Raw genomic sequence first — 144,179 nt, 5'->3', positions numbered from 1 at the left:
GTCGTAGGACCTCACATTTGGAGAGCCAGAGGTGGCGGGTCATGAGACTACACATTTGGAGAGCCAGAGGTGGCAGGTCATGAGACTTCACATTTGGAGAGCCAGATGTGGGTGGCAGATTCTGAGACCTCACATTTGGAGAGCCAGAGGTGGTGGGTCATAAGACCTCACATTTGGAGAGGCAGAAGTGGCGATTTGTGACACCTCACATTTTCGGAACCAGAAGTGGCGGGTCATGAGACCTCACATTTAGAGAGCCAGAGTTGGTGGGTCATCTCTGGCAGGTCATTAGACCTCACATTTGGAGAGCCAAGGGTGACGGGTCATGAGACCTCACATTTGGAGAGCCAGAGGTGGCAGATCCTGAGACTTCACATTTAGAGAGCCAGAGGTGGTGGATCCTGAGACCTCATATTTGGAGAGCCAGAGGTGGCGGGTCATGAGACATCACATTTGGAGAGCCAGAGGTGGTGGGTTATGAGACCTCACATTTGGAGAGCCAGAGGTGTGGGCTCATGAGACCTCACATTTGGAGAGCCAGAGGTGGTGGGTTATGAGACCTCACATTTGGAAAGCCAGAGGTGGCGGGTCATGAGGCCTCACATTTGGGGAACCAAAGGTGGCGGGTCATAAGAACTCAAATTTGGAGAGCCAGAGGTAGGGGGTCATGAGATTTCACATTTGGAGAGGCAGAGGTGGCGAGTAATGAGACCTCACATTTGGGGAACCAGAGTTGGCGGGTCATGAGACTATACATTTGGAGAGCCAGAGGTGGTGGGTTATGAGACCTCACATTTGGAGAGCCAGAGGTGGTGGGTCGTAGGACCTCACATTTGGAGAGCCAGAGGTGGCGGGTCATGAGACTACACATTTGGAGAGCCACAGGTGGCAGGTCATGAGACTTCACATTTGGAGAGCCAGATGTGGGTGGCAGATTCTGAGACCTCACATTTGGAGAGCCAGAGGTGGTGGGTCATAAGACCTCACATTTGGAGAGGCAGAAGTGGCGATTCATGACACCTCACATTTTCGGAACCAGAAGTGGCGGGTCATGAGACCTCACATTTAGAGAGCCAGAGTTGGCGGGTCATCTCTGGCAGGTCATTAGACCTCACATTTGGAGAGCCAAGGGTGACGGGTCATGAGACCTCACATTTGGAGAGCCAGAGGTGGTGGGTTATGAGACCTCACATTTGGAAAGCCAGAGGTGGCGGGTCATGAGGCCTCACATTTGGGGAACCAAAGGTGGCGGGTCATAAGAACTCAAATTTGGAGAGCCAGAGGTAGGGGGTCATGAGATTTCACATTTGGAGAGGCAGAGGTGGCGAGTCATGAGACCTCACTTTTGCGGAACCAGAGTTGACGGGTCATGAGACCTCAAATTTGGAGAGGCAGAGGTGGCAGGTCATGAGGCCTCACATTTGGAGAGGCAGAGGTGGCGTGTCATGAGACCTCACATTTGGGGAACCAAAGGTGGTGGGTTATGAGACCTTACATTTGGAGAGCCAGAGGTGGTGGGTCATAAGACCTCACATTTGGAGGGCCAGAGGTGGCGGGTCATGAGACTACACATTTGGAGAGCCAGAGGTGGCAGGTCATGAGACCTCACATTTGGAGAGCCTGAGGTGGGGGATCATGACACCTCACATTTGGAGAGCCAGTGGTGACAGATCCTGAGACCTCACATTTGGAGAGCCAGAGGTTGCGGGTCATGAGACCTCACATTTGGAGAACCAGTGGGGGTGGGTTATGAGACCTCAAATTGTGAGAGCCAGAGGTGGTGGGTCATGAGGCCTCACATTTGGGGAACCAAAGGTGGCGGGTCATAAGAACTCAAATTTGGAGAGCCAGAGGTAGGGGGTCATGAGATTTCACATTTGGAGAGGCAGAGGTGGCGAGTAATGAGACCTCACATTTGGGGAACCAGAGTTGGCGGGTCATGAGACTATACATTTGGAGAGCCAGAGGTGGTGGGTTATGAGACCTCACATTTGGAGAGCCAGAGGTGGTGGGTCGTAGGACCTCACATTTGGAGAGCCAGAGGTGGCGGGTCATGAGACTACACATTTGGAGAGCCAGAGGTGGCAGGTCATGAGACTTCACATTTGGAGAGCCAGATGTGGGTGGCAGATTCTGAGACCTCACATTTGGAGAGCTAGAGGTGGTGGGTCATAAGACCTCACATTTGGAGAGGCAGAAGTGGCGATTCGTGACACCTCACATTTTCGGAACCAGAAGTGGCGGGTCATGAGACCTCACATTTAGAGAGCCAGAGTTGGCGGGTCATCTCTGGCAGGTCATTAGACCTCACATTTGGAGATCCAAGGGTGACGGGTCATGAGACTCACATTTGGAGAGCCAGAGGTGGCGGATCCTGAGACTTCACATTTAGAGAGCCAGAGGTGGTGGATCCTGAGACCTCACATTTGGAGAGCCAGAGGTGGCGGGTCATGAGACATCACATTTGGAGAGCCAGAGGTGGTGGGTTATGAGACCTCACATTTGGAGAGCCAGAGGTGGGGGCTCATGAGACCTCACATTTGGAGAGCCAGAGGTGGTGGGTTATGAGACCTCACATTTGGAAAGCCAGAGGTGGCGGGTCATGAGGCCTCACATTTGGAGAACCAAAGGTGGCGGGTCATACAAACTCAAATTTGGAGAGCCAGAGGTGGGGGCTCATGAGACTTCACATTTGGAGAGCCAGAGGTGGCAGATCCTGAGACCTCACATTTGGAGAGCCAGAGGTTGCGGGTCATGAGACCTCACATTTGGAGAGCCAAAGGTGGTGGGTAATGAGACCTCACATTTGGAGAGCCAGAGGTGGCGGGTCATGAGGCCTCACATTTGGGGAACCAAAGGTGGCGGGTCATAAGAACTCAAATTTGGAGAGCCAGAGGTAGGGGGTCATGAGATTTCACATTTGGAGAGGCAGAGGTGGCGAGTCATGAGACCTCACATTTGCGGAACCAGAGTTGGCGGGTCATGAGACCTCAAATTTGGAGAGGCAGAGGTGGCAGGTCATGAGGCCTCACATTTGGAGAGGCAGAGGTGGCGTGTCATGAGACCTCACGTTTGGGGAACCAAAGGTGGTGGGTTATGAGACCTTACATTTGGAGAGCCAGAGGTGGTGGGTCATAAGACCTCACATTTGGAGAGCCAGAGGTGGCGGGTCATGAGACTACACATTTGGAGAGCCAGAGGTGGCAGGTCATGAGACCTCACATTTGGAGAGCCAGAGGTTGCGGGTCATGAGACCTCACATTTGGAGAACCAGAGGTGGTGGGTTATGAGACCTCACATTGTGAGAGCCAGAGGTGGTGGGTCATGAGGCCTCACATTTGGGGAACCAAAGGTGGCGGGTCATAAGAACTCAAATTTGGAGAGCCAGAGGAAGGGGGTCATGAGATTTCACATTTGGAGAGGCAGAGGTGGCGAGTCATGAGACCTCACATTTGTGGAACCAGAGTTGGCGGGTAATGAGACCTCAAATTTGGAGACGCAGAGGTGGCGGGTCATGAGGCCTCATATTTGGAGAGCCAGAGGTGGCGGGTCATGAGACTATACATTTGGAGAGCCAGAGGTGGTGGGTTATGAGACCTCACATTTGGAGAGCCAGAGGTGGTGGGTCGTAGGACCTGACATTTGGAGAGACAGAGATGGTGTGTCATGAGACTTCACGTTTGGGAAACCAAAGGTGGTGGGTTATGTGACCTCACATTTGGAGAGCCAGAGGTGGCAGGTCATGAGACCTCACATTTGGAGAGCCCGAGGTGGGGGATCATGAGACCTCACATTTGGAGAGCCAGAGGTGGCAGATCCTAAGACCTCACATTTGGAGAGCCAGAGGTTGCGGATCATGAGACCTCACATTTGGAGAGCCAGAGGTGGTGGGTTATGAGACCTCACATTGTGAGAGCCAGAGGTGGTGGGTCATGAGGCCTCACTTTTGCGGAACCAGAGTTGACGGGTCATGAGACCTCAAATTTGGAGAGGCAGAGGTGGCGGGTCATGAGGCCTCACATTTGGAGAGCCAGAGGTGGCGGGTCATGAGACCGCACGTTTGGGGAACCAAAGGTGGTGGGTTATGAGACCTCACATTTGGAGAGCCAAAGGTGGGGGGTCATGAGATTTCACATTTGGAGAGGCTGAGGTGGCGGGTCATGATACCTCACATTTGGAGAGGCAGAGGTGGCGAGTCATGAGACCTCACATTTGGAGAGCCAGAGGTGGCGGATGCAGAGACCTCACATTTGGAGAGCCAGAGGTGGCGGGTCATGACACCTCACATTTGGAGAGCCAGAGGTGCTAGGTTATGAGACCCCACATTTGGAGTGCCAGAGGTGGGGGGTCATGAGATTTAACATTTGGAGAGCCTGAGGTGGTGGGTCATGTGAGCTCACATTTGGAGAAGCAGAGGTGGCGGGTCATGAGTCCTCAAATTTGCAGAGCCAGAGGTGGCGGGTCATGAGACCTCACATTTTGAGAGCCAGAGGTGGTGGGTCATGCGATCTCACATTTGGAGAGCCAGAGGTGGTGAGTCATGAGACTATACATTTGGAGAGCCAGAGGTGGTGGGTTATGAGACCTCACATTTGGAGAGCCAGAGGTGGTGGGTCGTAGGACCTGACATTGGGAGAGACAGAGATGGTGTGTCATGAGACTTCACGTTTCTGGAACCAAAGGTGGTGGGTTATGTGACCTCACATTTGGAGAGCCAGAGGTGGCGGGTCATGAGACTACACATTTGGAGAGCCAGAGGTGGCAGGTCATGAGACCTCACATTTTGAGAGACAGAGGTGGTGGGTCATGCGATCTCACATTTCGAGAGCCAGAGGTGGCGAGTCATGAGACCTCACATTTGGAGAGCCAGAGGTGGCAAGTCATGAGACCTTACATTTGGAGAGCCAGAAGTGGCGTATCATGAGACCTCACATTTGGACAGGCAGAGGTGGAGGGTCATGTGATCTCACATTTGGACAGGCAGAGGTGGCGGGTCATGAGGCTTCACATTTTGAGAGCCAGAGGTGGCGGGTCATAAGACATCACATTTGGAGAGACAGAAGTGACGATTCATGACATCTCACATTTTCGGATCCAGAAGTGGCGGGTCATGAAACCTCACATTTGGAGAGTCAGAGGTGGCAGGCCATGAGACTGCAAATTTGGAGAGCCCGAGGTGGCGTATCATAAGACCTCACATTTGGAGAGCCAGAGGTGGCGGGTCATGAGACTACACATTTGGAGAGCCAGAGGTGGCAGGTCATGAGACTTCACATTTGGAGAGCCAGATGTGGGTGGCAGATTCTGAGACCTCACATTTGGAGAGCCAGAGGTGGTGGGTCATAAGACCTCACATTTGGAGAGGCAGAAGTGGCGATTCGTGACACCTCACATTTTCGGAACCAGAAGTGGCGGGTCATGAGACCTCACATTTAGAGAGCCAGAGTTGGCGGGTCATCTCTGGCAGGTGATTAGACCTCACATTTGGAGAGCCAAGGGTGACGGGTCATGAGACCTCACATTTGGAGAGCCAGAGGTGGCAGATCCTGAGACTTCACATTTAGAGAGCCAGAGGTGGTGGATCCTGAGACCTCACATTTGGAGAGCCAGAGGTGGCGGGTCATGAGACATCACATTTGGAGAGCCAGAGGTGGTGGGTTATGAGACCTCACATTTGGAGAGCCAGAGGTGGGGGCTCATGAGACCTCACATTTGGAGAGCCAGAGGTGGTGGGTTATGAGACCTCACATTTGGAAAGCCAGAGGTGGCGGGTCATGAGGCCTCACATTTGGGGAACCAAAGGTGGCGGGTCATAAGAACTCAAATTTGGAGAGCCAGAGGTAGGGGGTCATGAGATTTCACATTTGGAGAGGCAGAGGTGGCGAGTCATGAGACCTCATTTTTGCGGAACCAGAGTTGACGGGTCATGAGACCTCAAATTTGGAGAGGCAGAGGTGGCAGGTCATGAGGCCTCACATTTGGAGAGGCAGAGGTGGCGTGTCATGAGACCTCACATTTGGGGAACCAAAGGTGGTGGGTTATGAGACCTTACATTTGGAGAGCCAGAGGTGGTGGGTCATAAGACCTCACATTTGGAGAGCCAGAGGTGGCGGGTCATGAGACTACACATTTGGAGAGCCAGAGGTGGCAGGTCATGAGACCTCACATTTGGAGAGCCTGAGGTGGGGGATCATGACACCTCACATTTGGAGAGCCAGTGGTGACAGATCCTGAGACCTCACATTTGAAGAGCCAGAGGTTGCGGGTCATGAGACCTCACATTTGGAGAACCAGAGGGGGTGGGTTATGAGACCTCACATTGTGAGAGCCAGAGGTGGTGGGTCATGAGGCCTCACATTTGGGGAACCAAAGGTGGCGGGTCATAAGAACTCAAATTTGGAGAGCCAGAGGTAGGGGGTCATGAGATTTCACATTTGGAGAGGCAGAGGTGGCGAGTAATGAGACCTCACATTTGGGGAACCAGAGTTGGGGGGTCATGAGACTATACATTTGGAGAGCCAGAGGTGGTGGGTTATGAGACCTCACATTTGGAGAGCCAGAGGTGGTGGGTCGTAGGACCTCACATTTGGAGAGCCAGAGGTGGCGGGTCATGAGACTACACATTTGGAGAGCCAGAGGTGGCAGGTCATGAGACTTCACATTTGGAGAGCCAGATGTGGGTGGCAGATTCTGAGACCTCACATTTGGAGAGCCAGAGGTGGTGGGTCATAAGACCTCACATTTGGAGAGGCAGAAGTGGCGATTCGTGACACCTCACATTTTCGGAACCAGAAGTGGCGGGTCATGAGACCTCACATTTAGAGAGCCAGAGTTGGCGGGTCATCTCTGGCAGGTCATTAGACCTCACATTTGGAGAGCCAAGGGTGACGGGTCATGAGACCTCACATTTGGAGAGCCAGAGGTGGCGGATCCTGAGACTTCACATTTAGAGAGCCAGAGGTGGTGGATCCTGAGACCTCACATTTGGAGAGCCAGAGGTGGCGGGTCATGAGACATCACATTTGGAGAGCCAGAGGCGGTGGGTTATGAGACCTCACATTTGGAAAGCCAGAGGTGGCGGGTTATGAGGCCTCACATTTGGGGAACCAAAGGTGGCGGGTCATAAGAACTCAAATTTGGAGAGCCAGAGGTAGGGGGTCATGAGATTTCACATTTGGAGAGGCAGAGGTGGCGAGTCATGAGACCTCACATTTGCGGAACCAGAGTTGGCGGGTCATGAGACCTCAAATTTGGAGAGGCAGAGGTGGCAGGTCATGAGGCCTCACATTTGGAGAGGCAGAGGTGGCGTGTCATGAGACCTCACGTTTGGGGAACCAAAGGTGGTGGGTTATGAGACCTTACATTTGGAGAGCCAGAGGTGGTGGGTCATAAGACCTCACATTTGGAGAGCCAGAGGTGGCGAGTCATGAGACTACACATTTGGAGAGCCAGAGGTGGCAGGTCATGAGACCTCACATTTGGAGAGCCAGAGGTTGCGGGTCATGAGACCTCACATTTGGAGAACCAGAGGTGGTGGGTTATGAGACCTCACATTGTGAGAGCCAGAGGTGGTGGGTCATGAGGCCTCACATTTGGGGAACCAAAGGTGGCGGGTCATAAGAACTCAAATTTGGAGAGCCAGAGGAAGGGGGTCATGAGATTTCACATTTGGAGAGGCAGAGGTGGCGAGTCATGAGACCTCACATTTGTGGAACCAGAGTTGGCGGGTAATGAGACCTCAAATTTGGAGACGCAGAGGTGGCGGGTCATGAGGCCTCATATTTGGAGAGCCAGAGGTGGCGGGTCATGAGACTATACATTTGGAGAGCCAGAGGTGGTGGGTTATGAGACCTCACATTTGGAGAGCCAGAGGTGGTGGGTCGTAGGACATGACATTTGGAGAGACAGAGATGGTGTGTCATGAGACTTCACGTTTGGGAAACCAAAGGTGGTGGGTTATGTGACCTCACATTTGGAGAGCCAGAGGTGGCAGGTCATGAGACCTCACATTTGGAGAGCCCGAGGTGGGGGATCATGAGACCTCACATTTGGAGAGCCAGAGGTGGCAGATCCTAAGACCTCACATTTGGAGAGCCAGAGGTTGCGGATCATGAGACCTCACATTTGGAGAGCCAGAGGTGGTGGGTTATGAGACCTCACATTGTGAGAGCCAGAGGTGGTGGGTCATGAGGCCTCACTTTTGCGGAACCAGAGTTGACGGGTCATGAGACCTCAAATTTGGAGAGGCAGAGGTGGCGGGTCATGAGGCCTCACATTTGGAGAGCCAGAGGTGGCGGGTCATGAGACCGCACGTTTGGGGAACCAAAGGTGGTGGGTTATGAGACCTCACATTTGGAGAGCCAAAGGTGGGGGGTCATGAGATTTCACATTTGGAGAGGCTGAGGTGGCGGGTCATGATACCTCACATTTGGAGAGGCAGAGGTGGCGAGTCATGAGACCTCACATTTGGAGAGCCAGAGGTGGCGGATGCAGAGACCTCACATTTGGAGAGCCAGAGGTGGCGGGTCATGACACCTCACATTTGGAGAGCCAGAGGTGCTAGGTTATGAGACCCCACATTTGGAGTGCCAGAGGTGGGGGGTCATGAGATTTAACATTTGGAGAGCCTGAGGTGGTGGGTCATGTGAGCTCACATTTGGAGAAGCAGAGGTGGCGGGTCATGAGTCCTCAAATTTGCAGAGCCAGAGGTGGCGGGTCATGAGACCTCACATTTTGAGAGCCAGAGGTGGTGGGTCATGCGATCTCACATTTGGAGAGCCAGAGGTGGTGAGTCATGAGACTATACATTTGGAGAGCCAGAGGTGGTGGGTTATGAGACCTCACATTTGGAGAGCCAGAGGTGGTGGGTCGTAGGACCTGACATTGGGAGAGACAGAGATGGTGTGTCATGAGACTTCACGTTTCTGGAACCAAAGGTGGTGGGTTATGTGACCTCACATTTGGAGAGCCAGAGGTGGCGGGTCATGAGACTACACATTTGGAGAGCCAGAGGTGGCAGGTCATGAGACCTCACATTTTGAGAGACAGAGGTGGTGGGTCATGCGATCTCACATTTGGAGAGCCAGAGGTGGCGAGTCATGAGACCTCACATTTGGAGAGCCAGAGGTGGCAAGTCATGAGACCTTACATTTGGAGAGCCAGAAGTGGCGTATCATGAGACCTCACATTTGGACAGGCAGAGGTGGAGGGTCATGTGATCTCACATTTGGACAGGCAGAGGTGGCGGGTCATGAGGCTTCACATTTTGAGAGCCAGAGGTGGCGGGTCATAAGACATCACATTTGGAGAGACAGAAGTGGCGATTCATGACATCTCACATTTTCGGATCCAGAAGTGGCGGGTCATGAAACCTCACATTTGGAGAGTCAGAGGTGGCAGGCCATGAGACTGCAAATTTGGAGAGCCCGAGGTGGCGTATCATAAGACCTCACATTTGGAGAGCCAGAGGTGGCGGGTCATGAGACTACACATTTGGAGAGCCAGAGATGGCAGGTCATGAGACTTCACATTTGGAGAGCCAGATGTGGGTGGCAGATTCTGAGACCTCACATTTGGAGAGCCAGAGGTGGTGGGTCATAAGACCTCACATTTGGAGAGGCAGAAGTGGCGATTCGTGACACCTCACATTTTCGGAACCAGAAGTGGCGGGTCATGAGACCTCACATTTAGAGAGCCAGAGTTGGCGGGTCATCTCTGGCAGGTCATGAGACCTCACATTTGGAGAGCCAGAGGTGGCAGATCCTGAGACTTCACATTTAGAGAGCCAGAGGTGGTGGATCCTGAGACCTCACATTTGGAGAGCCAGAGGTGGCGGGTCATGAGACATCACATTTGGAGAGCCAGAGGTGGTGGGTTATGAGACCTCACATTTGGAGAGCCAGAGGTGGGGGCTCATGAGACCTCACATTTGGAGAGCCAGAGGTGGTGGGTTATGAGACCTCACATTTGGAAAGCCAGAGGTGGCGGGTCATGAGGCCTCACATTTGGGGAACCAAAGGTGGCGGGTCATAAGAACTCAAATTTGGAGAGCCAGAGGTAGGGGGTCATGAGATTTCACATTTGGAGAGGCAGAGGTGGCGAGTCATGAGACCTCATTTTTGCGGAACCAGAGTTGACGGGTCATGAGACCTCAAATTTGGAGAGGCAGAGGTGGCAGGTCATGAGGCCTCACATTTGGAGAGGCAGAGGTGGCGTGTCATGAGACCTCACATTTGGGGAACCAAAGGTGGTGGGTTATGAGACCTTACATTTGGAGAGCCAGAGGTGGTGGGTCATAAGACCTCACATTTGGAGAGCCAGAGGTGGCGGGTCATGAGACTACACATTTGGAGAGCCAGAGGTGGCAGGTCATGAGACCTCACATTTGGAGAGCCTGAGGTGGGGGATCATGACACCTCACATTTGGAGAGCCAGTGGTGACAGATCCTGAGACCTCACATTTGAAGAGCCAGAGGTTGCGGGTCATGAGACCTCACATTTGGAGAACCAGAGGGGGTGGGTTATGAGACCTCACATTGTGAGAGCCAGAGGTGGTGGGTCATGAGGCCTCACATTTGGGGAACCAAAGGTGGCGGGTCATAAGAACTCAAATTTGGAGAGCCAGAGGTAGGGGGTCATGAGATTTCACATTTGGAGAGGCAGAGGTGGCGAGTAATGAGACCTCACATTTGGGGAACCAGAGTTGGGGGGTCATGAGACTATACATTTGGAGAGCCAGAGGTGGTGGGTTATGAGACCTCACATTTGGAGAGCCAGAGGTGGTGGGTCGTAGGACCTCACATTTGGAGAGCCAGAGGTGGCGGGTCATGAGACTACACATTTGGAGAGCCAGAGGTGGCAGGTCATGAGACTTCACATTTGGAGAGCCAGATGTGGGTGGCAGATTCTGAGACCTCACATTTGGAGAGCCAGAGGTGGTGGGTCATAAGACCTCACATTTGGAGAGGCAGAAGTGGCGATTCGTGACACCTCACATTTTCGGAACCAGAAGTGGCGGGTCATGAGACCTCACATTTAGAGAGCCAGAGTTGGCATGTCATCTCTGGCAGGTCATTAGACCTCACATTTGGAGAGCCAAGGGTGACGGGTCATGAGACCTCACATTTGGAGAGCCAGAGGTGGCGGATCCTGAGACTTCACATTTAGAGAGCCAGAGGTGGTGGATCCTGAGACCTCACATTTGGAGAGCCAGAGGTGGCGGGTCATGAGACATCACATTTGGAGAGCCAGAGGCGGTGGGTTATGAGACCTCACATTTGGAAAGCCAGAGGTGGCGGGTTATGAGGCCTCACATTTGGGGAACCAAAGGTGGCGGGTCATAAGAACTCAAATTTGGAGAGCCAGAGGTAGGGGGTCATGAGATTTCACATTTGGAGAGGCAGAGGTGGCGAGTCATGAGACCTCACTTTTGCGGAACCAGAGTTGACGGGTCATGAGACCTCAAATTTGGAGAGGCAGAGGTGGCAGGTCATGAGGCCTCACATTTGGAGAGGCAGAGGTGGCGTGTCATGAGACCTCACATTTGGGGAACCAAAGGTGGTGGGTTATGAGACCTTACATTTGGAGAGCCAGAGGTGGTGGGTCATAAGACCTCACATTTGGAGAGCCAGAGGTGGCGGGTCATGAGACTACACATTTGGAGAGCCAGAGGTGGCAGGTCATGAGACCTCACATTTGGAGAGCCTGAGGTGGGGGATCATGAGACCTCACATTTGGAGAGCCAGTGGTGACAGATCCTGAGACCTCACATTTGGAGAGCCAGAGGTTGCGTGTCATGAGACCTCACATTTGGAGAACCAGAGGGGGTGGGTTATGAGACCTCACATTTGGAGAGCCAGAGGTGGCGGATCCTGAGACTTCACATTTAGAGAGCCAGAGGTGGTGGGTTATGAGACCTCACATTTGGAGAGCCAGAGGTGGGGGCTCATGAGACCTCACATTTGGAGAGCCAGAGGCGGTGGGTTATGAGACCTCACATTTGGAAAGCCAGAGGTGGCGGGTTATGAGGCCTCACATTTGGGGAACCAAAGGTGGCGGGTCATAAGAACTCAAATTTGGAGAGCCAGAGGTAGGGGGTCATGAGATTTCACATTTGGAGAGGCAGAGGTGGCGAGTCATGAGACCTCACTTTTGCGGAACCAGAGTTGACGGGTCATGAGACCTCAAATTTGGAGAGGCAGAGGTGGCAGGTCATGAGGCCTCACATTTGGAGAGGCAGAGGTGGCGTGTCATGAGACCTCACATTTGGGGAACCAAAGGTGGTGGGTTATGAGACCTTACATTTGGAGAGCCAGAGGTGGTGGGTCATAAGACCTCACATTAGGAGAGCCAGAGGTGGCGGGTCATGAGACTACACATTTGGAGAGCCAGAGGTGGCAGGTCATGAGACCTCACATTTGGAGAGCCTGAGGTGGGGGATCATGAGACCTCACATTTGGAGAGCCAGTGGTGACAGATCCTGAGACCTCACATTTGGAGAGCCAGAGGTTGCGTGTCATGAGACCTCACATTTGGAGAACCAGAGGGGGTGGGTTATGAGACCTCACATTGTGAGAGCCAGAGGTGGTGGGTCATGAGGCCTCACATTTGGGGAACCAAAGGTGGCGGGTCATAAGAACTCAAATTTGGAGAGCCAGAGGTATGGGGTCATGAGATTTCCCATTTGGAGAGGCAGAGGTGGCGAGTAATAAGACCTCATATTTGGGGAACCAGAGTTGGCGGGTCATGAGACTATACATTTGGAGAGCCAGAGGTGGTGGGTTATGAGACCTCACATTTGGAGAGCCAGAGGTGGTGGGTCGTAGGACCTCACATTTGGAGAGACAGACGTGGCGTGTCATGAGACTTCACGTTTGGGGAACCAAAGGTGGTGGGTTATGAGACCTCACATTTGGAGAGCCAGAGGTGGCGGGTCATGAGACTACACATTTGGAGAGCCAGAAGTGGCAGGTCATGAGACCTCACATTTGGAGATCCCGAGGTGGGGGATCATGAGACCTCACATTTGGAGAGCCAGAGGTGGCAGATCCTGAGACCTCACATTTGGAGAGCCAGAGGTTGCGGGTCATGAGACCTCACATTTGGAGAGCCAGAGGTGGTGGGTTATGAGACCTCACATTGTGAGAGCCAGAGGTGGTGGGTCATGAGGCCTCACATTTGGGGAACCAAAGGTGGCGGGTCATAAGAACTAAAATTTGGAGAGCCAGAGATAGGGGGTCATGAGATTTCACATTTGGAGAGGCAGAGGTGGCGAGTCATGAGACCTTACATTTGGAGAGCCAGAGGTGGCGGGTCAGGAGACCTCACATTTGGAGAGCCAGAGGTGGTGGGTCATAGGACCTCACATTTGGAGAGCCAGAGGTGGTGGGTCATAGGACCTCACATTTGGAGAGACAGAGGTGGGGGGTCATGAGATTTCACATTTGGAGAGGCAATGGCGGCGGGTCATGAGACCTCACATTTTCGGATCCAGAAGTGGCGGGTCATGAAACCTCACATTTGGAGAGTCCGAGGTCGCAGGCCATGAGACTGCAAATTTGGAGAGCCCGAGGTGGCGTATCATGAGACTACACATTTGGAGAGCCAGAGGTGGCAGGTCATGAGACTTCACATTTGGAGAGCCAGATGTGGGTGGCAGATTCTGAGACCTCACATTTGGAGAGCCAGAGGTGGCAGATCCTGAGACCTCACATTTGGAGAGCCAGAGGTTGCGGGTCATGAGACCTCACATTTGGAGAGCCAAAGGTGGTGGGTTATGAGACCTCACATTTGGAGAGCCAGAGGTGGCGGGTCATGAGGCCTCACATTTGGGGAAACAAAGGTGGCGGGTCATAAGAACTCAAATTTGGAGAGCCAGAGGTAGGGGGTCATGAGATTTCACATTTGGAGAGGCAGAGGTGGCGAGTCATGAGACCTCACATTTGCGGAACCAGAGTTGGCGGGTCATGAGACCTCAAATTTGGAGAGGCAGAGGTGGCAGGTCATGAGGCCTCACATTTGGAGAGGCAGAGGTGGCGTGTCATGAGACCTCACGTTTGGGGAACCAAAGGTGGTGGGTTATGAGACCTTACATTTGGAGAGCCAGAGGTGGTGGGTCATAAGACCTCACATTTGGAGAGCCATAGGTGGCGGGTCATGAGACTACACATTTGGAGAGCCAGAGGTGGCAGGTCATGAGACCTCACATTTGGAGAGCCAGAGGTTTCGGGTCATGAGACCTCACATTTGGAGAACCAGAGGTGGTGGGTTATGAGACCTCACATTGTGAGAGCCAGAGGTGGTGGGTCATGAGGCCTCACATTTGGGGAACCAAAGGTGGCGGGTCATAAGAACTCAAATTTGGAGAGCCAGAGGTAGGGGGTCATGAGATTTCACATTTGGAGAGACAGAGGTGGCGAGTCACGAGACCTCACATTTGGGGAACCAGAGTTGGCGGGTAATGAGACCTCAAATTTGGAGACGCAGAGGTGGTGGGTCATGAGGCCTCATATTTGGAGAGCCAGAGGTGGCGGGTCATGAGACTATACATTTGGAGAGCCAGAGGTGGTGGGTTATGAGACCTCACATTTGGAGAGCCAGAGGTGGTGGGTCGTAGGACCTGACATTTGGAGAGACAGAGATGGTGTGTCATGAGACTTCACGTTTGGGGAACCAAAGGTGGTGGGTTATGTGACCTCACATTTGGAGAGCCAGAGGTGGCAGGTCATGAGACCTCACATTTGGAGAGCCCGAGGTGGGGGATCATGAGACCTCACATTTGGAGAGCCAGAGGTTGGCAGATCCTGAGACCTCACATTTGGAGAGCCAGAGGTTGCGGATCATGAGGCCTCACATTTGGAGAGCCAGAGGTGGTGGGTTATGAGACCTCACATTGTGAGAGCCAGAGGTGGTGGGTCATGAGGCCTCACTTTTGCGGAACCAGAGTTGACGGGTCATGAGACCTCAAATTTGGAGAGGCAGAGGTGGCGGGTCATGAGGCCTCACATTTGGAGAGCCAGAGGTGGCGGGTCATGAGACCGCACGTTTGGAGAGCCAAAGGTGGGGGGTCATGAGATTTCACATTTGGAGAGCCAGAGGTGGCGGGTCATGATACCTCACATTTGGAGAGGCAGAGGTGGCGAGTCATGAGACCTCACATTTGGAGAGCCAGAGGTGGCGGATACGGAGACCTCACATTTGGAGAGCCAGAGGTGGCGGGTCATGACACCTCACATTTGGAGAGCCAGAGGTGCTAGGTTATGAGACCCCACATTTGGAGTGCCAGAGGTGGGGGGTCATGAGATTTCACATTTGGAGAGCCTGAGGTGGTGGGTCATGTGAGCTCACATTTGGAGAAGCAGAGGTGGCGGGTCATGAGTCCTCAAATTTGCAGAGCCAGAGGTGGCGGGTCATGAGACCTCACATTTTGAGAGCCAGAGGTGGTGGGTCATGCAATCTCACATTTGGAGAGACAGAGGTGGCGAGTCATGAGACCTCACATTTGGAGAGCCAGAGGTGGCAAGTCATGAGACTACACATTTGGAGAGCCAGAGGTGGCAGGTCATGAGACTTCACATTTGGAGAGCCAGATGTGGGTGGCAGATTCTGAGACCTCACATTTGGAGAGCCAGAGGTGGTGGGTCATAAGACCTCACATTTGGAGAGGCAGAAGTGGCGATTCGTGACACCTCACATTTTCGGAACCAGAAGTGGCGGGTCATGAGACCTCACATTTAGAGAGCCAGAGTTGGCGGGTCATCTCTGGCAGGTCATTAGACCTCACATTTGGAGAGCCAAGGGTGACGGGTCATGAGACCTCACATTTGGAGAGCCAGAGGTGGCGGATCCTGAGACTTCACATTTAGAGAGCCAGAGGTGGTGGATCCTGAGACCTCACATTTGGAGAGCCAGAGGTGGCGGGTCATGAGACATCACATTTGGAGAGCCAGAGGTGGTGGGTTATGAGACCTCACATTTGGAGAGCCAGAGGTGGGGGCTCATGAGACCTCACATTTGGAGAGCCAGAGGTGGTGGGTTATGAGACCTCACATTTGGAAAGCCAGAGGTGGCGGGTCATGAGGCCTCACATTTGGGGAACCAAAGGTGGCGGGTCATAAGAACTCAAATTTGGAGAGCCAGAGGTAGGGGGTCATGAGATTTCACATTTGGAGAGGCAGAGGTGGCGAGTCATGAGACCTCACTTTTGCGGAACCAGAGTTGACGGGTCATGAGACCTCAAATTTGGAGAGGCAGAGGTGGCAGGTCATGAGGCCTCACATTTGGAGAGGCAGAGGTGGCGTGTCATGAGACCTCACATTTGGGGAACCAAAGGTGGTGGGTTATGAGACCTTACATTTGGAGAGCCAGAGGTGGTGGGTCATAAGACGTCACATTTGGAGAGCCAGAGGTGGCGGGTCATGAGACTACACATTTGGAGAGCCAGAGGCGGCAGGTCATGAGACCTCACATTTGGAGAGCCTGAGGTGGGGGATCATGAGACCTCACATTTGGAGAGCCAGTGGTGACAGATCCTGAGACCTCACATTTGGAGAGCCAGAGGTTGCGGGTCATGAGACCTCACATTTGGAGAACCAGAGGGGGTGGGTTATGAGACCTCACATTGTGAGAGCCAGAGTTGGTGGGTCATGAGGCCTCACATTTGGGGAACCAAAGGTGGCGGGTCATAAGAACTCAAATTTGGAGAGCCAGAGGTAGGGGGTCATGAGATTTCACATTTGGAGAGGCAGAGGTGGCGAGTAATGAGACCTCACATTTGGGGAACCAGAGTTGGCGGGTCATGAGACTATACATTTGGAGAGCCAGAGGTGGTGGGTTATGAGACCTCACATTTGGAGAGCCAGAGGTGTTGGGTCGTAGGACCTCACATTTGGAGAGACAGAGGTGGCGTGTCATGAGACTTCACGTTTGGGGAACCAAAGGTGGTGGGTTATGAGACCTCACATTTGGAGAGCCAGAGGTGGCGGGTCATGAGACTACACATTTGGAGAGCCAGAAGTGGCAGGTCATGAGACCTCACATTTGGAGAGCCCGAGGTGGGGGATCATGAGACCTCACATTTGGAGAGCCAGAGGTGGCAGATCCTGAGACCTCACATTTGGAGAGCCAGAGGTTGCGGGTCATGAGACCTCACATTTGGAGAGCCAGAGGTGGTGGGTTATGAGACCTCACATTGTGAGAGCCAGAAGTGGTGGGTCATGAGGCCTCACATTTGGGGAACTAAAGGTGGCGGGTCATAAGAACTCAAATTTGGAGAGCCAGAGATAGGGGGTCATGAGACCTCACATTGTGAGAGCCAGAAGTGGTGGGTCATGAGGCCTCACATTTGGGGAACTAAAGGTGGCGGGTCATAAGAACTCAAATTTGGAGAGCCAGAGATAGGGGGTCATGAGATTTCACATTTGGAGAGGCAGAGGTGGCGAGTCATGAGAGCTCACATTTGGAGAGCCAGAGGTGGCGGGTCATGAGACCTCACATTTGGAGAGCCAGAGGTGGTGGGTCATAGGACCTCACATTTGGAGAGACAGAGGTGGGGGGTCATGAGATTTCACATTTGGAGAGGCAGAGGCGGCGGGTCATGAGACCTCACATTTTCGGATCCAGAATTGGCGGGTCATGAAACCTCACATTTGGAGAGTCAGAGGTCGCAGGCCATGAGACTGCAAATTTGGAGAGCCCGAGGTGGCGTATCATGAGACTACACATTTGGAGAGCCAGAGGTGGCAGGTCATGAGACCTCACATTTGGAGAGCCAGAGGTGGTGGGTCATAGGACCTCACATTTGGAGAGACAGAGGTGGGGGGTCATGAGATTCACATTTGGAGAGGCAGAGGCGGCGGGTCATGAGACCTCACATTTTCGGATCCAGAATTGGCGGGTCATGAAACCTCACATTTGGAGAGTCAGAGGTCGCAGGCCATGAGACTGCAAATTTGGAGAGCCCGAGGTGGCGTATCATGAGACTACACATTTGGAGAGCCAGAGGTGGCAGGTCATGAGACTTCACATTTGGAGAGCCAGATGTGGGTGGCAGATTCTGAGACCTCACATTTGGAGAGCCAGAGGTGGGGGCTCATGAGACCTCACATTTGGAGAGCCAGAGGTGGCAGATCCTGAGACCTCACATTTGGAGAGCCAGAGGTTGCGGGTCATGAGACCTCACATTTGGAGAGCCAGAGGTGGCGGGTCATGAGGCCTCACATTTGGGGAACCAAAGGTGGCGGGTCATAAGAACGCAAATTTGGAGAGCCAGAGGTAGGGGGTCATGAGATTTCACATTTGGAGAGGCAGAGGTGGCGAGTCATGAGACCTCACATTTGCGGAACCAGAGTTGTCAGGCCTCATGACCTGCCACCTCAAATTTGGAGAGGCAGAGGTGGCAGGTCATGAGGCCTGACATTTGGAGAGGCAGAGGTGGCGTGTCATGAGACCTCACGTTTGGGGAACCAAAGGTGGTGGGTTATGAGACCTTACATTTGGAGAGCCAGAGGTGGTGGGTCATAAGACCTCACATTTGGAGAGGTCCAGAGGTGGCGGGTCATGAGACTACACATTTGGAGAGCCAGAGGTGGCAGGTCATGAGACCTCACATTTGGAGAGCCAGAGGTTGCGGGTCATGAGACCTCACATTTGGAGAACCAGAGGTGGTGGGTTATGAGACCTCACATTGTGAGAGCCAGAGGTGGTGGGTCATGAGGCCTCACATTTGGGGAACCAAAGGTGGCGGGTCATAAGAACTCAAATTTGGAAAGCCAGAGGTAGGGGGTCATGAGATTTCACATTTGGAGAGGCAGAGGTGGCGAGTCATGAGACCTCACATTTGGGGAACCAGAGTTGGCGGGTAATGAGACCTCAAATTTGGAGACGCAGAGGTGGCGGGTCATGAGGCCTCATATTTGGAGAGCCAGAGGTGGCGGTTCATGAGACTATACATTTGGAGAGCCAGAGGTGGGGGGTTATGAGACCTCACATTTGGAGAGCCAGAGGTGGTGGGTCGTAGGACCTGACATTTGGAGAGACAGAGATGGTGTGTCATGAGACTTCACGTTTGGGGAACCAAAGGTTTTGGGTTATGTGACCTCACATTTGAAGAGCCAGAGGTGGCGGGTCATGAGACTCCACATTTGGAGAGCCAGAGGTGGCAGGTCATGAGACCTCACATTTGGAGAGCCCGAGGTGGGGGATCATGAGACCTCACATTTGGAGAGCCAGAGGTGGCAGATCCTGAGACCTCACATTTGGAGAGCCAGAGGTTGCGGATCATGAGACCTCACATTTGGAGAGCCAGAGGTGGTGGGTTATGAGACCTCACATTGTGAGAGCCAGAGGTGGTGGGTCATGAGGCCTCAAATTTGGAGAGGCAGAGGTGGCGGGTCATGAGGCCTCACATTTGGAGAGCCAGAGATGGCGGGTCATGAGACCGCACGTTTGGGGAACTAAAGGTGGTGGGTTATGAGACCTCACATTTGGAGAGCCAAAGGTGGGGGGTCATGAGATTTCACATTTGGAGAGCCAGAGGTGGCGGGTCATGATACCTCACATTTGGAGAGGCAGAGGTGGCGAGTCATGAGACCTCACATTTGGAGAGCCAGAGGTGGCGGATGCGGAGACCTCACATTTGGAGAGCCAGAGGTGGCGGGTCATGACACCTCACATTTGGAGAGCCAGAGGTGCTAGGTTATGAGACCCCACATTTGGAGTGCCAGAGGTGGGGGGTCATGAGATTTCAAATTTGGAGAGCCAGAGGTGGTGGGTCATGCGATCTCACATTTGGAGAAGCAGAGGTGGCGGGTCATGAGTCCTCAAATTTGCAGAGCCAGAGGTGGCGGGTCATGAGACCTCACATTTTGAGAGCCAGAGGTGGTGGGTCATGCGATCTCACATTTGGAGAGCCTGAGGTGGGGGATCATGAGACCTCACATTTGGAGAGCCAGTGGTGACAGATCCTGAGACCTCACATTTGGAGAGACAGAGGTTGCGGGTCATGAGACCTCACATTTGGAGAACCAGAGGGGGTGGGTTATGAGACCTCACATTGTGAGAGCCAGACTTGGTGGGTCATGAGGCCTCACATTTGGGGAACCAAAGGTGGCGGGTCATAAGAACTCAAATCTGGAGAGCCAGAGGTAGGGGGTCATGAGATTTCACATTTGGAGAGGCAGAGGTGGCGAGTAATGAGACCTCACATTTGGGGAACCAGAGTTGGCGGGTCATGAGACTATACATTTGGAGAGCCAGAGGTGGTGGGTTATGAGACCTCACATTTGGAGAGCCAGAGGTGGTGGGTCGTAGGACCTCACATTTGGAGAGACAGAGGTGGCGTGTCATGAGACTTCACGTTTGGGGAACCAAAGGTGGTGGGTTATGAGACCTCACATTTGGAGAGCCAGAGGTGGCGGGTCATGAGACTACACATTTGGAGAGCCAGAAGTGGCAGGTCATGAGACCTCACATTTGGAGAGCCCGAGGTGGGGGATCATGAGACCTCACATTTGGAGAGCCAGAGGTGGCAGATCCTGATACCTCACATTTGGAGAGCCAGAGGTTGCGGGTCATGAGACCTCACATTTGGAGAGCCAGAGGTGGTGGGTTATGAGACCTCACATTGTGAGAGCCAGAGGTGGTGGGTCATGAGGCCTCACATTTGGGGAACCAAAGGTGGCGAGTCATAAGAACTCAAATTTGGAGAGCCAGAGGTAGGGGGTCATGAGATTTCAAATTTGGAGAGGCAGAGGTGGCGAGTCATGAGATCTCACATTTGGGGAACCAGAGTTGGCGGGTAATGAGACCTCAAATTTGGAGACGCAGAGGTGGCGGGTCATGAGGCCTCATATTTGGAGAGCCAGAGGTGGCGGGTCATGAGACTATACATTTGGAGAGCCAGAGGTGGTGGGTTATGAGACCTCACATTTGGAGAGCCAGAGGTGGTGGGTCGTAGGACCTCACATTTGGAGAGACAGAGATGGTGTGTCATGAGACTTCACGTTTGGGGAACCAAAGTTGGTGGGTTATGAGACCTCACATTTGGAGAGCCAGATGTGGCGGGTCATGAGACTACACATTTGGAGAGCCAGAGGTGGCAGGTCATGAGACCTCACATTTGGAGAGCCCGAGGTGGGGGATCATGAAACCTCACATTTGGAGAGCCAGAGGTGGCATATCCTGAGACCTCACATTTGGAGAGCCAGAGGTTGCGGATCATGAGACCTCACATTTGGAGAGCCAGAGGTGGTGGGTTATGAGACCTCACATTGTGAGAGCCAGAGGTGGTGGGTCATGAGGCCTCACATTTGGGGAACCAAAGGTGGCGAGTCATAAGAACTCAAATTTGGAGAGCCAGAGGTAGGGGGTCATGAGATTTCAAATTTGGAGAGGCAGAGGTGGCGAGTCATGAGATCTCACATTTGGGGAACCAGAGTTGGCGGGTAATGAGACCTCAAATTTGGAGACGCAGAGGTGGCGGGTCATGAGGCCTCATATTTGGAGAGCCAGAGGTGGCGGGTCATGAGACTATACATTTGGAGAGCCAGAGGTGGTGGGTTATGAGACCTCACATTTGGAGAGCCAGAGGTGGTGGGTCGTAGGACATGACATTTGGAGAGACAGAGATGGTGTGTCATGAGACTTCACGTTTGGGAAACCAAAGGTGGTGGGTTATGTGACCTCACATTTGGAGAGCCAGAGGTGGCAGGTCATGAGACCTCACATTTGGAGAGCCCGAGGTGGGGGATCATGAGACCTCACATTTGGAGAGCCAGAGGTGGCAGATCCTAAGACCTCACATTTGGAGAGCCAGAGGTTGCGGATCATGAGACCTCACATTTGGAGAGCCAGAGGTGGTGGGTTATGAGACCTCACATTGTGAGAGCCAGAGGTGGTGGGTCATGAGGCCTCACTTTTGCGGAACCAGAGTTGACGGGTCATGAGACCTCAAATTTGGAGAGGCAGAGGTGGCGGGTCATGAGGCCTCACATTTGGAGAGCCAGAGGTGGCGGGTCATGAGACCGCACGTTTGGGGAACCAAAGGTGGTGGGTTATGAGACCTCACATTTGGAGAGCCAAAGGTGGGGGGTCATGAGATTTCACATTTGGAGAGGCTGAGGTGGCGGGTCATGATACCTCACATTTGGAGAGGCAGAGGTGGCGAGTCATGAGACCTCACATTTGGAGAGCCAGAGGTGGCGGATGCAGAGACCTCACATTTGGAGAGCCAGAGGTGGCGGGTCATGACACCTCACATTTGGAGAGCCAGAGGTGCTAGGTTATGAGACCCCACATTTGGAGTGCCAGAGGTGGGGGGTCATGAGATTTAACATTTGGAGAGCCTGAGGTGGTGGGTCATGTGAGCTCACATTTGGAGAAGCAGAGGTGGCGGGTCATGAGTCCTCAAATTTGCAGAGCCAGAGGTGGCGGGTCATGAGACCTCACATTTTGAGAGCCAGAGGTGGTGGGTCATGCGATCTCACATTTGGAGAGCCAGAGGTGGTGAGTCATGAGACTATACATTTGGAGAGCCAGAGGTGGTGGGTTATGAGACCTCACATTTGGAGAGCCAGAGGTGGTGGGTCGTAGGACCTGACATTGGGAGAGACAGAGATGGTGTGTCATGAGACTTCACGTTTCTGGAACCAAAGGTGGTGGGTTATGTGACCTCACATTTGGAGAGCCAGAGGTGGCGGGTCATGAGACTACACATTTGGAGAGCCAGAGGTGGCAGGTCATGAGACCTCACATTTTGAGAGACAGAGGTGGTGGGTCATGCGATCTCACATTTGGAGAGCCAGAGGTGGCGAGTCATGAGACCTCACATTTGGAGAGCCAGAGGTGGCAAGTCATGAGACCTTACATTTGGAGAGCCAGAAGTGGCGTATCATGAGACCTCACATTTGGACAGGCAGAGGTGGAGGGTCATGTGATCTCACATTTGGACAGGCAGAGGTGGCGGGTCATGAGGCTTCACATTTTGAGAGCCAGAGGTGGCGGGTCATAAGACATCACATTTGGAGAGACAGAAGTGGCGATTCATGACATCTCACATTTTCGGATCCAGAAGTGGCGGGTCATGAAACCTCACATTTGGAGAGTCAGAGGTGGCAGGCCATGAGACTGCAAATTTGGAGAGCCCGAGGTGGCGTATCATAAGACCTCACATTTGGAGAGCCAGAGGTGGCGGGTCATGAGACTACACATTTGGAGAGCCAGAGATGGCAGGTCATGAGACTTCACATTTGGAGAGCCAGATGTGGGTGGCAGATTCTGAGACCTCACATTTGGAGAGCCAGAGGTGGTGGGTCATAAGACCTCACATTTGGAGAGGCAGAAGTGGCGATTCGTGACACCTCACATTTTCGGAACCAGAAGTGGCGGGTCATGAGACCTCACATTTAGAGAGCCAGAGTTGGCGGGTCATCTCTGGCAGGTCATGAGACCTCACATTTGGAGAGCCAGAGGTGGCAGATCCTGAGACTTCACATTTAGAGAGCCAGAGGTGGTGGATCCTGAGACCTCACATTTGGAGAGCCAGAGGTGGCGGGTCATGAGACATCACATTTGGAGAGCCAGAGGTGGTGGGTTATGAGACCTCACATTTGGAGAGCCAGAGGTGGGGGCTCATGAGACCTCACATTTGGAGAGCCAGAGGTGGTGGGTTATGAGACCTCACATTTGGAAAGCCAGAGGTGGCGGGTCATGAGGCCTCACATTTGGGGAACCAAAGGTGGCGGGTCATAAGAACTCAAATTTGGAGAGCCAGAGGTAGGGGGTCATGAGATTTCACATTTGGAGAGGCAGAGGTGGCGAGTCATGAGACCTCATTTTTGCGGAACCAGAGTTGACGGGTCATGAGACCTCAAATTTGGAGAGGCAGAGGTGGCAGGTCATGAGGCCTCACATTTGGAGAGGCAGAGGTGGCGTGTCATGAGACCTCACATTTGGGGAACCAAAGGTGGTGGGTTATGAGACCTTACATTTGGAGAGCCAGAGGTGGTGGGTCATAAGACCTCACATTTGGAGAGCCAGAGGTGGCGGGTCATGAGACTACACATTTGGAGAGCCAGAGGTGGCAGGTCATGAGACCTCACATTTGGAGAGCCTGAGGTGGGGGATCATGACACCTCACATTTGGAGAGCCAGTGGTGACAGATCCTGAGACCTCACATTTGAAGAGCCAGAGGTTGCGGGTCATGAGACCTCACATTTGGAGAACCAGAGGGGGTGGGTTATGAGACCTCACATTGTGAGAGCCAGAGGTGGTGGGTCATGAGGCCTCACATTTGGGGAACCAAAGGTGGCGGGTCATAAGAACTCAAATTTGGAGAGCCAGAGGTAGGGGGTCATGAGATTTCACATTTGGAGAGGCAGAGGTGGCGAGTAATGAGACCTCACATTTGGGGAACCAGAGTTGGGGGGTCATGAGACTATACATTTGGAGAGCCAGAGGTGGTGGGTTATGAGACCTCACATTTGGAGAGCCAGAGGTGGTGGGTCGTAGGACCTCACATTTGGAGAGCCAGAGGTGGCGGGTCATGAGACTACACATTTGGAGAGCCAGAGGTGGCAGGTCATGAGACTTCACATTTGGAGAGCCAGATGTGGGTGGCAGATTCTGAGACCTCACATTTGGAGAGCCAGAGGTGGTGGGTCATAAGACCTCACATTTGGAGAGGCAGAAGTGGCGATTCGTGACACCTCACATTTTCGGAACCAGAAGTGGCGGGTCATGAGACCTCACATTTAGAGAGCCAGAGTTGGCGGGTCATCTCTGGCAGGTCATTAGACCTCACATTTGGAGAGCCAAGGGTGACGGGTCATGAGACCTCACATTTGGAGAGCCAGAGGTGGCCTATCCTGAGACTTCACATTTAGAGAGCCAGAGGTGGTGGATCCTGAGACCTCACATTTGGAGAGCCAGAGGTGGCGGGTCATGAGACATCACATTTGGAGAGCCAGAGGCGGTGGGTTATGAGACCTCACATTTGGAAAGCCAGAGGTGGCGGGTTATGAGGCCTCACATTTGGGGAACCAAAGGTGGCGGGTCATAAGAACTCAAATTTGGAGAGCCAGAGGTAGGGGGTCATGAGATTTCACATTTGGAGAGGCAGAGGTGGCGAGTCATGAGACCTCACTTTTGCGGAACCAGAGTTGACGGGTCATGAGACCTCAAATTTGGAGAGGCAGAGGTGGCAGGTCATGAGGCCTCACATTTGGAGAGGCAGAGGTGGCGTGTCATGAGACCTCACATTTGGGGAACCAAAGGTGGTGGGTTATGAGACCTTACATTTGGAGAGCCAGAGGTGGTGGGTCATAAGACCTCACATTTGGAGAGCCAGAGGTGGCGGGTCATGAGACTACACATTTGGAGAGCCAGAGGTGGCAGGTCATGAGACCTCACATTTGGAGAGCCTGAGGTGGGGGATCATGAGACCTCACATTTGGAGAGCCAGTGGTGACAGATCCTGAGACCTCACATTTGGAGAGCCAGAGGTTGCGTGTCATGAGACCTCACATTTGGAGAACCAGAGGGGGTGGGTTATGAGACCTCACATTTGGAGAGCCAGAGGTGGCGGATCCTGAGACTTCACATTTAGAGAGCCAGAGGTGGTGGGTTATGAGACCTCACATTTGGAGAGCCAGAGGTGGGGGCTCATGAGACCTCACATTTGGAGAGCCAGAGGCGGTGGGTTATGAGACCTCACATTTGGAAAGCCAGAGGTGGCGGGTTATGAGGCCTCACATTTGGGGAACCAAAGGTGGCGGGTCATAAGAACTCAAATTTGGAGAGCCAGAGGTAGGGGGTCATGAGATTTCACATTTGGAGAGGCAGAGGTGGCGAGTCATGAGACCTCACTTTTGCGGAACCAGAGTTGACGGGTCATGAGACCTCAAATTTGGAGAGGCAGAGGTGGCAGGTCATGAGGCCTCACATTTGGAGAGGCAGAGGTGGCGTGTCATGAGACCTCACATTTGGGGAACCAAAGGTGGTGGGTTATGAGACCTTACATTTGGAGAGCCAGAGGTGGTGGGTCATAAGACCTCACATTAGGAGAGCCAGAGGTGGCGGGTCATGAGACTACACATTTGGAGAGCCAGAGGTGGCAGGTCATGAGACCTCACATTTGGAGAGCCTGAGGTGGGGGATCATGAGACCTCACATTTGGAGAGCCAGTGGTGACAGATCCTGAGACCTCACATTTGGAGAGCCAGAGGTTGCGTGTCATGAGACCTCACATTTGGAGAACCAGAGGGGGTGGGTTATGAGACCTCACATTGTGAGAGCCAGAGGTGGTGGGTCATGAGGCCTCACATTTGGGGAACCAAAGGTGGCGGGTCATAAGAACTCAAATTTGGAGAGCCAGAGGTATGGGGTCATGAGATTTCCCATTTGGAGAGGCAGAGGTGGCGAGTAATAAGACCTCATATTTGGGGAACCAGAGTTGGCGGGTCATGAGACTATACATTTGGAGAGCCAGAGGTGGTGGGTTATGAGACCTCACATTTGGAGAGCCAGAGGTGGTGGGTCGTAGGACCTCACATTTGGAGAGACAGACGTGGCGTGTCATGAGACTTCACGTTTGGGGAACCAAAGGTGGTGGGTTATGAGACCTCACATTTGGAGAGCCAGAGGTGGCGGGTCATGAGACTACACATTTGGAGAGCCAGAAGTGGCAGGTCATGAGACCTCACATTTGGAGATCCCGAGGTGGGGGATCATGAGACCTCACATTTGGAGAGCCAGAGGTGGCAGATCCTGAGACCTCACATTTGGAGAGCCAGAGGTTGCGGGTCATGAGACCTCACATTTGGAGAGCCAGAGGTGGTGGGTTATGAGACCTCACATTGTGAGAGCCAGAGGTGGTGGGTCATGAGGCCTCACATTTGGGGAACCAAAGGTGGCGGGTCATAAGAACTAAAATTTGGAGAGCCAGAGATAGGGGGTCATGAGATTTCACATTTGGAGAGGCAGAGGTGGCGAGTCATGAGACCTTACATTTGGAGAGCCAGAGGTGGCGGGTCAGGAGACCTCACATTTGGAGAGCCAGAGGTGGTGGGTCATAGGACCTCACATTTGGAGAGCCAGAGGTGGTGGGTCATAGGACCTCACATTTGGAGAGACAGAGGTGGGGGGTCATGAGATTTCACATTTGGAGAGGCAATGGCGGCGGGTCATGAGACCTCACATTTTCGGATCCAGAAGTGGCGGGTCATGAAACCTCACATTTGGAGAGTCCGAGGTCGCAGGCCATGAGACTGCAAATTTGGAGAGCCCGAGGTGGCGTATCATGAGACTACACATTTGGAGAGCCAGAGGTGGCAGGTCATGAGACTTCACATTTGGAGAGCCAGATGTGGGTGGCAGATTCTGAGACCTCACATTTGGAGAGCCAGAGGTGGCAGATCCTGAGACCTCACATTTGGAGAGCCAGAGGTTGCGGGTCATGAGACCTCACATTTGGAGAGCCAAAGGTGGTGGGTTATGAGACCTCACATTTGGAGAGCCAGAGGTGGCGGGTCATGAGGCCTCACATTTGGGGAAACAAAGGTGGCGGGTCATAAGAACTCAAATTTGGAGAGCCAGAGGTAGGGGGTCATGAGATTTCACATTTGGAGAGGCAGAGGTGGCGAGTCATGAGACCTCACATTTGCGGAACCAGAGTTGGCGGGTCATGAGACCTCAAATTTGGAGAGGCAGAGGTGGCAGGTCATGAGGCCTCACATTTGGAGAGGCAGAGGTGGCGTGTCATGAGACCTCACGTTTGGGGAACCAAAGGTGGTGGGTTATGAGACCTTACATTTGGAGAGCCAGAGGTGGTGGGTCATAAGACCTCACATTTGGAGAGCCATAGGTGGCGGGTCATGAGACTACACATTTGGAGAGCCAGAGGTGGCAGGTCATGAGACCTCACATTTGGAGAGCCAGAGGTTTCGGGTCATGAGACCTCACATTTGGAGAACCAGAGGTGGTGGGTTATGAGACCTCACATTGTGAGAGCCAGAGGTGGTGGGTCATGAGGCCTCACATTTGGGGAACCAAAGGTGGCGGGTCATAAGAACTCAAATTTGGAGAGCCAGAGGTAGGGGGTCATGAGATTTCACATTTGGAGAGACAGAGGTGGCGAGTCACGAGACCTCACATTTGGGGAACCAGAGTTGGCGGGTAATGAGACCTCAAATTTGGAGACGCAGAGGTGGTGGGTCATGAGGCCTCATATTTGGAGAGCCAGAGGTGGCGGGTCATGAGACTATACATTTGGAGAGCCAGAGGTGGTGGGTTATGAGACCTCACATTTGGAGAGCCAGAGGTGGTGGGTCGTAGGACCTGACATTTGGAGAGACAGAGATGGTGTGTCATGAGACTTCACGTTTGGGGAACCAAAGGTGGTGGGTTATGTGACCTCACATTTGGAGAGCCAGAGGTGGCAGGTCATGAGACCTCACATTTGGAGAGCCCGAGGTGGGGGATCATGAGACCTCACATTTGGAGAGCCAGAGGTTGGCAGATCCTGAGACCTCACATTTGGAGAGCCAGAGGTTGCGGATCATGAGGCCTCACATTTGGAGAGCCAGAGGTGGTGGGTTATGAGACCTCACATTGTGAGAGCCAGAGGTGGTGGGTCATGAGGCCTCACTTTTGCGGAACCAGAGTTGACGGGTCATGAGACCTCAAATTTGGAGAGGCAGAGGTGGCGGGTCATGAGGCCTCACATTTGGAGAGCCAGAGGTGGCGGGTCATGAGACCGCACGTTTGGGGAACCAAAGGTGGTGGGTTATGAGTCCTCACATTTGGAGAGCCAAAGGTGGGGGGTCATGAGATTTCACATTTGGAGAGCCAGAGGTGGCGGGTCATGATACCTCACATTTGGAGAGGCAGAGGTGGCGAGTCATGAGACCTCACATTTGGAGAGCCAGAGGTGGCGGATACGGAGACCTCACATTTGGAGAGCCAGAGGTGGCGGGTCATGACACCTCACATTTGGAGAGCCAGAGGTGCTAGGTTATGAGACCCCACATTTGGAGTGCCAGAGGTGGGGGGTCATGAGATTTCACATTTGGAGAGCCTGAGGTGGTGGGTCATGTGAGCTCACATTTGGAGAAGCAGAGGTGGCGGGTCATGAGTCCTCAAATTTGCAGAGCCAGAGGTGGCGGGTCATGAGACCTCACATTTTGAGAGCCAGAGGTGGTGGGTCATGCAATCTCACATTTGGAGAGCCAGAGGTGGCGAGTCATGAGACCTCACATTTGGAGAGCCAGAGGTGGCAAGTCATGAGACTACACATTTGGAGAGCCAGAGGTGGCAGGTCATGAGACTTCACATTTGGAGAGCCAGATGTGGGTGGCAGATTCTGAGACCTCACATTTGGAGAGCCAGAGGTGGTGGGTCATAAGACCTCACATTTGGAGAGGCAGAAGTGGCGATTCGTGACACCTCACATTTTCGGAACCAGAAGTGGCGGGTCATGAGACCTCACATTTAGAGAGCCAGAGTTGGCGGGTCATCTCTGGCAGGTCATTAGACCTCACATTTGGAGAGCCAAGGGTGACGGGTCATGAGACCTCACATTTGGAGAGCCAGAGGTGGCGGATCCTGAGACTTCACATTTAGAGAGCCAGAGGTGGTGGATCCTGAGACCTCACATTTGGAGAGCCAGAGGTGGCGGGTCATGAGACATCACATTTGGAGAGCCAGAGGTGGTGGGTTATGAGACCTCACATTTGGAGAGCCAGAGGTGGGGGCTCATGAGACCTCACATTTGGAGAGCCAGAGGTGGTGGGCTATGAGACCTCACATTTGGAAAGCCAGAGGTGGCGGGTCATGAGGCCTCACATTTGGGGAACCAAAGGTGGCGGGTCATAAGAACTCAAATTTGGAGAGCCAGAGGTAGGGGGTCATGAGATTTCACATTTGGAGAGGCAGAGGTGGCGAGTCATGAGACCTCACTTTTGCGGAACCAGAGTTGACGGGTCATGAGACCTCAAATTTGGAGAGGCAGAGGTGGCAGGTCATGAGGCCTCACATTTGGAGAGGCAGAGGTGGCGTGTCATGAGACCTCACATTTGGGGAACCAAAGGTGGTGGGTTATGAGACCTTACATTTGGAGAGCCAGAGGTGGTGGGTCATAAGACGTCACATTTGGAGAGCCAGAGGTGGCGGGTCATGAGACTACACATTTGGAGAGCCAGAGGCGGCAGGTCATGAGACCTCACATTTGGAGAGCCTGAGGTGGGGGATCATGAGACCTCACATTTGGAGAGCCAGTGGTGACAGATCCTGAGACCTCACATTTGGAGAGCCAGAGGTTGCGGGTCATGAGACCTCACATTTGGAGAACCAGAGGGGGTGGGTTATGAGACCTCACATTGTGAGAGCCAGAGTTGGTGGGTCATGAGGCCTCACATTTGGGGAACCAAAGGTGGCGGGTCATAAGAACTCAAATTTGGAGAGCCAGAGGTAGGGGGTCATGAGATTTCACATTTGGAGAGGCAGAGGTGGCGAGTAATGAGACCTCACATTTGGGGAACCAGAGTTGGCGGGTCATGAGACTATACATTTGGAGAGCCAGAGGTGGTGGGTTATGAGACCTCACATTTGGAGAGCCAGAGGTGTTGGGTCGTAGGACCTCACATTTGGAGAGACAGAGGTGGCGTGTCATGAGACTTCACGTTTGGGGAACCAAAGGTGGTGGGTTATGAGACCTCACATTTGGAGAGCCAGAGGTGGCGGGTCATGAGACTACACATTTGGAGAGCCAGAAGTGGCAGGTCATGAGACCTCACATTTGGAGAGCCCGAGGTGGGGGATCATGAGACCTCACATTTGGAGAGCCAGAGGTGGCAGATCCTGAGACCTCACATTTGGAGAGCCAGAGGTTGCGGGTCATGAGACCTCACATTTGGAGAGCCAGAGGTGGTGGGTTATGAGACCTCACATTGTGAGAGCCAGAAGTGGTGGGTCATGAGGCCTCACATTTGGGGAACTAAAGGTGGCGGGTCATAAGAACTCAAATTTGGAGAGCCAGAGATAGGGGGTCATGAGACCTCACATTGTGAGAGCCAGAAGTGGTGGGTCATGAGGCCTCACATTTGGGGAACTAAAGGTGGCGGGTCATAAGAACTCAAATTTGGAGAGCCAGAGATAGGGGGTCATGAGATTTCACATTTGGAGAGGCAGAGGTGGCGAGTCATGAGAGCTCACATTTGGAGAGCCAGAGGTGGCGGGTCATGAGACCTCACATTTGGAGAGCCAGAGGTGGTGGGTCATAGGACCTCACATTTGGAGAGACAGAGGTGGGGGGTCATGAGATTTCACATTTGGAGAGGCAGAGGCGGCGGGTCATGAGACCTCACATTTTCGGATCCAGAATTGGCGGGTCATGAAACCTCACATTTGGAGAGTCAGAGGTCGCAGGCCATGAGACTGCAAATTTGGAGAGCCCGAGGTGGCGTATCATGAGACTACACATTTGGAGAGCCAGAGGTGGCAGGTCATGAGACCTCACATTTGGAGAGCCAGAGGTGGTGGGTCATAGGACCTCACATTTGGAGAGACAGAGGTGGGGGGTCATGAGATTTCACATTTGGAGAGGCAGAGGCGGCGGGTCATGAGACCTCACATTTTCGGATCCAGAATTGGCGGGTCATGAAACCTCACATTTGGAGAGTCAGAGGTCGCAGGCCATGAGACTGCAAATTTGGAGAGCCCGAGGTGGCGTATCATGAGACTACACATTTGGAGAGCCAGAGGTGGCAGGTCATGAGACTTCACATTTGGAGAGCCAGATGTGGGTGGCAGATTCTGAGACCTCACATTTGGAGAGCCAGAGGTGGCAGATCCTGAGACCTCACATTTGGAGAGCCAGAGGTTGCGGGTCATGAGACCTCACATTTGGAGAGCCAGAGGTGGCGGGTCATGAGGCCTCACATTTGGGGAACCAAAGGTGGCGGGTCATAAGAACGCAAATTTGGAGAGCCAGAGGTAGGGGGTCATGAGATTTCACATTTGGAGAGGCAGAGGTGGCGAGTCATGAGACCTCACATTTGCGGAACCAGAGTTGTCAGGCCTCATGACCTGCCACCTCAAATTTGGAGAGGCAGAGGTGGCAGGTCATGAGGCCTGACATTTGGAGAGGCAGAGGTGGCGTGTCATGAGACCTCACGTTTGGGGAACCAAAGGTGGTGGGTTATGAGACCTTACATTTGGAGAGCCAGAGGTGGTGGGTCATAAGACCTCACATTTGGAGAGGTCCAGAGGTGGCGGGTCATGAGACTACACATTTGGAGAGCCAGAGGTGGCAGGTCATGAGACCTCACATTTGGAGAGCCAGAGGTTGCGGGTCATGAGACCTCACATTTGGAGAACCAGAGGTGGTGGGTTATGAGACCTCACATTGGAAAGCCAGAGGTGGTGGGTCATGAGGCCTCACATTTGGGGAACCAAAGGTGGCGGGTCATAAGAACTCAAATTTGGAAAGCCAGAGGTAGGGGGTCATGAGATTTCACATTTGGAGAGGCAGAGGTGGCGAGTCATGAGACCTCACATTTGGGGAACCAGAGTTGGCGGGTAATGAGACCTCAAATTTGGAGACGCAGAGGTGGCGGGTCATGAGGCCTCATATTTGGAGAGCCAGAGGTGGCGGTTCATGAGACTATACATTTGGAGAGCCAGAGGTGGTGGGTTATGAGACCTCACATTTGGAGAGCCAGAGGTGGTGGGTCGTAGGACCTGACATTTGGAGAGACAGAGATGGTGTGTCATGAGACTTCACGTTTGGGGAACCAAAGGTTTTGGGTTATGTGACCTCACATTTGAAGAGCCAGAGGTGGCGGGTCATGAGACTCCACATTTGGAGAGCCAGAGGTGGCAGGTCATGAGACCTCACATTTGGAGAGCCCGAGGTGGGGGATCATGAGACCTCACATTTGGAGAGCCAGAGGTGGCAGATCCTGAGACCTCACATTTGGAGAGCCAGAGGTTGCGGATCATGAGACCTCACATTTGGAGAGCCAGAGGTGGTGGGTTATGAGACCTCACATTGTGAGAGCCAGAGGTGGTGGGTCATGAGGCCTCAAATTTGGAGAGGCAGAGGTGGCGGGTCATGAGGCCTCACATTTGGAGAGCCAGAGATGGCGGGTCATGAGACCGCACGTTTGGGGAACTAAAGGTGGTGGGTTATGAGACCTCACATTTGGAGAGCCAAAGGTGGGGGGTCATGAGATTTCACATTTGGAGAGCCAGAGGTGGCGGGTCATGATACCTCACATTTGGAGAGGCAGAGGTGGCGAGTCATGAGACCTCACATTTGGAGAGCCAGAGGTGGCGGATCCTGAGACCTCACATTTGTAGAGCCAGATGTTGCGGATCATGAGACCTCACATTTGGAGAGCCAGAGGTGGTGGGTTATGAGACCTCACATTGTGAGAGCCAGAGGTGGTGGGTCATGAGGCCTCACATTTGGGGAACCAAAGGTGGCGGGTCATAAGAACTCAAATTTGGAGAGCCAGAGGTAGGGGGTCATGAGATTTCACATTTGGAGAGGCAGAGGTGGCGAGTCATGAGACCTCACATTTGGGGAACCAGAGTTGGCACGTAATGAGACCTCAAATTTGGAGTCGCAGAAGTGGCGGGTCATGAGGCCTCACATTTGGAGAGCCAGGGTGGCGGGTCATGAGACTATACATTTGGAGAGCCAGAGGTGGTGGGTTATGAGACCTCACATTTGGAGAGCCAGAGGTGGTGGGTCATAGGACCTCACATTTGGAGAGACAGAGCTGGGGGGTCATGAGATTTCACATTTGGAGAGGCAGAGGCGGCGAGTCATGAGACCTCACATTTGGGGAACCAGAGTTGGCGGGTCATGAGACCTCACATTTTCAGATCCAGAAGTGGCGGGTCATGAAACCTCACATTTGGAGAGTCAGAGGTGGCAGGCCACGAGACCGCAAATTTGGAGATCCCGAGGTGGCGTATCATGAGACCTCACATTTGGAGAGCCAGAGGTGGCGGGTCATGAGACTACACATTTGGAGAGCCAGAGTTGGCAGGCCATGAGACTTCACATTTGGAGAGCCAGATGTGGGTGGCAGATTCTGAGACCTCACATTTGGAGAGCCAGAGGTGGTGGGTCATAAGACCTCACATTTGGAGAGGCAGAAGTGGCGATTCATGACACCTCACATTTTCGGAACCAGAAGTGGCGGGTCATGAGACCTCACATTTAGAGCCAGAGTTGGCGGGTTATCTCTGGCAGGTCACTAGACCTCACAATTGGAGAGCCAAGGGTGACGGGTCATGAGACCTCACATTTGGAGAGCCAGAGGTGGCGGATCCTGAGACTTCACATTTAGAGAGCCAGAGGTGGTGGATCCTGAGACCTCACATTTGGAGAGCCAGAGGTGGTGGGTTATGAGACCTCACATTTGGAGAGCCAGAGGTGGCGGGTCATGACACCTCACATTTGGAGAGCCAGAGGTGCTAGGTTATGAGACCCCACATTTGGAGTGCCAGAGGTGGGGGGTCATGAGATTTCAAATTTGGAGAGCCTGAGGTGGGGGATCATGAGACCTCACATTTTGAGAGCCAGAGGTGGTGGGTCATGCGATCTCACATTTGGAGAAGCAGAGGTGGCGGGTCATGAGTCCTCAAATTTGCAGAGCCAGAGGTGGCGGGTCATGAGACCTCACATTTTGAGAGCCAGAGGTGGTGGGTCATGCGATCTCACATTTGGAGAGCCTGAGGTGGGGGATCATGAGACCTCACATTTGGAGAGCCAGTGGTGACAGATCCTGAGACCTCACATTTGGAGAGACAGAGGTTGCGGGTCATGAGACCTCACATTTGGAGAACCAGAGGGGGTGGGTTATGAGACCTCACATTGTGAGAGCCAGACTTGGTGGGTCATGAGGCCTCACATTTGGGGAACCAAAGGTGGCGGGTCATAAGAACTCAAATCTGGAGAGCCAGAGGTAGGGGGTCATGAGATTTCACATTTGGAGAGGCAGAGGTGGCGAGTAATGAGACCTCACATTTGGGGAACCAGAGTTGGCGGGTCATGAGACTATACATTTGGAGAGCCAGAGGTGGTGGGTCATGAGACTATACATTTGGAGAGCCAGAGGTGGTGGGTTATGAGACCTCACATTTGGAGAGCCAGAGGTGGTGGGTCATAGGACCTCACATTTGGAGAGACAGAGCTGGGGGGTCATGAGATTTCACATTTGGAGAGGCAGAGGCGGCGAGTCATGAGACCTCACATTTGGGGAACCAGAGTTGGCGGGTCATGAGACCTCACATTTTCAGATCCAGAAGTGGCGGGTCATGAAACCTCACATTTGGAGAGTCAGAGGTGGCAGGCCACGAGACCGCAAATTTGGAGATCCCGAGGTGGCGTATCATGAGACCTCACATTTGGAGAGCCAGAGGTGGCGGGTCATGAGACTACACATTTGGAGAGCCAGAGTTGGCAGGCCATGAGACTTCACATTTGGAGAGCCAGATGTGGGTGGCAGATTCTGAGACCTCACATTTGGAGAGCCAGAGGTGGTGGGTCATAAGACCTCACATTTGGAGAGGCAGAAGTGGCGATTCATGACACCTCACATTTTCGGAACCAGAAGTGGCGGGTCATGAGACCTCACATTTAGAGCCAGAGTTGGCGGGTTATCTCTGGCAGGTCACTAGACCTCACAATTGGAGAGCCAAGGGTGACGGGTCATGAGACCTCACATTTGGAGAGCCAGAGGTGGCGGATCCTGAGACTTCACATTTAGAGAGCCAGAGGTGGTGGATCCTGAGACCTCACATTTGGAGAGCCAGAGGTGGTGGGTTATGAGACCTCACATTTGGAGAGCCAGAGGTGGCGGGTCATGACACCTCACATTTGGAGAGCCAGAGGTGCTAGGTTATGAGACCCCACATTTGGAGTGCCAGAGGTGGGGGGTCATGAGATTTCAAATTTGGAGAGCCTGAGGTGGGGGATCATGAGACCTCACATTTTGAGAGCCAGAGGTGGTGGGTCATGCGATCTCACATTTGGAGAAGCAGAGGTGGCGGGTCATGAGTCCTCAAATTTGCAGAGCCAGAGGTGGCGGGTCATGAGACCTCACATTTTGAGAGCCAGAGGTGGTGGGTCATGCGATCTCACATTTGGAGAGCCTGAGGTGGGGGATCATGAGACCTCACATTTGGAGAGCCAGTGGTGACAGATCCTGAGACCTCACATTTGGAGAGACAGAGGTTGCGGGTCATGAGACCTCACATTTGGAGAACCAGAGGGGGTGGGTTATGAGACCTCACATTGTGAGAGCCAGACTTGGTGGGTCATGAGGCCTCACATTTGGGGAACCAAAGGTGGCGGGTCATAAGAACTCAAATCTGGAGAGCCAGAGGTAGGGGGTCATGAGATTTCACATTTGGAGAGGCAGAGGTGGCGAGTAATGAGACCTCACATTTGGGGAACCAGAGTTGGCGGGTCATGAGACTATACATTTGGAGAGCCAGAGGTGGTGGGTTATGAGACCTCACATTTGGAGAGCCAGCGGTGGTGGGTCGTAGGACCTCACATTTGGAGAGACAGAGGTGGCGTGTCATGAGACTTCACGTTTGGGGAACCAAAGGTGGTGGGTTATGAGACCTCACATTTGGAGAGCCAGAGGTGGCGGGTCATGAGGCCTCACATTTGGAGAGCCAGAGGTGGCGGGTCATGAGACCGCACGTTTGGGGAACCAAAGGTGGTGGGTTATGAGACCTCACATTTGGAGAGCCAAAGGTGGGGGGTCATGAGATTTCACATTTGGAGAGCCAGAGGGGGCGGGTCATGATACCTCACATTTGGAGAGGCAGAGGTGGCGAGTCATGAGACCTCACATTTGGAGAGCCAGAGGTGGCGGATGCAGAGACCTCACATTTGGAGAGCCAGAGGTGGCGGGTCATGACACCTCACATTTGGAGAGCCAGAGGTGCTAGGTTATGAGACCCCACATTTGGAGTGCCAGAGGTGGGGGGTCATGAGATTTCACATTTGGAGAGCCTGAGGTGGTGGGTCATGTGAGCTCACATTTGGAGAAGCAGAGGTGGCGGGTCATGAGTCCTCAAATTTGCAGAGCCAGAGGTGGCGGGTCATGAGACCTCACATTTTGAGAGCCAGAGGTGGTGGGTCATGCGATCTCACATTTGGAGAGCCAGAGGTGGCGAGTCATGAGACCTCACATTTGGAGAGCCAGAGGTGGCAAGTCATGAGACCTCACATTTGGGGAACCAGAGTTGGCGGGTAATGAGACCTCAAATTTGGAGACGCAGAGGTGGCGGGTCATGAGGCTTCATATTTGGAGAGCCAGAGGTGGCGGGTCATGAGACTATACATTTGGAGAGCCAGAGGTGGTGGGTTATGAGACCTCACATTTGGAGAGCCAGAGGTGGTGGGTCGTAGGACCTGACATTTGGAGAGACAGAGATGGTGTGTCATGAGACTTCACGTTTGGGGAACCAAAGGTGGTGGGTTATGTGACCTCACATTTGGAGAGCCAGAGGTGGCGGGTCATGAGACTACACATTTGGAGAGCCAGAGGTGGCAGGTCATGAGACCTCACATTTGGAGAGCCCGAGGTGGGGGATCATGAGACCTCACATTTGGAGAGCCAGAGGTGGCAGATCCTGAGACCTCACATTTGGAGAGCCAGAGGTTGCGGATCATGAGACCTCACATTTGGAGAGCCAGAGGTGGTGGGTTATGAGACCTCACATTGTGAGAGCCAGAGGTGGTGGGTCATGAGGCCTCACTTTTGCGGAACCAGAGTTGACGGGTCATGAGACCTCAAATTTGGAGAGGCAGAGGTGGTGGGTCATGAGGCCTCAAATTTGGAGAGCCAGAGGTGGCGGGTCATGAGACCGCACGTTTGGGGAACCAAAGGTGGTGGGTTATGAGACCTCACATTTGGAGAGCCAAAGGTGGGGGGTCATGAGATTTCACATTTGGAGAGCCAGAGGTGGCGGGTCATGATACCTCACATTTGGAGAGGCAGAGGTGGCGAGTCATGAGACCTCACATTTGGAGAGCCAGAGGTGGCGGATGCAGAGACCTCACATTTGGAGAGCCAGAGGTGGCGGGTCATGACACCTCACATTTGGAGAGCCAGAGGTGCTAGGTTATGAGACCCCACATTTGGAGTGCCAGAGGTGGGGGGTCATGAGATTTCACATTTGGAGAGCCTGAGGTGGTGGGTCATGTGAGCTCACATTTGGAGAAGCAGAGGTGGCGGGTCATGAGTCCTCAAATTTGCAGAGCCAGAGGTGGCGGGTCATGAGACCTCACATTTTGAGAGCCAGAGGTGGTGGGTCATGCGATCTCACATTTGGAGAGCCAGAGGTGGCGAGTCATGAGACCTCACATTTGGAGAGCCAGAGGTGGCAAGTCATGAGACCTTACATTTGGAGAGCCAGAAGTGGCGTATCATGAGACCTCACATTTGGACAGGCAGAGGTGGAGGGTCATGCGATCTCACATTTGGACAGGCAGAGGTGGCGGTTCATGAGGCTTCACATTGTGAGAGCCAGAGGTGGCGGGTCATAAGACATCACATTTGGAGAGACAGAAGTGGCGATTCATGACATCTCACATTTTCGGATCCAGAAGTGGCGGGTCATGAAACCTCACATTTGGAGAGTCAGAGGTGGCAGGCCATGAGACTGCAAATTTGGAGAGCCCGCGGTGGCGTATCATGAGACCTCACATTTGGAGAGCCAGAGGTGGTGGGTCATAAGACCTCAAATTTGGAGAGGCAGAAGTGGCGATTCGTGACACCTCACATTTTCGGAACCAGAAGTGGCGGGTCATGAGACCTCACATTTAGAGAGCCAGAGTTGGCGGGTCATCTCTGGCAGGTCATTAGACCTCACATTTGGAGAGCCAAGGGTGACGGGTCATGAGACCTCACATTTGGAGAGCCAGAGGTGGCAGATCCTGAGACTTCACATTTAGAGAGCCAGAGGTGGTGGATCCTGAGACCTCACATTTGGAGAGCCAGAGGTGGCGAGTCATGAGACATCACATTTGGAGAGCCAGAGGTGGTGGGTTATGAGACCTCACATTTATAGAGCCAGAGGTGGGGGCTCATGAGACCTCACATTTGGAGAGCCAGAGGTGGTGGGTTATGAGACCTCACATTTGGAAAGCCAGAGGTGGCGGGTCATGAGGCCTCACATTTGGGGAACCAAAGGTGGTGGGTCATAAGAACTCAAATTTGGAGAGCCAGAGGTAGGGGGTCATGAGATTTCACATTTGGAGAGGCAGAGGTGGCGAGTCATGAGACCTCACTTTTGCGGAACCAGAGTTGACGGGTCATGAGACCTCAAATTTGGAGAGGCAGAGGTGGCAGGTCATGAGGCCTCACATTTGGAGAGGCAGAGGTGGCGTGTCATGAGACCTCACATTTGGGGAACCAAAGGTGGTGGGTTATGAGACCTTACATTTGGAGAGCCAGAGGTGTTGGGTCATAAGACCTCACATTTGGAGAGCCAGAGGTGGCGGGTCATGAGACTACACATTTGGAGAGCCAGAGGTGGCAGGTCATGAGACCTCACATTTGGAGAGCCTGAGGTGGGGGATCATGACACCTCACATTTGGAGAGCCAGTGGTGACAGATCCTGAGACCTCACATTTGGAGAGCCAGAGGTTGCGGGTCATGAGACCTCACATTTGGAGAACCAGACGGGGTGGGTTATGAGACCTCACATTGTGAGAGCCAGAGGTGGTGGGTCATGAGGCCTCACATTTGGGGAACCAAAGGTGGCGGGTCATAAGAACTCAAATTTGGAGAGCCAGAGGTAGGGGGTCATGAGATTTCACATTTGGAGAGGCAGAGGTGGCGAGTAATGAGACCTCACATTTGGGGAACCAGAGTTGGCGGGTCATGAGACTATACATTTGGAGAGCCAGAGGTGGTGGGTTATGAGACCTCACATTTGGAGAGCCAGAGGTGGTGGGTCGTAGGACCTCACATTTGGAGAGCCAGAGGTGGCGGGTCATGAGACTACACATTTGGAGAGCCAGAGGTGGCAGGTCATGAGACTTCACATTTGGAGAGCCAGATGTGGGTGGCAGATTCTGAGACCTCACATTTGGAGAGCCAGAGGTGGTGGGTCATAAGACCTCACATTTGGAGAGGCAGAAGTGGCGATTCGTGACACCTCACATTTTCGGAACCAGAAGTGGCGGGTCATGAGACCTCACATTTAGAGAGCCAGAGTTGGCGGGTCATCTCTGGCAGGTCATTAGACCTCACATTTGGAGAGCCAAGGGTGACGGGTCATGAGACCTCACATTTGGAGAGCCAGAGGTGGCAGATCCTGAGACTTCACATTTAGAGAGCCAGAGGTGGTGGATCCTGAGACCTCAAATTTGGAGAGCCAGAGGTGGCGGGTCATGAGACATCACATTTGGAGAGCCAGAGGTGGTGGGTTATGAGACCTCACATTTGGAGAGCCAGAGGTGTGGGCTCATGAGACCTCACATTTGGAGAGCCAGAGGTGGTGGGTTATGAGACCTCACATTTGGAAAGCCAGAGGTGGCGGGTCATGAGGCCTCACATTTGGGGAACCAAAGGTGGCGGGTCATAAGAACTCAAATTTGGAGAGCCAGAGGTAGGGGGTCATGAGATTTCACATTTGGAGAGGCAGAGGTGGCGAGTAATGAGACCTTACATTTGGGGAACCAGAGTTGGCGGGTCATGAGACTATACATTTGGAGAGCCAGAGGTGGTGGGTTATGAGACCTCACATTTGGAGAGCCAGAGGTGGTGGGTCGTAGGACCTCACATTTGGAGAGCCAGAGGTGGCGGGTCATGAGACTACACATTTGGAGAGCCAGAGGTGGCAGGTCATGAGACTTCACATTTGGAGAGCCAGATGTGGGTGGCAGATTCTGAGACCTCACATTTGGAGAGCCAGAGGTGGTGGGTCATAAGACCTCACATTTGGAGAGGCAGAAGTGGCGATTCGTGACACCTCACATTTTCGGAACCAGAAGTGGCGGGTCATGAGACCTCACATTTAGAGAGCCAGAGTTGGCGGGTCATCTCTGGCAGGTCATTAGACCTCACATTTGGAGAGCCAAGGGTGACGGGTCATGAGACCTCACATTTGGAGAGCCAGAGGTGGCAGATCCTGAGACTTCACATTTAGAGAGCCAGAGGTGGTGGATCCTGAGACCTCACATTTGGAGAGCCAGAGGTGGCGGGTCATGAGACATCACATTTGGAGAGCCAGAGGTGGTGGGTTATGAGACCTCACATTTGGAGAGCCAGAGGTGTGGGCTCATGAGACCTCACATTTGGAGAGCCAGAGGTGGTGGGTTATGAGACCTCACATTTGGAAAGCCAGAGGTGGCGGGTCATGAGGCCTCACATTTGGGGAACCAAAGGTGGCGGGTCATAAGAACTCAAATTTGGAGAGCCAGAGGTAGGGGGTCATGAGATTTCACATTTGGAGAGGCAGAGGTGGCGAGTCATGAGACCTCACTTTTGCGGAACCAGAGTTGACGGGTCATGAGACCTCAAATTTGGAGAGGCAGAGGTGGCAGGTCATGAGGCCTCACATTTGGAGAGGCAGAGGTGGCGTGTCATGAGACCTCACATTTGGGGAACCAAAGGTGGTGGGTTATGAGACCTTACATTTGGAGAGCCAGAGGTGGTGGGTCATAAGACCTCACATTTGGAGAGCCAGAGGTGGCGGGTCATGAGACTACACATTTGGAGAGCCAGAGGTGGCAGGTCATGAGACCTCACATTTGGAGAGCCTGAGGTGAGGGATCATGACACCTCACATTTGGAGAGCCAGTGGTGACAGATCCTGAGACCTCACATTTGGAGAGCCAGAGGTTGCGGGTCATGAGACCTCACATTTGGAGAACCAGTGGGGGTGGGTTATGAGACCTCACATTGTGAGAGCCAGAGGTGGTGGGTCATGAGGCCTCACATTTGGGGAACCAAAGGTGGCGGGTCATAAGAACTCAAATTTGGAGAGCCAGAGGTAGGGGGTCATGAGATTTCACATTTGGAGAGGCAGAGGTGGCGAGTAATGAGACCTCACATTTGGGGAACCAGAGTTGGCGGGTCATGAGACTATACATTTGGAGAGCCAGAGGTGGTGGGTTATGAGACCTCACATTTGGAGAGCCAGAGGTGGTGGGTCGTAGGACCTCACATTTGGAGAGCCAGAGGTGGCGGGTCATGAGACTACACATTTGGAGAGCCAGAGGTGGCAGGTCATGAGACTTCACATTTGGAGAGCCAGATGTGGGTGGCAGATTCTGAGACCTCACATTTGGAGAGCCAGAGGTGGTGGGTCATAAGACCTCACATTTGGAGAGGCAGAAGTGGCGATTCGTGACACCTCACATTTTCGGAACCAGAAGTGGCGGGTCATGAGACCTCACATTTGGACAGGCAGAGGTGGAGGGTCATGCGATCTCACATTTGGACAGGCAGAGGTGGCGGGTCATGAGGCCTTACATTTTGAGAGCCAGAGGTGGCGGGTCATAAGACATCACATTTGGAGAGACAGAAGTGGCGATTCATGACATCTCACATTTTCGGATCCAGAAGTGGCGGGTCATGAAACCTCACATTTGGAGAGTCAGAGGTGGCAGGCCATGAGACTGCAAATTTGGAGAGCCCGAGGTGGCGTATCATGAGACCTCACATTTGGAGAGCCAGAGGTAGCGGGTCATGAGACTACACATTTGGAGAGCCAGAGGTGGCAGGTCATGAGACTTCACATTTGGAGAGCCAGAGGTGGTGGGTTATGAGACCTCACATTGTGAGAGCCAGAGGTGGTGGATCATGAGGCCTCACTTTTGCGGAACCAGAGTTGACGGGTCATGAGACCTCAAATTTGGAGAGGCAGAGGTGGCGGGTCATGAGGCCTCACATTTGGAGAGCCAGAGGTGGCGGGTCATGAGACCGCACGTTTGGGGAACCAAAGGTGGTGGGTTATGAGACCTCACATTTGGAGAGCCAAAGGTGGGGGGTCATGAGATTTCACATTTGGAGAGCCAGAGGTGGCGGGTCATGATACCTCACATTTGGAGAGGCAGAGGTGGCGAGTCATGAGACCTCACATTTGGAGAGCCAGAGGTGGCGGATGCGGAGACCTCACATTTGGAGAGCCAGAAGTGGCGGGTCATGACACCTCACATTTGGAGAGCCAGAGGTGCTAGGTTATGAGACCCCACATTTGGAGTGCCAGAGGTGGGGGGTCATGAGATTTCACATTTGGAGAGCCTGAGGTGGTGGGTCATGTGAGCTCACATTTGGAGAAGCAGAGGTGGCGGGTCATGAGTCCTCAAATTTGCAGAGCCAGAGGTGGCGGGTCATGAGACCTCACATTTTGAGAGCCAGAGGTGGTGGGTCATGCGATCTCACATTTGGAGAGCCAGAGGTGGCGAGTCATGAGGCCTCACATTTGGAGAGCCAGAGGTGGCAAGTCATGAGACCTTACATTTGGAGAGCCAGAAGTGGCGTATCATGAGACCTCACATTTGGACAGGCAGAGGTGGAGGGTCATGCGATCTCACATTTGGACAGGCAGAGGTGGCGGGTCATGAGGCTTTACATTTTGAGAGCCAGAGGTGGCGGGTCATAAGACATCACATTTGGAGAGACAGAAGTGGCGATTCATGACATCTCACATTTTCGGATCCAGAAGTGGCGGGTCATGAAACCTCACATTTGGAGAGTCAGAGGTGGCAGGCCATGAGACTGCAAATTTGGAGAGCCCGAGGTGGCGTATCATGAGACCTCACATTTGGAGAGCCAGAGGTAGCGGGTCATGAGACTACACATTTGGAGAGCCAGAGGTGGCAGGTCATGAGACTTCACATTTGGAGAGCCAGATGTGGGTGGCAGATTCTGAGACCTCACATTTGGAGAGCCAGAGGTGGTGGGTCATAAGACCTCACATTTGGAGAGGCAGAAGTGGCGATTCGTGACACCTCACATTTTCGGAACCAGAAGTGGCGGGTCATGAGACCTCACATTTAGAGAGCCAGAGTTGGCGGGTCATCTCTGGCAGGTCATTAGACCTCACATTTGGAGAGCCAAGGGTGACGGGTCATAAGACCTCACATTTGGAGAGCCAGAGGTGGCGGATCCTGAGACTTCACATTTAGAGAGCCAGAGGTGGTGGATCCTGAGACCTCGCATTTGGAGAGCCAGAGGTGGTGGGTTATGAGACCTCACATTTGGAGAGCCAGAGGTGGGGGCTCATGAGACCTCACATTTGGAGAGCCATAGGTGGTGGGTTATGAGACCTCACATTTGGAAAGCCAGAGGTGGCGGGTCATAAGACCTCACATTTGGAGAGCCAGAGGTGGCGGGTCATGAGACTACACATTTGGAGAGCCAGAGGTGGCAGGTCATGAGACCTCACATTTGGAGAGCCTGAGGTGGGGGATCATGACACCTCACATTTGGAGAGCCAGTGGTGACAGATCCTGAGACCTCACATTTGGAGAGCCAGAGGTTGCGGGTCATGAGACCTCACATTTGGAGAACCAGAGGGGGTGGGTTATGAGACCTCACATTGTGAGAGCCAGAGGTGGTGGGTCATGAGGCCTCACATTTGGGGAACCAAAGGTGGCGGGTCATAAGAACTCAAATTTGGAGAGCCAGAGGTAGGGGGTCATGAGATTTCACATTTGGAGAGACAGAGGTGGCGTGTCATGAGACTTCACGTTTGGGGAACCAAAGGTGGTGGGTTATGAGACCTCACATTTGGAGAGCCAGAGGTGGCGGGTCATGAGACTACACATTTGGAGAGCCAGAAGTGGCAGGTCATGAGACCTCACATTTGGAGAGCCTGAGGTGGGGGATCATGAGACCTCACATTTGGAGAGCCAGAGGTGGCAGATCCTGAGACCTCACATTTGGAGAGCCAGAGGTTGCGGGTCATGAGACCTCACATTTGGAGAGCCAGAGGTGGTGGGTTATGAGACCTCACATTGTGAGAGCCAGAGGTGGTGGGTCATGAGGCCTCAAATTTGGGGAACCAAAGGTGGCGGGTCATAAGAACTCAAATTTGGAGAGCCAGAGATAGGGGGTCATGAGATTTCACATTTGGAGAGGCAGAGGTGGCGAGTCATGAGACCTCACATTTGGAGAGCCAGAGGTGGCGGGTCATGAGACCTCACATTTGGAGAGCCAGAGGTGGTGGGTCATAGGACCTCACATTTGGAGAGCCAGAGGTGGTGGGTCATGAGATTTCACATTTGGAGAGGCAGAGGTGGCAGGTCATGAGACCTCACATTTTCGGATCCAGAAGTGGCGGGTCATGAAACCTCACATTTGGAGAGTCAGAGGTCGCAGGCCATGAGACTGCAAATTTGGAGAGCCCGAGGTGGCGTATCATGAGACTACACATTTGGAGAGCCAGAGGTGGCAGGTCATGAGACTTCACATTTGGAGAGACAGATGTGGGTGGCAGATTCTGAGACCTCACATTTGGAGAGCCAGAGGTGGCAGATCCTGAGACCTCACATTTGGAGAGCCAGAGGTTGCGGGTCATGAGACCTCACATTTGGAGAGCCAAAGGTGGTGGGTTATGAGACCTCACATTTGGAGAGCCAGAGGTGGCGGGTCATGAGGCCTCACATTTGGGGAACCAAAGGTGGCGGGTCATAAGAACTCAAATTTGGAGAGCCAGAGGTAGGGGGTCATGAGATTTCACATTTGGAGAGGCAGAGGTGGCGAGTCATGAGACCTCACATTTGCGGAACCAGAGTTGGCGGGTCATGAGACCTCAAATTTGGAGAGGCAGAGGTGGCAGGTCATGAGGCCTCACATTTGGAGAGGCAGAGGTGGCGTGTCATGAGACCTCACGTTTGGGGAACGAAAGGTGGTGGGTTATGAGACCTTACATTTGGAGAGCCAGAGGTGGCGGGTCATAAGACCTCACATTTGGAGAGCCAGAGGTGGCGGGTCATGAGACTACACATTTGGAGAGCCAGAGGTGGCAGGTCATGAGACCTCACATTTGGAGAGCCAGAGGTTGCGGGTCATGAGACCTCACATTTGGAGAACCAGAGGTGGTGGGTTATGAGACCTCACATTGTGAGAGCCAGAGGTGGTGGGTCATGAGGCCTCACATTTGGGGAACCAAAGGTGGCGGGTCATAAGAACTCAAATTTGGAGAGCCAGAGGAAGGGGGTCATGAGATTTCACATTTGGAGAGGCAGAGGTGGCGAGTCATGAGACCTCACATTTGGGGAACCAGAGTTGGCGGGTAATGAGACCTCAAATTTGGAGACGCAGAGGTGGCGGGTCATGAGGCCTCATATTTGGAGAGCCAGAGGTGGCGGGTCATGAGACTATACATTTGGAGAGCCAGAGGTGGTGGGTTATGAGACCTCACATTTGGAGAGCCAGAGGTGGTGGGTCGTAGGACCTGACATTTGGAGAGACAGAGATGGTGTGTCATGAGACTTCACGTTTGGGGAACCAAAGGTGGTGGGTTATGTGACCTCACATTTGGAGAGCCAGAGGTGGTGGGTCATGAGACTACACATTTGGAGAGCCAGAGGTGGCAGGTCATGAGACCTCACATTTGGAGAGCCCGAGGTGGGGGATCATGAGACCTCACATTTGGAGAGCCAGAGGTGGCAGATCCTGAGACCTCACATTTGGAGAGCCAGAGGTTGCGGATCATGAGACCTCACATTTAGAGAGCCAGAGGTGGTGGGTTATGAGACCTCACATTGTGAGAGCCAGAGGTGGTGGGTCATGAGGCCTCACTTTTGCAGAACCAGAGTTGACGGGTCATGAGACCTCAAATTTGGAGAGGCAGAGGTGGCGGGTCATGAGGCCTCACATTTGGAGAGCCAGAGGTGGCGGGTCATGAGACCGCACGTTTGGGGAACCAAAGGTGGTGGGTTATGAGACCTCACATTTGGAGAGCCAAAGGTGGGGGGTCATGAGATTTCACATTTGGAGAGCCAGAGGTGGCGGGTCATAATACCTCACATTTGGAGAGGCAGAGGTGGCGAGTCATGAGACCTCACATTTGGAGAGCCAGAGTTGGCGGATGCAGAGACCTCACATTTGGAGAGCCAGAGGTGGCGGGTCATGACACCTCACATTTGGAGAGCCAGAGGTGCTAGGTTATGAGACCCCACATTTGGAGTGCCAGAGGTGGGGGGTCATGAGATTTCACATTTGGAGAGCCTGAGGTGGTGGGTCATGTGAGCTCACATTTGGAGAAGCAGAGGTGGCGGGTCATGAGTCCTCAAATTTGCAGAGCCAGAGGTGGCGGGTCATGAGACCTCACATTTTGAGAGCCAGAGGTGGTGGGTCATGCGATCTCACATTTGGAGAGCCAGAGGTGGCGAGTCATGAGACCTCACATTTGGAGAGCCAGAGGTGGCAAGTCATGAGACCTCACATTTGGGGAACCAGAGTTGGCGGGTAATGAGACCTCAAATTTGGAGACGCAGAGGTGGCGGGTCATGAGGCTTCATATTTGGAGAGCCAGAGGTGGCGGGTCATGAGACTATACATTTGGAGAGCCAGAGGTGGTGGGTTATGAGACCTCACATTTTGAGAACCAGAGGTGGTGGGTCATGCGATCTCACATTTGGAGAGCCAGAGGTGGCGAGTCATGAGACCTCACATTTGGAGAGCCAGAGGTGGCAAGTCATGAGACCTTACATTTGGAGAGCCAGAAGTGGCGTATCATGAGACCTCACATTTGGACAGGCAGAGGTGGAGGGTCATGCGATCTCACATTTGGACAGGCAGAGGTGGCGGTTCATGAGGCTTCACATTTTGAGAGCCAGAGGTGGCGGGTCATAAGACATCACATTTGGAGAGACAGAAGTGGCGATTCATGACATCTCACATTTTCGGATCCAGAAGTGGCGGGTCATGAAACCTCACATTTGGAGAGTCAGAGGTGGCAGGCCATGAGACTGCAAATTTGGAGAGCCCGAGGTGGCGTATCATGCGACCTCACATTTGGAGAGCCAGAGGTGGTGGGTCATAAGACCTCAAATTTGGAGAGGCAGAAGTGGCGATTCGTGACACCTCACATTTTCGGAACCAGAAGTGGCGGGTCATGAGACCTCACATTTAGAGAGCCAGAGTTGGCGGGTCATCTCTGGCAGGTCATTAGACCTCACATTTGGAGAGCCAAGGGTGACGGGTCATGAGACCTCACATTTGGAGAGCCAGAGGTGGCAGATCCTGAGACTTCACATTTAGAGAGCCAGAGGTGGTGGATCCTGAGACCTCACATTTGGAGAGCCAGAGGTGGCGGGTCATGAGACATCACATTTGGAGAGCCAGAGGTGGTGGGTTATGAGACCTCACATTTATAGAGCCAGAGGTGGGGGCTCATGAGACCTCACATTTGGAGAGCCAGAGGTGGTGGGTTATGAGACCTCACATTTGGAAAGCCAGAGGTGGCGGGTCATGAGGCCTCACATTTGGGGAACAAAGGTGGTGGGTCATAAGAACTCAAATTTGGAGAGCCAGAGGTAGGGGGTCATGAGATTTCACATTTGGAGAGGCAGAGGTGGCGAGTCATGAGACCTCACTTTTGCGGAACCAGAGTTGACGGGTCATGAGACCTCAAATTTGGAGAGGCAGAGGTGGCAGGTCATGAGGCCTCACATTTGGAGAGGCAGAGGTGGCGTGTCATGAGACCTCACATTTGGGGAACCAAAGGTGGTGGGTTATGAGACCTTACATTTGGAGAGCCAGAGGTGTTGGGTCATAAGACCTCACATTTGGAGAGCCAGAGGTGGCGGGCCATGAGACTACACATTTGGAGAGCCAGAGGTGGCAGGTCATGAGACCTCACATTTGGAGAGCCTGAGGTGGGGGATCATGACACCTCACATTTGGAGAGCCAGTGGTGACAGATCCTGAGACCTCACATTTGGAGAGCCAGAGGTTGCGGGTCATGAGACCTCACATTTGGAGAACCAGACGGGGTGGGTTATGAGACCTCACATTGTGAGAGCCAGAGGTGGTGGGTCATGAGGCCTCACATTTGGGGAACCAAAGGTGGCGGGTCATAAGAACTCAAATTTGGAGAGCCAGAGGTAGGGGGTCATGAGATTTCACATTTGGAGAGGCAGAGGTGGCGAGTAATGAGACCTCACATTTGGGGAACCAGAGTTGGCGGGTCATGAGACTATACATTTGGAGAGCCAGAGGTGGTGGGTTATGAGACCTCACATTTGGAGAGCCAGAGGTGGTGGGTCGTAGGACCTCACATTTGGAGAGCCAGAGGTGGCGGGTCATGAGACTACACATTTGGAGAGCCAGAGGTGGCAGGTCATGAGACTTCACATTTGGAGAGCCAGATGTGGGTGGCAGATTCTGAGACCTCACATTTGGAGAGCCAGAGGTGGTGGGTCATAAGACCTCACATTTGGAGAGGCAGAAGTGGCGATTTGTGACACCTCACATTTTCGGAACCAGAAGTGGCGGGTCATGAGACCTCACATTTAGAGAGCCAGAGTTGGTGGGTCATCTCTGGCAGGTCATTAGACCTCACATTTGGAGAGCCAAGGGTGACGGGTCATGAGACCTCACATTTGGAGAGCCAGAGGTGGCAGATCCTGAGACTTCACATTTAGAGAGCCAGAGGTGGTGGATCCTGAGACCTCATATTTGGAGAGCCAGAGGTGGCGGGTCATGAGACATCACATTTGGAGAGCCAGAGGTGGTGGGTTATGAGACCTCACATTTGGAGAGCCAGAGGTGTGGGCTCATGAGACCTCACATTTGGAGAGCCAGAGGTGGTGGGTTATGAGACCTCACATTTGGAAAGCCAGAGGTGGCGGGTCATGAGGCCTCACATTTGGGGAACCAAAGGTGGCGGGTCATAAGAACTCAAATTTGGAGAGCCAGAGGTAGGGGGTCATGAGATTTCACATTTGGAGAGGCAGAGGTGGCGAGTAATGAGACCTCACATTTGGGGAACCAGAGTTGGCGGGTCATGAGACTATACATTTGGAGAGCCAGAGGTGGTGGGTTATGAGACCTCACATTTGGAGAGCCAGAGGTGGTGGGTCGTAGGACCTCACATTTGGAGAGCCAGAGGTGGCGGGTCATGAGACTACACATTTGGAGAGCCACAGGTGGCAGGTCATGAGACTTCACATTTGGAGAGCCAGATGTGGGTGGCAGATTCTGAGACCTCACATTTGGAGAGCCAGAGGTGGTGGGTCATAAGACCTCACATTTGGAGAGGCAGAAGTGGCGATTCATGACACCTCACATTTTCGGAACCAGAAGTGGCGGGTCATGAGACCTCACATTTAGAGAGCCAGAGTTGGCGGGTCATCTCTGGCAGGTCATTAGACCTCACATTTGGAGAGCCAAGGGTGACGGGTCATGAGACCTCACATTTGGAGAGCCAGAGGTGGTGGGTTATGAGACCTCACATTTGGAAAGCCAGAGGTGGCGGGTCATGAGGCCTCACATTTGGGGAACCAAAGGTGGCGGGTCATAAGAACTCAAATTTGGAGAGCCAGAGGTAGGGGGTCATGAGATTTCACATTTGGAGAGGCAGAGGTGGCGAGTCATGAGACCTCACTTTTGCGGAACCAGAGTTGACGGGTCATGAGACCTCAAATTTGGAGAGGCAGAGGTGGCAGGTCATGAGGCCTCACATTTGGAGAGGCAGAGGTGGCGTGTCATGAGACCTCACATTTGGGGAACCAAAGGTGGTGGGTTATGAGACCTTACATTTGGAGAGCCAGAGGTGGTGGGTCATAAGACCTCACATTTGGAGGGCCAGAGGTGGCGGGTCATGAGACTACACATTTGGAGAGCCAGAGGTGGCAGGTCATGAGACCTCACATTTGGAGAGCCTGAGGTGGGGGATCATGACACCTCACATTTGGAGAGCCAGTGGTGACAGATCCTGAGACCTCACATTTGGAGAGCCAGAGGTTGCGGGTCATGAGACCTCACATTTGGAGAACCAGTGGGGGTGGGTTATGAGACCTCAAATTGTGAGAGCCAGAGGTGGTGGGTCATGAGGCCTCACATTTGGGGAACCAAAGGTGGCGGGTCATAAGAACTCAAATTTGGAGAGCCAGAGGTAGGGGGTCATGAGATTTCACATTTGGAGAGGCAGAGGTGGCGAGTAATGAGACCTCACATTTGGGGAACCAGAGTTGGCGGGTCATGAGACTATACATTTGGAGAGCCAGAGGTGGTGGGTTATGAGACCTCACATTTGGAGAGCCAGAGGTGGTGGGTCGTAGGACCTCACATTTGGAGAGCCAGAGGTGGCGGGTCATGAGACTACACATTTGGAGAGCCAGAGGTGGCAGGTCATGAGACTTCACATTTGGAGAGCCAGATGTGGGTGGCAGATTCTGAGACCTCACATTTGGAGAGCTAGAGGTGGTGGGTCATAAGACCTCACATTTGGAGAGGCAGAAGTGGCGATTCGTGACACCTCACATTTTCGGAACCAGAAGTGGCGGGTCATGAGACCTCACATTTAGAGAGCCAGAGTTGGCGGGTCATCTCTGGCAGGTCATTAGACCTCACATTTGGAGATCCAAGGGTGACGGGTCATGAGACTCACATTTGGAGAGCCAGAGGTGGCGGATCCTGAGACTTCACATTTAGAGAGCCAGAGGTGGTGGATCCTGAGACCTCACATTTGGAGAGCCAGAGGTGGCGGGTCATGAGACATCACATTTGGAGAGCCAGAGGTGGTGGGTTATGAGACCTCACATTTGGAGAGCCAGAGGTGGGGGCTCATGAGACCTCACATTTGGAGAGCCAGAGGTGGTGGGTTATGAGACCTCACATTTGGAAAGCCAGAGGTGGCGGGTCATGAGGCCTCACATTTGGAGAACCAAAGGTGGCGGGTCATACAAACTCAAATTTGGAGAGCCAGAGGTGGGGGCTCATGAGACTTCACATTTGGAGAGCCAGAGGTGGCAGATCCTGAGACCTCACATTTGGAGAGCCAGAGGTTGCGGGTCATGAGACCTCACATTTGGAGAGCCAAAGGTGGTGGGTAATGAGACCTCACATTTGGAGAGCCAGAGGTGGCGGGTCATGAGGCCTCACATTTGGGGAACCAAAGGTGGCGGGTCATAAGAACTCAAATTTGGAGAGCCAGAGGTAGGGGGTCATGAGATTTCACATTTGGAGAGGCAGAGGTGGCGAGTCATGAGACCTCACATTTGCGGAACCAGAGTTGGCGGGTCATGAGACCTCAAATTTGGAGAGGCAGAGGTGGCAGGTCATGAGGCCTCACATTTGGAGAGGCAGAGGTGGCGTGTCATGAGACCTCACGTTTGGGGAACCAAAGGTGGTGGGTTATGAGACCTTACATTTGGAGAGCCAGAGGTGGTGGGTCATAAGACCTCACATTTGGAGAGCCAGAGGTGGCGGGTCATGAGACTACACATTTGGAGAGCCAGAGGTGGCAGGTCATGAGACCTCACATTTGGAGAGCCAGAGGTTGCGGGTCATGAGACCTCACATTTGGAGAACCAGAGGTGGTGGGTTATGAGACCTCACATTGTGAGAGCCAGAGGTGGTGGGTCATGAGGCCTCACATTTGGGGAACCAAAGGTGGCGGGTCATAAGAACTCAAATTTGGAGAGCCAGAGGAAGGGGGTCATGAGATTTCACATTTGGAGAGGCAGAGGTGGCGAGTCATGAGACCTCACATTTGTGGAACCAGAGTTGGCGGGTAATGAGACCTCAAATTTGGAGACGCAGAGGTGGCGGGTCATGAGGCCTCATATTTGGAGAGCCAGAGGTGGCGGGTCATGAGACTATACATTTGGAGAGCCAGAGGTGGTGGGTTATGAGACCTCACATTTGGAGAGCCAGAGGTGGTGGGTCGTAGGACCTGACATTTGGAGAGACAGAGATGGTGTGTCATGAGACTTCACGTTTGGGAAACCAAAGGTGGTGGGTTATGTGACCTCACATTTGGAGAGCCAGAGGTGGCAGGTCATGAGACCTCACATTTGGAGAGCCCGAGGTGGGGGATCATGAGACCTCACATTTGGAGAGCCAGAGGTGGCAGATCCTAAGACCTCACATTTGGAGAGCCAGAGGTTGCGGATCATGAGACCTCACATTTGGAGAGCCAGAGGTGGTGGGTTATGAGACCTCACATTGTGAGAGCCAGAGGTGGTGGGTCATGAGGCCTCACTTTTGCGGAACCAGAGTTGACGGGTCATGAGACCTCAAATTTGGAGAGGCAGAGGTGGCGGGTCATGAGGCCTCACATTTGGAGAGCCAGAGGTGGCGGGTCATGAGACCGCACGTTTGGGGAACCAAAGGTGGTGGGTTATGAGACCTCACATTTGGAGAGCCAAAGGTGGGGGGTCATGAGATTTCACATTTGGAGAGGCTGAGGTGGCGGGTCATGATACCTCACATTTGGAGAGGCAGAGGTGGCGAGTCATGAGACCTCACATTTGGAGAGCCAGAGGTGGCGGATGCAGAGACCTCACATTTGGAGAGCCAGAGGTGGCGGGTCATGACACCTCACATTTGGAGAGCCAGAGGTGCTAGGTTATGAGACCCCACATTTGGAGTGCCAGAGGTGGGGGGTCATGAGATTTAACATTTGGAGAGCCTGAGGTGGTGGGTCATGTGAGCTCACATTTGGAGAAGCAGAGGTGGCGGGTCATGAGTCCTCAAATTTGCAGAGCCAGAGGTGGCGGGTCATGAGACCTCACATTTTGAGAGCCAGAGGTGGTGGGTCATGCGATCTCACATTTGGAGAGCCAGAGGTGGTGAGTCATGAGACTATACATTTGGAGAGCCAGAGGTGGTGGGTTATGAGACCTCACATTTGGAGAGCCAGAGGTGGTGGGTCGTAGGACCTGACATTGGGAGAGACAGAGATGGTGTGTCATGAGACTTCACGTTTCTGGAACCAAAGGTGGTGGGTTATGTGACCTCACATTTGGAGAGCCAGAGGTGGCGGGTCATGAGACTACACATTTGGAGAGCCAGAGGTGGCAGGTCATGAGACCTCACATTTTGAGAGACAGAGGTGGTGGGTCATGCGATCTCACATTTCGAGAGCCAGAGGTGGCGAGTCATGAGACCTCACATTTGGAGAGCCAGAGGTGGCAAGTCATGAGACCTTACATTTGGAGAGCCAGAAGTGGCGTATCATGAGACCTCACATTTGGACAGGCAGAGGTGGAGGGTCATGTGATCTCACATTTGGACAGGCAGAGGTGGCGGGTCATGAGGCTTCACATTTTGAGAGCCAGAGGTGGCGGGTCATAAGACATCACATTTGGAGAGACAGAAGTGACGATTCATGACATCTCACATTTTCGGATCCAGAAGTGGCGGGTCATGAAACCTCACATTTGGAGAGTCAGAGGTGGCAGGCCATGAGACTGCAAATTTGGAGAGCCCGAGGTGGCGTATCATAAGACCTCACATTTGGAGAGCCAGAGGTGGCGGGTCATGAGACTACACATTTGGAGAGCCAGAGGTGGCAGGTCATGAGACTTCACATTTGGAGAGCCAGATGTGGGTGGCAGATTCTGAGACCTCACATTTGGAGAGCCAGAGGTGGTGGGTCATAAGACCTCACATTTGGAGAGGCAGAAGTGGCGATTCGTGACACCTCACATTTTCGGAACCAGAAGTGGCGGGTCATGAGACCTCACATTTAGAGAGCCAGAGTTGGCGGGTCATCTCTGGCAGGTGATTAGACCTCACATTTGGAGAGCCAAGGGTGACGGGTCATGAGACCTCACATTTGGAGAGCCAGAGGTGGCAGATCCTGAGACTTCACATTTAGAGAGCCAGAGGTGGTGGATCCTGAGACCTCACATTTGGAGAGCCAGAGGTGGCGGGTCATGAGACATCACATTTGGAGAGCCAGAGGTGGTGGGTTATGAGACCTCACATTTGGAGAGCCAGAGGTGGGGGCTCATGAGACCTCACATTTGGAGAGCCAGAGGTGGTGGGTTATGAGACCTCACATTTGGAAAGCCAGAGGTGGCGGGTCATGAGGCCTCACATTTGGGGAACCAAAGGTGGCGGGTCATAAGAACTCAAATTTGGAGAGCCAGAGGTAGGGGGTCATGAGATTTCACATTTGGAGAGGCAGAGGTGGCGAGTCATGAGACCTCATTTTTGCGGAACCAGAGTTGACGGGTCATGAGACCTCAAATTTGGAGAGGCAGAGGTGGCAGGTCATGAGGCCTCACATTTGGAGAGGCAGAGGTGGCGTGTCATGAGACCTCACATTTGGGGAACCAAAGGTGGTGGGTTATGAGACCTTACATTTGGAGAGCCAGAGGTGGTGGGTCATAAGACCTCACATTTGGAGAGCCAGAGGTGGCGGGTCATGAGACTACACATTTGGAGAGCCAGAGGTGGCAGGTCATGAGACCTCACATTTGGAGAGCCTGAGGTGGGGGATCATGACACCTCACATTTGGAGAGCCAGTGGTGACAGATCCTGAGACCTCACATTTGAAGAGCCAGAGGTTGCGGGTCATGAGACCTCACATTTGGAGAACCAGAGGGGGTGGGTTATGAGACCTCACATTGTGAGAGCCAGAGGTGGTGGGTCATGAGGCCTCACATTTGGGGAACCAAAGGTGGCGGGTCATAAGAACTCAAATTTGGAGAGCCAGAGGTAGGGGGTCATGAGATTTCACATTTGGAGAGGCAGAGGTGGCGAGTAATGAGACCTCACATTTGGGGAACCAGAGTTGGGGGGTCATGAGACTATACATTTGGAGAGCCAGAGGTGGTGGGTTATGAGACCTCACATTTGGAGAGCCAGAGGTGGTGGGTCGTAGGACCTCACATTTGGAGAGCCAGAGGTGGCGGGTCATGAGACTACACATTTGGAGAGCCAGAGGTGGCAGGTCATGAGACTTCACATTTGGAGAGCCAGATGTGGGTGGCAGATTCTGAGACCTCACATTTGGAGAGCCAGAGGTGGTGGGTCATAAGACCTCACATTTGGAGAGGCAGAAGTGGCGATTCGTGACACCTCACATTTTCGGAACCAGAAGTGGCGGGTCATGAGACCTCACATTTAGAGAGCCAGAGTTGGCGGGTCATCTCTGGCAGGTCATTAGACCTCACATTTGGAGAGCCAAGGGTGACGGGTCATGAGACCTCACATTTGGAGAGCCAGAGGTGGCGGATCCTGAGACTTCACATTTAGAGAGCCAGAGGTGGTGGATCCTGAGACCTCACATTTGGAGAGCCAGAGGTGGCGGGTCATGAGACATCACATTTGGAGAGCCAGAGGCGGTGGGTTATGAGACCTCACATTTGGAAAGCCAGAGGTGGCGGGTTATGAGGCCTCACATTTGGGGAACCAAAGGTGGCGGGTCATAAGAACTCAAATTTGGAGAGCCAGAGGTAGGGGGTCATGAGATTTCACATTTGGAGAGGCAGAGGTGGCGAGTCATGAGACCTCACATTTGCGGAACCAGAGTTGGCGGGTCATGAGACCTCAAATTTGGAGAGGCAGAGGTGGCAGGTCATGAGGCCTCACATTTGGAGAGGCAGAGGTGGCGTGTCATGAGACCTCACGTTTGGGGAACCAAAGGTGGTGGGTTATGAGACCTTACATTTGGAGAGCCAGAGGTGGTGGGTCATAAGACCTCACATTTGGAGAGCCAGAGGTGGCGAGTCATGAGACTACACATTTGGAGAGCCAGAGGTGGCAGGTCATGAGACCTCACATTTGGAGAGCCAGAGGTTGCGGGTCATGAGACCTCACATTTGGAGAACCAGAGGTGGTGGGTTATGAGACCTCACATTGTGAGAGCCAGAGGTGGTGGGTCATGAGGCCTCACATTTGGGGAACCAAAGGTGGCGGGTCATAAGAACTCAAATTTGGAGAGCCAGAGGAAGGGGGTCATGAGATTTCACATTTGGAGAGGCAGAGGTGGCGAGTCATGAGACCTCACATTTGTGGAACCAGAGTTGGCGGGTAATGAGACCTCAAATTTGGAGACGCAGAGGTGGCGGGTCATGAGGCCTCATATTTGGAGAGCCAGAGGTGGCGGGTCATGAGACTATACATTTGGAGAGCCAGAGGTGGTGGGTTATGAGACCTCACATTTGGAGAGCCAGAGGTGGTGGGTCGTAGGACATGACATTTGGAGAGACAGAGATGGTGTGTCATGAGACTTCACGTTTGGGAAACCAAAGGTGGTGGGTTATGTGACCTCACATTTGGAGAGCCAGAGGTGGCAGGTCATGAGACCTCACATTTGGAGAGCCCGAGGTGGGGGATCATGAGACCTCACATTTGGAGAGCCAGAGGTGGCAGATCCTAAGACCTCACATTTGGAGAGCCAGAGGTTGCGGATCATGAGACCTCACATTTGGAGAGCCAGAGGTGGTGGGTTATGAGACCTCACATTGTGAGAGCCAGAGGTGGTGGGTCATGAGGCCTCACTTTTGCGGAACCAGAGTTGACGGGTCATGAGACCTCAAATTTGGAGAGGCAGAGGTGGCGGGTCATGAGGCCTCACATTTGGAGAGCCAGAGGTGGCGGGTCATGAGACCGCACGTTTGGGGAACCAAAGGTGGTGGGTTATGAGACCTCACATTTGGAGAGCCAAAGGTGGGGGGTCATGAGATTTCACATTTGGAGAGGCTGAGGTGGCGGGTCATGATACCTCACATTTGGAGAGGCAGAGGTGGCGAGTCATGAGACCTCACATTTGGAGAGCCAGAGGTGGCGGATGCAGAGACCTCACATTTGGAGAGCCAGAGGTGGCGGGTCATGACACCTCACATTTGGAGAGCCAGAGGTGCTAGGTTATGAGACCCCACATTTGGAGTGCCAGAGGTGGGGGGTCATGAGATTTAACATTTGGAGAGCCTGAGGTGGTGGGTCATGTGAGCTCACATTTGGAGAAGCAGAGGTGGCGGGTCATGAGTCCTCAAATTTGCAGAGCCAGAGGTGGCGGGTCATGAGACCTCACATTTTGAGAGCCAGAGGTGGTGGGTCATGCGATCTCACATTTGGAGAGCCAGAGGTGGTGAGTCATGAGACTATACATTTGGAGAGCCAGAGGTGGTGGGTTATGAGACCTCACATTTGGAGAGCCAGAGGTGGTGGGTCGTAGGACCTGACATTGGGAGAGACAGAGATGGTGTGTCATGAGACTTCACGTTTCTGGAACCAAAGGTGGTGGGTTATGTGACCTCACATTTGGAGAGCCAGAGGTGGCGGGTCATGAGACTACACATTTGGAGAGCCAGAGGTGGCAGGTCATGAGACCTCACATTTTGAGAGACAGAGGTGGTGGGTCATGCGATCTCACATTTGGAGAGCCAGAGGTGGCGAGTCATGAGACCTCACATTTGGAGAGCCAGAGGTGGCAAGTCATGAGACCTTACATTTGGAGAGCCAGAAGTGGCGTATCATGAGACCTCACATTTGGACAGGCAGAGGTGGAGGGTCATGTGATCTCACATTTGGACAGGCAGAGGTGGCGGGTCATGAGGCTTCACATTTTGAGAGCCAGAGGTGGCGGGTCATAAGACATCACATTTGGAGAGACAGAAGTGGCGATTCATGACATCTCACATTTTCGGATCCAGAAGTGGCGGGTCATGAAACCTCACATTTGGAGAGTCAGAGGTGGCAGGCCATGAGACTGCAAATTTGGAGAGCCCGAGGTGGCGTATCATAAGACCTCACATTTGGAGAGCCAGAGGTGGCGGGTCATGAGACTACACATTTGGAGAGCCAGAGATGGCAGGTCATGAGACTTCACATTTGGAGAGCCAGATGTGGGTGGCAGATTCTGAGACCTCACATTTGGAGAGCCAGAGGTGGTGGGTCATAAGACCTCACATTTGGAGAGGCAGAAGTGGCGATTCGTGACACCTCACATTTTCGGAACCAGAAGTGGCGGGTCATGAGACCTCACATTTAGAGAGCCAGAGTTGGCGGGTCATCTCTGGCAGGTCATGAGACCTCACATTTGGAGAGCCAGAGGTGGCAGATCCTGAGACTTCACATTTAGAGAGCCAGAGGTGGTGGATCCTGAGACCTCACATTTGGAGAGCCAGAGGTGGCGGGTCATGAGACATCACATTTGGAGAGCCAGAGGTGGTGGGTTATGAGACCTCACATTTGGAGAGCCAGAGGTGGGGGCTCATGAGACCTCACATTTGGAGAGCCAGAGGTGGTGGGTTATGAGACCTCACATTTGGAAAGCCAGAGGTGGCGGGTCATGAGGCCTCACATTTGGGGAACCAAAGGTGGCGGGTCATAAGAACTCAAATTTGGAGAGCCAGAGGTAGGGGGTCATGAGATTTCACATTTGGAGAGGCAGAGGTGGCGAGTCATGAGACCTCATTTTTGCGGAACCAGAGTTGACGGGTCATGAGACCTCAAATTTGGAGAGGCAGAGGTGGCAGGTCATGAGGCCTCACATTTGGAGAGGCAGAGGTGGCGTGTCATGAGACCTCACATTTGGGGAACCAAAGGTGGTGGGTTATGAGACCTTACATTTGGAGAGCCAGAGGTGGTGGGTCATAAGACCTCACATTTGGAGAGCCAGAGGTGGCGGGTCATGAGACTACACATTTGGAGAGCCAGAGGTGGCAGGTCATGAGACCTCACATTTGGAGAGCCTGAGGTGGGGGATCATGACACCTCACATTTGGAGAGCCAGTGGTGACAGATCCTGAGACCTCACATTTGAAGAGCCAGAGGTTGCGGGTCATGAGACCTCACATTTGGAGAACCAGAGGGGGTGGGTTATGAGACCTCACATTGTGAGAGCCAGAGGTGGTGGGTCATGAGGCCTCACATTTGGGGAACCAAAGGTGGCGGGTCATAAGAACTCAAATTTGGAGAGCCAGAGGTAGGGGGTCATGAGATTTCACATTTGGAGAGGCAGAGGTGGCGAGTAATGAGACCTCACATTTGGGGAACCAGAGTTGGGGGGTCATGAGACTATACATTTGGAGAGCCAGAGGTGGTGGGTTATGAGACCTCACATTTGGAGAGCCAGAGGTGGTGGGTCGTAGGACCTCACATTTGGAGAGCCAGAGGTGGCGGGTCATGAGACTACACATTTGGAGAGCCAGAGGTGGCAGGTCATGAGACTTCACATTTGGAGAGCCAGATGTGGGTGGCAGATTCTGAGACCTCACATTTGGAGAGCCAGAGGTGGTGGGTCATAAGACCTCACATTTGGAGAGGCAGAAGTGGCGATTCGTGACACCTCACATTTTCGGAACCAGAAGTGGCGGGTCATGAGACCTCACATTTAGAGAGCCAGAGTTGGCATGTCATCTCTGGCAGGTCATTAGACCTCACATTTGGAGAGCCAAGGGTGACGGGTCATGAGACCTCACATTTGGAGAGCCAGAGGTGGCGGATCCTGAGACTTCACATTTAGAGAGCCAGAGGTGGTGGATCCTGAGACCTCACATTTGGAGAGCCAGAGGTGGCGGGTCATGAGACATCACATTTGGAGAGCCAGAGGCGGTGGGTTATGAGACCTCACATTTGGAAAGCCAGAGGTGGCGGGTTATGAGGCCTCACATTTGGGGAACCAAAGGTGGCGGGTCATAAGAACTCAAATTTGGAGAGCCAGAGGTAGGGGGTCATGAGATTTCACATTTGGAGAGGCAGAGGTGGCGAGTCATGAGACCTCACTTTTGCGGAACCAGAGTTGACGGGTCATGAGACCTCAAATTTGGAGAGGCAGAGGTGGCAGGTCATGAGGCCTCACATTTGGAGAGGCAGAGGTGGCGTGTCATGAGACCTCACATTTGGGGAACCAAAGGTGGTGGGTTATGAGACCTTACATTTGGAGAGCCAGAGGTGGTGGGTCATAAGACCTCACATTTGGAGAGCCAGAGGTGGCGGGTCATGAGACTACACATTTGGAGAGCCAGAGGTGGCAGGTCATGAGACCTCACATTTGGAGAGCCTGAGGTGGGGGATCATGAGACCTCACATTTGGAGAGCCAGTGGTGACAGATCCTGAGACCTCACATTTGGAGAGCCAGAGGTTGCGTGTCATGAGACCTCACATTTGGAGAACCAGAGGGGGTGGGTTATGAGACCTCACATTTGGAGAGCCAGAGGTGGCGGATCCTGAGACTTCACATTTAGAGAGCCAGAGGTGGTGGGTTATGAGACCTCACATTTGGAGAGCCAGAGGTGGGGGCTCATGAGACCTCACATTTGGAGAGCCAGAGGCGGTGGGTTATGAGACCTCACATTTGGAAAGCCAGAGGTGGCGGGTTATGAGGCCTCACATTTGGGGAACCAAAGGTGGCGGGTCATAAGAACTCAAATTTGGAGAGCCAGAGGTAGGGGGTCATGAGATTTCACATTTGGAGAGGCAGAGGTGGCGAGTCATGAGACCTCACTTTTGCGGAACCAGAGTTGACGGGTCATGAGACCTCAAATTTGGAGAGGCAGAGGTGGCAGGTCATGAGGCCTCACATTTGGAGAGGCAGAGGTGGCGTGTCATGAGACCTCACATTTGGGGAACCAAAGGTGGTGGGTTATGAGACCTTACATTTGGAGAGCCAGAGGTGGTGGGTCATAAGACCTCACATTAGGAGAGCCAGAGGTGGCGGGTCATGAGACTACACATTTGGAGAGCCAGAGGTGGCAGGTCATGAGACCTCACATTTGGAGAGCCTGAGGTGGGGGATCATGAGACCTCACATTTGGAGAGCCAGTGGTGACAGATCCTGAGACCTCACATTTGGAGAGCCAGAGGTTGCGTGTCATGAGACCTCACATTTGGAGAACCAGAGGGGGTGGGTTATGAGACCTCACATTGTGAGAGCCAGAGGTGGTGGGTCATGAGGCCTCACATTTGGGGAACCAAAGGTGGCGGGTCATAAGAACTCAAATTTGGAGAGCCAGAGGTATGGGGTCATGAGATTTCCCATTTGGAGAGGCAGAGGTGGCGAGTAATAAGACCTCATATTTGGGGAACCAGAGTTGGCGGGTCATGAGACTATACATTTGGAGAGCCAGAGGTGGTGGGTTATGAGACCTCACATTTGGAGAGCCAGAGGTGGTGGGTCGTAGGACCTCACATTTGGAGAGACAGACGTGGCGTGTCATGAGACTTCACGTTTGGGGAACCAAAGGTGGTGGGTTATGAGACCTCACATTTGGAGAGCCAGAGGTGGCGGGTCATGAGACTACACATTTGGAGAGCCAGAAGTGGCAGGTCATGAGACCTCACATTTGGAGATCCCGAGGTGGGGGATCATGAGACCTCACATTTGGAGAGCCAGAGGTGGCAGATCCTGAGACCTCACATTTGGAGAGCCAGAGGTTGCGGGTCATGAGACCTCACATTTGGAGAGCCAGAGGTGGTGGGTTATGAGACCTCACATTGTGAGAGCCAGAGGTGGTGGGTCATGAGGCCTCACATTTGGGGAACCAAAGGTGGCGGGTCATAAGAACTAAAATTTGGAGAGCCAGAGATAGGGGGTCATGAGATTTCACATTTGGAGAGGCAGAGGTGGCGAGTCATGAGACCTTACATTTGGAGAGCCAGAGGTGGCGGGTCAGGAGACCTCACATTTGGAGAGCCAGAGGTGGTGGGTCATAGGACCTCACATTTGGAGAGCCAGAGGTGGTGGGTCATAGGACCTCACATTTGGAGAGACAGAGGTGGGGGGTCATGAGATTTCACATTTGGAGAGGCAATGGCGGCGGGTCATGAGACCTCACATTTTCGGATCCAGAAGTGGCGGGTCATGAAACCTCACATTTGGAGAGTCCGAGGTCGCAGGCCATGAGACTGCAAATTTGGAGAGCCCGAGGTGGCGTATCATGAGACTACACATTTGGAGAGCCAGAGGTGGCAGGTCATGAGACTTCACATTTGGAGAGCCAGATGTGGGTGGCAGATTCTGAGACCTCACATTTGGAGAGCCAGAGGTGGCAGATCCTGAGACCTCACATTTGGAGAGCCAGAGGTTGCGGGTCATGAGACCTCACATTTGGAGAGCCAAAGGTGGTGGGTTATGAGACCTCACATTTGGAGAGCCAGAGGTGGCGGGTCATGAGGCCTCACATTTGGGGAAACAAAGGTGGCGGGTCATAAGAACTCAAATTTGGAGAGCCAGAGGTAGGGGGTCATGAGATTTCACATTTGGAGAGGCAGAGGTGGCGAGTCATGAGACCTCACATTTGCGGAACCAGAGTTGGCGGGTCATGAGACCTCAAATTTGGAGAGGCAGAGGTGGCAGGTCATGAGGCCTCACATTTGGAGAGGCAGAGGTGGCGTGTCATGAGACCTCACGTTTGGGGAACCAAAGGTGGTGGGTTATGAGACCTTACATTTGGAGAGCCAGAGGTGGTGGGTCATAAGACCTCACATTTGGAGAGCCATAGGTGGCGGGTCATGAGACTACACATTTGGAGAGCCAGAGGTGGCAGGTCATGAGACCTCACATTTGGAGAGCCAGAGGTTTCGGGTCATGAGACCTCACATTTGGAGAACCAGAGGTGGTGGGTTATGAGACCTCACATTGTGAGAGCCAGAGGTGGTGGGTCATGAGGCCTCACATTTGGGGAACCAAAGGTGGCGGGTCATAAGAACTCAAATTTGGAGAGCCAGAGGTAGGGGGTCATGAGATTTCACATTTGGAGAGACAGAGGTGGCGAGTCACGAGACCTCACATTTGGGGAACCAGAGTTGGCGGGTAATGAGACCTCAAATTTGGAGACGCAGAGGTGGTGGGTCATGAGGCCTCATATTTGGAGAGCCAGAGGTGGCGGGTCATGAGACTATACATTTGGAGAGCCAGAGGTGGTGGGTTATGAGACCTCACATTTGGAGAGCCAGAGGTGGTGGGTCGTAGGACCTGACATTTGGAGAGACAGAGATGGTGTGTCATGAGACTTCACGTTTGGGGAACCAAAGGTGGTGGGTTATGTGACCTCACATTTGGAGAGCCAGAGGTGGCAGGTCATGAGACCTCACATTTGGAGAGCCCGAGGTGGGGGATCATGAGACCTCACATTTGGAGAGCCAGAGGTTGGCAGATCCTGAGACCTCACATTTGGAGAGCCAGAGGTTGCGGATCATGAGGCCTCACATTTGGAGAGCCAGAGGTGGTGGGTTATGAGACCTCACATTGTGAGAGCCAGAGGTGGTGGGTCATGAGGCCTCACTTTTGCGGAACCAGAGTTGACGGGTCATGAGACCTCAAATTTGGAGAGGCAGAGGTGGCGGGTCATGAGGCCTCACATTTGGAGAGCCAGAGGTGGCGGGTCATGAGACCGCACGTTTGGAGAGCCAAAGGTGGGGGGTCATGAGATTTCACATTTGGAGAGCCAGAGGTGGCGGGTCATGATACCTCACATTTGGAGAGGCAGAGGTGGCGAGTCATGAGACCTCACATTTGGAGAGCCAGAGGTGGCGGATACGGAGACCTCACATTTGGAGAGCCAGAGGTGGCGGGTCATGACACCTCACATTTGGAGAGCCAGAGGTGCTAGGTTATGAGACCCCACATTTGGAGTGCCAGAGGTGGGGGGTCATGAGATTTCACATTTGGAGAGCCTGAGGTGGTGGGTCATGTGAGCTCACATTTGGAGAAGCAGAGGTGGCGGGTCATGAGTCCTCAAATTTGCAGAGCCAGAGGTGGCGGGTCATGAGACCTCACATTTTGAGAGCCAGAGGTGGTGGGTCATGCAATCTCACATTTGGAGAGACAGAGGTGGCGAGTCATGAGACCTCACATTTGGAGAGCCAGAGGTGGCAAGTCATGAGACTACACATTTGGAGAGCCAGAGGTGGCAGGTCATGAGACTTCACATTTGGAGAGCCAGATGTGGGTGGCAGATTCTGAGACCTCACATTTGGAGAGCCAGAGGTGGTGGGTCATAAGACCTCACATTTGGAGAGGCAGAAGTGGCGATTCGTGACACCTCACATTTTCGGAACCAGAAGTGGCGGGTCATGAGACCTCACATTTAGAGAGCCAGAGTTGGCGGGTCATCTCTGGCAGGTCATTAGACCTCACATTTGGAGAGCCAAGGGTGACGGGTCATGAGACCTCACATTTGGAGAGCCAGAGGTGGCGGATCCTGAGACTTCACATTTAGAGAGCCAGAGGTGGTGGATCCTGAGACCTCACATTTGGAGAGCCAGAGGTGGCGGGTCATGAGACATCACATTTGGAGAGCCAGAGGTGGTGGGTTATGAGACCTCACATTTGGAGAGCCAGAGGTGGGGGCTCATGAGACCTCACATTTGGAGAGCCAGAGGTGGTGGGTTATGAGACCTCACATTTGGAAAGCCAGAGGTGGCGGGTCATGAGGCCTCACATTTGGGGAACCAAAGGTGGCGGGTCATAAGAACTCAAATTTGGAGAGCCAGAGGTAGGGGGTCATGAGATTTCACATTTGGAGAGGCAGAGGTGGCGAGTCATGAGACCTCACTTTTGCGGAACCAGAGTTGACGGGTCATGAGACCTCAAATTTGGAGAGGCAGAGGTGGCAGGTCATGAGGCCTCACATTTGGAGAGGCAGAGGTGGCGTGTCATGAGACCTCACATTTGGGGAACCAAAGGTGGTGGGTTATGAGACCTTACATTTGGAGAGCCAGAGGTGGTGGGTCATAAGACGTCACATTTGGAGAGCCAGAGGTGGCGGGTCATGAGACTACACATTTGGAGAGCCAGAGGCGGCAGGTCATGAGACCTCACATTTGGAGAGCCTGAGGTGGGGGATCATGAGACCTCACATTTGGAGAGCCAGTGGTGACAGATCCTGAGACCTCACATTTGGAGAGCCAGAGGTTGCGGGTCATGAGACCTCACATTTGGAGAACCAGAGGGGGTGGGTTATGAGACCTCACATTGTGAGAGCCAGAGTTGGTGGGTCATGAGGCCTCACATTTGGGGAACCAAAGGTGGCGGGTCATAAGAACTCAAATTTGGAGAGCCAGAGGTAGGGGGTCATGAGATTTCACATTTGGAGAGGCAGAGGTGGCGAGTAATGAGACCTCACATTTGGGGAACCAGAGTTGGCGGGTCATGAGACTATACATTTGGAGAGCCAGAGGTGGTGGGTTATGAGACCTCACATTTGGAGAGCCAGAGGTGTTGGGTCGTAGGACCTCACATTTGGAGAGACAGAGGTGGCGTGTCATGAGACTTCACGTTTGGGGAACCAAAGGTGGTGGGTTATGAGACCTCACATTTGGAGAGCCAGAGGTGGCGGGTCATGAGACTACACATTTGGAGAGCCAGAAGTGGCAGGTCATGAGACCTCACATTTGGAGAGCCCGAGGTGGGGGATCATGAGACCTCACATTTGGAGAGCCAGAGGTGGCAGATCCTGAGACCTCACATTTGGAGAGCCAGAGGTTGCGGGTCATGAGACCTCACATTTGGAGAGCCAGAGGTGGTGGGTTATGAGACCTCACATTGTGAGAGCCAGAAGTGGTGGGTCATGAGGCCTCACATTTGGGGAACTAAAGGTGGCGGGTCATAAGAACTCAAATTTGGAGAGCCAGAGATAGGGGGTCATGAGACCTCACATTGTGAGAGCCAGAAGTGGTGGGTCATGAGGCCTCACATTTGGGGAACTAAAGGTGGCGGGTCATAAGAACTCAAATTTGGAGAGCCAGAGATAGGGGGTCATGAGATTTCACATTTGGAGAGGCAGAGGTGGCGAGTCATGAGAGCTCACATTTGGAGAGCCAGAGGTGGCGGGTCATGAGACCTCACATTTGGAGAGCCAGAGGTGGTGGGTCATAGGACCTCACATTTGGAGAGACAGAGGTGGGGGGTCATGAGATTTCACATTTGGAGAGGCAGAGGCGGCGGGTCATGAGACCTCACATTTTCGGATCCAGAATTGGCGGGTCATGAAACCTCACATTTGGAGAGTCAGAGGTCGCAGGCCATGAGACTGCAAATTTGGAGAGCCCGAGGTGGCGTATCATGAGACTACACATTTGGAGAGCCAGAGGTGGCAGGTCATGAGACCTCACATTTGGAGAGCCAGAGGTGGTGGGTCATAGGACCTCACATTTGGAGAGACAGAGGTGGGGGGTCATGAGATTCACATTTGGAGAGGCAGAGGCGGCGGGTCATGAGACCTCACATTTTCGGATCCAGAATTGGCGGGTCATGAAACCTCACATTTGGAGAGTCAGAGGTCGCAGGCCATGAGACTGCAAATTTGGAGAGCCCGAGGTGGCGTATCATGAGACTACACATTTGGAGAGCCAGAGGTGGCAGGTCATGAGACTTCACATTTGGAGAGCCAGATGTGGGTGGCAGATTCTGAGACCTCACATTTGGAGAGCCAGAGGTGGGGGCTCATGAGACCTCACATTTGGAGAGCCAGAGGTGGCAGATCCTGAGACCTCACATTTGGAGAGCCAGAGGTTGCGGGTCATGAGACCTCACATTTGGAGAGCCAGAGGTGGCGGGTCATGAGGCCTCACATTTGGGGAACCAAAGGTGGCGGGTCATAAGAACGCAAATTTGGAGAGCCAGAGGTAGGGGGTCATGAGATTTCACATTTGGAGAGGCAGAGGTGGCGAGTCATGAGACCTCACATTTGCGGAACCAGAGTTGTCAGGCCTCATGACCTGCCACCTCAAATTTGGAGAGGCAGAGGTGGCAGGTCATGAGGCCTGACATTTGGAGAGGCAGAGGTGGCGTGTCATGAGACCTCACGTTTGGGGAACCAAAGGTGGTGGGTTATGAGACCTTACATTTGGAGAGCCAGAGGTGGTGGGTCATAAGACCTCACATTTGGAGAGGTCCAGAGGTGGCGGGTCATGAGACTACACATTTGGAGAGCCAGAGGTGGCAGGTCATGAGACCTCACATTTGGAGAGCCAGAGGTTGCGGGTCATGAGACCTCACATTTGGAGAACCAGAGGTGGTGGGTTATGAGACCTCACATTGTGAGAGCCAGAGGTGGTGGGTCATGAGGCCTCACATTTGGGGAACCAAAGGTGGCGGGTCATAAGAACTCAAATTTGGAAAGCCAGAGGTAGGGGGTCATGAGATTTCACATTTGGAGAGGCAGAGGTGGCGAGTCATGAGACCTCACATTTGGGGAACCAGAGTTGGCGGGTAATGAGACCTCAAATTTGGAGACGCAGAGGTGGCGGGTCATGAGGCCTCATATTTGGAGAGCCAGAGGTGGCGGTTCATGAGACTATACATTTGGAGAGCCAGAGGTGGGGGGTTATGAGACCTCACATTTGGAGAGCCAGAGGTGGTGGGTCGTAGGACCTGACATTTGGAGAGACAGAGATGGTGTGTCATGAGACTTCACGTTTGGGGAACCAAAGGTTTTGGGTTATGTGACCTCACATTTGAAGAGCCAGAGGTGGCGGGTCATGAGACTCCACATTTGGAGAGCCAGAGGTGGCAGGTCATGAGACCTCACATTTGGAGAGCCCGAGGTGGGGGATCATGAGACCTCACATTTGGAGAGCCAGAGGTGGCAGATCCTGAGACCTCACATTTGGAGAGCCAGAGGTTGCGGATCATGAGACCTCACATTTGGAGAGCCAGAGGTGGTGGGTTATGAGACCTCACATTGTGAGAGCCAGAGGTGGTGGGTCATGAGGCCTCAAATTTGGAGAGGCAGAGGTGGCGGGTCATGAGGCCTCACATTTGGAGAGCCAGAGATGGCGGGTCATGAGACCGCACGTTTGGGGAACTAAAGGTGGTGGGTTATGAGACCTCACATTTGGAGAGCCAAAGGTGGGGGGTCATGAGATTTCACATTTGGAGAGCCAGAGGTGGCGGGTCATGATACCTCACATTTGGAGAGGCAGAGGTGGCGAGTCATGAGACCTCACATTTGGAGAGCCAGAGGTGGCGGATGCGGAGACCTCACATTTGGAGAGCCAGAGGTGGCGGGTCATGACACCTCACATTTGGAGAGCCAGAGGTGCTAGGTTATGAGACCCCACATTTGGAGTGCCAGAGGTGGGGGGTCATGAGATTTCAAATTTGGAGAGCCAGAGGTGGTGGGTCATGCGATCTCACATTTGGAGAAGCAGAGGTGGCGGGTCATGAGTCCTCAAATTTGCAGAGCCAGAGGTGGCGGGTCATGAGACCTCACATTTTGAGAGCCAGAGGTGGTGGGTCATGCGATCTCACATTTGGAGAGCCTGAGGTGGGGGATCATGAGACCTCACATTTGGAGAGCCAGTGGTGACAGATCCTGAGACCTCACATTTGGAGAGACAGAGGTTGCGGGTCATGAGACCTCACATTTGGAGAACCAGAGGGGGTGGGTTATGAGACCTCACATTGTGAGAGCCAGACTTGGTGGGTCATGAGGCCTCACATTTGGGGAACCAAAGGTGGCGGGTCATAAGAACTCAAATCTGGAGAGCCAGAGGTAGGGGGTCATGAGATTTCACATTTGGAGAGGCAGAGGTGGCGAGTAATGAGACCTCACATTTGGGGAACCAGAGTTGGCGGGTCATGAGACTATACATTTGGAGAGCCAGAGGTGGTGGGTTATGAGACCTCACATTTGGAGAGCCAGAGGTGGTGGGTCGTAGGACCTCACATTTGGAGAGACAGAGGTGGCGTGTCATGAGACTTCACGTTTGGGGAACCAAAGGTGGTGGGTTATGAGACCTCACATTTGGAGAGCCAGAGGTGGCGGGTCATGAGACTACACATTTGGAGAGCCAGAAGTGGCAGGTCATGAGACCTCACATTTGGAGAGCCCGAGGTGGGGGATCATGAGACCTCACATTTGGAGAGCCAGAGGTGGCAGATCCTGATACCTCACATTTGGAGAGCCAGAGGTTGCGGGTCATGAGACCTCACATTTGGAGAGCCAGAGGTGGTGGGTTATGAGACCTCACATTGTGAGAGCCAGAGGTGGTGGGTCATGAGGCCTCACATTTGGGGAACCAAAGGTGGCGAGTCATAAGAACTCAAATTTGGAGAGCCAGAGGTAGGGGGTCATGAGATTTCAAATTTGGAGAGGCAGAGGTGGCGAGTCATGAGATCTCACATTTGGGGAACCAGAGTTGGCGGGTAATGAGACCTCAAATTTGGAGACGCAGAGGTGGCGGGTCATGAGGCCTCATATTTGGAGAGCCAGAGGTGGCGGGTCATGAGACTATACATTTGGAGAGCCAGAGGTGGTGGGTTATGAGACCTCACATTTGGAGAGCCAGAGGTGGTGGGTCGTAGGACCTCACATTTGGAGAGACAGAGATGGTGTGTCATGAGACTTCACGTTTGGGGAACCAAAGTTGGTGGGTTATGAGACCTCACATTTGGAGAGCCAGATGTGGCGGGTCATGAGACTACACATTTGGAGAGCCAGAGGTGGCAGGTCATGAGACCTCACATTTGGAGAGCCCGAGGTGGGGGATCATGAAACCTCACATTTGGAGAGCCAGAGGTGGCATATCCTGAGACCTCACATTTGGAGAGCCAGAGGTTGCGGATCATGAGACCTCACATTTGGAGAGCCAGAGGTGGTGGGTTATGAGACCTCACATTGTGAGAGCCAGAGGTGGTGGGTCATGAGGCCTCACATTTGGGGAACCAAAGGTGGCGAGTCATAAGAACTCAAATTTGGAGAGCCAGAGGTAGGGGGTCATGAGATTTCAAATTTGGAGAGGCAGAGGTGGCGAGTCATGAGATCTCACATTTGGGGAACCAGAGTTGGCGGGTAATGAGACCTCAAATTTGGAGACGCAGAGGTGGCGGGTCATGAGGCCTCATATTTGGAGAGCCAGAGGTGGCGGGTCATGAGACTATACATTTGGAGAGCCAGAGGTGGTGGGTTATGAGACCTCACATTTGGAGAGCCAGAGGTGGTGGGTCGTAGGACATGACATTTGGAGAGACAGAGATGGTGTGTCATGAGACTTCACGTTTGGGAAACCAAAGGTGGTGGGTTATGTGACCTCACATTTGGAGAGCCAGAGGTGGCAGGTCATGAGACCTCACATTTGGAGAGCCCGAGGTGGGGGATCATGAGACCTCACATTTGGAGAGCCAGAGGTGGCAGATCCTAAGACCTCACATTTGGAGAGCCAGAGGTTGCGGATCATGAGACCTCACATTTGGAGAGCCAGAGGTGGTGGGTTATGAGACCTCACATTGTGAGAGCCAGAGGTGGTGGGTCATGAGGCCTCACTTTTGCGGAACCAGAGTTGACGGGTCATGAGACCTCAAATTTGGAGAGGCAGAGGTGGCGGGTCATGAGGCCTCACATTTGGAGAGCCAGAGGTGGCGGGTCATGAGACCGCACGTTTGGGGAACCAAAGGTGGTGGGTTATGAGACCTCACATTTGGAGAGCCAAAGGTGGGGGGTCATGAGATTTCACATTTGGAGAGGCTGAGGTGGCGGGTCATGATACCTCACATTTGGAGAGGCAGAGGTGGCGAGTCATGAGACCTCACATTTGGAGAGCCAGAGGTGGCGGATGCAGAGACCTCACATTTGGAGAGCCAGAGGTGGCGGGTCATGACACCTCACATTTGGAGAGCCAGAGGTGCTAGGTTATGAGACCCCACATTTGGAGTGCCAGAGGTGGGGGGTCATGAGATTTAACATTTGGAGAGCCTGAGGTGGTGGGTCATGTGAGCTCACATTTGGAGAAGCAGAGGTGGCGGGTCATGAGTCCTCAAATTTGCAGAGCCAGAGGTGGCGGGTCATGAGACCTCACATTTTGAGAGCCAGAGGTGGTGGGTCATGCGATCTCACATTTGGAGAGCCAGAGGTGGTGAGTCATGAGACTATACATTTGGAGAGCCAGAGGTGGTGGGTTATGAGACCTCACATTTGGAGAGCCAGAGGTGGTGGGTCGTAGGACCTGACATTGGGAGAGACAGAGATGGTGTGTCATGAGACTTCACGTTTCTGGAACCAAAGGTGGTGGGTTATGTGACCTCACATTTGGAGAGCCAGAGGTGGCGGGTCATGAGACTACACATTTGGAGAGCCAGAGGTGGCAGGTCATGAGACCTCACATTTTGAGAGACAGAGGTGGTGGGTCATGCGATCTCACATTTGGAGAGCCAGAGGTGGCGAGTCATGAGACCTCACATTTGGAGAGCCAGAGGTGGCAAGTCATGAGACCTTACATTTGGAGAGCCAGAAGTGGCGTATCATGAGACCTCACATTTGGACAGGCAGAGGTGGAGGGTCATGTGATCTCACATTTGGACAGGCAGAGGTGGCGGGTCATGAGGCTTCACATTTTGAGAGCCAGAGGTGGCGGGTCATAAGACATCACATTTGGAGAGACAGAAGTGGCGATTCATGACATCTCACATTTTCGGATCCAGAAGTGGCGGGTCATGAAACCTCACATTTGGAGAGTCAGAGGTGGCAGGCCATGAGACTGCAAATTTGGAGAGCCCGAGGTGGCGTATCATAAGACCTCACATTTGGAGAGCCAGAGGTGGCGGGTCATGAGACTACACATTTGGAGAGCCAGAGATGGCAGGTCATGAGACTTCACATTTGGAGAGCCAGATGTGGGTGGCAGATTCTGAGACCTCACATTTGGAGAGCCAGAGGTGGTGGGTCATAAGACCTCACATTTGGAGAGGCAGAAGTGGCGATTCGTGACACCTCACATTTTCGGAACCAGAAGTGGCGGGTCATGAGACCTCACATTTAGAGAGCCAGAGTTGGCGGGTCATCTCTGGCAGGTCATGAGACCTCACATTTGGAGAGCCAGAGGTGGCAGATCCTGAGACTTCACATTTAGAGAGCCAGAGGTGGTGGATCCTGAGACCTCACATTTGGAGAGCCAGAGGTGGCGGGTCATGAGACATCACATTTGGAGAGCCAGAGGTGGTGGGTTATGAGACCTCACATTTGGAGAGCCAGAGGTGGGGGCTCATGAGACCTCACATTTGGAGAGCCAGAGGTGGTGGGTTATGAGACCTCACATTTGGAAAGCCAGAGGTGGCGGGTCATGAGGCCTCACATTTGGGGAACCAAAGGTGGCGGGTCATAAGAACTCAAATTTGGAGAGCCAGAGGTAGGGGGTCATGAGATTTCACATTTGGAGAGGCAGAGGTGGCGAGTCATGAGACCTCATTTTTGCGGAACCAGAGTTGACGGGTCATGAGACCTCAAATTTGGAGAGGCAGAGGTGGCAGGTCATGAGGCCTCACATTTGGAGAGGCAGAGGTGGCGTGTCATGAGACCTCACATTTGGGGAACCAAAGGTGGTGGGTTATGAGACCTTACATTTGGAGAGCCAGAGGTGGTGGGTCATAAGACCTCACATTTGGAGAGCCAGAGGTGGCGGGTCATGAGACTACACATTTGGAGAGCCAGAGGTGGCAGGTCATGAGACCTCACATTTGGAGAGCCTGAGGTGGGGGATCATGACACCTCACATTTGGAGAGCCAGTGGTGACAGATCCTGAGACCTCACATTTGAAGAGCCAGAGGTTGCGGGTCATGAGACCTCACATTTGGAGAACCAGAGGGGGTGGGTTATGAGACCTCACATTGTGAGAGCCAGAGGTGGTGGGTCATGAGGCCTCACATTTGGGGAACCAAAGGTGGCGGGTCATAAGAACTCAAATTTGGAGAGCCAGAGGTAGGGGGTCATGAGATTTCACATTTGGAGAGGCAGAGGTGGCGAGTAATGAGACCTCACATTTGGGGAACCAGAGTTGGGGGGTCATGAGACTATACATTTGGAGAGCCAGAGGTGGTGGGTTATGAGACCTCACATTTGGAGAGCCAGAGGTGGTGGGTCGTAGGACCTCACATTTGGAGAGCCAGAGGTGGCGGGTCATGAGACTACACATTTGGAGAGCCAGAGGTGGCAGGTCATGAGACTTCACATTTGGAGAGCCAGATGTGGGTGGCAGATTCTGAGACCTCACATTTGGAGAGCCAGAGGTGGTGGGTCATAAGACCTCACATTTGGAGAGGCAGAAGTGGCGATTCGTGACACCTCACATTTTCGGAACCAGAAGTGGCGGGTCATGAGACCTCACATTTAGAGAGCCAGAGTTGGCGGGTCATCTCTGGCAGGTCATTAGACCTCACATTTGGAGAGCCAAGGGTGACGGGTCATGAGACCTCACATTTGGAGAGCCAGAGGTGGCCTATCCTGAGACTTCACATTTAGAGAGCCAGAGGTGGTGGATCCTGAGACCTCACATTTGGAGAGCCAGAGGTGGCGGGTCATGAGACATCACATTTGGAGAGCCAGAGGCGGTGGGTTATGAGACCTCACATTTGGAAAGCCAGAGGTGGCGGGTTATGAGGCCTCACATTTGGGGAACCAAAGGTGGCGGGTCATAAGAACTCAAATTTGGAGAGCCAGAGGTAGGGGGTCATGAGATTTCACATTTGGAGAGGCAGAGGTGGCGAGTCATGAGACCTCACTTTTGCGGAACCAGAGTTGACGGGTCATGAGACCTCAAATTTGGAGAGGCAGAGGTGGCAGGTCATGAGGCCTCACATTTGGAGAGGCAGAGGTGGCGTGTCATGAGACCTCACATTTGGGGAACCAAAGGTGGTGGGTTATGAGACCTTACATTTGGAGAGCCAGAGGTGGTGGGTCATAAGACCTCACATTTGGAGAGCCAGAGGTGGCGGGTCATGAGACTACACATTTGGAGAGCCAGAGGTGGCAGGTCATGAGACCTCACATTTGGAGAGCCTGAGGTGGGGGATCATGAGACCTCACATTTGGAGAGCCAGTGGTGACAGATCCTGAGACCTCACATTTGGAGAGCCAGAGGTTGCGTGTCATGAGACCTCACATTTGGAGAACCAGAGGGGGTGGGTTATGAGACCTCACATTTGGAGAGCCAGAGGTGGCGGATCCTGAGACTTCACATTTAGAGAGCCAGAGGTGGTGGGTTATGAGACCTCACATTTGGAGAGCCAGAGGTGGGGGCTCATGAGACCTCACATTTGGAGAGCCAGAGGCGGTGGGTTATGAGACCTCACATTTGGAAAGCCAGAGGTGGCGGGTTATGAGGCCTCACATTTGGGGAACCAAAGGTGGCGGGTCATAAGAACTCAAATTTGGAGAGCCAGAGGTAGGGGGTCATGAGATTTCACATTTGGAGAGGCAGAGGTGGCGAGTCATGAGACCTCACTTTTGCGGAACCAGAGTTGACGGGTCATGAGACCTCAAATTTGGAGAGGCAGAGGTGGCAGGTCATGAGGCCTCACATTTGGAGAGGCAGAGGTGGCGTGTCATGAGACCTCACATTTGGGGAACCAAAGGTGGTGGGTTATGAGACCTTACATTTGGAGAGCCAGAGGTGGTGGGTCATAAGACCTCACATTAGGAGAGCCAGAGGTGGCGGGTCATGAGACTACACATTTGGAGAGCCAGAGGTGGCAGGTCATGAGACCTCACATTTGGAGAGCCTGAGGTGGGGGATCATGAGACCTCACATTTGGAGAGCCAGTGGTGACAGATCCTGAGACCTCACATTTGGAGAGCCAGAGGTTGCGTGTCATGAGACCTCACATTTGGAGAACCAGAGGGGGTGGGTTATGAGACCTCACATTGTGAGAGCCAGAGGTGGTGGGTCATGAGGCCTCACATTTGGGGAACCAAAGGTGGCGGGTCATAAGAACTCAAATTTGGAGAGCCAGAGGTATGGGGTCATGAGATTTCCCATTTGGAGAGGCAGAGGTGGCGAGTAATAAGACCTCATATTTGGGGAACCAGAGTTGGCGGGTCATGAGACTATACATTTGGAGAGCCAGAGGTGGTGGGTTATGAGACCTCACATTTGGAGAGCCAGAGGTGGTGGGTCGTAGGACCTCACATTTGGAGAGACAGACGTGGCGTGTCATGAGACTTCACGTTTGGGGAACCAAAGGTGGTGGGTTATGAGACCTCACATTTGGAGAGCCAGAGGTGGCGGGTCATGAGACTACACATTTGGAGAGCCAGAAGTGGCAGGTCATGAGACCTCACATTTGGAGATCCCGAGGTGGGGGATCATGAGACCTCACATTTGGAGAGCCAGAGGTGGCAGATCCTGAGACCTCACATTTGGAGAGCCAGAGGTTGCGGGTCATGAGACCTCACATTTGGAGAGCCAGAGGTGGTGGGTTATGAGACCTCACATTGTGAGAGCCAGAGGTGGTGGGTCATGAGGCCTCACATTTGGGGAACCAAAGGTGGCGGGTCATAAGAACTAAAATTTGGAGAGCCAGAGATAGGGGGTCATGAGATTTCACATTTGGAGAGGCAGAGGTGGCGAGTCATGAGACCTTACATTTGGAGAGCCAGAGGTGGCGGGTCAGGAGACCTCACATTTGGAGAGCCAGAGGTGGTGGGTCATAGGACCTCACATTTGGAGAGCCAGAGGTGGTGGGTCATAGGACCTCACATTTGGAGAGACAGAGGTGGGGGGTCATGAGATTTCACATTTGGAGAGGCAATGGCGGCGGGTCATGAGACCTCACATTTTCGGATCCAGAAGTGGCGGGTCATGAAACCTCACATTTGGAGAGTCCGAGGTCGCAGGCCATGAGACTGCAAATTTGGAGAGCCCGAGGTGGCGTATCATGAGACTACACATTTGGAGAGCCAGAGGTGGCAGGTCATGAGACTTCACATTTGGAGAGCCAGATGTGGGTGGCAGATTCTGAGACCTCACATTTGGAGAGCCAGAGGTGGCAGATCCTGAGACCTCACATTTGGAGAGCCAGAGGTTGCGGGTCATGAGACCTCACATTTGGAGAGCCAAAGGTGGTGGGTTATGAGACCTCACATTTGGAGAGCCAGAGGTGGCGGGTCATGAGGCCTCACATTTGGGGAAACAAAGGTGGCGGGTCATAAGAACTCAAATTTGGAGAGCCAGAGGTAGGGGGTCATGAGATTTCACATTTGGAGAGGCAGAGGTGGCGAGTCATGAGACCTCACATTTGCGGAACCAGAGTTGGCGGGTCATGAGACCTCAAATTTGGAGAGGCAGAGGTGGCAGGTCATGAGGCCTCACATTTGGAGAGGCAGAGGTGGCGTGTCATGAGACCTCACGTTTGGGGAACCAAAGGTGGTGGGTTATGAGACCTTACATTTGGAGAGCCAGAGGTGGTGGGTCATAAGACCTCACATTTGGAGAGCCATAGGTGGCGGGTCATGAGACTACACATTTGGAGAGCCAGAGGTGGCAGGTCATGAGACCTCACATTTGGAGAGCCAGAGGTTTCGGGTCATGAGACCTCACATTTGGAGAACCAGAGGTGGTGGGTTATGAGACCTCACATTGTGAGAGCCAGAGGTGGTGGGTCATGAGGCCTCACATTTGGGGAACCAAAGGTGGCGGGTCATAAGAACTCAAATTTGGAGAGCCAGAGGTAGGGGGTCATGAGATTTCACATTTGGAGAGACAGAGGTGGCGAGTCACGAGACCTCACATTTGGGGAACCAGAGTTGGCGGGTAATGAGACCTCAAATTTGGAGACGCAGAGGTGGTGGGTCATGAGGCCTCATATTTGGAGAGCCAGAGGTGGCGGGTCATGAGACTATACATTTGGAGAGCCAGAGGTGGTGGGTTATGAGACCTCACATTTGGAGAGCCAGAGGTGGTGGGTCGTAGGACCTGACATTTGGAGAGACAGAGATGGTGTGTCATGAGACTTCACGTTTGGGGAACCAAAGGTGGTGGGTTATGTGACCTCACATTTGGAGAGCCAGAGGTGGCAGGTCATGAGACCTCACATTTGGAGAGCCCGAGGTGGGGGATCATGAGACCTCACATTTGGAGAGCCAGAGGTTGGCAGATCCTGAGACCTCACATTTGGAGAGCCAGAGGTTGCGGATCATGAGGCCTCACATTTGGAGAGCCAGAGGTGGTGGGTTATGAGACCTCACATTGTGAGAGCCAGAGGTGGTGGGTCATGAGGCCTCACTTTTGCGGAACCAGAGTTGACGGGTCATGAGACCTCAAATTTGGAGAGGCAGAGGTGGCGGGTCATGAGGCCTCACATTTGGAGAGCCAGAGGTGGCGGGTCATGAGACCGCACGTTTGGGGAACCAAAGGTGGTGGGTTATGAGTCCTCACATTTGGAGAGCCAAAGGTGGGGGGTCATGAGATTTCACATTTGGAGAGCCAGAGGTGGCGGGTCATGATACCTCACATTTGGAGAGGCAGAGGTGGCGAGTCATGAGACCTCACATTTGGAGAGCCAGAGGTGGCGGATACGGAGACCTCACATTTGGAGAGCCAGAGGTGGCGGGTCATGACACCTCACATTTGGAGAGCCAGAGGTGCTAGGTTATGAGACCCCACATTTGGAGTGCCAGAGGTGGGGGGTCATGAGATTTCACATTTGGAGAGCCTGAGGTGGTGGGTCATGTGAGCTCACATTTGGAGAAGCAGAGGTGGCGGGTCATGAGTCCTCAAATTTGCAGAGCCAGAGGTGGCGGGTCATGAGACCTCACATTTTGAGAGCCAGAGGTGGTGGGTCATGCAATCTCACATTTGGAGAGCCAGAGGTGGCGAGTCATGAGACCTCACATTTGGAGAGCCAGAGGTGGCAAGTCATGAGACTACACATTTGGAGAGCCAGAGGTGGCAGGTCATGAGACTTCACATTTGGAGAGCCAGATGTGGGTGGCAGATTCTGAGACCTCACATTTGGAGAGCCAGAGGTGGTGGGTCATAAGACCTCACATTTGGAGAGGCAGAAGTGGCGATTCGTGACACCTCACATTTTCGGAACCAGAAGTGGCGGGTCATGAGACCTCACATTTAGAGAGCCAGAGTTGGCGGGTCATCTCTGGCAGGTCATTAGACCTCACATTTGGAGAGCCAAGGGTGACGGGTCATGAGACCTCACATTTGGAGAGCCAGAGGTGGCGGATCCTGAGACTTCACATTTAGAGAGCCAGAGGTGGTGGATCCTGAGACCTCACATTTGGAGAGCCAGAGGTGGCGGGTCATGAGACATCACATTTGGAGAGCCAGAGGTGGTGGGTTATGAGACCTCACATTTGGAGAGCCAGAGGTGGGGGCTCATGAGACCTCACATTTGGAGAGCCAGAGGTGGTGGGCTATGAGACCTCACATTTGGAAAGCCAGAGGTGGCGGGTCATGAGGCCTCACATTTGGGGAACCAAAGGTGGCGGGTCATAAGAACTCAAATTTGGAGAGCCAGAGGTAGGGGGTCATGAGATTTCACATTTGGAGAGGCAGAGGTGGCGAGTCATGAGACCTCACTTTTGCGGAACCAGAGTTGACGGGTCATGAGACCTCAAATTTGGAGAGGCAGAGGTGGCAGGTCATGAGGCCTCACATTTGGAGAGGCAGAGGTGGCGTGTCATGAGACCTCACATTTGGGGAACCAAAGGTGGTGGGTTATGAGACCTTACATTTGGAGAGCCAGAGGTGGTGGGTCATAAGACGTCACATTTGGAGAGCCAGAGGTGGCGGGTCATGAGACTACACATTTGGAGAGCCAGAGGCGGCAGGTCATGAGACCTCACATTTGGAGAGCCTGAGGTGGGGGATCATGAGACCTCACATTTGGAGAGCCAGTGGTGACAGATCCTGAGACCTCACATTTGGAGAGCCAGAGGTTGCGGGTCATGAGACCTCACATTTGGAGAACCAGAGGGGGTGGGTTATGAGACCTCACATTGTGAGAGCCAGAGTTGGTGGGTCATGAGGCCTCACATTTGGGGAACCAAAGGTGGCGGGTCATAAGAACTCAAATTTGGAGAGCCAGAGGTAGGGGGTCATGAGATTTCACATTTGGAGAGGCAGAGGTGGCGAGTAATGAGACCTCACATTTGGGGAACCAGAGTTGGCGGGTCATGAGACTATACATTTGGAGAGCCAGAGGTGGTGGGTTATGAGACCTCACATTTGGAGAGCCAGAGGTGTTGGGTCGTAGGACCTCACATTTGGAGAGACAGAGGTGGCGTGTCATGAGACTTCACGTTTGGGGAACCAAAGGTGGTGGGTTATGAGACCTCACATTTGGAGAGCCAGAGGTGGCGGGTCATGAGACTACACATTTGGAGAGCCAGAAGTGGCAGGTCATGAGACCTCACATTTGGAGAGCCCGAGGTGGGGGATCATGAGACCTCACATTTGGAGAGCCAGAGGTGGCAGATCCTGAGACCTCACATTTGGAGAGCCAGAGGTTGCGGGTCATGAGACCTCACATTTGGAGAGCCAGAGGTGGTGGGTTATGAGACCTCACATTGTGAGAGCCAGAAGTGGTGGGTCATGAGGCCTCACATTTGGGGAACTAAAGGTGGCGGGTCATAAGAACTCAAATTTGGAGAGCCAGAGATAGGGGGTCATGAGACCTCACATTGTGAGAGCCAGAAGTGGTGGGTCATGAGGCCTCACATTTGGGGAACTAAAGGTGGCGGGTCATAAGAACTCAAATTTGGAGAGCCAGAGATAGGGGGTCATGAGATTTCACATTTGGAGAGGCAGAGGTGGCGAGTCATGAGAGCTCACATTTGGAGAGCCAGAGGTGGCGGGTCATGAGACCTCACATTTGGAGAGCCAGAGGTGGTGGGTCATAGGACCTCACATTTGGAGAGACAGAGGTGGGGGGTCATGAGATTTCACATTTGGAGAGGCAGAGGCGGCGGGTCATGAGACCTCACATTTTCGGATCCAGAATTGGCGGGTCATGAAACCTCACATTTGGAGAGTCAGAGGTCGCAGGCCATGAGACTGCAAATTTGGAGAGCCCGAGGTGGCGTATCATGAGACTACACATTTGGAGAGCCAGAGGTGGCAGGTCATGAGACCTCACATTTGGAGAGCCAGAGGTGGTGGGTCATAGGACCTCACATTTGGAGAGACAGAGGTGGGGGGTCATGAGATTTCACATTTGGAGAGGCAGAGGCGGCGGGTCATGAGACCTCACATTTTCGGATCCAGAATTGGCGGGTCATGAAACCTCACATTTGGAGAGTCAGAGGTCGCAGGCCATGAGACTGCAAATTTGGAGAGCCCGAGGTGGCGTATCATGAGACTACACATTTGGAGAGCCAGAGGTGGCAGGTCATGAGACTTCACATTTGGAGAGCCAGATGTGGGTGGCAGATTCTGAGACCTCACATTTGGAGAGCCAGAGGTGGCAGATCCTGAGACCTCACATTTGGAGAGCCAGAGGTTGCGGGTCATGAGACCTCACATTTGGAGAGCCAGAGGTGGCGGGTCATGAGGCCTCACATTTGGGGAACCAAAGGTGGCGGGTCATAAGAACGCAAATTTGGAGAGCCAGAGGTAGGGGGTCATGAGATTTCACATTTGGAGAGGCAGAGGTGGCGAGTCATGAGACCTCACATTTGCGGAACCAGAGTTGTCAGGCCTCATGACCTGCCACCTCAAATTTGGAGAGGCAGAGGTGGCAGGTCATGAGGCCTGACATTTGGAGAGGCAGAGGTGGCGTGTCATGAGACCTCACGTTTGGGGAACCAAAGGTGGTGGGTTATGAGACCTTACATTTGGAGAGCCAGAGGTGGTGGGTCATAAGACCTCACATTTGGAGAGGTCCAGAGGTGGCGGGTCATGAGACTACACATTTGGAGAGCCAGAGGTGGCAGGTCATGAGACCTCACATTTGGAGAGCCAGAGGTTGCGGGTCATGAGACCTCACATTTGGAGAACCAGAGGTGGTGGGTTATGAGACCTCACATTGGAAAGCCAGAGGTGGTGGGTCATGAGGCCTCACATTTGGGGAACCAAAGGTGGCGGGTCATAAGAACTCAAATTTGGAAAGCCAGAGGTAGGGGGTCATGAGATTTCACATTTGGAGAGGCAGAGGTGGCGAGTCATGAGACCTCACATTTGGGGAACCAGAGTTGGCGGGTAATGAGACCTCAAATTTGGAGACGCAGAGGTGGCGGGTCATGAGGCCTCATATTTGGAGAGCCAGAGGTGGCGGTTCATGAGACTATACATTTGGAGAGCCAGAGGTGGTGGGTTATGAGACCTCACATTTGGAGAGCCAGAGGTGGTGGGTCGTAGGACCTGACATTTGGAGAGACAGAGATGGTGTGTCATGAGACTTCACGTTTGGGGAACCAAAGGTTTTGGGTTATGTGACCTCACATTTGAAGAGCCAGAGGTGGCGGGTCATGAGACTCCACATTTGGAGAGCCAGAGGTGGCAGGTCATGAGACCTCACATTTGGAGAGCCCGAGGTGGGGGATCATGAGACCTCACATTTGGAGAGCCAGAGGTGGCAGATCCTGAGACCTCACATTTGGAGAGCCAGAGGTTGCGGATCATGAGACCTCACATTTGGAGAGCCAGAGGTGGTGGGTTATGAGACCTCACATTGTGAGAGCCAGAGGTGGTGGGTCATGAGGCCTCAAATTTGGAGAGGCAGAGGTGGCGGGTCATGAGGCCTCACATTTGGAGAGCCAGAGATGGCGGGTCATGAGACCGCACGTTTGGGGAACTAAAGGTGGTGGGTTATGAGACCTCACATTTGGAGAGCCAAAGGTGGGGGGTCATGAGATTTCACATTTGGAGAGCCAGAGGTGGCGGGTCATGATACCTCACATTTGGAGAGGCAGAGGTGGCGAGTCATGAGACCTCACATTTGGAGAGCCAGAGGTGGCGGATCCTGAGACCTCACATTTGTAGAGCCAGATGTTGCGGATCATGAGACCTCACATTTGGAGAGCCAGAGGTGGTGGGTTATGAGACCTCACATTGTGAGAGCCAGAGGTGGTGGGTCATGAGGCCTCACATTTGGGGAACCAAAGGTGGCGGGTCATAAGAACTCAAATTTGGAGAGCCAGAGGTAGGGGGTCATGAGATTTCACATTTGGAGAGGCAGAGGTGGCGAGTCATGAGACCTCACATTTGGGGAACCAGAGTTGGCACGTAATGAGACCTCAAATTTGGAGTCGCAGAAGTGGCGGGTCATGAGGCCTCACATTTGGAGAGCCAGGGTGGCGGGTCATGAGACTATACATTTGGAGAGCCAGAGGTGGTGGGTTATGAGACCTCACATTTGGAGAGCCAGAGGTGGTGGGTCATAGGACCTCACATTTGGAGAGACAGAGCTGGGGGGTCATGAGATTTCACATTTGGAGAGGCAGAGGCGGCGAGTCATGAGACCTCACATTTGGGGAACCAGAGTTGGCGGGTCATGAGACCTCACATTTTCAGATCCAGAAGTGGCGGGTCATGAAACCTCACATTTGGAGAGTCAGAGGTGGCAGGCCACGAGACCGCAAATTTGGAGATCCCGAGGTGGCGTATCATGAGACCTCACATTTGGAGAGCCAGAGGTGGCGGGTCATGAGACTACACATTTGGAGAGCCAGAGTTGGCAGGCCATGAGACTTCACATTTGGAGAGCCAGATGTGGGTGGCAGATTCTGAGACCTCACATTTGGAGAGCCAGAGGTGGTGGGTCATAAGACCTCACATTTGGAGAGGCAGAAGTGGCGATTCATGACACCTCACATTTTCGGAACCAGAAGTGGCGGGTCATGAGACCTCACATTTAGAGCCAGAGTTGGCGGGTTATCTCTGGCAGGTCACTAGACCTCACAATTGGAGAGCCAAGGGTGACGGGTCATGAGACCTCACATTTGGAGAGCCAGAGGTGGCGGATCCTGAGACTTCACATTTAGAGAGCCAGAGGTGGTGGATCCTGAGACCTCACATTTGGAGAGCCAGAGGTGGTGGGTTATGAGACCTCACATTTGGAGAGCCAGAGGTGGCGGGTCATGACACCTCACATTTGGAGAGCCAGAGGTGCTAGGTTATGAGACCCCACATTTGGAGTGCCAGAGGTGGGGGGTCATGAGATTTCAAATTTGGAGAGCCTGAGGTGGGGGATCATGAGACCTCACATTTTGAGAGCCAGAGGTGGTGGGTCATGCGATCTCACATTTGGAGAAGCAGAGGTGGCGGGTCATGAGTCCTCAAATTTGCAGAGCCAGAGGTGGCGGGTCATGAGACCTCACATTTTGAGAGCCAGAGGTGGTGGGTCATGCGATCTCACATTTGGAGAGCCTGAGGTGGGGGATCATGAGACCTCACATTTGGAGAGCCAGTGGTGACAGATCCTGAGACCTCACATTTGGAGAGACAGAGGTTGCGGGTCATGAGACCTCACATTTGGAGAACCAGAGGGGGTGGGTTATGAGACCTCACATTGTGAGAGCCAGACTTGGTGGGTCATGAGGCCTCACATTTGGGGAACCAAAGGTGGCGGGTCATAAGAACTCAAATCTGGAGAGCCAGAGGTAGGGGGTCATGAGATTTCACATTTGGAGAGGCAGAGGTGGCGAGTAATGAGACCTCACATTTGGGGAACCAGAGTTGGCGGGTCATGAGACTATACATTTGGAGAGCCAGAGGTGGTGGGTCATGAGACTATACATTTGGAGAGCCAGAGGTGGTGGGTTATGAGACCTCACATTTGGAGAGCCAGAGGTGGTGGGTCATAGGACCTCACATTTGGAGAGACAGAGCTGGGGGGTCATGAGATTTCACATTTGGAGAGGCAGAGGCGGCGAGTCATGAGACCTCACATTTGGGGAACCAGAGTTGGCGGGTCATGAGACCTCACATTTTCAGATCCAGAAGTGGCGGGTCATGAAACCTCACATTTGGAGAGTCAGAGGTGGCAGGCCACGAGACCGCAAATTTGGAGATCCCGAGGTGGCGTATCATGAGACCTCACATTTGGAGAGCCAGAGGTGGCGGGTCATGAGACTACACATTTGGAGAGCCAGAGTTGGCAGGCCATGAGACTTCACATTTGGAGAGCCAGATGTGGGTGGCAGATTCTGAGACCTCACATTTGGAGAGCCAGAGGTGGTGGGTCATAAGACCTCACATTTGGAGAGGCAGAAGTGGCGATTCATGACACCTCACATTTTCGGAACCAGAAGTGGCGGGTCATGAGACCTCACATTTAGAGCCAGAGTTGGCGGGTTATCTCTGGCAGGTCACTAGACCTCACAATTGGAGAGCCAAGGGTGACGGGTCATGAGACCTCACATTTGGAGAGCCAGAGGTGGCGGATCCTGAGACTTCACATTTAGAGAGCCAGAGGTGGTGGATCCTGAGACCTCACATTTGGAGAGCCAGAGGTGGTGGGTTATGAGACCTCACATTTGGAGAGCCAGAGGTGGCGGGTCATGACACCTCACATTTGGAGAGCCAGAGGTGCTAGGTTATGAGACCCCACATTTGGAGTGCCAGAGGTGGGGGGTCATGAGATTTCAAATTTGGAGAGCCTGAGGTGGGGGATCATGAGACCTCACATTTTGAGAGCCAGAGGTGGTGGGTCATGCGATCTCACATTTGGAGAAGCAGAGGTGGCGGGTCATGAGTCCTCAAATTTGCAGAGCCAGAGGTGGCGGGTCATGAGACCTCACATTTTGAGAGCCAGAGGTGGTGGGTCATGCGATCTCACATTTGGAGAGCCTGAGGTGGGGGATCATGAGACCTCACATTTGGAGAGCCAGTGGTGACAGATCCTGAGACCTCACATTTGGAGAGACAGAGGTTGCGGGTCATGAGACCTCACATTTGGAGAACCAGAGGGGGTGGGTTATGAGACCTCACATTGTGAGAGCCAGACTTGGTGGGTCATGAGGCCTCACATTTGGGGAACCAAAGGTGGCGGGTCATAAGAACTCAAATCTGGAGAGCCAGAGGTAGGGGGTCATGAGATTTCACATTTGGAGAGGCAGAGGTGGCGAGTAATGAGACCTCACATTTGGGGAACCAGAGTTGGCGGGTCATGAGACTATACATTTGGAGAGCCAGAGGTGGTGGGTTATGAGACCTCACATTTGGAGAGCCAGCGGTGGTGGGTCGTAGGACCTCACATTTGGAGAGACAGAGGTGGCGTGTCATGAGACTTCACGTTTGGGGAACCAAAGGTGGTGGGTTATGAGACCTCACATTTGGAGAGCCAGAGGTGGCGGGTCATGAGACTACACATTTGGAGAGCCAGAAGTGGCAGGTCATGAGACCTCACATTTGGAGAGCCCGAGGTGGGGGATCATGAGACCTCACATTTGGAGAGCCAGAGGTGGCAGATCCTGATACCTCACATTTGGAGAGCCAGAGGTTGCGGGTCATGAGACCTCACATTTGGAGAGCCAGAGGTGGTGGGTTATGAGACCTCACATTGTGAGAGCCAGAGGTGGTGGGTCATGAGGCCTCACATTTGGGGAACCAAAGGTGGCGAGTCATAAGAACTCAAATTTGGAGAGCCAGAGGTAGGGGGTCATGAGATTTCAAATTTGGAGAGGCAGAGGTGGCGAGTCATGAGATCTCACATTTGGGGAACCAGAGTTGGCGGGTAATGAGACCTCAAATTTGGAGACGCAGAGGTGGCGGGTCATGAGGCCTCATATTTGGAGAGCCAGAGGTGGCGGGTCATGAGACTATACATTTGGAGAGCCAGAGGTGGTGGGTTATGAGACCTCACATTTGGAGAGCCAGAGGTGGTGGGTCGTAGGACCTCACATTTGGAGAGACAGAGATGGTGTGTCATGAGACTTCACGTTTGGGGAACCAAAGTTGGTGGGTTATGAGACCTCACATTTGGAGAGCCAGATGTGGCGGGTCATGAGACTACACATTTGGAGAGCCAGAGGTGGCAGGTCATGAGACCTCACATTTGGAGAGCCCGAGGTGGGGGATCATGAAACCTCACATTTGGAGAGCCAGAGGTGGCAGATCCTGAGACCTCACATTTGGAGAGCCAGAGGTTGCGGATCATGAGACCTCACATTTGGAGAGCCAGAGGTGGTGGGTTATGAGACCTCACATTGTGAGAGCCAGAGGTGGTGGGTCATGAGGCCTCACATTTGGGGAACCAAAGGTGGCGAGTCATAAGAACTCAAATTTGGAGAGCCAGAGGTAGGGGGTCATGAGATTTCAAATTTGGAGAGGCAGAGGTGGCGAGTCATGAGATCTCACATTTGGGGAACCAGAGTTGGCGGGTAATGAGACCTCAAATTTGGAGACGCAGAGGTGGCGGGTCATGAGGCCTCACATTTGGAGAGCCAGAGGTGGCGGGCCATGAGACTATACATTTGGAGAGCCAGAGGTGGTGGGTTATGAGACCTCACATTTGGAGAGCCAGAGGTGGTGGGTCATAGGACCTCACATTTGGAGAGACAGAGGTGGGGGGTCATGAGATTTCACATTTGGAGAGGCAGAGGCGGCGAGTCATGAGACCTCACATTTGTGGAACCAGAGTTGGCGGGTCATGAGACCTCAAATTTGGAGAGGCAGAGGTGGCAGGTCATGAGGCCTCACATTTGGAGAGGCAGAGGTGGCGTGTCATGAGACCTCACGTTTGGGGAACCAAAGGTGGTGGGTTATGAGACCTTACATTTGGAGAGCCAGAGGTGGTGGGTCATAAGACCTCACATTTGGAGAGCCAGAGGTGGCGGGTCATGAGACTACACATTTGGATAGCCAGAGGTGGCATGTCATGAGACCTCACATATGGAGAGCCAGAGGTTGCGGTTCATGAGACCTCACATTTGGAGAACCAGAGGTGGTGGGTTATGAGGCCTCACATTGTGAGAGCCAGAGGTGGTGGGTAATGAGGCCTCACATTTGGGGAACCAAAGGTGGCGGGTCATAAGAACTCAAATTTGGAGAGCCAGAGGTAGGGGGTCATGAGATTTCACATTTGGAGAGGCAGAGGTGGCGAGTCATGAGACCTCACATTTGGGGAACCAGAGTTGGCGGGTAATGAGACCTCAAATTTGGAGACGCAGAGGTGGCGGGTCATGAGGCCTCATATTTGGAGAGCCAGAGGTGGCGGGTCATGAGACTATACATTTGGAGAGCCAGAGGTGGTGGGTTATGACACCTCACATTTGGAGAGCCAGAGGTGGTGGGTCGTAGGACCTGACATTTGGAGAGACAGAGATGGTGTGTCATGAGACTTCACGTTTGGGGAACCAAAGGTGGTGGGTTATGTGACCTCACATTTGGAGAGCCAGAGGTGGCAGGTCATGAGACTACACATTTGGAGAGCCAGAGGTTGCGGATTATGAGACCTCACATTTGGAGAGCCAGAGGTGGTGGGTTATGAGACCTCACATTGTGAGAGCCAGAGGTGGTGGGTCATGAGGCCTCACATTTGGGGAACCAAAGGTGGCGGGTCATAAGAACTCAAATTTGGAGAGCCAGAGGTAGGGGGTCATGAGATTTCACATTTGGATAGGCAGAGGTGGCGAGTCATGAGACCTCAAATTTGGGGAACCAGAGTTGGCACGTAATGAGACCTCAAATTTGGACTCGCAGAGGTGGCGGGTCATGAGGCCTCACATTTGGAGAGCCAGAGGTGGCGGGTCATGAGACTATACATTTGGAGAGCCAGAGGTGGTGGGTTATGAGACCTCACATTTGGAGAGCCAGAGGTGGTGGGTCATAGGACCTCACATTTGGAGAGCCAGAGGTGGTGGGTCATAGGACCTCACATTTGGAGAGACAGAGGTGGGGGGTCATGAGATTTCACATTTGGAGAGGCAGAGGCGGCGAGTCATGAGACCTCACATTTGGGGAACCAGAGTTGGCGGGTCATGAGACCTCACATTTTCGGATCCAGAAGTGGCGGGTCATGAAACCTCACATTTGGAGAGTCAGAGGTCGCAGGCCATGAGACTGCAAATTTGGAGAGCCCGAGGTGGCGTATCATGAGACTACACATTTGGAGAGCCAGAGGTGGCAGGTCATGAGACTTCACATTTGGAGAGCCAGATGTGGGTGACAGATTCTGAGACCTCACATTTGGAGAGCCAGAGGTGGGGGCTCATGAGACCTCACATTTGGAGAGCCAGAGGTGGCAGATCCTGAGACCTCACATTTGGAGAGCCAGAGGTGGCGGGTCATGAGACCTCACATTTGGAGAGCCAAAGGTGGTGTGTTATGAGACCTCACATTTGGAGAGCCAGAGGTGGCGGGTCATGAGACCTCACATTTGGAGAGCCAAAGGTGGTGGGTTATGAGACCTCACATTTCGAGAGCCAGAGGTGGTGGGTCATGAGGCCTCACATTTGGGGAACCAAAGGTGGCGGGTCATAAGAACTCAAATTTGGAGAGCCAGAGGTAGGGGGTCATGAGATTTCACATTTGGAGAGGCAGAGGTGGCGAGTCATGAGACCTCACATTTGCGGAACCAGAGTTGGCGGTCATGAGACCTCAAATTTGGAGAGGCAGAGGTGGCAGGTCATGAGGCCTCACATTTGGAGAGGCAGAGGTGGGTGTCATGAGACCTCACGTTTGGGGAACCAAAGGTGGTGGGTTATGAGACCTTACGTTTGGAGAGCCAGAGGTGGTGGGTCATAAGACCTCACATTTGGGGAACCAGAGTTGGCGGGTAATGAGACCTCATATTTGGAGAGCCAGAGGTGGCTGGTCATGAGACTATACATTTGGAGAGCCAGAGGTGGTGGGTTATGAGACCTCACATTTGGAGAGCCAGAGGTGGTGGGTCATAGGACCTCACATTTGGAGAGACAGAGATGGTGTGTCATGAGACTTCACGTTTGGGGAACCAAAGGTGGTGGGTTATGAGACCTCACATTTGGAGAGCCAGAGGTGGCGGGTCATGAGACTACACATTTGGAGAGCCAGAGGTGGCAGGTCATGAGACCTCACATTTGGAGAGCCCGAGGTGGGGGATCATGAGACCTCACATTTGGAGAGCCAGAGGTGGCAGATCCTGAGACCTCACATTTGTAGAGCCAGATGTTGCGGATCATGAGACCTCACATTTGGAGAGCCAGAGGTGGTGGGTTATGAGACCTCACATTGTGAGAGCCAGAGGTGGTGGGTCATGAGGCCTCACATTTGGGGAACCAAAGGTGGCGGGTCATAAGAACTCAAATTTGGAGAGCCAGAGGTAGGGGGTCATGAGATTTCACATTTGGAGAGGCAGAAGTGGCGAGTCATGAGACCTCACATTTGGGGAACCAGAGTTGGCACGTAATGAGACCTCAAATTTGGAGTCGCAGAAGTGGCGGGTCATGAGGCCTCACATTTGGAGAGCCAGGGTGGCGGGTCATGAGACTATACATTTGGAGAGCCAGAGGTGGTGGGTTATGAGACCTCACATTTGGAGAGCCAGAGGTGGTGGGTCATAGGACCTCACATTTGGAGAGACAGAGCTGGGGGGTCATGAGATTTCACATTTGGAGAGGCAGAGGCGGCGAGTCATGAGACCTCACATTTGGGGAACCAGAGTTGGCGGGTCATGAGACCTCACATTTTCAGATCCAGAAGTGGCGGGTCATGAAACCTCACATTTGGAGAGTCAGAGGTGGCAGGCCACGAGACCGCAAATTTGGAGATCCCGAGGTGGCGTATCATGAGACCTCACATTTGGAGAGCCAGAGGTGGCGGGTCATGAGACTACACATTTGGAGAGCCAGAGTTGGCAGGCCATGAGACTTCACATTTGGAGAGCCAGATGTGGGTGGCAGATTCTGAGACCTCACATTTGGAGAGCCAGAGGTGGTGGGTCATAAGACCTCACATTTGGAGAGGCAGAAGTGGCGATTCATGACACCTCACATTTTCGGAACCAGAAGTGGCGGGTCATGAGACCTCACATTTAGAGCCAGAGTTGGCGGGTTATCTCTGGCAGGTCACTAGACCTCACAATTGGAGAGCCAAGGGTGACGGGTCATGAGACCTCACATTTGGAGAGCCAGAGGTGGCGGATCCTGAGACTTCACATTTAGAGAGCCAGAGGTGGTGGATCCTGAGACCTCACATTTGGAGAGCCAGAGGTGGTGGGTTATGAGACCTCACATTTGGAGAGCCAGAGGTGGCGGGTCATGAGGCCTCACATTTGGGGAACCAAAGGTGGCGGGTCAGAAGAACTCAAATTTGGAGAGCCAGAGGTAGGGGGTCATGAGATTTCACATTTGGAGAGGCAGAGGTGGCGAGTCATGAGACCTCACATTTGCGGAACCAGAGTTGGCGGATCATGAGACCTCAAATTTGGAGAGGCAGAGGTGGCAGGTCATGAGGCCTCACATTTGGAGAGGCAGAGGTGGCGTGTCATGAGACCTTACGTTTGGGGAACCAAAGGTGGTGGGTTATGAGACCTTACATTTGGAGAGCCAGAGGTGGTGGGTCATAAGACCTCACATTTGGCGAGCCAGAGGTGGCGGGTCATGAGACTACACATTTGGAGAGCCAGAGGTGCCAGGTCATGAGACCTCACATTTGGAGAGCCTGAGGTGGGGGATCATGAGACCTCACATTTGGAGAGCCAGTGGTGGCAGATCCTGAGACCTCACATTTGGAGAGCTAGAGGTTGCGGGTCATGAGACCTCACATTTGGAGAACCAGAGGTGGTGGGTTATGAGACCTCACATTGTGAGAGCCAGAGGTGGTGGGTCATGAGGCCTCACATTTGGGGAACCAAAGGTGGCGGGTCATAAGAACTCAAATTTGGAGAGCCAGAGGTAGGGGGTCATGAGACTTCACATTTGGAGAGGCAGAGGTGGCGAGTCATGAGACCTCACATTTGGGGAACCAGAGTTGGCAGGTAATGAGACCTCAAATTTGGAGACACAGAGGTGGCGGGTCATGAGGCCTCACATTTGGAGAGCCAGAGGTGGCGGGTCATGAGACTATACATTTGGAGAGCCAGAGGTGGTGGGTTATGAGACCTCACATTTGGAGAGCCAGAGGTGGTGGGTCATAGGACCTCACATTTGGAGAGACAGAGGTGGCATGTCATGAGACTTCACGTTTGGGGAACCAAAGGTGGTGGGTTATGAGACCTCACATTTGGGGAACCAAAGGTGGCGGGTCATAAGAACTCAAATTTGGAGAGCCAGAGGTAGGGGGTCATGAGATTTCACATTTGGAGAGGCAGAGGTGGCGAGTCATGAGACCTCACATTTGCGGAACCAGAGTTGGCGGTCATGAGACCTCAAATTTGGAGAGGCAGAGGTGGCAGGTCATGAGGCCTCACATTTGGAGAGGCAGAGGTGGGTGTCATGAGACCTCACGTTTGGGGAACCAAAGGTGGTGGGTTATGAGACCTTACGTTTGGAGAGCCAGAGGTGGTGGGTCATAAGACCTCACATTTGGGGAACCAGAGTTGGCGGGTAATGAGACCTCATATTTGGAGAGCCAGAGGTGGCTGGTCATGAGACTATACATTTGGAGAGCCAGAGGTGGTGGGTTATGAGACCTCACATTTGGAGAGCCAGAGGTGGTGGGTCATAGGACCTCACATTTGGAGAGACAGAGATGGTGTGTCATGAGACTTCACGTTTGGGGAACCAAAGGTGGTGGGTTATGAGACCTCACATTTGGAGAGCCAGAGGTGGCGGGTCATGAGACTACACATTTGGAGAGCCAGAGGTGGCAGGTCATGAGACCTCACATTTGGAGAGCCCGAGGTGGGGGATCATGAGACCTCACATTTGGAGATCCAGAGGTGGCAGATCCTGAGACCTCACATTTGGAGAGCCAGAGGTTGCGGGTCATGAGACCTCACATTTGGAGAGCCAGAGGTGGTGGGTTATGAGACCTCACATTGTGAGAGCCAGAGGTGGTGGGTCATGAGGCCTCACATTTGGGGAACCAAAGGTGGCGGGTCATAAGAACTCAAATTTGGAGAGCCAGAGGTAGGGGGTCATGAGATTTCACATTTGGAGAGGCAGACGTGGCGAGTCATGAGACCTCACATTTGGGGAACCAGAGTTGGCGGGTAATGAGACCTCAAATTTGGAGAGCCAGAGGTGGCGGGTCATGAGATTACACATTTGGAGAGCCAGAGTTGGCAGGCCATGAGACTTCACATTTGGAGAGCCAGATGTGGGTGGCAGATTCTGAGACCTCACATTTGGAGAGCCAGAGGTGGTGGGTCATAAGACCTCACATTTGGAGAGGCAGAAGTGGCGATTCATGACACCTCACATTTTCGGAACCAGAAGTGGCGGGTCATGAGACCTCACATTTAGAGCCAGAGTTGGCGGATCCTGAGACTTCACATTTAGAGAGCCAGAGGTGGTGGATCCTGAGACCTCACATTTGGAGAGCCAGAGGTTGCGGGTCATGAGACCTCACATTTGGAGAGCCAGAGGTGGGGGCTCATGAGACCTCACATTTGGAGAGCCAGAGGTGGTGGGTTATGAGACCTCACATTTGGAGAGCCAGAGGTGGCGGGTCATGAGGCCTCACATTTGGGGAACCAAAGGTGGCGGGTCATAAGAACTCAAATTTGGAGAGCCAGAGGTAGGGGGTCATGAGATTTCACATTTGGAGAGGCAGAGGTGGCGAGTCATGAGACCTCACATTTGCGGAACCAGAGTTGGCGGATCATGAGACCTCAAATTTGGAGAGGCAGAGGTGGCAGGTCATGAGGCCTCACATTTGGAGAGGCAGAGGTGGCGTGTCATGAGACCTTACGTTTGGGGAACCAAAGGTGGTGGGTTATGAGACCTTACATTTGGAGAGCCAGAGGTGGTGGGTCATAAGACCTCACATTTGGCGAGCCAGAGGTGGCGGGTCATGAGACTACACATTTGGAGAGCCAGAGGTGCCAGGTCATGAGACCTCACATTTGGAGAGCCTGAGGTGGGGGATCATGAGACCTCACATTTGGAGAGCCAGTGGTGGCAGATCCTGAGACCTCACATTTGCAGAGCCAGAGGTTGCGGTTCATGAGACATCACATTTGGAGAACCAGAGGTGGTGGGTTATGAGACCTCACATTGTGAGAGCCAGAGGTGGTGGGTCATGAGGCCTCACATTTGGGGAACCAAAGATGGCGGGTCATAAGAACTCAAATTTGGAGAGCCAGAGGTAGGGGGTCATGAGACTTCACATTTGGAGAGGCAGAGGTGGCGAGTCATGAGACCTCACATTTGGGGAACCAGAGTTGGCAGGTAATGAGACCTCAAATTTGGAGACACAGGGGTGGCGGGTCATGAGGCCTCACATTTGGAGAGCCAGAGGTGGCGGGTCATGAGACTATACATTTGGAGAGCCAGAGGTGGTGGGTTATGAGACCTCACATTTGGAGAGCCAGAGGTGGTGGGTTATGAGACCTCACATTTGGAAAGCCAGAGGTGGTGGGTCATAGGACCTCACATTTGGAGAGACAGAGGTGGCATGTCATGAGACTTCACATTTGGGGAACCAAAGGTGGTGGGTTATGAGACCTCACATTTGGAGAGCCAGAGGTGGCGGGTCATGAGACTACACATTTGGAGAGCCAGAGGTGGCAGGTCATGAGACCTCACATTTGGAGAGCCCGAGGTGGGGGATCATGGGACCTCACATTTGGAGATCCAGAGGTGGCAGATCCTGAGACCTCACATTTGGAGAGCCAGAGGTGGTGAGTCATGAGGCCTCACATTTGGGGAACCAAAGGTGGCGGGTCATAAGAACTCAAATTTGGAGAGCCAGAGGTAGGGGGTCATGAGATTTCACATTTGGAGAGGCAGACGCGGCGAGTCATGAGACCTCACATTTGGGGAACCAGAGTTGGCGGGTAATGAGACCTCAAATTTGGAGTCGCAGAGGTGGGGGATCATGAGACCTCACATTTGGTGATCCAGAGGTGGCAGATCCTGAGACCTCACATTTGGAGAGCCAGAGGTGGCGTGTCATGAGACTTCACGTTTGGGGAACCAAAGGTGGTGGGTTATGAGACCTCACATTTGGAGAGCCAGAGGTGGGGGCTCATGAGACCTCACATTTGGAGAGCCAGAGGTGGCAGATCCTGAGACCTCACATTTGGAGAGCCAGAGGTGGCGGGTCATGAGACCTCACATTTGGAGAGCCAAAGGTGGTGTGTTATGAGACCTCACATTTGGAGAGCCAGAGGTGGCGGGTCATGAGACCTCACATTTGGAGAGCCAAAGGTGGTGGGTTATGAGACCTCACATTTCGAGAGCCAGAGGTGGTGGGTCATGAGGCCTCACATTTGGGGAACCAAAGGTGGCGGGTCATAAGAACTCAAATTTGGAGAGCCAGAGGTAGGGGGTCATGAGATTTCACATTTGGAGAGGCAGAGGTGGCGAGTCATGAGACCTCACATTTGCGGAACCAGAGTTGGCGGTCATGAGACCTCAAATTTGGAGAGGCAGAGGTGGCAGGTCATGAGGCCTCACATTTGGAGAGGCAGAGGTGGGTGTCATGAGACCTCACGTTTGGGGAACCAAAGGTGGTGGGTTATGAGACCTTACGTTTGGAGAGCCAGAGGTGGTGGGTCATAAGACCTCACATTTGGGGAACCAGAGTTGGCGGGTAATGAGACCTCATATTTGGAGAGCCAGAGGTGGCTGGTCATGAGACTATACATTTGGAGAGCCAGAGGTGGTGGGTTATGAGACCTCACATTTGGAGAGCCAGAGGTGGTGGGTCATAGGACCTCACATTTGGAGAGACAGAGATGGTGTGTCATGAGACTTCACGTTTGGGGAACCAAAGGTGGTGGGTTATGAGACCTCACATTTGGAGAGCCAGAGGTGGCGGGTCATGAGACTACACATTTGGAGAGCCAGAGGTGGCAGGTCATGAGACCTCACATTTGGAGAGCCCGAGGTGGGGGATCATGAGACCTCACATTTGGAGAGCCAGAGGTGGCAGATCCTGAGACCTCACATTTGTAGAGCCAGATGTTGCGGATCATGAGACCTCACATTTGGAGAGCCAGAGGTGGTGGGTTATGAGACCTCACATTGTGAGAGCCAGAGGTGGTGGGTCATGAGGCCTCACATTTGGGGAACCAAAGGTGGCGGGTCATAAGAACTCAAATTTGGAGAGCCAGAGGTAGGGGGTCATGAGATTTCACATTTGGAGAGGCAGAAGTGGCGAGTCATGAGACCTCACATTTGGGGAACCAGAGTTGGCACGTAATGAGACCTCAAATTTGGAGTCGCAGAAGTGGCGGGTCATGAGGCCTCACATTTGGAGAGCCAGGGTGGCGGGTCATGAGACTATACATTTGGAGAGCCAGAGGTGGTGGGTTATGAGACCTCACATTTGGAGAGCCAGAGGTGGTGGGTCATAGGACCTCACATTTGGAGAGACAGAGCTGGGGGGTCATGAGATTTCACATTTGGAGAGGCAGAGGCGGCGAGTCATGAGACCTCACATTTGGGGAACCAGAGTTGGCGGGTCATGAGACCTCACATTTTCAGATCCAGAAGTGGCGGGTCATGAAACCTCACATTTGGAGAGTCAGAGGTGGCAGGCCACGAGACCGCAAATTTGGAGATCCCGAGGTGGCGTATCATGAGACCTCACATTTGGAGAGCCAGAGGTGGCGGGTCATGAGACTACACATTTGGAGAGCCAGAGTTGGCAGGCCATGAGACTTCACATTTGGAGAGCCAGATGTGGGTGGCAGATTCTGAGACCTCACATTTGGAGAGCCAGAGGTGGTGGGTCATAAGACCTCACATTTGGAGAGGCAGAAGTGGCGATTCATGACACCTCACATTTTCGGAACCAGAAGTGGCGGGTCATGAGACCTCACATTTAGAGCCAGAGTTGGCGGGTTATCTCTGGCAGGTCACTAGACCTCACAATTGGAGAGCCAAGGGTGACGGGTCATGAGACCTCACATTTGGAGAGCCAGAGGTGGCGGATCCTGAGACTTCACATTTAGAGAGCCAGAGGTGGTGGATCCTGAGACCTCACATTTGGAGAGCCAGAGGTGGTGGGTTATGAGACCTCACATTTGGAGAGCCAGAGGTGGCGGGTCATGAGGCCTCACATTTGGGGAACCAAAGGTGGCGGGTCAGAAGAACTCAAATTTGGAGAGCCAGAGGTAGGGGGTCATGAGATTTCACATTTGGAGAGGCAGAGGTGGCGAGTCATGAGACCTCACATTTGCGGAACCAGAGTTGGCGGATCATGAGACCTCAAATTTGGAGAGGCAGAGGTGGCAGGTCATGAGGCCTCACATTTGGAGAGGCAGAGGTGGCGTGTCATGAGACCTTACGTTTGGGGAACCAAAGGTGGTGGGTTATGAGACCTTACATTTGGAGAGCCAGAGGTGGTGGGTCATAAGACCTCACATTTGGCGAGCCAGAGGTGGCGGGTCATGAGACTACACATTTGGAGAGCCAGAGGTGCCAGGTCATGAGACCTCACATTTGGAGAGCCTGAGGTGGGGGATCATGAGACCTCACATTTGGAGAGCCAGTGGTGGCAGATCCTGAGACCTCACATTTGGAGAGCTAGAGGTTGCGGGTCATGAGACCTCACATTTGGAGAACCAGAGGTGGTGGGTTATGAGACCTCACATTGTGAGAGCCAGAGGTGGTGGGTCATGAGGCCTCACATTTGGGGAACCAAAGGTGGCGGGTCATAAGAACTCAAATTTGGAGAGCCAGAGGTAGGGGGTCATGAGACTTCACATTTGGAGAGGCAGAGGTGGCGAGTCATGAGACCTCACATTTGGGGAACCAGAGTTGGCAGGTAATGAGACCTCAAATTTGGAGACACAGAGGTGGCGGGTCATGAGGCCTCACATTTGGAGAGCCAGAGGTGGCGGGTCATGAGACTATACATTTGGAGAGCCAGAGGTGGTGGGTTATGAGACCTCACATTTGGAGAGCCAGAGGTGGTGGGTCATAGGACCTCACATTTGGAGAGACAGAGGTGGCATGTCATGAGACTTCACGTTTGGGGAACCAAAGGTGGTGGGTTATGAGACCTCACATTTGGGGAACCAAAGGTGGCGGGTCATAAGAACTCAAATTTGGAGAGCCAGAGGTAGGGGGTCATGAGATTTCACATTTGGAGAGGCAGAGGTGGCGAGTCATGAGACCTCACATTTGCGGAACCAGAGTTGGCGGTCATGAGACCTCAAATTTGGAGAGGCAGAGGTGGCAGGTCATGAGGCCTCACATTTGGAGAGGCAGAGGTGGGTGTCATGAGACCTCACGTTTGGGGAACCAAAGGTGGTGGGTTATGAGACCTTACGTTTGGAGAGCCAGAGGTGGTGGGTCATAAGACCTCACATTTGGGGAACCAGAGTTGGCGGGTAATGAGACCTCATATTTGGAGAGCCAGAGGTGGCTGGTCATGAGACTATACATTTGGAGAGCCAGAGGTGGTGGGTTATGAGACCTCACATTTGGAGAGCCAGAGGTGGTGGGTCATAGGACCTCACATTTGGAGAGACAGAGATGGTGTGTCATGAGACTTCACGTTTGGGGAACCAAAGGTGGTGGGTTATGAGACCTCACATTTGGAGAGCCAGAGGTGGCGGGTCATGAGACTACACATTTGGAGAGCCAGAGGTGGCAGGTCATGAGACCTCACATTTGGAGAGCCCGAGGTGGGGGATCATGAGACCTCACATTTGGAGATCCAGAGGTGGCAGATCCTGAGACCTCACATTTGGAGAGCCAGAGGTTGCGGGTCATGAGACCTCACATTTGGAGAGCCAGAGGTGGTGGGTTATGAGACCTCACATTGTGAGAGCCAGAGGTGGTGGGTCATGAGGCCTCACATTTGGGGAACCAAAGGTGGCGGGTCATAAGAACTCAAATTTGGAGAGCCAGAGGTAGGGGGTCATGAGATTTCACATTTGGAGAGGCAGACGTGGCGAGTCATGAGACCTCACATTTGGGGAACCAGAGTTGGCGGGTAATGAGACCTCAAATTTGGAGAGCCAGAGGTGGCGGGTCATGAGATTACACATTTGGAGAGCCAGAGTTGGCAGGCCATGAGACTTCACATTTGGAGAGCCAGATGTGGGTGGCAGATTCTGAGACCTCACATTTGGAGAGCCAGAGGTGGTGGGTCATAAGACCTCACATTTGGAGAGGCAGAAGTGGCGATTCATGACACCTCACATTTTCGGAACCAGAAGTGGCGGGTCATGAGACCTCACATTTAGAGCCAGAGTTGGCGGATCCTGAGACTTCACATTTAGAGAGCCAGAGGTGGTGGATCCTGAGACCTCACATTTGGAGAGCCAGAGGTTGCGGGTCATGAGACCTCACATTTGGAGAGCCAGAGGTGGGGGCTCATGAGACCTCACATTTGGAGAGCCAGAGGTGGTGGGTTATGAGACCTCACATTTGGAGAGCCAGAGGTGGCGGGTCATGAGGCCTCACATTTGGGGAACCAAAGGTGGCGGGTCATAAGAACTCAAATTTGGAGAGCCAGAGGTAGGGGGTCATGAGATTTCACATTTGGAGAGGCAGAGGTGGCGAGTCATGAGACCTCACATTTGCGGAACCAGAGTTGGCGGATCATGAGACCTCAAATTTGGAGAGGCAGAGGTGGCAGGTCATGAGGCCTCACATTTGGAGAGGCAGAGGTGGCGTGTCATGAGACCTTACGTTTGGGGAACCAAAGGTGGTGGGTTATGAGACCTTACATTTGGAGAGCCAGAGGTGGTGGGTCATAAGACCTCACATTTGGCGAGCCAGAGGTGGCGGGTCATGAGACTACACATTTGGAGAGCCAGAGGTGCCAGGTCATGAGACCTCACATTTGGAGAGCCTGAGGTGGGGGATCATGAGACCTCACATTTGGAGAGCCAGTGGTGGCAGATCCTGAGACCTCACATTTGCAGAGCCAGAGGTTGCGGTTCATGAGACATCACATTTGGAGAACCAGAGGTGGTGGGTTATGAGACCTCACATTGTGAGAGCCAGAGGTGGTGGGTCATGAGGCCTCACATTTGGGGAACCAAAGATGGCGGGTCATAAGAACTCAAATTTGGAGAGCCAGAGGTAGGGGGTCATGAGACTTCACATTTGGAGAGGCAGAGGTGGCGAGTCATGAGACCTCACATTTGGGGAACCAGAGTTGGCAGGTAATGAGACCTCAAATTTGGAGACACAGGGGTGGCGGGTCATGAGGCCTCACATTTGGAGAGCCAGAGGTGGCGGGTCATGAGACTATACATTTGGAGAGCCAGAGGTGGTGGGTTATGAGACCTCACATTTGGAGAGCCAGAGGTGGTGGGTTATGAGACCTCACATTTGGAAAGCCAGAGGTGGTGGGTCATAGGACCTCACATTTGGAGAGACAGAGGTGGCATGTCATGAGACTTCACATTTGGGGAACCAAAGGTGGTGGGTTATGAGACCTCACATTTGGAGAGCCAGAGGTGGCGGGTCATGAGACTACACATTTGGAGAGCCAGAGGTGGCAGGTCATGAGACCTCACATTTGGAGAGCCCGAGGTGGGGGATCATGGGACCTCACATTTGGAGATCCAGAGGTGGCAGATCCTGAGACCTCACATTTGGAGAGCCAGAGGTGGTGAGTCATGAGGCCTCACATTTGGGGAACCAAAGGTGGCGGGTCATAAGAACTCAAATTTGGAGAGCCAGAGGTAGGGGGTCATGAGATTTCACATTTGGAGAGGCAGACGCGGCGAGTCATGAGACCTCACATTTGGGGAACCAGAGTTGGCGGGTAATGAGACCTCAAATTTGGAGTCGCAGAGGTGGGGGATCATGAGACCTCACATTTGGTGATCCAGAGGTGGCAGATCCTGAGACCTCACATTTGGAGAGCCAGAGGTGGCGTGTCATGAGACTTCACGTTTGGGGAACCAAAGGTGGTGGGTTATGAGACCTCACTTTTGGAGAGCCAGAGGTGGCAGATCCTGAGACCTCACATTTGGAGAGCCAGAGGTTGCTGGTCATAAAACCTCACATTTGGAGAGCCAGAGGTGGTGGGTTATGAGACCTCACATTGTGAGAGCCAGAGGTGGTGGGTCATGAGGCCTCACATTTGGGGAACCAAAGGTGGCGGGTCATAAGAATTCAAATTTGGAGAGCCAGAGGTAGGGGGTCATGAGATTTCACATTTGGAGAGGCAGAGGTGGCGAGTCATGAGACCTCACATTTGGGGAACCAGAGTTGGCGGGTAATGAGACCTCAAATTTGGAGTCGCAGAGGTGGCGGGTCATGAGGCCTCACATTTGGAGAGCCAGAGGTGGCGGGTCATGAGACTATACATTTGGAGAGCCAGAGGTGGTGGGTTATGAGACCTCACATTTGGAGAGCCAGAGGTGGTGGGTCATAGGACCTCACATTTGGAGAGACAGAGGTGGGGAGTCATGAGATTTCACATTTGGAGAGACAGAGGCGGCGAGTCATGAGACCTCACATTTGGGGAACCAGAGTTGGCGGGTCATGAGACCTCACATTTGGAGAGCCAAGGTGGCGGGTCATCTCTGGCAGGTTATTAGACCTCACATTTGGTGAGCCAAGGGTGACGGGTCATGAGACCTCACATTTGGAGAGCCAGAGGTGGCGTATCCTGAGACCTCACATTTGGAGAGCCAGAGGTGGTGGATCCGGAGACCTCACATTTGGAGAGCCAGAGGTGGCGGGTCATGAAACCTCACATTTGGAGAGCCAGAGGTGGGTGGAAGATTCTGAGACCTCACATTTGAAGAGCCAGAGGTGGCGGGTCATGAAACCTCACATTTGGAGAGCCAGAGGTGGTGGGTTATGAGACCTCACATTTGGAGAGCCAGAGGTGGGGGGTCATGAGATTTCACATTTGGAGAGCCAGAGGTGGCGGATGCTGACACCTCACATTTGGAGAGCCAGAGGTGGTGGGTCAAAGGACCTCACATTTGGAGAGCCAGAGGTGGCAGGTCATGAGACCTCACATTTGGAGAACCCGAGGTGGCAGATTCTGAGACCTCACATTTGGAGAGCCAGAGGTTGCGGGTCTTGAGACCTCACATTTGGAGAACCCGAGGTGGGGGATCATGAGACCTCACATTTGGAGAGCCAGAGGTGGCAGGTCATGAGACCTCACATTTGGAGAACCCGAGGTGGCAGATTCTGAGACCTCACATTTGGAGAGCCAGAGGTTGCGGGTCATGAGACCTCACATTTGGAGAGCCAGAGGTGGTGGGTTATGAGACCTCACATTGTGAGAGCCAGAGGTGGTGGGTCATGAGGCCTTACATTTGGGGAACCAAAGGTGGCGGGTCATAAGAACTCAAATTTGGAGAGCCAGAGGTAGGGGGTCATGAGATTTCACATTTGGAGAGGCAGAGGTGGCGAGTCATGAGACCCCACATTTGGGGAACCAGAGTTGGCGGGTAATGAGACCTCAAATTTGGAGTCGCAGAGGTGGTGGGTCATAGGACCTCACATTTGGAGAGACAGAGGTGGGGGGTCATGAGATTTCACATTTGGAGAGGCAGAGGCGGCGAGTCATGAGACCTCACATTTGGGGAACCAGAGTTGGCGGGTCATGAGACCTCACATTTGGAGACCCAGAGGTGGCGGATCCTGAGACCTCACATTTGGAGAGCCAGAGGTGGTGGATCATGAAACCTCACATTTGGAGAGCCAGAGGTGGGTGGAAGATTCTGAGACCTCACATTTGGAGAGCCAGAGGTGGCGGGTCATGAAACCTCACATTTGGAGAGCCAGAGGTGGTGGGTTATGAGACCTCACATTTGGAGAGCCAGAGGTGGGGGGTCATGAGATTTCACATTTGGAGAGCCAGAGGTGGTGGGTCACAGGACCTCACATTTGGAGAGACAGAGGTGGCGGGGCATGAGACCTCACATTTGCAGGGGCAGAAGTGGTGGGTCATGAGACCTCACATTCGGAGAGCCAGAGGTGGTGGGTTATGAGACCTCACATTTGGAGAGGCAGAGTTGGCGATTCATGAGACCTCACATTTTCGGAACCAGAAGTGACGGGTCAAGAGACCTCACATTTGGAGAACCAGAGGTAGGGGGTCATGAGACCTCACATTTGGAGACCCAGAGGTGGCAGGTCATGAGACCTCACATTTGGAGACCCGGAGGTGGCAGGTCATGAGACCTCACATTTGGAGAGCCAGAGGTGACGGGTCATAAGACCTCACATTTGGAGACCTAGAGGTGGCGATTCATGAGACCTCACATTTGGAGAGCCAGAGGTGGCGGGTCATGAGACCTCACATTTGGAGAGCCAGATGTGGGTGGCAGATTCTGAGACCTCACATTTGGAGAGCCAGAGGTGGTGGGTTATGAGACCTCACATTTGGAGAGCCAGAGGTGGGGGGTCATGAGATTTCACATTTGGAGAGCCAGAGGTGGCCAGTCATGAGACCTCACGTTTGCAGGGGTAGAGGTGGTGGGTCATGAGACCTCACATTTGGAGAACCAGAGGTAGGGTGTCATGAGACCTCACATTTGGAGAGCCAGAGGTGGCAGGTCATGAGACCTCACATTTGGAGAGCCAGAGGTGACGGGTCATAAGGCCTCACATTTGGAGAGCCAGAGGTGGTGGGTTATGAGACCTCACATTTGGAGAGGCAGAGGTGGCGATTCATGAGACCTCACATTTGGAGAGCCAGAGGTGGCAGATCCTGAGACCTCACATTTGGAGAGCCAGATGTGGGTGGCAGATTCTGAAACCTCACATTTGGAGAGCCAGAGGTGGCGGGTCATGAGACCTCACATTTGGAGAGCCAGAGGTGGCAGATCCTGAGACCTCACATTTGGAGAGCCAGATGTGGGTGGCAGATTCTGAAACCTCACATTTGGAGAGCCAGATGTGGGTGGCAGATTCTGAAACCTCACATTTGGAGAGCCAGAGGTGGCGGATGCTGACACCTCACATTTGGAGAGCCAGAGGTGGTGGGTTATGAGACCTCACATTTGGAGAGCCCGAGGTTGTAGACCCATCCCATAGTGCTTCCTGTCCTGCTGTTCCCTTTGTATAAGTTCAGGACTACAAGCACCAGCATGCAACGCTCCCCTGACTTAGAACCATTTGGGACCATCCATGCCAATATGCCCCATTCCAGTTGGGAGATATTAGTCCAGTCCTGGTGTTTACTTTGCATTCCATTCTGTGTTGTTAAGGGGGAAATCCAGGACTACAAGTCCCCGAATGCAAACATAGAAAGGACTGGCATGGAATCTCCTGGAAGGAATGGGGCACGCTCAGTTGACGTGCCTACTTGGCACCTCTGCACATCACAGCGAGGAATGAGGAATTCTGGGGCTTTTTGGGATGCTATTAAATGAGGATGGCTGACATTAGCATTCAGAAGAATACACATGTTTGCAAGTGATGAGGCTCAGATCAGAGCTTTGGGGCGTGTGGTCCACGTGGCGTGGTGACATCCGCTTTAATGTCTCATTTATATGACCTGGCACCCACTCTCAGGACATATGACTTGGAATAAAATCACAGGAACCCGTCACAGGTTCGGATCAGTTATGCGCTCTCCCGGATGTGGGGCTGCTGCAGGCCGCGCGTCCTGTGCACCAACCATGAGACTCCCCGGCGGCGGCTTGTGATCATCGCTGGAGCCCTTTCAAGCAAGCTTCTTAAAGGTGCAGGCGGCATGCGTTTGTCATCAAGGTGAAGGCGTGCAGGGCCCGCCTTAAAACGGAGCGTTTGGAGGATCATTCCGAAAGAAGATTTGCGTGCGCAAAGTGCGGGGCCAAATTGCACGCACGTGGCGATTCTCGCACAAAACAGTACGCCACCATCCCTTAATTTTGCTGCTGCAGAAATGGGTCTGATTCACATACACAAAAACAGCATATGACCGGGCGCAAGTCCAACTCAAACCCCACCTGAATAAAAAAGTTTGTGCCTTGCAATAAGCGATTCAACGGAATGTGGTGTTTATCTTCAGGGACTTCATTAAGGGGTCACCAGGGGTCGCAATTGCGACCCCTGAGGTCTCCCTTGCTACCCCTAAAAAAACCAAAAGTTTTTTTAAAAAATGTTTTTATTTACAAATTGAAGCTCCTGGGCTGTGGCCAATTCCATGGCCTGGTTGAGCTATTTGTCTTTCTGGAATTCCATACAGTAATTGCTAGACTCATTAAAGGTGTATTTCAGGCACACTTCATGCGGTGAGTCACATATTTAGTCTGTTCATAAAACACCTCAAATTCATTATGCAGACAAAATGCATTTAGAGTAAAATAAGCATCTATTTATGTATTTTGCTTTTCACAAGTTGCAGTTATAACTTGTTTTTTTTTGCTCATGCATATGGTGATCCATTCTTGTATGAAATGTATATCACGTTACGGTAATATTGTAACCATATTTTTCAAAGTGTACTTGGAAACAATGCTATGTGATGCCCCTTCTTGTTTTGTCAAGGGGTAAACGGTCGTGTTCCATTGCTTCCTGTGATGTCACTTCGGAGTGGGGTCAAATGACATCACTTCCTGTGATGTCATCAGAGGTCAAGGGTCATGTGATGTCACTTCCACTACCCCTGGCATTTTGGTGAAATGACGTCCCTGTTTATCTTTAGGTAAAGTGAGGCAGGCCCTGTAGAAACCGGGATATATTAAATTGAAGCAGGAGCTGTGAATATTTAAGCACAGCAGTAATAAGGCAGGAATCAATGAAGCGCACAGGCATTAGCTTGACATGCAATACCTTTGATCATCAAGCACAAACTGACACGCAGGCGGGTGCTCCACCTACCCTAACACATGGGCTACACCCACACTACAACAACAGAAAGGAGACTGGGTCTCCCAGCATAACATTAATAATAGAGAGAGGACACTACATCTCCCCCTTGCTTAACAAGAAACATACATCTTTAGGTCATTTCTTCAATCCAGCGAGAGGGCTTACGAGTCACCCTTCGAGAAGGGCTATGCAGGCAGGGCGTGTCCTCTGCACGGCAATCACTCTCACTGTCATCGTCATCGGCGTCCATGTTTCCTTCTCTGTATTCAGAGTCCAGATCAGACGAGTCCTCACCGTCTGTGGTGTTGTTGTTCCTCTGGTGCACCTGATCACCTATTTGAAAGTTGCTGGGCTTTGCTTTCCTTCTGTGGTCAGCATACTCCTTCATTTTGTTCTTGCTTTCCTTGTCTATGGCCTGGGTCATTTCAGCACATTCAGCCTCTAGAGGAGGTCCCAGACACGGCCTGCACCCCTGCCCCTCATTTCGAGGTACCAGGAACAGACTCGCCAAGGTATGTAACGTATGAGGAGCAGATGAACCAACAAAGAACTGCACTGGCACTCTGCCCAGTGTACATCAGAAGATCCATACCGGTAGAAGTGCCCATAACCAGACAGCCCTGGGCAGCACGGTACCCTTTCAGACAGCCGTACCAGCCGCTGAGACGAAGAGTACCTACAGACGGTCCATGAAGAGACCCAAAGAGCTGTAATGGAAGGCCAGTGGAAATGACACAAGGGCCTGGACAGACTCGCGAATGAACGAAATCAGCTATCGAAGATAGCACGCCAGTGCTAGTAGTTATGAAAATAGATGTAATGGACACAGGAAAGAGACGATGTTAAAACGTGAGGAAACGTTGCTATGAGACAAGATGGAAGTAACCAACCAGTTAAACGCTTGTAAATATGCTTGGAACGCAAGAAGCTAAGAAAATGATACTGCTTGCAATGCTTAGTAGAAGAATAGAGCGGCAAGCGCCAACTATATCGACCTCAATAAGGAACGCTATACAAGTGCAACTCCATTTTGTAAAAGCAGAAGTATGCCCAGGTGGCCAGAGGCCTAACAGGCCTGGTTTCATATCCCAGCCAAAGCCAGGAGAAGGAGCGGAATCGAAACTCAACAAAGAGCAGCTCATGCCTGGGAAATCGAGGTCAACCAGAGAAGGGGAGGAGAGTGTCAGCTAACAGGAATCAAAACTTCAGAGCATACCAGCCTGCCCCGTGAAGGTCAAGATAAGGGAGGCCCATGCAGGTGTCGAGGCCGAAAACAGAATTAAATACACTAAAAGCTGGAAACTGAAGCAGATTCACAGTGAACAGACATGTGACCAAGACAGGCGCAAAGAATTACCAATTTCTGATGTCACCCAGATCCAAGGGTGCCATAACTTCTCCAGATAAGAGGCTACAGTTTCAAGGCCATGCCCAGCCAACTCATTGACACATTGCCCCAAGATACTGATTGATGGAAGGGAGGCAGGATGAAACTTGGGACATCAGGCACCTGGGTGTCCATTCTGCATGCTGCTAATTAAAAGTGGAAATGTATGTCTAGGGGTGTAACCTGCCCAATCACAATGGACCAAGTTATCTAGGGTCCTATATATCGTAGAACCAATGAGACGTCGTACTTGTAGTGACGTCTATCACGTGTGATGTAGAGGGAGGGGTGTAGACGCCCACCCGATAAGAGTTATCTAATCCGCATGCTTCATTATCATATACAGATATAACACCTATATTTAAGTTACCTTTCATAACCAATTATATTGCATGATAAGTCTTTTTTAGAATTAGACGTCAATGATGACGAGTTTTGTGTAGTTTTGTGTATAAAAATTGCTGTTCAACTGAAGTTCGAGGAAGTCGGAGCGAGACAGGTGATCGCAACAATGCTGATTCCCAACTGCTTCCCTGTTTGGTGTACTTGTCATTAAACAGACTTCCCTTTGCCAAATTACTGAGTCCTCATTATTGAGTCGTGTTGGAGTAAGTGAATCCTGCACCCCCATCCCTCACATGGTGCAGCTATCTTTTCTTACAAGTACTAGAGGGTGAGCACTGACCTATGGGCCCATCGGTGGATATCTCGTCCTCTTTTACACTTGGTAGCGTGAGGATGGGTTCGGCCATTGATTATGGATTATTGATTAATATATTTATAAGACACCTATAGACCAATGGCACGAAGTAACTCTAGGCCTTCGGCAATATCACAAGTCCTTTCGCCATTCCGGCTGAGTAGGCTGAGAAGCTTCCCGTGGACAATGATAGTGTAAGTCCATAAAAATCTGCAGTGGGTCTGAAGGGACCCGCCTTTCCAAGCATAACCCTTCTCATTCCCACGGGCAGCCAATCGGACAAAAAGACCGCAAGAGGCTGAAGAGGAAGGGGCGGTGATCCCGAAGCTCCAGAGAGGAAAAAGATGCGATTGGTGGGTAAAGCAACAAACTCGTTACTTTGGCAAATGTCTTGTAGGCATTAGAACAAGCAAGGGAAAGGTAAAGGAGGGTGGCGGAGAAAAAATAAATAGTCAGAAATAGAGAAGACTGTATATATATATATAAGGGTTTAATAACTCGAGTATAAAAGAGAAAAACGTAAGGTTACCGGGGGGGCACCCGAGAGAAAAATGTAAGGTTACCGGTGGGGCACCCAAGAGAAAAATGTAAGGTTACCGGTGGGGCACCCAAGAGAAAAACGTAAGGTTACCGGGGGGCACCCGAGAGAAAAATGCAAGGATACCGGGGGGCACCCGAGAGAAAAACATAAGGTTACCGGGGGGGCACCCGAGAGAAAAATGTAAGGATACCGGGGGGCACCCGAGAGAAAAACGTAAGGATACCGGGGGGGCACCCGAGAGAAAAACATAAGGTTACGGGGGGCACCCGAGAGAAAAACGTAAGGTTACCGGGGCGCACCCGAGAGAAAAATGTAAGATTCGCCTTGTTCCTGCGCTTTAATACAGCGGTCAGAAGAAGCGTGAACTCATAGCCCATATAGTAAGGGACAATTAGACTACGATGACGTTTAAAGATGCATTAAAGGAGTTTGTTTAAACTCCATGACGGGGTATTGATTAGAAGGCAGGTATATGCATGACCAGCTGGTGTCCGTCTAGTCTGTCAAGTGTCTGTCCTATGTGTTCTGTTGTGGGTTGAATGTAAGAGAACCGTATTGTTGATTGTTTGAGATGAAATTGGGTTTTACGCGATTCTGTGAAGAAGAGGGAATCGCCAATGAATTGATGGTTTTGAGTTAATTGATAGTATACATTTTGGCGGGAAAAGATTGGATTGGAGCTTGCGTATCTGGTGCTCGCTCATACTAGTAGAAGGATAACAAACTGTATAAATATTGTTGCTAAAGGAATTGAAAATGGAGGAGGTCACCCCACTTGCGCCTCTATGCAAGCAACTACCTAAGCATGCACCTAAATTCAGAAAGTATAGGACAGAATGGTTTAAGGGTACCGCCCACAAGATGTTTATGCCCTGGCCACAGAATGGGTCCCTATCAAAAGCCATCTTACAGCACATGACAACTTATCTACATGCCACATATACAGGGAAGAAGCTAGAGAAACGTCTTGCTGTTCTAGAACTATGGAAGATGTTTGAACACACGAAGGAGGAAGAGCCTCCTGCAGATTGGATATTAAACGTATGCATGGAAGGGGGTGAGACGCCTACCGCGCCACCGGCCCCGCCAGAGCCAGCCATCGAGGGAAGTAAGACAGAGGGGCTCTACCCGCTAAGAGAACTAAAGGCAGCCACGGGGTATAGCAACCCTGCATATGAGTCACCTGCGTATAGTAGCAACGGCAATAAAGAAAAGGACTAGGAAATTAATCTTGCCTCTGCAGTCCCGAGGCACAAGGAGAGGCGCAATGACGGAGGAAAGGATGAGGCACAGAGTTGTGCATCTCTCGTTAAGGAGAGAGAGGGAAAGAAACGAAAGGAAAATGAAGGTAGAACTGATGAGATAACATTTGCAAAAGACGAATGGATGGAAGGGCAGATATTGCTGAAATTAGATGGAAAAGGAAGTGATGATGAAAGACCAAGAGAGAGGTCTGATGAGATGCCAAGGATATAGAGAGAGAGAAAAGGAAAAGGAAATAAGGGATGAAAGGACAAGAAGGAAGGATAGGCTGAAGCGAGAACAACTATATCGCGAAGAGCAAGAGAAACAGCTCGATCTTAAAACAGAAGGCAGCCTACGACCAGTACAAACAGAATAAGCAAAGGTCGGAAGAAGAGCAAAGGGTATGTGAGAGGAGAGTGAAGAGAAGAGAAGATGAGGACATTAGAAGGGCAAAGGAACGTAGAAATGAAAGGATGAGGGAAGTAGACAAGGCTAGAGAAGAAGCGAGGAAGCGCAAGGAAATAGATGAGGAAGCAGAACGTAAGCACAGACAGAGGGCACAAGATCTTGAATATTTGGAGCGGGAAGTTAAAAAACCCAATCCTGTTGTAGAATGGGAAGACATAGAAGAATTCTTTCCTGCACATGGCTCAGTACCAGGTACGAGTGGGACAAATATTGAGGATGACTTCGACACCAGAAGCATCGAGGAAACGACTGATAAGATGTACGATGAGATGGGGATAGAACAGAGACCCCATGGGGGAAGGGAAGATGAGCGCCTGGAGAGCACTTTGCTACATGACACTGAGGATGTCACCCAAAGTAGTGGGAACAGGGGACTGTCCCTAGACAGACTAGAGATTGGGCAGGACGAAGAAGATGCAAGGAGTTGTGTAAACTGGGAGTATACAGAATCTGACTCCGGTGGGGAAACGGAGGATGAGGCACATGAGGAAGGGAGACGGTGTGAAAAACGGCTCCCAGGGGACCGAGGGATACGATGGTCAGACGCTAGCGAGTCCGCAAGTAGGACACCGAAGTCTGCCACTTAGTCCGGCCAACATGAAGGAACACCCCACGGTCAGAGGGGGGTGTCAGCACCTGCCTATGCAGATAGATTAAGGGCATTGCCAGGAGACGGCAAGGTGGAAATGCCACCCCAGTGGTAGACAGGAGAGCTATGGGGAAAGAAAAGGAAGACTGCGCATTCCAATTCCCACTGCTAGAAAAGGGGAGAGCAAGCCCACAATATATTCCATGGCCACACATGGACCGAGAGAACCTAAAAAATAAGCTTCCAATGCTGACATCGGGAGCCGGGAAGTGGATACATGAGTTAGAGAAAATGACGGGGGTGTCATCTTAGCTATAGGGGACATTAAGGTCCTCCTAATCTCCATACTTGGTGAAAGAGCAGACGATGTATGGAAACGGGCTGGCTACCCTAGGGTAACCCTAATTAATACCTCCCATGACGGAGCGCCATTTAATAATTGTAGAGCAGCAGTGTGGAAAGTTCTGCGAACGCTATATCCAGACACTTCCGATATGGGAGCTATAATGATGCGGAAAATGAAAGAGTCAGAGGATCCGTTGATTTATATCCAGAATGTTCAGGATGCGTGGGTGCTCGAAACCATGAGTCTTGGACGAAATCTATCCCTTTATTCTACCATATATTATGCCAAGGGTTGCCCGAGCCAGTGCAAAAACAACTCAAGAAATTGGTAGGAATAGAAGCCAAACCATGGGCTGAAATACAGTTGACAATTGCACATTACTGTAGATTGTTGCAAGAAAAGAATTGAAAAAAGGAGGCAACTCGTAAGGGTGAGGAGGCGAAGCTGGTGCAAAAGAAACTCTGAAAGTATGCTCTCGAGGGAGCCATGCTGACAAGCCCAGCTGAACAAGCAAGCGACTAACCCATCGCTGAATAATCAGGGAAGCGCAGGATTTTACCCGAGGGGAAGGGATTTTGGAGGAAGAGGATGGCAGAGTAATCAGGGTGGGTTTCAAGGTAACCAGGGTGGCTTTCAGAATAATCAAGGTGGCTTTCAGAACGCACAGATGGGCAGTCCAGTTATGCCAGATGGACAGATGGCCCGACCCCCGCCAGTGTGTTGGCTGTGTGGAATGTGGCGCGCATGTGAGGAAGTCAAGGCATGTGGCAAAGCGGCCGAGGAATGGGAGTAGGCATGGTGAATCAGCCTGCTGTTCCACACCAGGGCAGTGCCCAAAATCACGCAGTGCAGCAGGAGGTGTCAGGCTCGCAGCACAGTGCGCAGCAAGTGGTTCAACCCTCGCACATGGGGAAGGTACCGCAGGGACAATCCCAGCAGGCACCACCGCAAATGTCGGAGGGCACAAGCTCCGGAGGGGGAGTCAACCCTGGAAATGGGGGAAATCAGCAAGTATACAGTGGGCCGAACTTATATATGAAGTAGAACAGCTCACGGGGGACTCTGATGTGTTCTATCCTATCAGTGACACCAGACCCTAATAGGGAACCTAGGGTGAATGTCGTCATAGGGGGTAAAGTATATTCCTTCTTAGTTGACACGGATGTGACGCGCTCGTGCATACGAGAAGGCAAGTTTTCCTTGTCGGGCGAGGCCATAGATACTCAGAGTTTCACGGGAGCTCACAGTAGAGTTCCCTTTACAGACGCACTCCCAGTCTCGGTGGGAGAGTGCAAAATGAATGTACCCTTATTATATTCACGTCAGACCCCAGTAAATATCCTGGGTCGGGACTTAATGACTAAGTTGAATATGACAATCTCGTTTACCGAGAATGGTATAGTGAGCTCCACTCCCGGAATGCATTATTCGAACGTGTGCGAAATAATCAGAGCATACTCAGGACGTATAGCCATGAGAGCTATACCTTTAGAGCCGGAAGTCTTTGCATATGGCATGCGGGTGCTCATGGCGGGATTGCCAGGCCTCACTGATAGAACTATGAGGACACCTGATGAATTCCTATTCAGACCAAGAATACCTATGCATGAAGAAGAGGGACAAGTATTTCCCTTAATGATACAATCTGCCGCAGTGCGAGGGAAAGTGATATTGGTCGAAGTATATGACGACGAAGGCAGACAATGGTGTGCGATTATCGCCATCGAAGAAGGGTATCGAGTGACTGACGTCACCGATGACGATCTGTTCGAAGAACACCCTGACCTAGAAATGACAAGGGTGGAAGTGAGTCTCATATTTTGGGTCAAAATGATCAAACGGGAGGTGCCACAGAGAATGATGTTGGCGCCGATACGTCCAGAATACTTTGATGACGACATGGGCCAAGTGCCTGTCGCGGTATGGACTACAGGGCCCTATGACGTAGGCCTCCTGAAGGGGGCAGGTGAAGTGAAAATTAAACTGAAACCAGGAGCAATTTTACCAAGAGCACGACAATATCCTATGTCCAGAGAGACAGATGAAGGGATCGCAAAGACAATTTCCGCCATGATGGGCATCCTAGTGACGTCAAAATCACCTTGCAATACGGTGATTTACCCAGTCAAGAAATCAAAGGGAGGGTCTTGGCATTTAATCCAAGATTTAAGAGCATTAACCGATATAGTTGAAGCCAAGTTCCCTCTAGTCCTTCATCCATCCACAATTCTATGCAACATACCCACTGAGGCAAAATATTTCACAGTGATTGACTTGAAAAAGGCGTTTTTCTCAATCCCGTTGCACCGTGACTCACAAGACCCGACGTCATTTACTTTCAGGCAAATGCGCCTGAAAAGCACGAGGCTGCCACAGGGGTACTGTGAGTCTCCATCCATATTCAACAGAATCCTGCAGATGGACCTAAGCAATATTGCAGTAGACAGTGTTGTTTTGCAGTATGTGGATGACATTCTGATCTGCAGCGTCACTGAGGAACAATGCAGGTGCGACTCTGTCCAGCTACTGACTATCCTGGCTAAGAAAGGATATAAAGTTGACAAGGAAAAGCTACAATACTGTCAGCAAGAGGTGCTGTACATAGGAGAGCTAATCTCACACGAAGGGAAAAAGGTAACCCCAGAAAGAGCTGAAGCTATCATGAACACAGCTAAACTGCTCACGATAAAACAAATGCAACGCTTCTTAGGCCTGTGCAATTATGTCATAGCATGGGTCTTTGACTATAGCTCGTATACCAAGCCCTTGCTTCAGGCCCTAAAGAAGGCCCAGGCGACAAGGGAAAAAATCGAATGGACCGAGACAATGGAAAAGGGGTTTGCAGAACTCAAAGGGACGATTTGTAAGGCCCCAGTTCTCAGGATTCCTAATTATGCAGAGGAATTCTACCTATTTTCACATACCGATGGCAATTTTATGACGGCAGTGCTCGCTCAGCGAACCTCACTGGGGTACAAGCCCCTAGCATATTACAGCGGGAGTCTGGACCCGGTCATGAAGGGCCACTTCCCATGCGAACAAAATCTAGCTGCTGCCGCGTTCGCCATTGAAAAGGCATCATCCATTGTGATAGGGTGCACCATGACATTGTACGTCGAGCACTCATTATTCGCCATACTAGGGAAGCCAAAGTGCACGCTGACATCTCAGAGAGCATCCGCATATGAAGTGATTATCTCTAACCCATCGATCAAGACAGTACAATGTAAAACTGTGAATACAGCTACTTTTATAGCTGGGCCGGTCACAGAGGGAGAACCCGTAAATGACTGCACAAATTATGAGGAACTCTGTGATGAAATCCCCAGGGTAAAAGAAAATGCCCTGGCAGGTGGTGAGATCGTGTTTATTGACGGCTCATCTAGAATCGACCAAGAAGATGGACAAAGATACACAAGTGTGGCCGTGATAAAACACCTAGCGTATGGAGAGTTCCAGGTACTCGTCAGTGCACGAATACCATCTCACTATTCTGCGCAAACTGCAGAACTATTGAGGCTGATACTCGCCATTGAGAATCATGCAGACCAGGAAGTAACGGTGTACAGTGACTCTGCCTATGTGACATCTACCGTGCACGCAGGCTTAGCACGCTGGAAAAGGAGGAGCTACCTCCGAGTGGACGGCACGCCAGTGCAACATGTATCCTTATTGGACAGGTTGATAAAAGCACGACAGCTCCCAGTAGGCATAGTGGTCGTGAAATGCGCCGCCCACACCAAAGGGACAGATTTCGTGTCACGTGGAAATCATGAAGCGGACACGGAAGCCAAGCGCGTGGCATCCAAGGATGAAACAATCATGGACGTGGAGGTGGCACGTACCCATGAGCGTATGATGGTAGCACGAGCCACACCAGAGGCCTCTAGCAACATGGGACAGACTCAGCTAATGGAACTCCAAGGGGAGGCACCTTAGGAGGAGAAAAATTTGTGGAAACGTCAAGGGTGTTCCTTAAACCCCTCTGACGGGTTGTGGAGGCAAGACAGCACTGGTAAACCAGTAATGCCTGTTGCCCTACTGAAAGTAGCATTGGAGCAATTACACTACCCTATACATATGTCAAAAGAAAATCTCGCTGCAACGCTCGCAGAAGACTGGTTTACACTAAATTTATCAGACCATGTTGCGTTCTTCATGGTGAAGTGCATAATCTGCCAGCAATTCACCGCTGGGCACACACTAAAAGTAGTAAGAGGAGTTATTCCTCGGCCAAATGGGCCATTCCAGCACTTGCATATCGACTACGTCGACTTGATTCAAGTGTGCAATGGGTACAGATATTTAATTGTGGTGGTGTGTCCATTCTCTAGATGGATAGAAGCAGGTCCCTGTGCACACCCAGACTCTACCTGTGCTGCCAAATTTCTAGTGAGGGAAGTGTACCCTAGATGGGGGGTGTGCTAGGTAATGAGGTCAGACAATGGGGCTCACTTTGTTAATGAAGTTTTCAAGCAGATCAGCTTGTTGCTTGGTATAAAGCACAAGTTCTCGTCAGCGTATTATCCGGAGGGGAATGGCATATGTGAACGGCTCAACGGCTTGTTAAAGGAGAGGATAGCCAAGCTGAAACTCACATTGAAAAAGGGATGGCTGCACTGTCTACCACTGACATTGTATGCACATCGGAACCAACCAGGCTCCGACCATCATCTCACGCCGTCACAGGCAGAAGGATAAGGACCCCTCTTACCCCCCGAGATAGAGCTAGATGTGATGCCCACCCAACAAAAGAGGTCTTGGGGACAGAGATGCAGAACTACCTGAATTGTATGACATCCAGCGTCTCTGTCATTTCAGGCCAGCTTCAGCGACAAAGAAAAGAGTGCAGCGCAGCACAAAATACAACAGGAAGTGCTGAAACAGACTCCGCGCAAAGTCTATGTGCACCACCCATCTTCCCTGGTGACGCTGTTCTCATAAGGAACTTTACAAGGAAGAAGTGGGATGAGCCACGATTCAGTGGCCCTTTTATCGTAGGGGACTGCACTCCTTCAGCCGTCAAAGTCCAGGGCAGAAGGGCATGGCTCTTCCTGAATGACATTAAACCTTATATAGGAGAGAGCCCTCCAGCTGCATCCAACCACAAAGAAGCCACAGACAACGGGGAAGAACCTCAGCATGTGCAGACAAGATCCATGGCGAGGAAGAAGGACGCATGAGCAGCAACACAACGACAAAAAACTCTGTTTTAATTTGTGACTTTTGAATAAGAACATTTCCCCAAACCAGAGAAAGGTGATAAAGAACAATAAAATGGACACTCTGGGCACCACAGTTGCAGGATAAAGAAGGGCACTGCATACACAATGCCACAACAACGCTGATAAAACAAACTTTTGAAATAACGTCACGCTCAAGTAGTATAATCAAGACTCTGATAGACTGAAAAAAAAGGAGAAGGACAATTCTTCAGAGCCTAACACAGCGTCCTGAAAGCAACCAGTGTCAAGACTTTGTTTACAGAATTTATGGTATCTCCCAGCAGAGACCTCAAGTGGGATGTGCTAACCTACTTCCAGCTGGTGGTAATATCATATCCGACACTCATAGGGAGAGAAACCAGTGTCACAGACTTTATTCAAGATCCTGCAAACGAGAAAATAATCTCGCAACTGCTGATTGTCATCACGGAAGCCTTCGCCGAGCTACCCGAGCACAGCGAAGAGGAAACAAATGCTTCCGCCGCCGGTAGACATTGATGAACTCACATTCACTTTGTTCTTTCAAATAATCGAGAAATGCCCAGGACTCATCGGGAGAACAACTGACACACGTACTTTCATCAGAGACCCAAGAAACCTAGCTCAGTTGAACCAGCTGTGGACTAAACTAAAGCACCTCGTGGTAGTCCACGCAACAGGAAGGTGCAGAGACTGTGCGAATCAAAAGGAAAGCTCATGATCAGGACCCAGCCAAACAGGACAAATGACCCTATCACCCGAGGACTCCCAGCTGGCACACAACGTCCTGCTTAGACTAGTCACAGACTATCCGGAAATGGTGGGGAGGCCTGCAGAGGTTGACGTTGTCACCTTCCTTAGAGATCCAGCCAACATCTCACACATGGGCACACTCCTCCACGGCATAATGCTCCAGTTGGAGCTATCTAACTTCCAGCGAGAATACCTAAGGAGGTTCAGTGAGACTTACCGCCGTGGGGTGGGACAGATCGAGGAAACAGAGAGACAGTGCTTATCTTTCCACTGTGGGACAAATCTAAGGGACAGAGACACAGTTCTTCAATTTCCACTGTGGGACATACCGAGAGAAAGAGACACAGTGCCATATTTTCCGCCGAAGGACAGATCGAGAAGAGCAGAAACACGAAAGTTCACCATCTTATCTTTCCTTTTTACTTTTTCCTCTATTTTTTCTTATTTGTAGTCTTATTTTTCCATGTTCACTTTTATTTTTATTTTTGTTTTTATTTTTACGTCAGTTTATTTTGTGTGATTTTTGGCAGTTCCGTCTTTTCATTCCTTCGTATTGAACAGGTTCCAGCATGTCCTCAGGACCAAGGCAAATTCAAGGAGTGCACTGGGACTTTACCTACTATAAATATGCAAATATGCATTATGAATGTGATGCACCTGTTGATGCTAGCCTAATCCTTTTTCCATAGTCTAGCAAAAGGAACTGTACTGCATACTCAGAGATTACTGACATCACCCGCAAGAGGGGGGACACTTGAAAAGCACTCGTCACTTTAAGTAGTAATGAACTCTTGAGCTACAAGATCAGAGCAAGAGAAGGAATAAATAACTGACTATGGACTTGTTCGAAATGGGGGCCCAGAACAGTAACTTAGTTTTACCACCAGCAGAGGGGTGCCCCCACTTCCCTAGAAGGAAATGCTGCCAGATGTCCTACAAGTCTATTATGTGTATAGGCGTAGTAATTATCATTGTCTTTCTATCTTTGACTATCAGAACTGCTTTCTTTATTGGTGCACGAAACGTCCCAATTTCAGTGCATCCACCAGATAATGAACGTCTGGGGCCTACGAAAGCACCCAGACCCTATATAGTGATCCCAGTCCCCAGAAAAGCTGATGGTAAAACAAACGAGATAAAACTAAATGTAATTAGCAGTGATTCATACACACTTGAGGTAATGAATGAAGAAAAAGGCTGGAGACAGGGTCAGCATGGAGTGAATGGATGTGTAGCACTGGCCACTGCACACACACGCACACTGAACACACACAAGCAAGGGAAAGTGTCAATGGCAACAGGGCCTCAAACAAGGGCAAGAAAGAAAGGGAAACTGCCTACAGAACGAACAGCTCCAGAAAATAGTGGAAGTAACAAAGATGAGCCAAGTGAGAAACCAAAAGGAGAGGGCATAGCAAAATCCCTCAAAAGAACAAAAGTAGCCACAAAGGAACCCACAGAGAAAACACAAATGCTAATGGACTCTCTGTTCCCCTTCATAGTCAGAGCTGAGAAACTACACAAGGAACTGAAAACTAGAACTACAGAGACTATAACAGTAAGCATGCCAGCTCAGACGCAAGGAACAAGCACCAGACCTACGACACAGCCACGCATTGGGGAGTTGGTGAGCCAACGGCGGTTAGAGAACATCTACGAAAGATTACAAAAGGAAAGGAAAAGAAACGCAAAACCTTGTCCTACCACAGCGATACAGGTAATGAAACACGCTCCGCTAACAAGCATCCCCAAGAATCCTCCAGCAAGAAAGAGTCATATAGACGCATTTAGAGACATGGTTATAGCTAACTACAAAGGACATTGAGGATCAAGAGAAACCCACATGAAGGCAACAATGAACTCAATGATTACCTGGCCAGCACAGCCCATCTCGAAAACAACATATGGTATCAACACATGAAGGAAGTAGGACAAAGGCAATCAGAAGGAGAATACTTCGTCTGCGCGCTCCTACCGTACAGCATGGGAAAATCCAAGATCTTCGTGGCTGTAGAAATTGATTTCACCATAGCACACTGTATGTCACACGTAGCAATGTGCAACACCAGAGGGCAATTTATGGGAAGAGACGCTTCACTGATATGGGCCACCGAAAAGGACTACCCAGATGAAGATGGCTACGTCCAGGACATTAACACAAGAAACAGGGCGCACACCAGGAATCACGTGATCAGATACGAGAATCCTGACGTCAAAGGATCAGGAACACGATGGGTAACAAACCCGAGACTGAACATTCAAAGGAAAACTGCAAAAGAGGCACAAATCTGGAAGAACAGAGGCCAAATGCAGATCTGGGGAACAGTGGTTTCACCAAATGGATGGGAAGAAAGAGCAGTGATCTGCCGAGCTTGGATGGTCCTTGGAGCCTGCAAGTAAGCAATAGAAAACTCTCAAAAACTGTGCAAACCCCTATGGCCAAAGCTAGTAAAGTTACTAACCTGGGTTGAAGATAGAGAGGGACCCCTGCACATAGTGCCACTGGAGAGCCCGAAACTATGCTTCAGAAACAATGGCACAAGGAAGATGGAAGAGAATCTAAACTGCGGACAAATCTTTGAAGCTCCAGGAATGACACAAGGAACCAAAGTTATTATGGACCATTACTGGGCGTGTGGATCCAAGGCATACATAAGGCTGCCGTAAAACTGGGGAGGCATATGCACACTGGTGAACGTCCACGTTCCCGCGCTGGTAATCCCTAAGAATGACCTGAATTTGGACAGTTTCCCGAAAGCAGATGCTCATCTAAGGAGAAGGAGATCTGTGGAACTGGTATCCAGAATGAAGAGAGAAAATTACTTTTCTACCAAATCAGAAGAAGCATTCCATGCAATCACTTACGAGCACAGACTGTTTAGCCTCACCTCAGCAGTATTCACAACACTACTCTTGCCCCACGTCCAAATTGGACTGAATTCTAAATGGTTGCAGATAACCAGATGGGGGTATTGCAGACCATCAATACCACTATAAAAGGATTTAACACGATCAAGGAAGAACTGAGAGCAATCAGACTGATGACCCTCCAGAACAGATATGTGCTTGACATGATCACAGCGATGGATGGAGGTGTTTGTGAAAAAATCGGAGAATCATGTTGCACATTTGCACCATCGCACAATGAAGAAAACAGAACCCTAACAGAGGCCATAAGTATATTGACAAACTTGAAAAACCAGATGATCGATGACAGTGTTGAAGTGGACGATGACAGCTGGTTTGGAGCCCTGTTCTCATGGGTTCCACAATGGATGGCAGATATATTCAAGTTTCAGGGAACCCTACTAGCAACGGTACTGCTAGGATGCTGTGTTATCAAGATAATCATTAAACAGTGCCAGAAAACTGCGAAGAAAGCCATAGAGATGAAAATAATGGTTGATGTCGAACCAGGATGGAAACCCAGAGACCTGACTGATGAAGAAATAAGAGACTTTGTGAAGGCCAGCAAATTTGCGCCAGAAGGAACAAGGTTCACATATCCTAAGAACGAAGAAGGTATGAAGGAAAATGGATCTACTGCAGTCCAAATGGACAATGTCAGCTGATGACATGGAACAAAGACGAACACGTGAAAAGAGCAGGGAGTTTGAAAGGGGTGATACAAATATGGACTCCAAAGACTCACACATTCACACCATCATGTACAAACCCTGAAGACGATGAACATAACACCGAGGAATCAAAGGAAATAAATGCAAAAGAGATCGCAGAAGTGGTCGATGAACTGACCACAGGGAGGAGTGTAGAGGAGGTCCCAGACATGGCCTGCACCCATGCCCCTCTTTTTGAGGTACCAGGAATGGACTCGCCAAGGTATGTGACGTATGAGGAGCAGATGAACCAACAAAGAACTGCACTGGGACTCTGCCCAGTGTACATCAGAAGATCCATACCAGTAGAAGAGCCCATAACCAGACAGCCCTGGGCAGCACGGTGCCCTATCGGACAGCCGTACCAGCCGCTGAGACAAAATGAAGAGTACCTACAGACGGTCCATGAAAAGACCCAAAGAGCTGTAATGGAAGGCCAGTGGAAATGACACAAGGGCCTGGACAGACTCGCAAATGAACGAAAACAGCTATCGAAGATAGCACGCCAGTGCGAGTAGCTATGAAAATAGATGTAATGGACACAGGAAAGAGACGATGTTAAAACGCGAGGAAACGTTGCTATGAGACAAGATGGAAGTAACCAACCAGTTAAACGCGTGTAAATAGGCTTGGAATGCAAGAAGCTAAGAAAATTATACTTCTTGCAATGCTTAGTAGAAGAATAGAGCGGAAAGCGCCAACTATATCTACCTCAATAAGGCACGCTATACAAGTGCGACTCCATTTTGTAAAAGCAGAAGTATGCCCAGGCAGCCAGAGGCCTAACAGGCCTGGTTTCATATCCCAGCCAAAGCCAGGAGAAGGAGCAAGAGCAGATAATCGAGGTCAACCAGAAAAGGGGAGGAGAGCATCAGCTAACAGGAATCGAAACTTCAGAGCATACCAGCCGGCCCCGTGAAGGTCAAGATAAGGGAGGCCCATGCAGGTGGCGAGGCCGAAAACAGAATTAAATACACTAAAAGATGGAAACTGAAGCAGATTCACGGTGAACAGACATGTGACCAAGACAGGCGCAAAGAATTACCAACGTCTGATGTCACCCAGATCCAAGGGTGCCACAACTTCTCCAGATAAGAGGCTACAGTTTCGAGGCCATGTCCAGCCAACTAATTGACACATAGCCCCAAGATACTGATTGATGGAAGGGAGGCAGGATGAAACTTGGGACACCAGGCACCTGGGTGTCCATTCTGCATGCTGCTAATTAAAAGTGGAAATTTATGTCTAGGGGTGTAACCTGCCCAATCACAATGGACCAAGTTATCTAGGGTCCTATATATCGTAGAACCAATGAGTCGTTGTACTTGTAGTGACGTCTATCACGTGTGATGTAGAGGGAGGGGTGTAGACGCCCACCCGATAAGAGTTATCCAATCCGCATGCTCCATTATCATATACAGATATAACACCTATATTTAAGTTACCTTTCCTAACCAATTATATTGCATGACAAGTTTTTTAGAATTAGACGTCAATGATGACGAGTTTTATGTATAAAAATTGTTGTTCAACTGAAGTTCGAGGAAGTCGGAGCGAGACAGCTGATCGCAACAATGCTGATTCTCAACTGCTTCCCTGTTTGATGTACTTGTCATTAAACGGACTTCCCTTTGCCAAATTAGGTCCTCATTATTGAGTCATGTTGGAGTAAGTGAATCCTGCACCCCCATCCCTCACATGGTGCAGCTATCTTGTCTTACAAGTACTAGAGGGTGAGCACTGACCTATGGGCCCGTCGGTGGATATCTCGTCCTCTTTTACAAGCCGGTAGAGACAGGGTGGGATTGTGCGGCAGTGTGTTTTTTATGAATTGCCCAAACATTAGTGCTGAGGGACACGTTCCCGTAGAGCTGTGTGGCGTGTTTTCTGTAATCCCGCAACAAGGTGCATATTGCCTGCATGAAGGATCCATTTGTGATTGAGCATACCTATAAAGTATGTTTTAAGTTGCTCATAAATCTCTCCACTGTTCTGTTTGCTTGCAGCCACAAGGGTGTGACTTTTCGATGTTGGAACCCAAGGTGTTCTGCAAACATGGCGAAATCATGTCCGCTGAAGGGGGTCCATTATCGGACTTCACGATGGAGGGAATTCCATAGTCAGCAAATGTCTTGTTTAGTGCCGGTATAACCGCATGGGCACTGGTGGAATTAATTAAATGAACTTACAGGAATCTGGGCATTTTGTCGATGATTACAAGTACGTATTTGACATTTGCTAGTGGGCTAAACATTCAATGGCAACCTCGTCCCATACCTCTGGTGGCATCGGTGGTATCCTGAGGGGCTCAGGAAATGTGCGTTGGGTGACCGCCTTGCATGCTATGTATTTTCCCAGTATTTGTTCCACCCTTTCATCCATCTGTGGGAACCACACTTTAGTTCTAAGCTGTCTTTTTTTGGAGACAATCCCTCGATGTATGGAGTGCGCCAATGCAACTATTTGGTCCTGCAGGCTTGACGGATGACAATTCTATTTTCCTTCAGCAATAGCCCTTCCGGGACATTGACAATGTCTGTTTTATGAGTCGCAATGTGTGAACATTTCTCTCTTCAGCTTCGGATAGTGGCTGACCGTGTTTGTTTTTGGTGTGCCACTGGCCCGACTTCAGGCATTTTTGTATTTTCTGGAGGAGCTGGTCATTTCTCAGGCCCTCTAATAGTTGTGCACTCGTGATTGATTTGGGCATTGCATTGCTTACTTGATAGTTTATATACTGATTTGCTTTGATGGATTGTCTCTCGTCCTGAGCTGGTAGAGGATATCGAGATAGGAAGTCCGCCAGGTTGTTTTCTTTTCCCGGACCGTGTACGATTTTGAAAGAATACTCTTGTAGTCAGAGTCCCCACCTGGCAATGCGTGGTGGCAACTTGGACGTTGGTTTACCATAAATCGTGGTAAGGGCTTGATGGTCCGTGATGATTGTAAATGGGAGTCCATACAAGAACAGATGGTTTGTTCACATGCCCATACCACTGCAAGGCTCTCTTTTTCCGGTTGCAAGTATGCACATTCTGTTGTGGAGAGGCTGCGTCTTGTATATGCTACAATGCGTCTTGGTGAGTTAGGCGGTGCTCCTGGCTCTGTTTGAGCTAGGATTGCCCCTAGACCAACAGGGCTGGCATCGACTGTCACTTCTGTGCATGAGGCGGACGCAATTAGTTTTTGATTTCCTGAAAAGTCTCATCGCACTCGCAAGACCAGGAGAATTCTTGTCCCTTTCCTGTGAGTAGTCGGAGGGGCGTGCTGACTGAGGCAAAGTCCTGAATATATCTGGTGCAGTAGCTCGCCATCACTAGAAAAGATCTTATGGCAGACACTGATGTGGGCGTGGGGCTTCCACTACTGCTTGCACCTTTTCTGGGTCTGGTTGTAGTCTGTTATTCGAGAATATGTATCCGAAAAACTTTAATGTCGATTTGCTGATCTCACACTTGTCAGCATTTAGTGTCAAATTGCCCTCTTCTTGTGCCATGCACACTCTATCTGAAAAGCCCCAGGTGTGTGGAGAAGGTTGTTATGTATCTGGATGATGGATGTAACTCTAGCTGATGGTACCCTTTGTTTAAATCAAGTTTAGAGAATACTTTCATGCCATGCAGCAAGTGCATCATGTCCGTCATTCGGGGGCCAGGTGTCGTTCTCTTTATATGGCCACATTGGGTGCTCTCATATCTACACAGATGCAGATTCTGGTGTTGTTCTCCTTCTTTGGCACAGTGACTATGAGGGACACCCAAGGTGTGGGTCCCTCTGATGGCTCAATAATGTCTTCTTCTTAGAAGGACTGAATCTCGTCTTCCACATGCCTCTGGATGTAGAGCGGTATGCCCCTGTAGTGTTGAGCAGTCGGTTGCATCTGGGTGTTTATGTGTGATTTTATTTGCTTGTCCTTGAGTTTCCAGAGGCCTTTGAACAATGCCAGGAACATTTTCTTCATCATTTCCTTCGGGCCGGTTGTGAATGCAGACATGATCTGGTACATGACTTGTATTAGCCCCATTTGAATGGCTGACCGAAAACTGAGGATGCTACCCCCTGGTACTTCTCCTCTCACCACATAAACTTTTGTGCTGTATGGATATATGTCAGTGTCTGTTTTGCATAGTTCTTTCTTCTTGGCGAGAGACTTATATGTTTCTTCATTAATGACATTTACCATTGCCCGGTGTCTATAAGGAATTCATGTCTCTGTTTATCTGCAGTAGCAGGGTTGGGCTGTATTCGGCGGCTGTGCTGTTCTCTATGGCGTGTACATATCCTCTTTTTCAGTCTCTGCTCGATGAGGAGGAATTTGACTCACGTCTTCGTCGGGGGGATGCTTCCAGGTATCTAATCTTCTGTCTTGGTGCTCGCCTCTGTGAGTTGCTTCTGCGTCTGTATCGCTCAGAGTTGTCCTTTCTGTCAGCACGCCGCCAGTCTTTGCGCGACGACTCACATGTGCTGCTGTGTGAGCTGTCTTTGCTCAAAAAATCATTCCGGCAGAATTGCACAGTTAAGAAATCTGACTCACTCCTGACTGGAACAGGGGTACATTGGCACGGGGCAAGACCGGGGAGCAAAGCACTCTCACTTTCTTTATGAATTAACATCCCCTTTCTCTGTTTGTAGCTGTGATGTACGTTTGCTGGGAAATACAAAAGTGGGGTTCAGTTCAGCCATACACACTCACGCACCCACCCCGTCCTCATTAAAGAGAAGACAGGTTTTTTGTAAATCTTAAACGCTGAAAACAGCACAATCAAAGCCCTGCAGCATGGCACGTGTGTAACTGTACAACAACAGATAGGTGAAAGAAAATAGGAAGCACTGGCGCCTGTTCTGTGACCCCTTTGGCTACACAAGTTTGCGTCAGCTGGTGTCACCTGGCAAGACGCATTTCACATGTGATTTGAGTTAAAGCTGGGCCTACCCAGAGCCCTGCTTATGGGCACACATGACCCAAAGCTTTCATCTTCAAGTACATGCATGCGCCGTGTGTGCAGGGCACTCTTGGGTGCATAGGGTACTACAATAACCTCGGTAGGTATGTTAGCATGCACCCAGGTAGGTATGTTAGCATGCACCCAGGTAGGTATGTTAGAATGCATGCAGGTAGGTATGTTAGCATGCACCCAGGTAGGTATGTTAGCATGCACCCAGGTAGGTATGTTAGCATGCACCCAGGTAGGTATGTTAGAATGCATGCAGGTAGGTATGTTAGCATGCACCCAGGTAGGTATGTTAGAATGCATGCAGGTAGGTATGTTAGCATGCACCCAGGTAGGTATGTTAGCATGCACCCAGGTAGGTATGTTAGAATGCATGCAGGTAGGTATGTTAGCATGCACCCAGGTAGGTATGTTAGCATGCACCCAGGTAGGTAAGTTAGCATGCACCCAGGTGGGTATGTTAGAATGCATGCAGGTAGGTATGTTAGCATGCACCCAGGTAGGTATGTTATAATGCATGCAGGTAGGTATGTTAGCATGCACCCAGGTAGGTATGTTAGCATGCACCCAGGTAGGTATGTTAGCATGCACCCAGGTAGGTATGTTAGAATGCATGCAGGTAGGTATGTTAGCATGCACCCAGGTAGGTATGTTAGCATGCACCCAGGTAGGTATGTTAGAATGCATGCAGGTAGGTATGTTAGCATGCACCCAGGTAGGTATGTTAGCATGCACCCAGGTAGGTATGTTAGCATGCATGCAGGTAGGTAGGTTAGCATGCACCCAGGTAGGTATGTTAGAATGCATGCAGGTGGGTATGTTAGCATGCATGCAGGTAGGTATGTTAGCATGCACCCAGGTAGGTATGTTAGCATGCACCCAGGTAGGTATGTTAGCCTGCATGCAGGTAGGTATGTTAGCATGCACCCAGGTAGGTATGTTAGCATGCATGCAGGTAGGTATGTTAGCATGCACCCAGGTAGGTATGTTAGCATGCACGCAGGTAGGTATGTTAGCATGCCCCAGGTAGGTATGTTAGCATGCACCCAGGTAGGTATGTTAGCATGCATGCAGGTAGGTAGGTTAGCATGCACCCAGGTAGGTATGTTAGAATGCATGCAGGTGGGTATGTTAGCATGCATGCAGGTAGGTATGTTAGCATGCACCCAGGTAGGTATGTTAGCATGCACCCAGGTAGGTATGTTAGCCTGCATGCAGGTAGGTATGTTAGCATGCACCCAGGTAGGTATGTTAGCATGCATGCAGGTAGGTATGTTAGCATGCACCCAGGTAGGTATGTTAGCATGCACGCAGGTAGGTATGTTAGCATGCACCCAGGTAGGTATGTTAGAATACACGCAGGTAGGTATGTTAGCATGCACCCAGATAGGTATGTTAGCATGCACCCATATAGGTATGTTAGCATGCATGCAGGTGGGTATGTTAACATGCATGCAGATATGTTAGTGATTGTGATCATAACAGCGGGTGGGCGTTCGTCCTGATAAGGGGACCATAGAATTCATTATGTAGAAACTACGGGGTTATCCTAAGGTGTACGCTATGAAGTGGAATGCAGGCAAAGTATGCACCGCAGAGGAAACTTACCTGGGAAACAGACAGTGCTGCCACACCTGTCACAGGAGGTGCCCTGAAGGACTCGGGTGTCAGCGCATTTGAAACTGACCAGGGCTGTGCAAGCAGCGGCTGAGTCAATCTTACAAGTAGGGTACATGCTGCTGTTTGTCCACCACAGTTTTCTTGCCCCCCACCAACTTCAGTTGTGCAGCATGGCAATGACCTGCATACAGTTTGATAAGACACCTTTGCGATGGCATTCCATGAAAGCACGACACGACGCACTGCGCGTGAATTCACATGTGCACTTTTAGCCCAAGCTGCTCACACAGCATTGCGAAGGCATGTAAAGATCGACATATGCAAGTTCCATGGAATAAATACATATATACACACACAAACACACACGCACAGGGAAGGTACTCCTAAAGAACACAACAGTTTGTTTGCAACTCCTACAACCTCTCAGCCTCATCTTGCTCCCCCGGTCACCCCCCACCTCCCCTCCGCCCCACACCCCAGCCCCAGTCTTGCCTACACATCCACCTATTGATCCACTGGACTAATTCTGATAGTTTGGGATGGTCAACTTCTACCACTAAGACACACTCCTTTATCCCCTTTCCGTTTTCACGCCACCTACCTCATGTCACTGTAATCATCATACAGAAGTCACAGGCATCCACAAACATATTTCTAAAAGTTGTATTAAATTGAGCAACCAGTTTCCAGAACGATTATACTGTCTCCTTTTTAGTTTGGGCTATTCGGTAGTGCTTGAGTGTCACCTATAAATCCAAACTATTGCATTGGACCTACAGGTAGGAGGACGGAAATTACATGTAAGAAGGGACACACAGCTTGTGTGTGTTGTTTGGCTTGTTACCGACTCATTGAGTGCCCATGGCTACTTTTTTCTCACTTTCCCCCAGAAACTCCCTGTCTCCAGGGTCGGACTGGGACAAGAAATAGGCCCGGTCACCCAGCAAAAAGTGGCCCAACCCTCGCCTCAAAAAAGTGGCCCATCCTCGCCTCACGACCCTTGACCCCCTGATGACATCACCGGAAGTGATGCCATTTGACCACACCCCAATGTGACATCCCAGGAAGCAATGAAACACAACCTTTCACCCCTTGACAAAACAGGAAGTGGCATCAAATAGCACGGGCCGAAAGGCCGAGGGGCCAATCCAACCCTGCCTGTCTCCAGAGCCCTAGTTCTCTCTGGGCTGGACTACTGCAAAAGCCTCTTTCTCAACCTTCCTTCCTCTACTCTCCGCCATCTGCAACCAATCCAGAACAGGACTGTGAGACTTTTCCTTGGCCTCAAGTCCAGGGACCGTATCTCTCCAGCCCTGAAATCTCTCGACTGGCTCACGGTGGCTGCAAGGATTAAGTTCAAGACCCTCTGCATCGTCCGCAAAGATTTCTGGGTCTGGGGCTTGCACTACATCCTACTTTCTCTTCCAAAATATCTTCCTTCTCGTGCCCTTCCCTCAGCTACCTCCAACTAACTGAGGGTTAGAAGGTTCTCCAGGCAGAGAGTGGGGGATAGATCTGCCTCCTCTGCAGGTGCCTCCCTCTGGAATGGCCTCCCTGACCCTTTCAAACTTGAGGCGGACCACCTGAAGTTCTGCAAGCAGCACAAGACCTTTATTTTTTTCTCTGCTTTCTATCTCTGCCTCCCCTGGTGACCACCTGTGTGCAGCCCCGACTTGTTGCTTGGCTACCCTCAGAGTCTCACTGAGTACCAGGCTCCTCCATGATCAGTCTCTCCCGCACTGCCTCCGGGCCTATGGCACACTTAGGGGTTGTAACTGTAACCTCTACAGTCCCCTGCCTCCTTCCACTTACCCAGAGTCCCGTGCTGCTCTAGCTACACCTTTCCAGAGCAATGCTTCCCTAATTGCACTTCCTTCTTCCCTCTCCCTGACACTTCCCCTTCTCCCTCCCCCCGCACTTGGCGCTGTCACACTTGCACAATCTGAAGTCCTACTAACATCGTTTGTCTGTCTTCCTTCCCTTGTCTTGTCATGCCTGAAAACACTTGTGTACAGGTACGTTATAAATGACTTATATCATATCATGCCAAACCCTATGGCCATACCCTCCCACTACCTGCACCTCTCCGCCCAAAACACATCCTCCTGGGATCTCTTTGAGCTCGCTCTATCAAGAAATCACATCAAACTTTGGCCTGCCAGAGTTACCTTTTAGCAGTATTTTGAGAGTTAATGGCTTAACTGCAGCTGTAAATGGCTGCTGGTGTAATACAAATGTCTTAACCAAATGTGCCTTCTGCTACTTCATTGATGTCTCTTCAATACACGGACCTCCAACAGTTTTGGTTTGAGGTATTAAATTGGCAATTGCCAGGTACTGCCGTCATAAGCCCAGATAATTTTTATTTTTTGTATTTTCATTAGAGTTTCAAAGCTCCATTTTGTCATTTGATTTTGAAGCTGTTGTGATTTTATGGCCAGGTAGTACCGTTATATCAAGGCCTAGTAAATGCCTATGCCATAGCTAAAAAAAAAGCCCAAACTGTTGGATTTGCCAATCCTTGGTTCTGGTTGTGAATGTTGTGGGATGCTTACTTCAGCTCCCAATATGTAGGGTGGTGTGTTTCATTCACATTCTCGTTTGTTCCCATTTCTCTTGTACACTTGACACTTTTACCTCATCCCTCCGAATGCAGTGTTTTTATGGTTTCTTTCTCTCTCTCCAGGTCTGTTTTGACACTTTGGAGCTTTGACTCAATTTCCCAGAATGCAGCCTCACTGGTTTCTCTCAGCTGAAGCCTGTTCAAAGCGTTTGTACTTACTTCTACTCACAGTTCTCCAAATGCAGCAGCGTGACTTTCTTTCTCTCACAATGGGCCTCATTACAAGTACTCCGGTCCAGAGTTAACGCTGCCGGTATAACCATACCGGCAGCGTTTCCGCGACCGCCCAATTATGACCTACGGACCCGGAAAAAGCACCACCACAAACCGCCACCGCGGAGTGAAAGCGCCCGTAAACTTCACCTGCACGGAAAAACCCCCATTACCAGCAATACGAAACACAGCGCACATCACAAGTTGCATGGACATGGAAACACCGCCACAAAAATGGTGCTAAAACCGTGACCATGGTGGCGGTATTGCCGCCACCGCCAACATGACGTTAAACAGTGCCTGGTGACCTGAATCAGGCCACAGGTGCACCAAATGAGCTCAGCTGCACCCAGCAGGCCACTGGGAGCCTACTAAAGGGCCACACCCAGGCCAACTCCAAACAGAAACATGCAGGCAGCAGCTTTAGTAGCAGTGGGACTGGGGCTACTCAACCAACAGGCAGCACTGTACATGCTGGCAGTAATGGTGCAAAGGAGGAGGCAGAGGCGGCGCAGGCGGCAACTACCTAACCCTGTACCCATGGCAAACCCTATTGTCCAGCCGGCACCACCCCGCAGGCAGCCAGCAATACCACGCCTCCGGGCCTCACCCTGGAACCTTACCCCAGGACAGATCCAAACATTATACCGGCTGGACCATCCAACAATTCTGTACATCACCGCCATGATAGCGGATGACATCAGCAGCCACATTGACATCACCACCGCCACCCCTCCCCCTCCTAAAGGTGGTGTCGGTACTGCATTTTCTTGGCACCGGAACCTATCAGCACACAGTTGGTAAGCTACACGGGCTATCACAACCCTGTTTCTCTAAAATCTTGGTTCAGGTATTGGATGCCCTGTTGTGCCATGTGTCTGAACACATTGCCCAACCCCGTACTCTTCCTGAGGTCATTGCCACCAAGTTGGCCTTCCATGCCATTGCAGTCATGCCAAATTGCATAGGTGCAGTCGACTGCACCCACATCGAGCTGACAGTACCACGTGCCATCGAGATGGTGTTCTGCAATAGGAAACAGTACCAATCATTGAATGTACAGATGGTCTGTTATGCCGCACAAGTGATAACACATTGCTGCGCACGTTTCCCGGGCTCAACACATGACTCAATGGTTCTGCAGAATTCGACATTGCCACGGTACATGGAATGCTATTCAGGACAAAGCACATGGCTACTGGGTGAGTACAGCTGCCAATGGCCAGGCCCTGTGGAAGGGGGTGTGTGTCCAGGGCAATGAACATTGTTAGTGGGCTGCTGCGACTGCCCATGCATTACCCCCCACCCATCCACTGACTAGACAGCACAACCCAAACATCTTGAACCTACACATGACAGGTTACCACAGTGTGCCCGTACACACCCTGCCACATGACACACACAGCCGATAGTATCACTGGCCCATACACCTGGAGCAACTGCATACATCCACCCACAATATGCACCACTGCCCCCCCAATACACATGATGCCTGCACATGAGACTTCCTGCATCGACAACATCATCACAGTGGACTGATTGACTCTGCCATGTGTGTACATCACTGCACAATGCCATACTTACCAACCAATGTCACCCGCAGGGCAAAGATTGCAATGCATCTGATGAAGCCATGATACGACAAACACCGACATGTCCCCCACACCTACATCCCATGTAGGTGATGCTGGATATGCACTCACGCCATGGCTGATGACGCCTGTATGGAGGCCAAGGAACAGACAAGAGGAGGCGTACAACAGGGCATACGTCCGCACACGTGGCATGATTGAGAGGACATTTGGATTATTGAAGGCCCGGTTCCGCTGTTTGAGCAGATCTGGCGGTTCACTGCTGTACAGCCAAGTGAAGACGGGTAAAATTACCCTTGTTTGTGCCATGCTGCACAATCTGTGCCTGCGCAGGAACATTCCGATGCCTCCAGACGCAGAGGATGATGATGGGGATGGGGATGGAGATGGGGATGGGGATGGGATGGCTCCACCTCCTCCCGGGGGTGCACTAGATGGACAATGAGCACGGGATGCACTGATTCGCATTTACTTTTGAGAGACTGCACATTAACAGCATTGCATGGATATGACGATGCCAGTAAATGAATTGATGGACTGCAAATGAAATGATGGATGTCCACTCATGAATGGTTTTTTTCATTGATGATATATTGATAACATTACAACAGGGAAGGAGGTGCAATGGGTAGGGAAGCTGTACACCCGTGCACACCCACCACCCAAACGTACCCACCCCCAACCAGGCCCCAATTCACCAACCCCCTAATGGGCCTCCCCCACCACCCAAACGTACCCACCCCCTTACACCCTTCTAGTCCCCATGCGTCCTGCAGTGCCAAACACACATGCCATCATTTGTGTGTGCGCTTCGGCGCTTGTGCTTCCTTGCTTGAGGGCCCTGCTTCGCGACTTGATCGCCTCCGTGGACTGGCAGAGGTTGATCTGGATGGAGGGGTGCTAGTGGATGGCACTGTTGCTGGCATTGGTGGCAAACCTCCAAGATATGCCTGATGGGCTAGCAACATTGACTCTGCAATACTCAAAGTGTTGTTATTGCCCTCCCGCACATGGCGTGCCAGGGTCACTATTGTGTTGGCAAGCGTCCAATTGACCTTGAGAGCCGATGCACAGATGTGCTGTAGCTCTCCCTCTGCAGCCTGGATTCCTCAAGCTGCCTTTTCACCAGCTGGGTGAGGGTAGCCTGCTGCTCCTCCATCCGCTGCATGTGGGCATTGAGCTCAGCCATTGAGGGGATAGGCGACCTCATTGGACTGTGAGGTGATGTTGGGCTAAACTCCAGGTCATGAAACAATGCCAAGTCATCCAGATTGGGCACCTCCCCCTGTGGCCCTAAATCAGACTGCAGTGCTGGGGCACTGTTGTCGCTACCTGCTGCCTCCTCTGCAGTGCAGATACTATCTGTGGTGGGTTGTGTGGGCATGATGGCTACCCGTGGCACCTGTGTTGCAGCAGGCGGCGTGGGGATGGTGGAGATGGTGGTGCTGGTGGCCGGTACATGTGTACCAGATGCTACTGGCGGCAGAGTTACAGAACTGCTAGCGGCATCCTCCTGGGCAGGGGTCCTGGCTTGCACATGTGCAGGAGCCAATTGCCTGGGCTGTTGTGCGGTGTCACTGTCACTTGATATGGCTGTGGGGACACAGAGGGCATGCAATTAGTTGTGTGGTGGTTTCTGATGGGTGTATCACATGCATCAGACAGGTTGATAGTGAAGAATTGCATTTACACGCATATGCTTGTTAATAGCCATGTATTGTAGTGATGTGGATCGTCATCTGGATCATGATTGGGGCCTTTGGTGCACTCATGCACTGGCTGAGGGGGGGGGGGGGGTTGTTAATGGGTCCTTTGGGGCACTCATGCACTGGCTGGGGGGGGGGTTGTTAATGGGTCCTTTGGGGCACTCATGCACTGGCTGGGGGGGGTTGTTAATGGGTCCTTTGGGGCACTCATGCACTGGCTGGGGGGGTTGTTAATGGGTCCTTTGGGGCACTCATGCACTGGCTGGGGGGGTTGTTAATCGGTCCTTTGGGGCACTCATGCACTGGCTGGGGGGGGGGGCTGTTAATGGGTCCTTTGGGGCACACATGCACTGGCTGGGGGGTTGTTAATGGGTCCTTTGGGGCACTCATGCACAGGCTGGGGGGGTTGTTAATGGGTCCTTTGGGGCACTCATGCACTGGCTGGGGGGTGGGTTGTTAATGGGTCCTTTGGGGCACTCATGCACTGACTGGGGGGGTTGTTAATGGGTCCTTTGGGGCCCTCATGCACTGGCTGGGGGGGTTGTTATTGGGTCCTTTGCGGCACTCATGCACAGGCTGGGGGGTTGTTAATGGGTCCTTTGGGGCACTCATGCACTGGCTGGGGGGGTTGTTAATGGGTCCTTTGGGGCACTCATGCACTGGCTGGGGGGGGGGGTTGTTAATGGGTCCTTTGGGGCGCTCATGCACTGGCTGGGGGGGGTTGTTAATGGGTCCTTTGGGGCACTCATGCACTGGCTAGGGGGGTTGTTAATGGGTCCTTCGGGGCACTCATGCACTGGCTGGGGGGGTTGTTAATGGGTCCTTTGGGGCACTCATGCACTGGCTGGGGGGTTGTTAATGGGCCCTTTGGGGGACTCATGCACTGGCTGGGGGGGGTTGTTAATGGGTCCTTTGGGGCACTCATGCACTGGCTGGGGGGGTTGTTAATGGGTCCTTTGGGGAACTCATGCACTGGCTGGGGGGAGGTTGTTAATGGGTCCTTTGGGGCCCTCATGCACTGGCTGGGGGGGTTGTTAATGGGTCCTTTGGGGGCACTCATGCACTGGCTGGGGGGGTTGTTAATGCGTCCTTTGGGGCACTCATGCACTGGCTGGGGGGTTGTTATTGGGTCCTTTGGGGCACTCATGCACTGGCTGGGGGGGTTGTTAATGGGTCCTATGGGGCACTCATGCACTGGCTGGGGGGGGGGTGTTAATGTGTTAATGGGTCCTTTGGGGCACTCATGCACCGGCTGGGGGGGGTGTTAATGGGTCCTTTGGGGCACTCATGCACTGGCTGGGGGGGGTGTTAATGGGTCCTTTGGGGCACTCATGCACTGGCTCGGGGGTTGTTAATGGGTCCTTTGGGGAACTCATGCACTGGCTGGGGGGGTGTTAATGGGTCCTTTGGGGCACTCATGCACCGGCTGGGGTGGTTTTTTTTAATGGGTCCTTTGGGGCACTCATGCACTGGCTGGGGGGTGGTTAATGGGTCCTTTGGGGCACTCATGCACTGGCTCGGGGGGGGGGGGGTTGTTAATGGGTCCTTTGGGGCCCTCATGCACTGGCTGGTGGGGGTTGTTAATGGGTCCTTTGGGGCACTCATGCACTGGCTAGGGGGGTTGTTAATGGGTCCTTTGGGGCACTCATGCACTGGATGGGGGGGTTGTTAATGGGTCCTTTGGGGCACTCATGCACTGACTGGGGGGGTTGTTAATGGGTCCTTTGGGGCACTCATGCACTGGCTGGGGGGGGGTTGTTAATGGGTCCTTTGGGGCGCTCATGCACTGGCTGGGGGGGTTGTTAATGGGTCCTTTGGGGCACTCATGCACTGGATGGGGGGGTTGTTAATGGGTCCTTTGGGGCACTCATGCACTGGCTGGGGGGGTTGTTAATGGGTCCTTTGGGGCACTCATGCACTGGCTGGGGGGGTTGTTAATGGGTCCTTTGGGCGCTCATGCACTGGCTGGGGGGGGGTTGTTAATGGATCCTTTGGGGCACTCATGCACTGGCTAGGGGGGTTGTTAATGGGTCCTTCGGGGCACTCATGCACTGGCTGGGGGGGTTGTTAATGGGTCCTTTGGGGCACTCATGCACTGGCTGGGGGGTTGTTAATGGGCCCTTTGGGGGACTCATGCACTGGCTGGGTGGGGGGTTGTTAATGGGTCCTTTGGGGCACTCATGCACTGGCTGGGGGGGGTTGTTAATGGGTCCTTTGGGGAACTCATGCACTGGCTGGGGGGAGGTTGTTAATGGGTCCTTTGGGGCCCTCATGCACTGGCTGGGGGGGTTGTTAATGGGTCCTTTGGGGGCACTCATGCACTGGCTGGGGGGGGGTTATTAATGCGTCCTTTGGGGCACTCATGCACTGGCTGGGGGGTTGTTATTGGGTCCTTTGGGGCACTCATGCACTGGCTGGGGGGGTTGTTAATGGGTCCTATGGGGCATTCATGCACTGGCTGGGGGGGGGTTGTTAATGTGTTAATGGGTCCTTTGGGGCACTCATGCACCGGCTGGGGGGGGTGTTAATGGGTCCTTTGGGGCACTCATGCACTGGCTGGGGGGGTGTTAATGGGTCCTTTGGGGCACTCATGCACTGGCTCGGGGGTTGTTAATGGGTCCTTTGGGGAACTCATGCACTGGCTGGGGGGGTGTTAATGGGTCCTTTGGGGCACTCATGCACTGGCTGGGGTGGGTTTTTTTAATGGGTCCTTTGGGGCACTCATGCACTGGCTGGGGGGTGGTTAATGGGTCCTTTGGGGCACTCATGCACTGGCTCGGGGGGGGGGTTGTTAATGGGTCCTTTGGGGCCCTCATGCACTGGCTGGTGGGGGTTGTTAATGGGTCCTTTGGGGCACTCATGCACTGGCTAGGGGGGTTGTTAATGGGTCCTTTGGGGCACTCATGCAATGGATGGGGGGGTTGTTAATGGGTCCTTTGGGGCACTCATGCACTGGCAGGGGGGGTTGTTAATGGGTCCTTTGGGGCACTCATGCACTGGCTGGGGGGGTTGTTAATGGGTCCTTCGGGGCACTCATGCACTGGCTGGGGGGGTTGTTAATGGGTCCTTTGGGGCACTCATGCACTGGCTGGGGGGTTGTTAATGGGCCCTTTGGGGGACTCATGCACTGGCTGGGGGGGGGGTTGTTAATGGGTCCTTTGGGGCACTCATGCACTGGCTGGGGGGGTTGTTAATGGGTCCTTTGGGGAACTCATACACTGGCTGGGGGGAGGTTGTTAATGGGTCCTTTGGGGCCCTCATGCACTGGCTGGGGGGGTTGTTAATGGGTCCTTTGGGGGCACTCATGCACTGGCTGGGGGGGTTGTTAATGCGTCCTTTGGGGCACTCATGCACTGGCTGGGGGGTTGTTATTGGGTCCTTTGGGGCACTCATGCACTGGCTGGGGGGGTTGTTAATGGGTCCTATGGGGCACTCATGCACTGGCTGGGGGGGGGGGGGGTGTTAATGTGTTAATGGGTCCTTTGGGGCACTCATGCACCGGCTGGGGGGGGGGGTGTTAATGGGTCCTTTGGGGCACTCATGCACTGGCTGGGGGGGGTGTTAATGGGTCCTTTGGGGCACTCATGCACTGGCTCGGGGGTTGTTAATGGGTCCTTTGGGGAACTCATGCACTGGCTGGGGGGGTGTTAATGGGTCCTTTGGGGCACTCATGCACTGGCTGGGGTGGTTTTTTTTAATGGGTCCTTTGGGGCACTCATGCACTGGCTGGGGGGTGGTTAATGGGTCCTTTGGGGCACTCATGCACTGGCTCGGGGGGGGGGGTTGTTAATGGGTCCTTTGGGGCCCTCATGCACTGGCTGGTGGGGGTTGTTAATGGGTCCTTTGGGGCACTCATGCACTGGCTAGGGGGGTTGTTAATGGGTCCTTTGGGGCACTCATGCACTGGATGGGGGGGTTGTTAATGGGTCCTTTGGGGCACTCATGCACTGACTGGGGGGGTTGTTAATGGGTCCTTTGGGGCACTCATGCACTGGCTGGGGGGGGGTTGTTAATGGGTCCTTTGGGGCGCTCATGCACTGGCTGGGGGGGGGTTGTTAATGGGTCCTTTGGGGCACTCATGCACTGGATGGGGGGGTTGTTAATGGGTCCTTTGGGGCACTCATGCACTGGCTGGGGGGGTTGTTAATGGGTCCTTTGGGGCACTCATGCACTGGCTGGGGGGGTTGTTAATGGGTCCTTTGGGCGCTCATGCACTGGCTGGGGGGGGTTGTTAATGGATCCTTTGGGGCACTCATGCACTGGCTAGGGGGGTTGTTAATGGGTCCTTCGGGGCACTCATGCACTGGCTGGGGGGGTTGTTAATGGGTCCTTTGGGGCACTCATGCACTGGCTGGGGGGTTGTTAATGGGCCCTTTGGGGGACTCATGCACTGGCTGGGTGGGGGGTTGTTAATGGGTCCTTTGGGGCACTCATGCACTGGCTGGGGGGGGTTGTTAATGGGTCCTTTGGGGAACTCATGCACTGGCTGGGGGGAGGTTGTTAATGGGTCCTTTGGGGCCCTCATGCACTGGCTGGGGGGGTTGTTAATGGGTCCTTTGGGGGCACTCATGCACTGGCTGGGGGGGGTTATTAATGCGTCCTTTGGGGCACTCATGCACTGGCTGGGGGGTTGTTATTGGGTCCTTTGGGGCACTCATGCACTGGCTGGGGGGGTTGTTAATGGGTCCTATGGGGCACTCATGCACTGGCTGGGGGGGGGGGTTGTTAATGTGTTAATGGGTCCTTTGGGGCACTCATGCACCGGCTGGGGGGGGTGTTAATGGGTCCTTTGGGGCACTCATGCACTGGCTGGGGGGTGTTAATGGGTCCTTTGGGGCACTCATGCACTGGCTCGGGGGTTGTTAATGGGTCCTTTGGGGAACTCATGCACTGGCTGGGGGGGTGTTAATGGGTCCTTTGGGGCACTCATGCAGTGGCTGGGGTGGGTTTTTTTAATGGGTCCTTTGGGGCACTCATGCACTGGCTGGGGGGTGGTTAATGGGTCCTTTGGGGCACTCATGCACTGGCTCGGGGGGGGGGGGTTGTTAATGGGTCCTTTGGGGCCCTCATGCACTGGCTGGTGGGGGTTGTTAATGGGTCCTTTGGGGCACTCATGCACTGGCTAGGGGGGTTGTTAATGGGTCCTTTGGGGCACTCATGCAATGGATGGGGGGGTTGTTAATGGGTCCTTTGGGGCACTCATGCACTGGCAGGGGGGGTTGTTAATGGGTCCTTTGGGGCACTCATGCACTGGCTGGGGGGGTTGTTAATGGGTCCTTTGGGGCACTCATGCACTGGCTGGGGGGGTTGTTAATGGGTCCTTTGGGGCACTCATGCACTGGCTGGGGGGGTTGTTAATGGGTCCTTTGGGGCACTCATGCGCTGGGGGGGTTGTTAATGGGTTCTTTGGGGCACTCATGCATTGGCAGGGGGTTGTTAATGGGTACTTTGGGGCACTCATGCACAGGCTGGGGGGGTGTTAATGGGTCCTTTGGGGCACTCATGCACTGGCTCGGGGGTTGTTAATGGGTCCTTTGGGGCACTCATGCACTGGCTCGGGGGGGGGGTTGTTAATGCGTCCTTTGGGGCCCTCATGCACTGGCTGGTGGGGGTTGTTAATGGGTCCTTTGGGGAACTCATGCACTGGCTGGGGGGTGTTAATGGGTCCTTTGGGGCACTCATGCACTGGCTGGGGTGGTTTTTTTTAATGGGTCCTTTGGGGCACTCATGCACTGGCTGGGGGGTGGTTAATGGGTCCTTTGGGGCACTCATGCACTGGCTCGGGGGGGGGGGTTGTTAATGGGTCCTTTGGGGCCCTCATGCACCGGCTGGGGGGGGTGTTAATGGGTCCTTTGGGGCACTCATGCACTGGCTGGGGGGGTGTTAATGGGTCCTTTGGGGCACTCATGCACTGGCTCGGGGGTTGTTAATGGGTCCTTTGGGGAACTCATGCACTGGCTGGGGGGGTGTTAATGGGTCCTTTAGGGCACTCATGCACTGGCTGGGGTGGGTTTTTTTAATGGGTCCTTTGGGGCACTCATGCACTGGCTGGGGGGTGGTTAATGGGTCCTTTGGGGCACTCATGCACTGGCTCGGGGGGGGGGGGTTGTTAATGGGTCCTTTGGGGCCCTCATGCACTGGCTGGTGGGGGTTGTTAATGGGTCCTTTGGGGCACTCATGCACTGGCTAGGGGGGTTGTTAATGGGTCCTTTGGGGCACTCATGCACTGGATGGGGGGGTTGTTAATGGGTCCTTTGGGGCACTCATGCACTGCCTGGGGGGGTTGTTAATGGGTCCTTTGGGGCACTCATGCACTGGCTGGTGGGTTGTTAATGGGTCCTTTGGGGCACTCATGCACCGGCTGGGGGGTTGTTAATGGGTCCTTTGGGGCACTCATGCACTGGCTGGGGGGGGTGGTTGTTAATGGGTCCTTTGGGGCACTCATGCACTGGCTGGGGGGGTTGTTAATGGGTCCTTTGGGGCACTCATGCACTGGCTGGGGTGTTTTTTTTTAATGGGTCCTTTGGGGCACTCATGCACTGGCTGGGGGGTGGTTAATGGGTCCTTTGGGACACTCATGCAATGGCTCGGGGGGGTTGTTAATGGGTCCTTTGGGGCCCTCATGCACTGGCTGGTGGGGGTTGTTAATGGGTCCTTTGGGGCACTCATGCACTGGCTAGGGGGGTTGTTAATGGGTCCTTTGGGGCACTCATGCAATGGATGGGGGGGTTGTTAATGGGTCCTTTGGGGCACTCATGCACTGGCAGGGGGGGTTGTTAATGGGTCCTTTGGGGCACTCATGCACTGGCTGGGGGGGTTGTTAATGGGTCCTTTGGGGCACTCATGCACTGGCTGGTGGGGGTTGTTAATGGGTCCTTTGGGGCACTCATGCACTGGCTGGGGGGGTTGTTAATGGGTCCTTTGGGGCACTCATGCGCTGGGGGGGGTTGTTAATGGGTTCTTTGGGGCACTCATGCATTGGCAGGGGGTTGTTAATGGGTACTTTGGGGCACTCATGCACAGGCTGGGGGGGTTGTTAATGGGTCCTTTGGGGCACTCATTCATTGGCTGGGGGTGGGGGGTTGTTAATGGGTCCTTTGGGGCACTCATGCACTGGCTGGGGGGTTGTTAATGGGTCCTTTGGGGCACTCATGCACTGGCTGGGGGGGTTGTTAATGGGTCCTTTGGGGCACTCATGCATTGGCGGGGGGTTGTTAATGGGTCCTTTGGGGCACTTGGGGCACTCATGCATTGGCTGGGGGGGTTGTTAATGGGTCCTTTGGGGCACTCATGCACTGGCTGGGGGGGTTGTTAATGGGTCCTTTGGGGCACTCCTGGCCTCCACATGTACCCAAATTGCATTCATATTTGTGCACTTACCAGCATCTGCAGGTGGGCTTGCTCCTGCCTCAGAATCCCCAATCCCATGGATGGCCTCAAGGTGGAGGACACTGCTGCAGCGCTCCTCCCATGTCTGCAGCCTCAGTGGGGAAGGGGGCCCTCCACCAGTCCCATTGCTGCATTTCCTGTGTGTTGAGATCAGGTTCCGCACCCTCAGTCTGAGGTCGTCCCACCTCTTATGGTAGTCCTTGACGCTCCTCGTAGTCACCCCCACAGCGGTGCACTTGCGTGCAGCTTCCGCCCACACTTCCTTCCTGCGCTGCCGTGTTGCACGCCGTTGGTCTGCACTAAACAGCATCTCAGCATGCTGCACTATATGGTCGACCAATACAGTGAGCTCCGCCTCACTAAAACGCTGTTTGCATTGCCTCTGGGCAGGGATCCTGGCAGACATGCTGGTGGTCCTTTTTGCCTTCTCACTGTGTTGATTTAGCTTGTGCTGACTATGGATGGCAGTGGATTGTGATTTATATGATGGCCGCCTCTCTGTTTCCGGTTTTCGCGGACATGGTATTTCCGCTTCCCTATCCGTGACGACGGCGGCGGACATGGTTTTTACACTGCTTGTGGGGCCGCTATATCCTGCTCCGTGGGTGTTTACGTGGCTGCTATGTCCACGTCCGTGTGGTGCGAGCCCCTGATCGGCTGGTCTTTCCGCAACCTTGCGGACACAGAAAATGTGTTACAGTCACCACGGAATCAACGCATTCCGGACCAGGAAACTTGTAATGAGGCCCACTGTCTCCTTTATGCTTTGGTACTTTTACTGCATTTCTCAGAATAAAGTGGCAATATTTTTTCTATCTCACAAGTTATCTTTCTCTCACTGCGTCATTAGTACCCACCGTGGGGCAGCACGGCTTTGCCTGTCCTTTACTTTGTGCCGGGCCAATTTCCCCTGGTCGATCACATTGGTTTGCCATTTTCCTTGCATTGGTACAGCTTCATTCTGGTCTGTTATGGCAGTTCACTGTTCCTCTTCTGCTGTCACGGTTCTATTTCTGTACACTCCAAGGCCAGTGGGAATCATACATTCTAGCTGGGAGGTGTGTGTTCAATCTACGTTACAGTGATAGTGGCAAGTATTTGTTAATTAGAGGGGCCAAAATGTTTCCCATGAATATGCAGGATTGACCGAGCATAGTGAGGAAGCCTAAACCAACTAAGAAAATAATGGACTGCATTTGTACATCACACTTTCTGTAGAAAATTGGACAACAAGCCACCCAATCATTACCCCACAAAACAATTGTTTTTGTAAGCTAACACATGAAAATACATCCCATTGATGCCAAGTCACCAATAACGGCCAGGCGCAGCTTCAAACACATTTTCATGATACCTTGGCCCAGAACATATATCCATGCTGCTGCACCAATATACTGCAGAATTCATATATAAGAGCATACCCTTGTTTGTTTTGCCCATAACCATTTCTATACTCCCCAGATAAAAACATACTTGTGTTGGCTTTGCAGTAAAAAATGACATGCCACATTGAGTAACACTGGTCTATATGGCTGCACCCATATAGACCACTATGGCCACGTAAGAACACCCACCAAGTTGGCCCTTGATACCAGTGTGACGCACTGAAAAGGTTGACTAGAGAAGAGAATGCATAGGTGATATAGAATCTGATGATACATTTTAGTAAGCGAGTCTCCATGAAGAAAGATGAATTGGAAGCTATGTGTGTTGCAGCAAAGAATAGGCTTGACTTCGAAGGAAGACCAAAGAGATTATCTGGCTTGATGTCAAAGACTGGAAGCAGCCAAGTACTGGTTATCATCTGCGAAGAACAGTAAAACATGAGAAGTCGAGACATCCCTTGCTAAGTTGCAAGGAGAGAACACCATGAGTGCCAAGCTTCTTTAATAAGGACAATTTAATACCATAATACAAGCAAATTCACAGTCTCTGATCACGTGAGCTGAGGGTGAAAATAGATGATGGGCATGGTGCACCAGATTAAAGATAGCAAGTGCTCAACTCCCTTATATGCCCAGAGACGAGAAGCTACTACAAGGCCGAGTTCAAAGACAATGTGAATGGCAGACAGCATGAGTCATGAAAGATGTCAGGCTAATTATGTGGAGTCCACCCACCAGCACCTGGGGTACCAGCTCACATGCTGCTAGAGCATCGAATGTTCCAGTAGGGTACAAGCGTGTCAACCAATAGTAGAAGGCCATATAACAAAGAGCCTTATAGTTTAAGAGCCAATGAAGTGTGTTTCGAATTACTGTCGAAGATGACTTGCATTATGACTTACACTAGGGGAAGGCATGAGAGCCCACCTGACTGTAGAGACCCAATCACAATCCTATCCCATATAGAAAGTATACTTAGATGTTCCCCTTGAGCCAACCACAATCTCCCATAGGTTTTCTTAATTTGCCACATAGTATGACATCACTTATGACAAACCTTTATTTTAAGTATGTTGTTGTTTATGAAATGTTTCGAAATCATGCTGTGCGACGTCCGTTGATGTCTGTTGTACTCCCTGGTTTAGACGATTGTTTTTAAAACAGAGTTATTTACCAACTTTCTGAGTCAGTCTTATTATTTAGTAAGAGAAGTTGATCTCGTCCAATCCATAGAACAACATGTTACCTTGAGTAAAAGGGTCTATAGGGCTCACATCATTGCTCTGTCCCACCATCATTGGTCTGTCCCACCATGTGGACATCATTGGTCTGTGCCTCCGTGTGGGCATCAATGGTCTGTACCACCATGTGCCATAATTGGTCTGTCCCACCATGTGGACATCATTGGTCTGTGCCTCCATGTGTGCATCAATGGTTTGTCCTTCCATGTGGGCATCATTGGTCTGTCCCACCATGTGGACATCATTGGTCTGTGCCTCCATGTGGGCATCATTGGTCTGTCCCACCATATGGACATCATTGGTCTGTGCCTCCATGTGGGCATCAATGGTCTGTACCACCATATGGACATCAATGGTCTGTGCCTCCATGTCGGCATCAATGGTCTGTACCAGCATATGCACATCATTGGTCTGTGCCTCCATGTGTACATTATTGGTCTGTGTTCCATGTGGGCATCAATGGTCTGTACCAACATGTGGGCATCATTGGTCTGTGCGGTGGTTGCCATGGGCTTTATTTGTGGGTAGTATAAAGGGGGTCATGGTCATAGCGGCGCCCCCTACTTAATGCCAGACCAGGCATGTGCCACACTCTGCTTGTGCCCCTAAACCTCATCTGTCCCAGTAGACACATATGTACCATGCCCCCTTCTCCATAGCCAACACAGTCTGGCTGCTGTGGGCAATGGCTGCTTCCTGATGGGTACTGCTCCGACTCACAGACACAAGATGAAAACGTACAAGAAACATCATTTTAGAGAGAGCAAAACTGCGAATTCTAGGCTACCCCTCAATCCCTTGGCAAGACCAAATAGCCAAGTCTGGAAAGTGTGCAGTGAACAAAAAAATACTGCACACAACATCTACTCCAAAGATCTTAAATGAAGTTCATGTATTCAAAAAACATATAATAGTTATACTCATTTGCTTTAACAGACATCAAAAACCATTTGCTTAAACAGACATTAAAAACAAAAACCTAATCTAAAAACCTGGGGTTAGTGCAAAACAGGTGCTATATATGCTGATAAATAGACTTATTTGACATTTTATATTTCTACAGATGGGACCGTACTGTTACACTCATCTGGACCCTGCGGAGGCGTTGAGGCACGGTTGCAGCCCTCCCGGGGGTGAGGTCGCTCAAGTCCGACTACGCCCTCTGCACTTATGTGGTGACTGGTGGTAATAGGTGATGCTGCTTGGGACTGC

This window comes from Ambystoma mexicanum, chromosome 12 (assembly GCF_040938575.1).
Source record: "Ambystoma mexicanum isolate Mex_15411 chromosome 12, UKY_AmexF1_1, whole genome shotgun sequence".
Taxonomy (NCBI): domain Eukaryota; kingdom Metazoa; phylum Chordata; class Amphibia; order Caudata; family Ambystomatidae; genus Ambystoma; species Ambystoma mexicanum.
This window is presented reverse-complemented; position numbering follows the sequence as displayed.